The 143,475-nt window shown below is 45.2% G+C and overlaps 6 protein-coding genes across 20 annotated transcripts in view; 1 reads left to right on the forward strand and 5 right to left on the reverse strand.

Annotated features, from left to right (window-relative positions):
- Nucleotides 1-8,885: 8,885 nt before the first annotated feature.
- nfyc (nuclear transcription factor Y, gamma) lies at nucleotides 8,886-36,450 on the reverse strand. Of its 11 annotated transcripts, XM_056298132.1 has the most exons (12): nucleotides 31,893-32,551; nucleotides 28,219-28,391; nucleotides 23,587-23,693; nucleotides 23,269-23,340; nucleotides 21,644-21,757; nucleotides 19,189-19,284; nucleotides 17,932-18,105; nucleotides 12,724-12,792; nucleotides 11,916-12,071; nucleotides 11,592-11,696; nucleotides 11,278-11,337; nucleotides 8,886-10,931 (listed from the first exon to the last, which is right to left on the reverse strand). In XM_056298132.1, exons 3-12 carry the CDS (start codon nucleotides 23,683-23,685, stop codon nucleotides 10,812-10,814), a joined length of 1,065 nt encoding a protein of 354 aa, XP_056154107.1. In that variant the 5' UTR covers nucleotides 23,686-23,693; nucleotides 28,219-28,391; nucleotides 31,893-32,551; the 3' UTR covers nucleotides 8,886-10,811. The 11 variants fall into 11 exon arrangements, with proteins under 11 accessions (XP_056154107.1, XP_056154105.1, XP_056154106.1 ...); XM_056298130.1 differs by lacking the exons at nucleotides 28,219-28,391; nucleotides 31,893-32,551 and adding an exon at nucleotides 36,419-36,450 and having other exon boundaries at nucleotides 23,587-23,696; XM_056298131.1 differs by lacking the exons at nucleotides 28,219-28,391; nucleotides 31,893-32,551 and adding an exon at nucleotides 36,419-36,440.
- Nucleotides 36,451-37,039: 589 nt separating this feature from the next.
- si:ch211-13c6.2 (uncharacterized protein LOC100000125 homolog) lies at nucleotides 37,040-61,976 on the reverse strand. 3 transcript variants are annotated; one of them, XM_056298394.1, is made up of 13 exons: nucleotides 61,662-61,976; nucleotides 61,435-61,503; nucleotides 50,124-50,148; nucleotides 44,671-44,757; nucleotides 44,435-44,583; nucleotides 44,186-44,305; nucleotides 44,003-44,048; nucleotides 42,760-43,606; nucleotides 42,490-42,610; nucleotides 42,238-42,324; nucleotides 42,003-42,104; nucleotides 40,209-40,473; nucleotides 37,040-37,486 (listed from the first exon to the last, which is right to left on the reverse strand). In XM_056298394.1, exons 1-13 carry the CDS (start codon nucleotides 61,719-61,721, stop codon nucleotides 37,236-37,238), a joined length of 2,229 nt encoding a protein of 742 aa, XP_056154369.1. In that variant the 5' UTR covers nucleotides 61,722-61,976; the 3' UTR covers nucleotides 37,040-37,235. The 3 variants fall into 3 exon arrangements, with proteins under 3 accessions (XP_056154369.1, XP_056154368.1, XP_056154370.1); XM_056298393.1 differs by having other exon boundaries at nucleotides 42,760-43,768; XM_056298395.1 differs by lacking the exon at nucleotides 50,124-50,148 and having other exon boundaries at nucleotides 42,760-43,768; nucleotides 61,662-61,729.
- A 403-nt stretch (nucleotides 61,977-62,379) lies between these two features.
- LOC130128584 (regulation of nuclear pre-mRNA domain-containing protein 1A-like) lies at nucleotides 62,380-82,181 on the reverse strand. Of its 2 annotated transcripts, none has more exons than XM_056298224.1 (7): nucleotides 81,846-82,181; nucleotides 74,724-74,853; nucleotides 73,939-74,045; nucleotides 69,915-70,009; nucleotides 69,474-69,600; nucleotides 66,035-66,210; nucleotides 62,380-63,547 (listed from the first exon to the last, which is right to left on the reverse strand). In XM_056298224.1, exons 1-7 carry the CDS (start codon nucleotides 81,994-81,996, stop codon nucleotides 63,449-63,451), a joined length of 885 nt encoding a protein of 294 aa, XP_056154199.1. In that variant the 5' UTR covers nucleotides 81,997-82,181; the 3' UTR covers nucleotides 62,380-63,448. The 2 variants fall into 2 exon arrangements, with proteins under 2 accessions (XP_056154199.1, XP_056154200.1); XM_056298225.1 differs by lacking the exon at nucleotides 62,380-63,547 and adding an exon at nucleotides 65,420-65,491.
- A 1,861-nt stretch (nucleotides 82,182-84,042) lies between these two features.
- Nucleotides 84,043-111,565, reverse strand: si:ch211-199g17.2 (uncharacterized). 2 transcript variants are annotated; one of them, XM_056298222.1, is made up of 13 exons: nucleotides 111,462-111,565; nucleotides 98,305-98,468; nucleotides 97,905-97,958; nucleotides 95,490-95,567; nucleotides 95,220-95,362; nucleotides 95,013-95,135; nucleotides 93,551-93,608; nucleotides 92,703-93,017; nucleotides 92,011-92,150; nucleotides 91,780-91,896; nucleotides 90,606-90,663; nucleotides 88,598-88,669; nucleotides 84,043-88,437 (listed from the first exon to the last, which is right to left on the reverse strand). In XM_056298222.1, exons 3-13 carry the CDS (start codon nucleotides 97,927-97,929, stop codon nucleotides 87,002-87,004), a joined length of 2,565 nt encoding a protein of 854 aa, XP_056154197.1. In that variant the 5' UTR covers nucleotides 97,930-97,958; nucleotides 98,305-98,468; nucleotides 111,462-111,565; the 3' UTR covers nucleotides 84,043-87,001. The 2 variants fall into 2 exon arrangements, with proteins under 2 accessions (XP_056154197.1, XP_056154198.1); XM_056298223.1 differs by lacking the exon at nucleotides 111,462-111,565 and adding an exon at nucleotides 110,903-111,215.
- A 10,053-nt stretch (nucleotides 111,566-121,618) lies between these two features.
- fkbp9 (FKBP prolyl isomerase 9) lies at nucleotides 121,619-139,712 on the reverse strand. The gene is made up of 10 exons (XM_056298241.1): nucleotides 139,304-139,712; nucleotides 138,368-138,513; nucleotides 136,361-136,550; nucleotides 136,000-136,145; nucleotides 135,328-135,517; nucleotides 133,544-133,689; nucleotides 132,752-132,941; nucleotides 130,840-130,985; nucleotides 123,721-123,884; nucleotides 121,619-123,537 (listed from the first exon to the last, which is right to left on the reverse strand). The coding sequence occupies exons 1-10, from the start codon at nucleotides 139,504-139,506 to the stop codon at nucleotides 123,358-123,360; spliced, it is 1,701 nt and encodes a 566-aa protein (XP_056154216.1). The 5' UTR covers nucleotides 139,507-139,712; the 3' UTR covers nucleotides 121,619-123,357.
- Nucleotides 139,713-140,803: 1,091 nt separating this feature from the next.
- The window catches only part of crtap (cartilage associated protein), a 14,341-nt gene continuing 11,669 nt past the window's right edge, over nucleotides 140,804-143,475 (forward strand). Inside the window, exon 1 of the mRNA XM_056298462.1 lies at nucleotides 140,804-141,393. Coding sequence (XP_056154437.1) covers nucleotides 140,932-141,393 — 462 coding nt within the window. The 5' untranslated portion in view covers nucleotides 140,804-140,931. The remainder of the gene's footprint in view (nucleotides 141,394-143,475) is intronic.

Below are 143,475 nucleotides of genomic sequence, written 5' to 3' on the forward strand. Positions count from 1 at the left end.
TTCGGATAATGGATGGATGGATAGTGTCCTAACTTCAGTTAAAATTCGTTCAATACATCGGTTGAGGGACTTAAAGAAAACAGTGGAGGCTGCCTGGGGCCCCTCTCACCCCTCTCCGAGGCCCCCCTCACCCCTTACAAAAGGTGCAAAATGGCCCCTCACGAGCATCCCTCAATGCAAACGATTGGACTTTAAAGATCTAATAATCGATGACTCTGCAAACAGGAAGTCCCGTCAGTGGGCATTTACTGTGGAATGAACATCACGGGTGTCAGCGTCAGTACCCCAAGATGCACCAAAGTTTGAAGTGATACTGTACATTTGTTCAGTCACTGCAAGGTAGTTAAGTTAGGTTAAGTTAATTTACTGTGATTGTAAATAATATACAGGATGCTAGAACTAAAAAAAAAAGGTTTGCGCGAGAGACAAAAGAGGAAAGGGGCCCACAGAGACCGCTTACGTACAGGGCCCAGAATTTTGTGCTACGCCCCTGTTTATAAGTACAGCGGTGGACCCGTGGAGCAGGCAGCCAAGGCAGGACAGATACCGTCCAGGACTATCATAACACCGCGGTATCGTTTCCTGACTTGCCTGGGCATTAGCAAGGGCAGAGAGATAAGCAAAGCGTCGCCTGCCGTGCGTTGCAGCGCAAAGGCCCCTGGGAAAAGCCTGCAGAGCGTATCTGTTTCACGTTCCTGAACACCGCCCGGGTCTCCGCCCGCAACTGGAAACGTGGAGAGACCGGCCGGACGATAAATCCTCACACCTTCAGCGGCCGAGACGCATGGGCGGTCCAGGACCGACGCGGCGCTGGGGGGGGGGGGGGGTTGGTTGCTCGTGCCAGCAGACTGGGTCCTCCGTGCGCGGCGGGCGTGTACAGAAGATGGCGGGCTGCGGAATGAGCGGAGGGAATGCGGGGTCTGTCACGAGTCACAAATCTCCACATTATTCCCAGGACCTGCTCCTCTTACGTAACGCAACACCACGCATCCTCGCGCCACCGCTGCCGGGAGAGAGTGCCCCGGACGCACAAGCGGAAGAGGAATGGGCTCGAACGCTCCGTAGCGCACCCTGCCTGTTGTGAAACTCAAACCCATGCGCAAATGCTGGGTAACACCCCCCCCCCCCGCCTCATTTAATAGACCTCAGCATCCGTGCTGGTCACTCGCTCTCATTTCCTGTGATGTAGTTTTGTTTTGTTTTTGTGCACCAGTTTAAGACATAATCACCCCCAGGGCAATACTCATGACCCCGGGGGTGATTATTTATCATTTGTTTCAATGTATTTGATTATTTTTCAATGTATCAAACACAGAACACACGTAAATGGGCTGCGTTTATATAGCGCTTTTTTGGGGGGGGGGGGGGATTTTTCCCCACTTTTCTCCCCAAATGTACCTGGCCAATTACCCCACTCTTCCGCGCCGTCCCGGTCGCTGCTCCACCCCCTCTGCCGATCCGGGGAGGGCTGCAGACTACCACATGTCTCCTCCCATACATGTGGAGTCACCAGCCGCTTCTTTTCACATGACAGTGAGGAGTTTCGCCAGCGGGACGTAGCACGTGGGAGGATCACGCTATTCTTCCCAGTTCCGCGTCGTCGTCGTCGCCCCCCCCCCCCGAACAGGCGCCTTGACCGACCAGAGGAGGCGCTAGTGCAGCGACCAGGACACATGCCCACATCCGGCTTCCCACCCGCAGGCACGGCCAATTGTGTCTGTAGGGATACTCCACCAAGCACTAGCAATCGCTGCACTAGCGCCTCCTCTGGTCGGTCGGGGCGCCTGTTCGGGGGGGGAGGAGGAACAGGGGGGAATAGCGTGATCCTCCCAGGCGTTACGTCCCCCTGGCGAAACTCCTCACTGTCAGGTGAAAAGAAGCCGCTGGCGACTCTACATGTATCGGAGGAGGCATGTGGTAGTTCTGCAGCCCAGATAGCAAAATTGCTGTGGCCCGGACCAGTCCCACACCAACACTTTCATCCGGCCCACATACCACGTGGAATGATGGCACTTGGGCGGTCCGCCCCTGTTTGCCAGATCTGGGCCAGAACCAAGCCATAGCAATGCTGCACATGCCACATATTTGCTGAAGGTGGTCCATATTTGTTTTGTGATATTTGGGCCATATTCACCATTTACCACATGGGCTACTTCAGGGTCACATCCCGATCACATGTTGAACCAAGCCATAGCAATGCCGCATGTGCCACATCTTTGCCAAAAAAGGCCCACATTTGATTTGGCATATTGGGCCCATATTTGCTATTATACATGTGAGCCACTTCAGGCTCACATCAATTTTGTCAGGGCCAGAAGAAGGCCATCAGTGCCGTATAATTGCCTGAAGTGGCCCACATCTGGATGCTATCTGGGAGTCCTCTCCGGATTGGCAGAGGGGGTGGAGCAGTGACAGGGATGGGTTGGAAAATAAGGTAAATGGCGAGGTACAATTTGGAGAAAAAGGGGGTAAAATTCCATCCTGTTTGACTGCACCCACCCTCTTCCTCAGGCGTGTCAGCCCCTACCCTCGGGCACCCACTTCAGTCTTTATATACAGTGCATCCGGAAAGTATTCACACCCCTTCACTTTCCCCACATTTTATGTTACAGCCTTATTCCAAAATGGATAAAATTCCTTTTTTCTCTCATCAATCTACACACAATACCCCATAATGACAAAGCGAAAAAGGTTTTGTAGAATTTTTTGCAAATTTATTAAAAATAAAAAACCGAAATATTGCATGTACATAAGTATTCACACCCTTTACTCAGTACTTGGTTGAGGCACCCTTGGCAGCGATTACAGCCTCAAGTCTTCTTGGGTATGAAGCTACAAGCTTGGCACACCTATATTTGGGGTATTTCTCCCATTCTACTCTGCAGATCCTCTCGAGCTCTGTAAGGTTAGATGGGGAGCGTCGCTGCACAGCTATTTTCAGGTCTTTCCAGAGATGTTCAATGGGGTTCAAGTCTGGGCTCTGGCTGGGCCACTCAAGGACATTCACAGACTTGTTCCGAAGCCACTCCTTCGTTGTCTTGGCTGTGTGCTTAGGGTCGTTGTTGTGTTGAAAGGTAAACCTTTGCCCCAGTCTGAGGTCCTGAGCGCTCTGGAGCAGGTTTTCATCAAGGATCTCTCTGTACTTTGCTCCATTCATCTTTCCCTCGATCCTGACTAGTCTCCCAGTTCCTGCCGCTGAAAAACATCCCCACAGCATGATGCTGCCACCACCATGCTTCACTGTAGGGATGGTATTAGCAAGGTGATGAGAGGTGCCTGGTTTCCTCCAGACGGGACGTTTGGCATTAAGGCCAAAGAGTTCAATCTTGGTTTCATCAGACCAGAGAATCTTGTTTCTGATGGTCTGAGAGTCCTTTAGGTGCTTTCTGGCAAACTCCAAGCGGGCTGTCATGTGCCTTTTACTGAGCAGAGGCTTCCGTCTGGCCACTCTACCGTAAAGGCCTGATTGGTAGAGTGTTGCAGAGATGGTTGTCCTTCTGGAAGGTTCTCCCATTTCCACAGAGGAACGCTGGAGCTCTGTCAGAGTGACCATCGGGTTCTTGGTCACCTCCCTGACCAAGGCCCTTTCCCCCCAATTGCTCAGTTTGGCTGGGCGGCCAGCTCTAGGAAGAGTCCTGGTGGATCCAGACTTCTTCCATTTACGAATGATGGAGACCACTGTGCGCTTCGGGACCTTCAAAGCTGTAGAAATTTTTTGTACCCTTCCCCAGATCTGTGCCTCGATACAATCCTGTCTTGGAGGTCCACAGACAATTCCTTTGACTTCATGGCTTGGTTTCTGCTCTGACATGCACTGTCAACAGTGGGACCTTATATAGACAGGCGTGTGCCTTTCCAAATCATGTCCAATCAATTGAATTTACTACAGGTGGACTCCAATCAAGATGTAGAAACATCTCAAGGATGATCAGTGGAAACAGGATGGACCTGAGCTCAATTTTGAGTGTCATAGCAAAGGGTGTGAATACTTATGTACATGCAATATTTCAGTTTTTTATTTTTAATAAATGTGCGAACATTTCTACAAAACAATTTTCACTTTGTCATTATGGGGTATTGTGTGTAGATTGATGAGAAAAAAAGGAATTTAATCCATTTTGGAATAAGGCTGTAACATAACAAAATGTGGGGAAAGTGAAGGGGTGTGAATACTTATCGGATGCACTCTATATGGGGGTGACAGCAGAGTCATCACTGCATCGCTCTTATCGCTGGTACGATGATCATGCTGGTTCATTGATGCAGTGCTGCAGATCTTACTAATGGGATCTCATGTTTGTTTTTTATGTTGCAATGCTGCATCTTATGTGGTAATGCTATTTGCACTTTGGGGACAAATAAAGTTGTAGTTATAACTTTGTTAAAAGAAACACTCAATGGTAGGGAAAGTGCTCAACAAATAAGGAGCAAAATAATCCAGTGAGTCAAGTAAATTCTTTATGAGACAGTACAAGCCTGTTTCATGCCATAAGCAATCATCAGCTGTCAGTAAAGCTGCTCGTGAAAGAACCTGCCTCGTCATGCACGTCACGTGCACAACGTCCATTGGGGAAGGGAGAGATGCGACATTCAAAAATTCACAGCGACCGATGACGTGTTTTTCAATTTTTGAACGTCGCATCTCTCCCTTCCCCAATGGACGTTGTGCACGTGACGTGCATGACGAAGCAGGTTCTTTCACGAGCAGCTTTACTGACAACTGATGGCAGTGGTGCCCAACCCTGCTCCTGGAGAGCTACCCTCCTGCCGGTTTTCACTCCAACCCTGATTTAACACGTCTGGTCTCAATCAAGGTCTTGGTCAGTAGATAATTAGTAGAATCAGGTGTGTTAGATTAGGGTTGGAGTGAAAAACGGCGGGACGGTAGCTCTCCTGGAGCAGGGTTGGGCCCCACTGGCTTGTGGCATTAAGTTTTATATATATATATTTATTAACTTTTATATTACATCTAAGGCTATGAGCTGATTTGACCATAGTTATTTAGAGTGAGGGGAAACGTGAAAGAGGCTTCCAGCGCCAGACAGCCAAGATTACAAGCAACAAGTTAAGAGTGTAAAGGCCAAAGTCACCCTGGGATCACCACGTGCTGTAAACAGGGTATGAATGAGAACAGAGGAAGGTGAGAGAAAAGGGTGGCGCATTTTAGGGGGGAGGAGGAGGAGGAAGGTAGGGGAGAATCCAAGGTGTCCTCCGTCAAAACATTGTCTCCCAAGTGCCACCGACGGGTATCTCCTACAAGAATCGTTTCACGGGTGCTGCCCTTGTCTTTCGACCCCCTCCTCTGTTTGTCATTGCCCCCCCCCCCACTCCACATCATGTTCCCAGTGGTGCCGTTCCGCATCTCCGCGGCCAGCTGAGTGAGAAAAGGGAGAAGGTGTTTATGGACGGGCCTGCTCGGCGGCTAAACTCGGGGATTAAGATCAAAGTTTAAATGGGAACAACCGTGTAACTCCCCCCCCCCGCCCCCTGCACAACTCCTCCCCACTCCCCCGCCTCCTACGGTCCAGTACCAGCCCCAGCCCCAGCCCGGCACCATCTCCACCCAGTGACCGACAGTGGGAACTGGGCAATGAATCCTTAATGTTGCTCCCCGGTGCTGAGGGGGTTGGGGGGGGGGGACCCCTGACAACACACAACAGCTGAGCAGTGTCGCACTCTTCAAATGTGGACCGGACGGACGCTCAACACAGATTTGCAAAAGGCACAAATGATGAAAGTAATAGCTCGCCTACACCACAAACACACACACACACACACACACACACACACACACACACACACACACACACACACACACAGTCATTAGCATCTGATGTGTGGGGGTGGAATAACTGATGGGGGTGACCCAGATCGGACCGCGGGGGTCAAACATTTGGAGGCAGTTGCTGCCACTTTCCCCTCTTGTCCCCTTCAGTCCCCTCTGTTGATTTTCCGCTGCTCTCTCCCTCTCTCCCTCTCCCTCTCTCCCTCTCCCTCTCCCTCTCTCCGCTCCTCTCTTGCTACCATTCACTCACGCCCCAGAGAGCCCGCCGAGTCGACAGCCACTCAAGGGATCTATGGGAACTTAAAAATACCCACACTGAGCGCTTGTGCTGTGCGCTGCACATAGCACAGTGCTAACACCGCTCCGGCCCACCCCCGCACGACTTTTCACTCATGCCACTTAAAGGCTTTCCCACACCGCAGGCCTGTTTGCCTTTATTTAATCTTTTTTTCGTCATTCCTTTTCCTAATCTGTGTTTCCGCCTCTTTAAACCAGATTTCTTGTTTTTTTGTTTGTTTTTTGTTTTTTTTTGGTGGTGGTGGTGGTGGGGGGGGGAGTCAATGGAAAACATCACAGGGAGGAGGAGGGGAGCCACAGATGAATTTGTTGACACAGTGTTTGTTGTGTTGGGTTAATGTTGTTGTGATAGGCCTGGTAAAGAGTCTTTGGAGAGACGAGGTGAACATCGTGTCAACCGCTATCAAACGCCTCCGGGTTTGGAGCGAGGAACCCCGCGGCGCAACGCACTCCGACCATCACGTAGACACTGTGGGTCTCTCGGCTAGCATCAAGAAGTCTCCTCCTGGTTTTTATCAAATTACAGTCTGCTGCTCTACATATAAATATCCAGGAGTCTGGCCTCAAAACCCAGAGCCTGAATGGTCCGGCTCTGTGAACCAGGAAATTACATTAGTTTGGGTGGAGACCTCACCCAACGGTCTATTCATGGTCAAGTCAAAAGATCCTTTGTACCCTGCTTACCCCCCTTAGAGTCATTCCTCCACAGTGTTGACTCATGGACATGCATCTTTTTACAGGAAAAAACAGCGGGGGAAGCAGAGAGCAGGGTGGTTTCATGAAGACACACGCTTCCGATGCCCAAAAACAGGCCCTCGGTCCAGACCGCTCGCACCATAAAACAGGTTGGCTGAATAAACACACAAGCGTAACGAGGCTTGAAGGGTTGTACGGCATGGCCGACTGACAGCGAGACGTAAAAAGTCCCGTTTATAGGTCAGAGGTCATATCGGCAGAAGTCCGAGCCTCTTATGTCACTCTCGTCAGATGTTACGGGCCAAAGATAACTCAATGATCATCTCAATAACCCAAGATCAGTGAGCTCAACCAGCGGAGAAAACTCTGTTAGCAGTGCGTTTACGAGCTTGTTCATGTGTTCTTCTTGTCTTTAACTCAGTGATTTGTGTAATCTAATGGAGGCAGAGGAGGTCTCGAAGGAGAAAGCTGCAGGGTACTACTTGAGATAAATATTAATATTATAAGTGTGTGGCTGAGGAGGGAATAGCCAGTAGTTCTTGTCCACGGTTCCTAAAATGAGCACAATTTATTCTCAGAGTGTTTGAATATAACCTTGGCTCCTCTGGGTTGAGATGGTGTTGCAGCGAGTGGAAAGTCCTCCGTTTGACCTTAGTACATGGCTGCACGGCCCCGTGTCAGCAAGCACCGGCCCTTTATCGGTGTCTTTAAAAAGCAAGATGCCGAATCCCTACTCGCGATATTTGTTTTGGAAGCGGAGGAGCAAAAGGAGAACTTTCCAAGGGCCTGCATAATGGTCCGGGGCTGGTTTACAGACAGCCCCCCCAGCACCTGAAGAGAGAGAATGAAACGGCAGAAGATCAAACCCCATCCAAGCAAATGTCCACCCCCATCAGGGTCTAAATCATTAATGTGGTGAAACCAACTGGTGTTGTGGCCGCATCACAAGGTCCAGAGCGGGACTGGAGGGACTGGGGGAGGTGAGGGTGGGGGTGTTCAGACCCAATTCATCTGGCCAATGTTCCCTTGATCCAACCAGATGAGCCAGCCAAGAAAAATACCACTGAACAATCCTTTTCATGCTTGGCTTAAGCTCAAACATTCTCGCAATCCTCGTTGCCCTATTAGACAGAGGCGAGCATGAGTCTGCACTTATTAATGCAGTTATTGTTCCGCGATTAAGTCGGGTAAGAAAGGGCACGGGTTGGGGTAATGTTTACCTGTGGCCCTGGCCCCCGTGAAGCCATCAGAGGATCATTAGAAATCACATCAATCGAACAACACGGAGCGCCGTCGTTGCCGCACAACTCCTTTACTTTGTCAGGACCACTGGAAAAGGAAACGACTGCTGACAGATAACGTGAAGACATCATAGGCTACGTTAAAGACAACAACACGAACATCTGCGAGACCAGTTCCTCGAAGCAAAGCGGGACGTTATGACTCCTCGTTTAGTGCCATCTCACTCGCTCTGCCTCGTTTTCTGACCCAGCATAATTACTTCTCTTCCTTTTAAGATTTAGGTCGGATAAGGAATGCTGGCTGATCTCGCAGGATCTCAGCCGTCTCCAGCCAACTACCTCGTGACTCTGTTGTTAACCGCTTGCCCCCTTCGAGTGCAAGGACCCATTCCAGTACCGGCCCCGAGAGAAGGAACAGAAATAACCTCAGCATTGTTCATGTGTTGTGTGACTCAAGTGGACCTGAAGAGGTAGATACTGAGGACGCTTTTTACGCCGAAAACTGTCTTGCTTTGCACTTTGAAAATGTCTATGCTGCTGAAAAAAAGAGCTACTCGTACAAAATGATATCTAAACTTCAGCTGTGCAATAAATCAGGTGTCCTAATTCATCTGTAGGGCCTCAGCAGCTTTGTTAGATCAGTGTTGTCCCCTTGTGGTTATTTACAGAAATAACAACAGCTTGGACATGGCAGTCTTGTCTGTCTGTGCTCGCGCAGTCTTTTTCCTGCAACCGTCCACTGCCTGGTGAACTGACCTGTACAACTGAGAAGCTGAACTGACCAAGAAAGAGAAAACAATCATACCCGAGAATACCTACAGACAAAAGCCTGTAACCTCCAAATACAACAGACACACTTTTTCCATGTTACATTTTTTATTTGATTTTTTTTCTCACAAACAAAGTTTGCTTACAAAAAGAAACGTCAAAAATAAAATTTGTACCTATCAATTGCATATCATGCTGGCGGTTTTAACTACATGCAAAAATTACACAACAATAAGAACACTGATAATGACCATTACTGTACAAAATAAAGAAAGTGGGGAGGGAGCCAATATGGGGGGGGGGGCTTGTACTGGAAAAGAAGAATCTTATAAAACGGGTGTTTTTGCTCTTGACAGAGTCTATGACTCTAAACCAGGCCACAAGACTCCGAAGCCACGCTGATAGTGTAGTGAGGTGAGAGGCTGCATACAGGCAGGGAACAGCTTTGGCAAGTCCCTGCTCTAAAGGTGAAGAAGGGATGAATAAAAAGAGGAGAGGGGATGAAAAAAAAAAAAGCCCGGAAAAATTGAACGCTAGTGTAGTTTCTTGTCGGGGGAGTGGGGACTAGCACTCACACACACACAGACACGTTTTCCTCCCCACGCACATATACAAAACTCACCTGTACAGTTTTGAAGCCCTTACAAAAAAAAAACATGTCATGCCCCATCATCAACGTGAAAACACACAACATGAAAATTACATCACAACATCATGACGTTTGTTGGCGATGATCCTAATAGAATGACACTTGTTGAAATGAATGCAGGTTATATGGCTTTTTGTCGCATCACACAATTAATTGCTGAACATCTGAGTTAGCATGATTCCTACTCCTGCGTCGCAGCAGACAGGAAAGGGCTGCAGGAACTCTGTAAGTATCCTGCGTCACGTACGGATATTGAACACAAACACCAGAACTGTCTGACATTGGAAGAGCATGGGTGGGAGGGAGAACGGACAGTTGGGCTGAATTTTGAGTCTTTTTTTTGTTTTAATTCCTAGAGCCCTGCGGCTTCTCTGGTCCAAGACACGCTCAGCTGGAGTGGGCAGTCTGCTAAGGGAGTGAGGGAGAGACACACTGCTTTGATGCATTTCCAAAGGGAGCATCAAGCAAAAGGTGCCAGGGTGAAGCAATTACTTTTCTTTTTCGATTTTTTAAAAACACAAACTGAGGGGGGCGCCCTGGTGACTCACCCGGTAGAGCGCGTACTGCATAAGGCTGAGTCTTTATCGCAGTGGCCTGGGTTCGAATCAGGCCCCTTTGCTGCATGTCATCCCCTCTCTCTCCCCCTGCTTTTCCGGTCTCTCTCTCTCTATTATCTCTATCCAGTAAAGGCAGAAAATGCTGAGTCTTTATCGCAGTGGCCTGGGTTCGAATCAGGCCCCTTTGCTGCATGTCATCCCCTCTCTCTCCCCCTGCTTTTCCGGTCTCTCTCTCTCTATTATCTCTATCCAATAAAGGCAGAAAATGCCAAAAAAAAAAAAAGAAAAAAAAATTCTTATAAAAAAAACCAAAAACATCACAAACTGAGAACAAATGCGTAGGCATGGGCTGAGGGGAAAAAAAGCCCCAAGAAGTTGTTCACCGATTTGGCTCTGGAGGGATTGCTGTCAGGGTCTGTGGCAGTCGGCGCATACATGTCTGCACAGATGTGGCGTGAGAATGGAGACTCCACAGGGATAAGTGACATTGAAAACTGGATGTCTAAGCACAGACGCAGCTTGAAGAAATGAGATTCGGCGAGAGTAGTCAAGTGTCCCTTTGACTTTTGACCCAGAGTACTTAATTATCTTGTTTGTTTTTTTTAAAAAAAAAATTTCTTTTCTTTTTACTTTTTTCTTTTTTTACAAAAGTGAATATTATGAAATCCCAGTCCCTTTTATCAACTGATTCCAGTGCTTTCAATCAAGGTTCTGTTAAGTGTCCTTTGGGTAAGTTAGTGGCTGGGTGGTCTGTCAGCGTTGGGGCTGGTGTGTGTGTGTGGGTGTGGGGGGGGTGCGCGAAAGGTTCCAGGGAAGGCTCAGTCGGTGCTGACCTGCGTGACCTGTCCGTCAGCCGTCTGATTGGTGGACTGGATAAACATGGGCTGGGTCAGCTCCTGTCCTGCCGGCATGGTAACCTGCTGAATCTGGTATAACTGCTGTGGAATACAGAGACAAGCACAAGACATGAGTGAGTGAGTGTGTTCTGTAAGTGTATATATGTGCTTGTGTGCATTTTTAAATCTTTCTTAGTTTAGTCTGGATCATCTGGTGGGCAGCTATGCATTTCCATTCCTTAAACGTTAAATACTAATTTCTCTTAGAAATTAGAGAATAAACACCAAAAATGTTTAAAGAATGAACTAAGTCATAATATGAATAACTTATATTTTCCCTTTTTTCCCCTCATGGTGAGGTGCTTTGTCAGCTGAAGATGAATAACTGAACCTCTGCATGTCTCTCAACACTTTCAAAGGTATCGCTATGAGGCATTCTGCCTGTTACCTGTCCGTCGGTGAACTGGTTGAACTGCTGCTGGCCTTGCTGCACCTCAGTTTGTGTAATCTGAAATGAAAGTCACACATTCAGTCACACATCCTTCCCTGACCCGTCATCCCAAAACCGTGTGTCTAATCTCTACCACTCTTACACCGTAACATTATCGAGGCGTATGCCAGCAAACGGTCACACTTGTGATAGGTTTGTACAGATACAGAGTTGACAAATTTAAATGTGCTTTGCATGTAAGGATTGCGATACATACAGAATAACCATCATCATTATTATCAACTGTAATAATAAATCATTGTCGTTATTACCGGCTGGGTGTTAGCAAGCGTCTGGATCTGTCCCTGCACCACCTGTGTTCCTGAGACAGGCTGGGCCAAACGGATATACTGCAGCTGGCCTGTATTTAGCTGCACCTACACACAGTCGCCACATGAGGGAGAAAAAGTACGGTTTAGATCAAAGGTCATTTAGAGATCACAGAAGTCACAGCCATTTTCACTGCTCCGGGCAACATATCTGGAGCAAATTGTTGTTAGCTTTCTAAAACTGTGTTTGATGATTACCGTCCTCTCTCTCTTTCTCTCTCTCTCTCACACACAAACACACACACACACACTTCCTCTTTTTCTTACAGGAATTTGCTGGATCTCTCCAGTGTTGGTGATGATCTGCTGCATAACCTGCATGGTCTGGCCCTGGGCCTGGGCTGTCTGAGCTTGACCCTGACCTGCAGCCTGGACGATCTGGACTTGCTGACCCTCACCCACCTGCATGGCCACCGGAGCACTCTGGTGGAGTTGGAACAGGGAGGAATTGAGAAAGCGCAAGAGGGGGATGAGGAATTGTAGAGAGAGATGGAGAGAAAGAATAAGAGAAGAGAGAGAGAGTATAATTGGTTAAAAAACAATGGGGAGAAAGTGCAACCTTTAGCTTATAATTGACTCCAGGTTAAGAAAGTGATCAGTAACTTTACTGGCATCAGACTCAAGCTTAATATGAAACCCATTTACACTTAAAAATTGGAAGCTTGATAAAAAGAGACATGAGCCGTAGAAAATTAAAGACACTGGGTCAGAGGATGACACTGCAAGTTTCACTGCAGCACTCTCTCTCTCTCTCTCTGCTTTATGTATGTCAGACAATCTGTCCAGGAAACGCCACCTGATCTCAGGCTGTGTTTATCCCCGAGCAGCCACAGCGTCACCTGATCAGGGCAGAACAGGGATGGTTGTCAGTTAAGAGGCTGTAAACTTGAGGGGCCGTGGCAGCAAGCTGAGAACTGATCAGCTGTGTGGACACAAAAGGACCCAAGTGACTCCTTATCAAACGCTCACTTAACCACTTAGTGTGGGGTAAGGGTGCAGACAGCGGCTCTCTGTATGTGTGTGTGTGACGTGTGCACGTGAATGTACGAGTGTGCATGTGTATGTGTGTGTTTACCGTGATAGGTGTGCCCTGTGACTGCACCTGCACTTGCTGTAACTGCTGCATAGTGGCACCTTGCAGCACCTGGGGGGCCAAGAGAATAAACGACCAGGAGAGGGAGAGGCAGGAGAGGCGATTACGAGAGAGTCAGTGAGAGAGAAAAGGCAGAATGAAATAACTTAACACATGAACGCAAGCCAAGGTGGCGTGTAGGTCTGCAAAGCATAAATGTTACAGCAAATACCGACACAATGGCATTCAGGCGAGTGTGTGCAAGATACACAATGAAAACAGAAGGCATGTGACTGTAAAGCGGTGGCTATAAGGGCGAAGTGACAAGAAAGAACCAAACGGTAATTATGAAAGAAGATCGCTAATATACGTGCATTTTAAAAATGCATGTATTTTACGATGTTCAGGTGGAGCTAAATCTACTGAACTGCTGTTTCATAACCACCTATCATTAGGGAGTATGTGACCTGAGAAGGAGATGACAGAACTGGTTCAACAGTGACGACTAGCGACACTGAAAGCGCTGCGCAGCACACTCGCATGTGTAGGCATGCATGAAAAAAAAAAAAAAAAAAGCTCTCCGCTCCTCATCATCGCTCATTTTCCGCTCTTCCCCTAGTCTATCTGGCAGCACTTAGCCCTCTTACATTTCCTCACTGTCCACTTTATCCTAAATCTTACAACATTTATCTCTTACAGCCAATATGCAAGTGCCTGAATGAAAGTGAGCTAAAACTGCTAGTTTTTTACCCTACTGGGGTACACATGAGAAAAATGGATTAGGCTACACTAGACCGTCCATCCATCCATCATCCAAACCGCTTATCCTGCTCAGGGTCGCGGAATGCTGGAGCCTGTCCCAGCAGTCACTGGGCGGCAGGTGGGGAGACACCCTGGACAGGCCGCCAGACCATCACAGACCACTACACCAGACCAGCAGTTCAAAAATGGTCTGACTGTAGCCACTGCGAGGCATTCCTATATTGGTGGACGTTTCCGCCCTCAGAGTACAGGGACATCCACCAATGTTATTGGCTCCTATGTCAAGAAAGACCAGACTGCAGCCTCACCAGGGCATTCCCATCCTGCCACCAAACAATGAGCACTGCCATGGGGTTCCCATCATGGGTGCACAGGAACATAAGTGGTAACACATTTTTTTTAACCCTGATCACATTCAATGTGGATGATCACACTTAACAACTGGCCTACCAAATCGCTACCCTGATCTTAACTACGTCAAAACCACACCTAAGCTTAAGGGAAAGTTCACCAATTTACAACCTCACAACTGTCCATCTGCAACGGGGATAGCACATGAAAAAGACCTGCAGTTGCTCCCAATCTTTTCTGCATCTCTGGGGCGGCAGGGGAACGGAGTGTCTTTCCGTATCGTGACGTCAGTTGGTGGCCGGAAAAACGAAACACAGCCTAGCAGGGTTTCTAATACACTGACCTGCCCTAAAGATGCTGTTAAAAAAACAAAACCAAAACACATCCTTGTTCACTTGACTGAAATACATTTCTGTTGGTGTAACTCGTGCAGAGGATCTTATGGAAGACGATACAGAAGCTAGCGTGCAGCAATGCATTCTGGTACCTGTAGGCACTGTGGGAAGGACTGTGAGCAGGAGAACACCGATTTCTCCAAAAATACAGTACAAAGTGAGGACTTCATTGTTTCAATCCACCACATTACTCATCAGTACTGACTGCACATACATAAAACCACCTGTGAAATTTCCCTTTAAGCATCTCTTATCTAAAACACAAAACCATTTCTAACCTTACACCTACACTTAAGCATCTCTAATCTAATACCTCACATATCCATTTCTAGCCTTTATCATCATCCAAACCGCTTACCTTGCTCAGGGTCGCGGGGATGCTGGAGTCTATCCCAGCAGTCACTGGGTGGCAGGCGGGGAGACACCCTGGACAGGCCACCAGGCCATCACAGGGCCCGCCCACACACACACACACACACACACACACACACACACACACACACACACACACACACACACACACACACACCTAGGGACAATTTAGAACGGCCGAGTCACCTGACCTACATGTCTTTGGACTGTAGGAGGAAACCGGAGCACCCGCAGGAAACCCACGTAGACATGGGGAGAACATGCAAACTCCACACAGAGGACGACCCGGGACGACCCCGGGACTCGAACCCAGGGGCTTCTTGCTGTGAGGCGACTGCGCTAACCACTGTGCCATCGTGCCACCCATTTCCAACCTAATACCCAAAATTAACCATATATACTATTACAGATTAATATACTAGACATTTTTTTTTTACAAAAGCAGATGATCTGAGTCCATTTCCTCGACAATGTCGTCATTCATTGCTATTTTACTCACAGAGCATGATCAGTGACAAAGACAAATATAACAGGACAAACTGGAATGCAAAGGCATTAAAATATGTACTTAATTAGATTTTTACATTCAGCTCAGGAGATGCGAACTTAAGTAAACATGTGAGACTCCTAAAAAGACTCTAAGGAGGCATTAACACAACAGCCCCGGGTGCTGTTACTACTCGGGTTGGTAGCGAATTGTCATTCCTAAAAAGAAGTAGGCAAAAGCGATGGAGTGGATGTTTTTGTCCTCCAAGGACAGAAATGCCCCATCAAGACAGAAACACCACGCTGCAGCTGCCGTCAGACCATACTGACTAGTTCTTCAACTGGCCTTTGGGAACCACCAGTGCCGCTGGTTTTCTATGCTGCCAGGTAGTTCATTACATACACCTGTTGTTTCAGGTCTAAACACTACAGCACTGTCTGAATTGTAAGTACATTCTACATAATTAAATATAGTATAACTATAGTACTGCAGGAGTGGCACGGTGGCGCAGCGGTTAGCGCGGCTGCCTCACAGCAAGAAGGTCTTGGGTTTGAGCCCCGGGGTAGTCCAACCTTGGGGGTCGTCCCGGGTCATCCTCTGTGTAGAGTTTGCATGTTGTCCCCGTGTCTGCGTGGGTTTCCTGCAGGTGCTCCAGACATGCAGGTCAGGTGAATCAGCCGTACTAAATTGTCCTTAGGTGTGAATGTGTCAGCCCTGTGATGGACCGGTGGCCTGTCCAGGGTGTCTCCCCGCCAGCCAGCCAATGACTGCTGGGATAGGCTCCAGCATCCTGTGACCTTTAGCAGGATAAGCGGCTTGGATAATGGATGGATGGGTATATACTGCATACTATTCAGTACATAGTTGAAGTATGCGCCGTGTACGACGTACATATATTACAACTGGTGGACTCATATCCAAGCGCAAATGACCCACTGCAACACCAGCAGAAAAGTTTGTCACTTTCCAGTTGGAAGAACTTTGCCCCTTTCTCGTTCACCATTTTGATTTTGCCTTTATTGACTCTTTATGGACACAAAGGGAGTTATAACGCCAAGCCAAAAACATTTATCATGAAATTGTCTAAAGCGATGTTTGAAATTGTCGATATTGGCTGCCACTGCTCCCACTCGTTGTTTGCCACACCGCTTTGGAAAATGATCCGCTGGCCGGTCATTTCTATGGAAACTACACAGGCACAAATTATGGGATGGTTATGATTGTTTGATGGCCATAAGCTCCATACTACATTTTTTTCATCGATCTAGTATGCATACACCTACCTTTCACTTAATGAATTTGCATACTCACATTGTGCATACTACACTGAGTACACTATTGTTTGTAGTATGAAGATTTGGACAAAAATTATGATTATGTAGCTGGAATCTCTGATACAACAGGTGAATAATGAATACCTGGCAGAACAGAAAACCAGCAGTACTGGCGGTTCCTAAGGACCCGATTGAAACCGCTACAGTAGAATAGTGAGATGGGGGACATTGGACATTTAAAGTTGAGATTTAAAGTCACATTAACGGAACCGATGGAAAGCTTTATGTCCCTCATTTTAAAAGAGACATCGACGGAGCGCAAATCTGACAACGCCCAGGGTAACTGCAGTGACTGCAGAGCTGTGGTAAAACTTCATATCTTAATTTCTCCCCAAATTACCAAAGCAGATGTTTAAGCCTGTCATTATTCAGCTGTTATTTCACTGTAGCACAACTAGACAGCCTTATAACGTGCAGCTGAAAAAAAGCATTTTGGATTCGCAGGACGTCTTGAAACTTTGAGGAATCTCCCCGATACATTTTACAAGAGCAAATGGTGCACTTGTGGAAATCATGTTAATCTGTTAACTTGCTGGTTAGAACTAGGTTTTAACTAGCGGAGTTTACATTTCTGGCGTCTGTGAACGTCAAAGTGTGTCATGCCCTGCCTTCAGGGCACTTTCTGCAGCGGCAGCAGCAGTGTTAGTGAACCACGCTAGCTTTTGAATGAGTATGATAGCTCAGCTCAAGTCATCCTGCTGAGCCAGCATGGAGGACCGCTACAGCTCAGCAGCACTACTGGCTAAATGACATGCAGCGAGAAGGGAAGGCAGAGATTAAGCTTGAGCAACAAGGGCAAAAGAGAAACAGCTCAAGGCTAAAAGCAGCTGGAATTAGAGAGAATTAGAAAAAGAGTCGAAAAGTGGCCCTCGAAACTATGGGAGTGTTTGTGTGATACTGTACTGTAAGTATAGGTTAAGTAATTTTTTTTCTTACAAACTGCGAGGCTCGGGAGGAATCAACATTCTGCTCTACAGCGACAGACTTATCCAATAGGGTATGTGTGTGTCTGTGTTGTATGTACATGTTTGAGACCAAGGCGACGAACAATAAAGGATAGCTTTGGGTAACACTGTGTGCAGATCAAGTGTTCTCTCAGCAGGGCTTCCCAAGGACGTGCGTGTGTGTGTGTGTGTGTGTGTGTGTGTGTGTGTGTGTGTGCGTGCGTGCGTGCGTGCGCGTGTGAAGCCGGTAATGTGTGTTGGTTGTGCTGCAAGTATCAGTCATTCCTGCTGTGAGAATGTGTTTGGCTGTCTTATGTCTGCATATCATATAGTATTATATAACATACCCTAGTAACAAGCTTTTTGATGTAGTAGAGCACACCCAAACACCCGCGTCCCCCCCCCCCCACACGGGTCCTGTTTGCTTAAGTCTGCATTTCACTTGTTGGATGCCTTGCAGTCATCTGTGTGTCCCTTTGTGAAGCACTGTGATACAAACCTTTTTTTTTTTTTTTTATAATCACTGTACTAATAAACTGCACCTGACTTGTGAGGATTGTTAGTACCTGTTGCTGAGGCTGTGTGATGATAATCTGTCCTGGCTGGATGGTGGTGGCTGTCTGCGTGTTGGCCTGCTGCCCCTGCTGCTGGCCTTGTACCTGCACTGCCCCAGGCTGTGGAGCGAGGGTGAAGTAGTACTGCACAGGCTCTGCTGGGGCTACTGACTGACGCACCTCCTCCTGAGAAACGGACACACACACACACACACACACACACACACACACACACACACACACACACACACACACACACACACACACACACACACACACACAGCGAGAGAAGCCATCAGCCCATTACATCTCCATGAATTATAGTTGCGGGTGTAACCAAAGAAGAGTGCAGGTCTGATAAATAACTGATGGGCTACGGCCAGGGAGGAGTAATGTAATCTGGACCCAAGAACCATTAACACTGGTTCAAAGCATCACACCGGTCAATAACACAGACTGCAGCCCAGATGACATGCTACACTGAGCTTGGTGGAATTTTTCTTTTATCAGCTAAAACACGTAGGAATAATAAACAGTGTGCCTGTTGTGAGAGGAGGATCTCAAGGTAACAGTAAACATGTTGTCACTCATCTTAGCAGCATTTACCCTGCTAGACTCTGACTCGTTGTCATTCTAGGGAGTAGCACGTGGTCTCATTGTAGTTTCTCCAACACCAGAAGCGTAAACACCCCTCTCCCAGCTCCATGATGACACAGCTGAGAGTGTAGGATGTTTACACTCCTGGAGACGGTATCTGTGAAGACGTCTTCAGTCTGGAGCATCTTTTCTGTCAATTATTTTCTGGTTGAGCAAAATGTTAATGACTTTTTTTTCTGAACGATGAAAGGTGAATAATGTCTATCTCTTATTGGAAACTGTTGCTGTTTAAGGACATGGTTCTGCACTCAAGAGATGCAAATCTGTGTGAGGATGTGGCTTTGTGTTGCTAATGGCACGACTGGTGTCATCACGGCAGATTTGTCAGTTGTCAGAGGCAACAGGACGCTGCAAACATCCGACTGAAAGCCCTCGCTGCCCAAACTTCAGCTTCCAGTCAAGGATGTTTACAGCACCTCCGTGCTGCCAGCCATAGAAGTGCAGTGGAGATGAAGCTATGAATGATCAGTGCACTGGGTTGTCCACAATATGTTTGATGTGGAATGCAATATATATTAGTTCCAGACAACACTGGACATCTTTTAAGATAAGCAAGGCTATTTTGCTCCCACAACACTAGAGCTGAAACCACCCTGTAGTGTATTGCCCCACCTGTCGTTTGGGGGGCTTTAGTTCATCCCGGGGCACAATGTCGATCAAGAAGTCAAACTGGTCAAACTTTGTTATTGCCATGGCGATGTCATTCCTCTGTAAACACAGGAGACAGTAGTGCAGGGTTAGGTGATGAGCCCAGAGTTCATATAAGCTGCTAATTCAACATGAGCAGCTACCTAAATATAAAACGTTTGGTACTCTTGCTCTCAATGCAGCTCTGTTCTTTCCAGAAATAGCCACGAGAGGCTATTGAGGAATGAAAATACAGTTCCCTGTAAAACTGGAACAGGCAACTGCTTTGATAACTGAGCTGGAGGGAGGCAAAGATATGTCACGTAAAAGAAATTCTTTCTTCTCTCTCCTGCAAAAAAAAAAAAAATCAAAAAAAGGATAAACCAATGGAAACCAAACATATAAAAGCAACAGGACCCTGGTGTGAGCTAGAAGATAGTAAACAGAGATGTTCTCCTGCCATCAAGACTCCGCTGATCCACCCAACCCCACCCCCACCCCAGTGGAATTTTCCACAGGATATTGGCAGTCAAGACCCCCCATCGTGGCCCTCCCTACATTAGAGGCTATTTATAGTAGTTTGATTATTATCTGGTAACACCGGGTTACATCTACACACATTCTATTGATGAGTGTTGCTATGGTGACCCTGATTAGCGTGCCCTTGACACAATAGGGCCCATGCTCAGCGTTTGTGTGCGTAAATGGAAGGGGGATGCTTGCCTGCATTAATACACATGCCAAAAAAAAAAATCATGCGTGCACGAGAGGCACGCGTCACACACGACCCTAAAACACCATCTGTGGTGTCAAGTCTATTTAACATATGCAAAACAGCACATATTCGGATTCTAATTTAAGTATTTGGGGAAGATTTCTAACACAGTGACAGACGCACTCTAAAATGTAGGACTTGGGGACATTTCTAAAGACTTGTACACAATTTCAAAGTAAGTTTTCAAGTTAAAAGTCAAGAAGAATCCTTTTATAAGCTAAAACAGATTTCTCTAAAAATGTTTTTTTCAAGTTTCCCTTTCTTTCTCTGTTGGTACATGTTCACAAACACATGCAGGCAGGCAGGCAGGCAGGCAGAAACAGCCAGCGGACCACTAATCTCTCAGAGGTATGTGAATGGATAAAGCAGACTTTAGAGCTTTCAAGTCCTGCTGCACAGCTCTCCCCTCTTGACACCCAGGTGTGACGAGCTACCATCTCCTTAACCTTCCTAACAACTCCAGTCAGCGCTCTCCTTTCTGATGGCGCCTTTCCCTTTTTTTCTAGGATCATTCCAGGATCCACGTGGGACTGTGGGACGAGAGAGCAGGCAAAATGGCACTGGGTGGGAAAGTGGGTCACCAGCACTTTGCTCAACTTCGCTTTCAGAGTTGCAGGGAAAAACAAAGAAATGAAGGATAGAGTCCTCGAGGGGCAACTAGTGTCCTGTGATATACCCTCCTACTGACAGACTAACACACACACTCTGCCTGTGTGTGTTTTTGTGTGTGTGTACTTGCCTGATATCAGACAGATTTGTTAAGTGGTTACACTCCATTTCCATCTTCAGTCTGAGACTGCCTCTACTCTAACTGATTACTATGGGGGTGGGGGGGTGGTTCGATTTCCCCTAACCAATCATCACTAGAGACCGACGTATCTGCCTTAATTTTAAGTTGACAATGATGCGTAGCCATGCCAACGTACTGGTTTTGCCGGGGTTTTAAGAGTGGAGCGAAGTAAAAACAAACCAAGATGTCGGGTGATATTGAGAAGACATGCCGTCGAACGTGTGAAAACAGCTTGACAACGGCATTAGTCCCGCCCGTGCGCTGATTGGCTATTCATTAGTCCCCTCGCAGCGCTCATTGGATGATCACTTTTTCAACCAAGACACTGCTGTTTCATGCCACAATGCCAGACCAAAAGAATCAGTCAACTCGGTGGAGCGGACGGATTCAAAGGTCTGGACCCGGGCAACGTGCATACATAAAGAAAAAAACTAAAAAGACCACCCAAAGGAAACGAGAGTGCAGGAGAGACTCTGGCCAGTTCAAAAGAATAAGGATACAGAAAAGAAAAGAGAAAGCAGGGAGATGGAGAAAACATGGTAGAATGATTAATTAGAATCTAATCATTCTACCTTATTTACCATATCAGGATGTATCTCTGATAATTATCAGAGGTACACTCTGATAACCCCTATATGGGGGCACAGGGAGACATCAAAAGAACAGTAGGATGAATGAAGTGAAGTAGGTTTATGTCAGATATCCCTTTCACACTGGCCAAAAAAAACACGCTAACATCCGCCTTTTTACATTGACCAAAGGTAGACATTAGCGGGGTTTTTTGGCAAGTGTGAAAGGGGTAAGAGAAACAGAAAATGAAATCACAAACCAGGGAAGAGCGAGAGAAAGAGAGAGACAGACAGAAAGCTAGAGACCTGTAGTGTGCGTCTCTTGTTGTCCTCAGTGTGGATCCAGGCTCTGAGGGTTAACTCGGTGATGAAGATCTGAGCCGCCTTGGCAAAGAGGACCGGAGCTTCTGCACTGATCATCTGCACAGAGGAGGTGGCGATAGACATGGGATACACAACAGCCACACACACACACACAAAGATGCTGTATGAAGCAGATCATTTGTAAGTTCTTGGTTCTGACGGACTCATGTTTGTGTACACTGTGAGCTACCCTCTACGGCACACACACAACAGTGATCAGACAGTTTATGGTAAACCACAAACAGCTGTAACTGTTACTGTACTGCTTACATTTAATGACTGGAATGTTTGATTTATTCAGTTATTGGTTTGAAATTATCATTGTTGACTAATAATAAAAATACTTCTGACTTGATTTTTCACACAGTGGTATGTCACCACTTTGTGTCAAGCAAAGTAAAACCTCCTCGACGGTCATCTTGCATTTGTTCTCTTGGACAGTGATTTTTTTTGTAGTTTCATATATGTGCTCTTGTAATTTTTGGGTGTGTGTTTTGGTCTTTGTGTTGCACTGCTGTGGGCTGGGGGAAACGATATTTCGTGACAAATAAAGTGTTCCTGATTCCTTGTTTTCTTATCTCAAGAACAGTCTTTTGTGGCTTTTCACATAACTTTAAACTCCAACTTTTTCTGCAGAATGACGGTGTGTTGTCACCTCTAGCAGAAAAAGAAATGGATAAGTACAAGTCACAGCCAACCTAAACATGTGAGATGAGTTCCATGAAATGGAAACTGAACTACTATTATCTCAATTTTTTCCCCCTACACAGCACAAACATGTGTGCGCGCACACGCACACACAAACAGACAAAAACATCAAACACCAAAACAACAAGACCAATTGACACATGCTCATTTGCAAGATAGGCTACTGTGTCAGGGCTGACAGAAGGGTCCTGTCTTCAGATATGTCAGTGATCTCCTGATCTCTTTATCACTTTAAGCTGCCTGCTTAACTGAGGACAGCTCTCTTGCACGGCATATTCTGGCCACACACATGCACATGTTCCCAGGGCTTCTCTTTATAGACCAGGAGTAGTCTTGGCTGATAATCTGCTCTAATGGAGGAACCACCGTGCTCTGTGTCCCTTGACTGTCAACTGGAATGCAAGAGACTACATTGCTTTTTGTTCTGAGGGCTGAGTTAGGGGCACAAGCCAGAATGAGGAACATAAGCCGTCAGGCTTTGAGGCATTATTAGCAAGGGAGTCAAGATACTCCCTTGGTTGAGCACAAAGCTTGTTTTGTTTTGCCTTCTTAAACTTAACCTGACTCTAACTAATTTGTCATTTTAAATTAGCTACAAAGCTAACAAGGCTAAGTAGCCAATGTTTGCACTGCTGACAACAACATGGCATTCCATGATCCTGGAAATAGATTGAGAGAGAGGACATCCGAGGTTCTAGTCCGTTTGTATGGTGGGTATCATATACCAGCTTTTAAAATGGGCCTTATATTCATTGGAGCAGTACAGTTGCTACGAGGACGCTGAGAGCAATACAGCTCTTGTGATATAGACTCTGATATAATATGTTCTGCTACTGCTTAATGATGTTGGCTAATATTACCTTGACATCCTCATCCAGCTTCATGATTTTCTTGATTCGAGCCAAAGGCAACTCCTGCACCCGAAAGTCCTTCTGGAAAACAACCACGGTGGGTTAGGTGGTAATGCACGCACACACCCACACCCACACCCACCCACACACACACACAGAACAGTATTACAACGTATGAGCGGTTTTGGCTTTCTATTGAAATGTATGTGAACTCAGTCTTCCATGACCATGTAACAAATCCAAATCATACTTACCTGTTCATAGAGAGAGGGAACGAGAGAGAGAGAGAGTGTATGTGTGTGAGTGTGAATAAGTCAATGGACATACCATGGTGAGGTTCCTGATGTCCTCCATGACGCGGGGCCAGAAAGACTGCAAGGTCTGCTGGGCATCGCTGCCTCCTGCTCCAAAAGCATCTGCAGACATTCTCTACTCTGCTGCAGGTCACAGGGAATGAGTCAAAGGGGGGGGGGGGGGTAAGAACAGAGAGGACAGAGAGGACAGAGGGGAGGGGAGGGATTTGGACAAAAGCCATTTATTGTTATTTTGCCTTAACATCAAGTCATAAAATGTGAGGATTTACAAATAAGCAAGAACAAATTATTCTCTAAGCACCAGAGCACAGGACACCATGTGTCAATGACAGTTCAGGCTAGGCCAGGAACCTTGCCGTCCAGATTTGTCACTATGTCAGTGTTGATAGCACCTAATTCCACCTTACTTTTATTTTCATTTTATGTATATTCTATTTATTATTCTTTTTAACTTTTATCTTTACTATTTACTAATAATTTTCCCTCTTGCACCAACATACCAAGACAAATTCGTTATATGTTCTTGTATTTGGCAAAAAATATAATTCTGATTCTGTCACAGAACCACACAGCCCGTCACATCCTATATTTAGAATACAGTGAAATTTAAAGCAGGGACTGGTCTCTGTTGCCATCCTTGTGGGGTGTTGACAAGCTCAACAACAAGGACCAGCTGACCAGTTGCACGCTGCCTGATAATGAATGGCTCAAACATCTTCAGCAGCTAGTTGCCGCTACTTTGCAAACACAAGGGCATTTGGGTAGTGTGGCGGTCTATTCCGTTGCCTACCAACACGGGGACAGCAGTTCGAATCCCTGTGTTACCTCCAGTTTGGTTGGGCGTCCCTACAGACACAATTGGCTGTGTCTGTGGGTGGGAAGCCGGATGTGGGTGTGTGTCCTGGTTGCTGCACTAGTGCCTCCTCGGATCGGTCGGGGCGCCTGTTCGGAGGGGAGGGGGGAACTGGGGGGAATAGCGTGATCCTCCCATGCGCTACGTCCCCCTGGCGAAACTCCTCACTGTCAGGTGAAAAGAAGCGGCTGGCGACTCCACATGTATCAGAGGAGGCATGTAGTAGTCTGCAACCCTCCCCGGATCGACAGAGGGGGTGGAGTAGCGACCGGGACCCGAACAGGGTAATTGGCCTAGTACAATGGGGGGGGGGGGGGATACTTTGCAAACAAGCTCGTCATGTTAAATTATCTCCAGTGGTAGGTGCTGCCAGTGACCCCCCCAGACTGAGAACAATGCTATAGCCAGAGCACAAGGAGCAGCAAGGGTAAGTTTGGTTGTCAGACAGAAAGAGAAAAACTTTTGAAAACTTTCCTGGAAACAACCGTATTCCAAGTAATGTTACACTTTACACAAACAAGCCTACAAAAACCAAACTAAATCAGAAAAATCTGCTTTCACGGAAACAGGTGCACAGGCTTACATTACAAACACGGTCGCACATAGACATAAAAGCCAGCGCTTCTTCAGGAGGCCTGACGATTTGAAAGAGGATCCAGTAGGTTACTATGGCATGCCAGGAATCTGCTGGAGGAATATCAGCCTGCCTGCCTGAGCTTGCAGTACTTGGTGCATCTAGAGAGCACTCTTTCTCTTGGGCCCCTTCCTCCACACACATGCGCGTGTGCACACGCATACACACAAACTTCAACCTCTGTAAAAAGCATAGGCGAGGGACGAGGTGAAAACATGGGGAGGAAAGAGCCAAGCGTGCAGAGCTACTGGAGAAAGATGTGCGGTGCATGTGTGTGCGTGCTTTTGATGGTAGTTTGGGGGTGGTGCCGTGTCCAGTTCAGCATAAATCCAGCACTAAGACAAACTGCCAAAGGGTTTAACGAGGGGGGGGGGGTAAGACAGAACCGTAGCCAGACTGCTGTGCGAACCAGCTATGTGGGTCAAACAAGACAGAGAGAGCGAAAGACAAGAGAGACATGACAGCCAAGAGAAAGGTAGTGTTGGGGGGGGGGGGTCCTTTTAATCTCACTTATATGCCAACAAGCATAAACACTCTCAACTCAGGTCCGGATGACAGACCCAGCCAGAACCAAAGGCAGTCTTTCAAATACTACAGCCTGTACTGTATTGCTCCATGTCTGCTCTTGTTTTAATAGAGCTTGTTTTGGACTCGATGCAGATTTAGACTCTAAAACCACTCTTATCTAAATATTTCATCGTAATCAAATCTGTATGTCTGTGTTTTGGAAAAACATTAGGCTACATCTTTGATTCGGACTGTTATCTTGCTACAGGGACCCACTGCTACTACACAAACATAGGGTGATCACTACGAGCCAGGCTGTCATTCTGTGTCCAACTGAAAGTAGCCTCAGTCGATTAGACAAAAAGGCAGAGAGGGGATGGTTTGATATAAATCAATCAGGCCGCTTAAAGCCGTGGCACGTTGGGCTAGTGACTGACCTTGACAATGTCTCCCCCTCCTCTGTCTGATGCTCCAGTGTCCATTTGCATTTCAAGGTTGATTGCGATCCTGCAGTCACTAGAACAATCCCAGCATTCTGCATGGCAGAAATTACTGATGGAATATGTAGTTTTTTTCGCCCCTTTCACCCCAAGGGGCCATCTGACCTCTACCTGGTCTTTCATGCTCTCTCGGTTATTTTTCATGAGGCTGAGAGACACCATGCCCATGCAAATATGGTGAATCAAGGAAAAAGAACACATACAACTGTAACAATGGCTGCAAGATGAGTCATTTTTTTGTCTAGCTGGACAGCATTTTACAACCTCCACCAATATCGGATCTTGTGATACATCTGAACAGGACATCCACGTCTATGTTTATGATCCATTTGCCTGTGTGGCTATCTCCAGCTAGGAACCTGATAAGCAGCAATAATTGGCCAATTCACTTAACACCATAACAGACAACTAAGAGGCTAATTACCATGGCAACAGTGCCATGGCCCAGAAAAGGCACCGAGGATGGAGGAATTAAAACAACAAATGCCTCAATTAATTAAACAAAGATAAGCAATTGAAACAAGTGGCCTCTTTGAGACACTCTCTCAGCTGCACACCTGAAACTCATCCTTTGTCACCCACATACAAGATGCTCTTTCATTCTCTCTTCAAGTGCCAGAGATAGATAGAGATAGATAGAGATAGATAGAGAGAGAGAGAGAGAGAGAGAGAGAGAGAGAGAGAGAGAGAGAGAGAGAGAGAGAGAGAGAGAGAGAGAGAGCCTCTTATTAAATCCCACAAGCCCATCACTCTCAGTGACATTATGACCTTCAATCTAAATACATGGCCATGGACTGCTAACCATGCCAGCGGGAGAAGAGTTTAAATGACTGAGGCGAAGTGAAGGGGTAGAGGGATGTCAAATGTGAAGGTATGCTGAAGAGATGAGAAAGCGAGTGTGAGGAGGGGTAGGGTAGCATGCGAGAGAGCAAGAGAAAGTGTGTAAAAGAGAGAGCGGAGCGGCTTCGTATCAACATGCCCTAGAGCTTGGCTCCTCCAGTTAGCCAGCCAGCGTCTTCTGTCTATGTTGATTTTGCCTAGTTTCTCAGACCTTTGTCTCAACAGAGCCTGTGGGCTCTGGACACACCAGTGAGAACAGAATGTCTTCTCCTAGCTCTGTGCAAAACCTTCTATAGGCTGGGCCTTGTACTAGGCAAACAAACACTGTCAGCAAGGCTAGCTTTTCCACAAGGACAATATACTTCGACTTTCGTGAAAGCAAGAAATGTAAATGTTATAAGCTGGTTTGCTGTGCTGGCATGGGTCTTCTATAGAAAAAAAAATGTTATAAATTAGTTATCTGTACATAAATTTTTGTACAATTCCAGACGTGGTGTCCACTTTGCTTTTTGGCATTGTACTAAGCTGCTGTGCTATATTAAGGTATATTGTGTTGTAGTGCAATATGTATCTCTTCTCTTCTTCCCTGCAGTTCTGTTGTCCTTCATCGGGTCATTGAGACAGAGAGATGGCGGTGTTGGGTTTCCTGCGAACTATGCTTTCTCTCCGTGTGTGTGTGTGTGTGTGTGTGTGTGTGTGTGTGTGTGTGTTGTCTATGCTTTGTCTGCACTGTCTAACAAAACATCGTCCTTCTTCCCCCTTCGGTGCCGACCTCTCTCTTCCTGTCTCTCCTGCAGTCTCAAGCCTATCTGTCACCTGTGGGTGAGTGTTTCTCTTCTCTTTCGTCTCATCCCCCCCCCCCCCCCCACCAAGAAAGTCAATGCTACTCTGCTTGCACAGGCTGAATCAGCACTAATGTTGTTCAGCTAGGCCCAGTCCTGCATCTCTCTCTCTCTCTCTGGCAGTTAACATCAAGCAGCCACACACAGCAGCAGCATCACTCTCGTTCTTTTATCAACATCATCACACCACATTCCCTCAGCCCTCCCTTTTTCTTCCACCAGACCTGATGGCAACCTGGAAACGCTAGACAGGGGAGAAGGGGTCACGAAGACCAGTGAGCTACAGTCACTACAGCCTGGCCTATCCATTGTTTCTGAACATTGCTAACAGAGTGTGGAACAGGATGAGGAACGCTTGACTATTCAGGTGGAAACTGCAAATATAAAAAGGAGTAGTTAACTGAACGAAGGGCATAAGCCTTTCGGTAAATAAGTGAATTGCTTCATAGTTAATGGCTTCCTTAATGACCTGGTGGTTGGCGTGAATGGAGCTCACGGTTTCAGAGAGTGTAGTTGACGGGTGAAGAGGCAAGGCAGTTTGGAGTCGATCAGAGGGCAGTGGAGTGCGCTTTTCCCTCAGGTGTCAATGGATCAGTATCACATTGTTTCTGTGGCGAGGGAAAAGTCATCACAGGCTCGCCTCTGAAACAGGGAGCACACTTTAGGTTAAACCAGGTGTACTAAGAGAGAGTCTGAGCACTCCGACAAACAGATTTGAGGAACAAGTCCTGATAAAAGAGGAACTTCACTCATGACTTGTTGAAATTGGTAACTTCTGATTTGGTCCAATTATCAATCCTAGGGTGTCAAACTCCTACCGCTGTCTGTGCACAGACGACAGATATAAAACTGAAATGTTAGCCGTTAACTAGAAATATTCACTTTATAAGAGTTGCCGTTTTTGAACCTGTCCTGTAAGTTTGCAAAAGTAAAACACGCTGACTTAGCTGACATCACTGTGAAGTTATTATCCTATCTATTACAGCTAAGTTAATCCATTTCCGATTGCTGCCAGATGTTAAAACCTCGCTCAAATGCACATTTTGCTGTCAGTCCTTTTAGACTCCCTCCCTCATCCAGTGTGATCGGTGTCATAACAGCACACAGATGAGGTCAAAGTGAAGACAGAGGACTGTAAAATCCAACACCTGATGAGAGGAGGGGGAGGGATGAACAAGCTGGTGGGGGGAGAGAGATAAAATTGAACTTTTTGTGCCCTCTCATGACCTAAACGTGACCTTGCAAGCGTGGATGCTCTGTCAGCTACAAAACTGCCGAGGTGACCTCCGATATGCGACATGAAAGGACTGACAGCCTGCAGAGAGCAAATATCTGCCCACGCACACTGGTCACATTCTTCTTTCATAATGGAGGATGTAGACATTTCTGGGGTATTGTTTGGATGATGCAATATCCCCAGTAGGGTGGGGAAGTCTTACACTGCACAAGCTTGTCCTTACAAGATGTAATTTTTCCACAACTGTGGTGGAAAATGGTCATGGTGTAGAGCAATTCATGACAACGAAGGTTACTAAAGGTCGAGGGCCACTTGGACTTTGTCTAGCATTCTAAGCAGAAAAATAAATACCCAACAGGTCATTGTTTACACATTTTTTATAGCTAGAAGGTAGAATAAAAGTTTCTACCAGCGGAGAGCTGTTCTGCCATTTGTCATGAACATTCTGTCACTGCGTAGGCTTGAGGTTTCGGTTCATGACTTTAAGAAGAACTGGGTTTCAGTTTGACTGCTTAGAAAGGTGAAAACACCGTCTTTGATTTATATCAACTGAAAACGAGAGCTCAGTAGGTTGAATATAACACACACTTCGTAAAGAAATACAACCAAGCAAGTCAAATTGTGGGAACTTTTCAAGTAACGGCCCTAAAATACGAGAATACATCTACAAACCCATAACTACTAGAGCATTCAACTCAATGAAGACATCAATCATGAAAAGACTCCAGAGGGAGGGGGAAAAAAACATTGGCATAGCTGCATTGTGCAGGGTAAATGATTTACTCATACAAAATAAAAAAACAAGAAGTTCTCAGCCAGAAATTACAGATTAACCACCTGGCCCTAAACGAGCATGACATTTTCTCAGACGTTGGAGTGAGCTTTCTGCTTGAAAAGCCCCAATACACTCATGGTGATGGACACACTAGTTGCCACCTGCATCAAAACCACCCCCGTCTTGACTGTGCTGAATCGGTTGACCCAACAGCCCAGCAAACTTTGCCCTTGGTGCTGTTTCGAGCCAACTCCAGGAAGTGCTAGTCACTGATCTCCCAAGGTCATTCAATCAGTGAGGGAGGAGGGAATGAGAGCGAGCGAACAAGCGAGAGAGGGAGGAAGTGGGGGGGAGGGAGGGGGGTGCCAGGTTTTCCAACTTTCACTGCAGCGTCTGAGTGACCCTAGCGGTTTTACCTGTGCACTTTCTAGGAGGCTTTGGTAATAAATAGTGCACCTCTTTAACAATGTTGTTTTCATCCCGTTGAGTTTCTTTCCATTTCCTCTCCTTTCTCCCTGAATGTCTCCCTCTCACTGCTGACAGAGAGACTGCAGGAGCCGCTCTCACATTCCTGTGACCTTCATCCAGAGCTAGGCCCAGTCTCTAGCGTCAAAGTAGGCAGGGCTAAAGCTACCTGCATATCACACACTAGAGTACGGCTAACTCCCCCTGGCTGCTCATGGTGTCTTAGTGACACCATGCACAGGCAAAAACACAGCGGCAGCAAGGGCAAAAGAGTGCGCATGACGCAGTTGTGGTCACCTTAGCTACAGGCTAAAAGCCTTAGTTATGTGAATGTGTGTTTGTGTGTGTTCTTTGACTTTTTTCTCCTCTGGTGTGCCCGTGGTGCAGTGTTGGGCACAAATGATATTCAAATCTCATGCAGACAGCAGCCAACCCCGAGATTTGGCAGTAAGGACTTCAACTTAAGAGTTATTTTTAGTCTCTCTCTCTCTCTCCCATTTTGACAGAGGCACCAATGGAAACTTTCAATTAGGGAGTGGGAGGGTGGGTGAGGGGGTCAGAGGCAAGTGAAAGAAGAGGCGCCTTCATATGATTCCATCAGAAGATATCAAATCAAGCCAGTGGCCTCCTCTGTGCTCCAAGCTGACAGGCTGACAATCTGTCCCATCTGGGTGTCTGACAACACGACAGCAAGGGGGGGGGGTTGGTGGTGGTTCCTGGAGGTCCTGAGGTCATTACAACCAGCTGCACCTCAACCCCTGCAGACCCCGTACAACAATGACAGCAAAAACAGATAGAAAGTCTCTCAGAGGCTACCACCTCCAACCGACCAGCTGCTTTCAGCACCGACGCCATTTTGGCTTTTTTTTTTTTTGGTCTGTGTCGCTTCCTGATGCCAGTGTAAACTAGCATGTCAGGAAGAGGGAGCCGGATTTGGACCAGCAACCAAAAGTGCTCTGGTCTCAAGCCACCAGGACCTCAATGCTAACATCCAGAGATAAACTTGAATTGTGTATATGCAAGAATACAGACAGTTTTACCAAAAGTCGATACGAAACAGACTGCAAGAGTGAGTGTGCCGTCCTCACCGAGTCCAAAGTCAAAACACTGAGTGACGCGCAGACAAGGCCACAAACAAACACTGCTACGCCATTCTCTGCCGACCAAAGATTAAACACACATATCCAGCCTCAATAAGTGTGCTTCCTTTAATGATGCAAAAATACTACAAAGATAAAATAATGGAACCACTGCCCCTGGCCCAATACTGCTTTGAACCATGGTGGGTTCTTTAAAGCATCATCTGTAAATGCCAACACCAACACTGCTGCACTTAAGTGACAATGGAAGGACATGGGTCAGAACACTGACTGCTGCTGTTGCCCAGTGCAGAAATACACACAACAAACAACACACACTCACACATACTCAAACTCAGATCTCGCAAGCAGTCATATATAGACAAAAAGATGAGGCAGAACATGGGAAAGGGTTATAAATAGCGTACGATGGAGAAACAACAGACAGAAATCAAAGAGATAAACCTTAACCTGCTCTGTGGTTACAGTTCTCCCTGTATAAATGTGTGTGTGTGTGTGTGTGTGTGTGTGTGTGTGTGTGTGTGTGTGTGTGTGTGTGTGTGTGTGTTTGAATCGGTAAGACTTACCCCATGCCCTTCATGGTAAACTGTCCGCTGTGTTGAAGCGGGACAGGGCAGAACAGAGAGAAACAGACAGTCCTGTACAAGTCTCCTTGAGAGCAGGAGGGGGGGAGGAAAAGTGGGAGGAACGGAGTCTGTCAGAGAAAGTCTCTCCAGCCCCTTCAACTTCCTCTAGCCCCCGGTCCTAGCGACCAGACAAAAGGCACTCTGGCAACGCTGGCCTCTTAAAAAAAAAAAAAGAAAAAAGAAAAAGAAGCAAAGCTCTCAGCCGGTACACACGGAGAAGAGCGAGCTCCCCCTCTTCTTCCCCTCCCCCTCGCTTTCTCTCTCTCTCAATCTCCCTTTACACATAGCTCCGTCTCCTTCGCTACCCTGCTCCTCCTCCTGCCAAAACACACACCCCTTACTCTCCTGCTACTCTTTTGACCAAGTCCCCTCAAACTAGACCCATAGTTGAACCACTCTTTCTCTCTGCCCTCAGTGTCTCCAGTGACCCGAGGGCTTTGTCTTTCAGCTGACCCCTGCGCCGGCACAGAGGACAGGGTGAGAGGGAAGACGGAGAGACCGGAAAGTCAGCGCCGCCGCCGCAGTCGCAGCAGTGGCGGCACAACGGCACTCCCGAGTCACGGATAAAAGTCTCCTCCAGCCTCTTTCCCCTTTAACGTTCAAGCGTAATCAATCTAGCCTGCTACGTGATACTCAAACCCCGCCCCACGCTCAACTCCCGCCCCACTCTCAACGCGCTCGACCAATTATTAGGCAGAGTCCTCCCTTTCTATTGGCTGCCTCGCCTACCCGTCAGCACGGACACAGTCCCCTGCTCCGCCCCTTTCCCCCCACCCAACCCCCTTTCACCGACAGCCAACTTCCTGTTCTAAGTTACCTTGAGCTGCAGGATAGGGGTCAGGGAAAAAGAAGAAGGAAGAGCGAGAAGAAAGAGTAAAAGACGCACAAAAAAAAAAGAGCACGTAAAGTTGTTAAAAGCGCGCCGGGGTGTGCGCGATGGGTAGCAACGATAGCTTGCCTCAGCATGGTGTGTCCTCCGGCCGCTCTCACTTCTGTCGAGGGTCGGATGGAGAAGAAAGGAACCACGGGCTGCTCTCTGACAACTGCTCTCTGCTTATTTACAATGTCAAACTAAATGTCTCCCTCAGCCCCGCCTCCCCTCTGCTGCGAGAGGCCGAAAGCCCCGTGATGCAGGCAGCCACGCTTGCCCTCACTGGCTGACGGAGGTGTCAGAATGGATGCTGCATGTTGCGGCCACATGATTTAAAGTGGAAAGGCACACTGGGCAGACTACGCTGTCTCATATAAGCCCACAAGCATGCGTGCACATCAACACACACACGCGTTTTGTCCTTGCTCTCTCATTTATCCTTGCTCGGTCCCAGGTAAGCGCCGCAAACAACCAGCCTAGTCTAACCAGGCTGCTTGCAGTACTGTTTATATTATGCTAACAGAGACGAAAATGTCTCCATGCACGGTCACTCATTATTCCAGAAGAATCTTAATTAGCTTGCTGCATCCACTGCACTATTCCCATGACTACAATTTGTTGTACAACTGATTAGAATCATTAGATTAATCCAAGTAAAACTCTGAGCACTGTGTCAATTAAATTCAACAAATTTAACAAAGCAGCGCAAAAATAGGTCATCACAAAACCCCTTATACAAAAATCATGGTGATCAGCTGACCATATAAAGCAGTCGAGGAATAGGAAAAAAGTGAATTCAATTCCGTTCTTGTTTGTGGGTAAACAAGATTAAAAAGATATGGGCCAGAGCCAGAAAACGAAGACATTATTGTCTTGACCCCAAAAACTATGCTCACAGCAACTTCCACAATTAAACTGTCCTCATAAACCAACGTCAGCAATGTCCCACAATGCCCTTCTTGTTAGCTTGCTACTGGTTAAATGTGCACACGCGCTCTCCACACACAAAACCTTCACATTGGAACACAAAGAAAGGATGCTGCTACTCATGTGGGCAACATGATGGTGTTTTAAAGTACAACTGACTATATCAAGACATCACAACCTGGTGTGAAAACACAAAATGGAAAAGTAAAACTGTTACAGTCATGTGTGATGAGATGACAAAAGTGCCTGGGGGGGGCAAATAAATATACTCAAAGTAGCTTTTAGCTAGCAGCCTGTGTAGAGGATGGTGGAGTGACCTGCAGCTTATCCTGCATATTACAGCAAATCCCCACTGTACTGAGGAACAGAAAGAGGTAGATAGAGAGAGCAAAACGCTTCCATCAATGAACAAACTAGAGGGGGAGGGGAACCGGAAGGATGGAGAAGGACAGAGAGGAGAGCTGCTACAGGATGGGAGGGGTAGAACAAGTGAAGAGAGGGCAAGTGAGCGAGAGATAGACTCAAGAGAAACAAAGCCAAATGTTCCCTTTTCTATTTTCGTGCAGAGCAGGGGGACGAGAGCAGGTACTGTAGCTGTGGCTTGTTAATGATTACAGAGCAGCGCTGCACAAAGACTAATCTTCCCTGCATAGCCGCCATGTCAGAGCTACTCTCTCTGAGCACAGTCAGGCTACCCAAAATGCCTCTGTGACAAAACCAGGCAAGGTCACAGTGCAAAAGACACCTTCTCATGACTTGTGCAGCCCGTAGCAGGGACATGTTTACTCTAACTGATACTGTTTTGAGATAAACATGCACCAAGCGGGCTACTGGTTTCACAAACACGCAGCAAAAGATCTCCCTAAGGACAGTAAGGCCAGGCCATGCATTCATGCATAGAAACATGCAAAAAATGTGTATACATTAATACTTACAAACATCACTGAGGTACACAAATCCAAATAATGTTACCAGCCCGTTTCAGAGTTTAACTTAAATAGAGATCAATCCAACTGATAATCGCTGCACTTAGAAACAAAACTACTCATGACATAAAATAAAAGCATACATTATTTTCCATGAGGGAAAGGGAAGTACAGTATAGCACAACAGCTAGATGAGCGAGTCTGGGAGGGCTTTAAGCAACACAGGGGCCGCAGGGGTGAATGAACTGGATGAACTGGGAAATTACACACACACACACAGACCCAACCAAGAAACAGCATGTGATGTGGGCTAACAATAATACTCCTTGACCGCTACCATTACCTCACAAACAGTGAAAGCCTATGAAACAATTTTTACAGGATGTCTAAGAAAGGTTTCTATCTAATTTTATGTATTTCAGATTCCACTGATTTCAAATAAAAAAAAAAAGCATATTCCTGACGGACAAAACAGTTATTTCTAAAATAAAAAACGAACCCAAATGCTGAAATATTTCACCTTCGTTGTGAATGTGGAAATCTCATTAGACATTGTATTGTTTCCTCTTTTCTTTTTTTTTACATTCCGCATCTAAGATATTCATTATTCAGTCCTTCATTTCTGTGGGGTCATCTCAATCTGGTCAAGGACAGTGGGTGCAATCGCCAGTAAACTGTGCAAAAGGGGCAGTCTTGAGAATCACTTTGACTCATTTAGAAGCAGCCAAGAAAATAACAGTACAAAATGACTGGTGCTGTGTGCAGTAACCATTTGAATTACCCATCACCATGGGGATCACAAGAGCAATACGTATGCAGATGCGCTCTTTGGAATCTAAATCTATCTTGAATGACTGACAGCTCTCTTCTGAGCCGATAAGTCATCTACCTACCTACTGCAAACTTAGCTTTGAAAGACCACTAACTCATTACTGACGATAGTGCTAGTTGGTATCAGCATGGAAGACAAGGTGGAAATTGTGATCAAAAGAAGGCTAGAAGTCACCAATGCCCATAAACGAATAGAAGTTGCCTGATAATATATTTGGTGAAGACATTCGGTGTTGGCGCCGGGCCAACTACCGAAAATGTAGACGAGCAGTTCATTTTTGTCGGGGAGGATACGCTAACGTTAGCGAGCTGTTCATTGTTGTCGCTGATTTTCAAGCTAGCGCTCATGGAAGTTATTGTGAGCTCGTCGGCGATAGACAGCAGGCTGAGGTACATCATAAGAGGACCCCTCCGCAGCACACGCAGCTTAAGGTGATTTCAGCACCGGACAATGAGAAATGTCATCAAATGAAAGTTTGCAAAGCTTAACAAAGCTGGGAAGAAGCAGTCTAACCAATAAAGTCAACGTTTGGATCTGTCCTTCAGACCAATCAAACCTCGGACTAGATTCCACCAATCAAGGTTTCTAGGGCTACGTTCGTTCTGCGACTGGAGCCATTCGGGATCCACCAAGCACAGTCGGCTCGTTTGACATTAGTGTAAACAAGAGCCAACATGGCGGAATCAACACGGCAGTGACTAGAACGCCTCTGATCCCTTGAGCGGGCCACCAATAAGCGCCTCAGAGAGCGGGGAGGGAAATGGCGCCTATGGTCGTCTTCCAAAACAATCGTCTATTGGTCAAAATGAGCAAATGAAAAGCAGCGAAGTAATTGTCCTTTCTTCCACCTAACAACATGCACCTCACCGTAAATATGTAAGATAGATATGTATTTTAATTTCTTACTCACTTTGTTTTCCAGGTTCGAAGAGAAGTCCGTCTCAGCCTATTATTTATTTTATTTAGCTAGCAATGGGAAACAAGATGGCTTCTACTCGAACCGGAAAGAGTTTGACGTGCGTACGCGCTGACGCAATCATGTACGTATACTAAGCAAGGACACCCATCTTCTACGTGTTCTCCTTCAAAATGTATTAGTTCACAGATAACTCAGGGATGCTGTTCTACCTGGAGTTTTTCCCAAATAAACTACTTTTAAAAGGTAAACGGATCTACAAAAAAAAAACAACTTTCATGTGCATGTATGCCTAAAAGGGATCTTCAGCATCTGATATATTCTTTGTGCCATTGCACTTTATCAGGTCAATTTTTATTTGAATACCACAAATTACAAATTTGCTTCAGGGGGGGCGTTACAGCAACACAATATCCTGAAGATTGTTGTGCTGTAGTGTTATTCTATGTTAAGTACACCGAGAGTCACGAAACCCGAGCAAAGTTCCATGCATGTGCATACACATCTACATGGCCAATAAACATAATTCTGATTCTGAAAACCATAAATACAATATGCTTAAAATATCACCATACAAACTACCTAGAGATAATAAAAAAATAATTTGATATGATGAATGAACAAAATGTGTTTAATGAATCAAACACAACACTTTCTGATTCAATGGGGGGGGGGGTGTTCCAAAATGTCCACCATTTACTGCCTAAAAATAACAAGTTGGAAAAAAACAATCAGCATCAAACTATATATTACATTACATATAAGAACAAATTTTGGAAAACACAAAAATTATAGGTCTTGACAAGAAACTTTATTTCCGAGCCACAAGTTCCAGGAGGGTGGAGGTGATTTTGTCCAGGCTGCTGGAGTGTTGTGGTGCCCGGTACATTCTGTGTCCTTGCTCCCTGTAGAGGGGAGGGGAAAAGTGGGTATCAAGGGGTCCCTTAGCAGGTGTGTAGTCACGATGGGGTATGGGCTCCTGGAACCTTTCTGGGTACATATCTGAATCTTCTGGGTTAGGAGCATGTGGCAGCTGGTACATTTCCTCTGACCCAAAGACCTCTGAAAGAGAGGATATATGTTATATCTGGCCATAGAACACCCAGCAATGACAAATTCTTTACTATGACGTGAAAAAGGACATACACTTGAAGAGTGTGAGAGGAAATGTGTAGTTAATTGCAAATCACTCAACTCAACTGTAGAATCTTAAACTTATTACCTTTCCAGAAATATCAAAGAAAGTTGAATCAGTTCATCTGGACAAAACCCAAAGTAGTCCATATGAAATTACAAAATGACCCCACCCTTAGCAATAGGACTACCCTTAACACTGACCAAGTGTGTCTGCTCCTGACGCTATGTCTTCAGTCCATGTACTTTACATACAGGGGGCAGTAATATAGGTAGATGCATGGGTGTGCTATGGGTTCCCCAGTCTCACCTGTAGTGGCCAAATTGTATATGGAGGAGGTGGAAAAGAGGGCTCTGGTGTCCTATTCAGAGACACCACCTAGCCATTGGTTCAGATTTGTGGATCACACCTGGGTTGAAATTAAATCTCAGGATGTACCACATTTCACCAACCACATTAACTCTGTGGACAACCACATCAAGTTCACCAGGGAGGATGTGAAAAATGACAGGTTAGCCTTCTCAGACTGTGAAATTGCAATTGTTGATGGGGACATTTGATTGTTGTTTACCGTCAACCAACACATACTGATGAGTACTTAAGGTTTGACTCTCATCAGCCACTGGAGCACAAACTAGGAGTCATCAGGACGCTGTACCACCGAGCTGACAATGTCCCCACCGACACAGAGGGCGAGGAAGGGGCGAAATCCCACATTAAACAGGCCCTGTGGGTCCACGGTGGTGTAGTGGTCTAAGCGTCGGCTTTGTGTCGATGCAGTTGCCCACTGGGGACCGGGGTCCACGCCACGGTCTCGTCAGATCTGACTATGGACGGACTCGATGAAGCAGCAATAATTGGCAGCGCTGTCTTCGGGAGGGGGGCGGAGTCGGCTTGTGTTCGTCACATGAATGTGTCTGTCGGAAAAAGCAGTGGTTCGGCCTGGATTCGCCTTGTCAGGAAAGTGGCGAGGCGTCTCCTTTGAGACTGCCGGCCGGAGAGATGCAGTTGGCGAACGCATGCAGTACGAGGGTGGGTGTTTGAACTAAAATAGGGATCAATTGGCCGCTAAAATTGGGAGAAAATCAGAAATAAATTTAGAAAAAAAACAAAAAAAGGGCTTGGTTAAGTGTGGTTATCCTAACTGGGTGTTTGTCGAAGCCAGGAAGATGCCCAAACAGTGCACCAGCCGATTGAAGAGAGAACAACAGCTGCGTAAGCGTAAACCAGTAGTGATTCCGTATGTGGCGGAAGTGTCGGAAAAGTTGAGATGCGTTTTTTTCCAAATACCCTGTCTCAGTTGCTTTCAAACCCCAAAACATGCTGCGCAAGAAGTTGCTCCACCCCGAGGATCGGGTCCCCCAGCACAAACAGAGCAATATAGCGTACACTGTTAAGTGCCAGGACGATCGCCATGACTTGCACACATTGGGGAAACTAAACAGATGCTGGCCAAGAGGATGGTACAACATGGGAGAACTACCACGTCAGGCCAGGACTCGGCAGTCTACACCCATCTACAGGCCAGTGGCCAATCTTCCAAGGATGAGGATGTGCACATCCTTGATAGGAAGGAACACTGGTTTGAACAGGGAGTCAAAGAGGCCATTTATGTGAAGAGGGAACGACCATCCTTGAACTGAGGGGGGGGGGGGGGGGGGGGCAAGGGTACATCTGTAACAATCTTACAATGCTGTGATTACAAACGTTCCCAAATCCTCTGTGAATAGTACAAATGGCCATTGAAACTCGAGTTAATGGTCATGCCCATATTTGAATATGAAACAGGTCGTTGGTTTCGGTCATTATGCATCTGTACTGTTTATAAGGATGGGGATGCCTGCAGTCAGTTTAGACTGAAGAGGTCACTTAGATGAGAGATGAGATGTATCGGCAATAAATGTATCCAGATGAACTGATTCAACCTTCCTTGAGCTGGACATAACGTTTATATTGAGAGAAACGTGTCTGAACACCCAGCTGAGACTGAAAAGGACACCTATATGAGTGATGAAACATTTCTCTCAGTCCAGATGAACTGATTCAACTTTCTTTGATTATCCTACCTGGATTATTGAGCATGCATAAAGACACTTTCCAGAAATAATATGAACACCGAACTTAACGAAATCACTTTATGCAAAGGCTTCAAATAGCTGTGGCAACAATTTTTTTTTCATAAATTATACATTATAATGTACAGTATTTTCTAGTCTCTTAAAATGAAACATTTCTCAGTTTACTAACCCAAGAAAATTACTTATATTTTAAATTCATAAGAAGTGCAAGTATTTCCAGAAAACTGATTGACTAGCGTTGTTTAACCATTGCCTCCAAAGTAATTGACCTGAAGTGCAAATTAGCTTTGGTGAACACTGGCACGTTGACATTGATAAGCATTTTGTAATGACAATATTGATTAATGTTCATTGTCCCTGTCAAATAAACGAAACAAAAATAAAGTGCAGCTAACATGGGGCTATATTTTAACAATGAATTCAAGAGTGTGGGGTAAGAATAGGTTGACAAGGGGTTTGTTAAGAACAGATACAAGGTTAGTGGCTGTTTGCATACTGTATGCAGTATGTCAGTTGTGTTTGGGGTGGAGTTATAAATTGTGATTGGGATCTTTTTCATCTGATGGATTACCTTTATAAGAGCTTCTGCCTGAAATGTTGTGTTCAGGATGGCCATATTCCTGAAATCTTTCTCCTGATATTTGCTCTTTCTCCTCCCAGTCTCTCCCTCTGTGAGCATCTTGGGAATAGCCCTCCTGTGGTATCCTGGGTTTGTTCTCAAATGTTGTGCTCTCTGGACCTTTTCTGAAGGTTCTCTCATACTGGTCTCGCAAGGACACAGATTGGCTGACATGGTTGTAATCTTTTGAAATGACTCCTGGGCCCTGGCTATAGTGCTAGAAACATAGAGAATAGACAGGTTTACTTAATTCAAATGTACTCACTGAAAGGGTCATAATTTAATCCTTGGTTTTAAACTGGTTGTGTAAGTGGCACGCCAGCTACCTAAACCATCTGAACATGATACCTACGTTTGAGCATGAAAGGCCTATTTTTAGTGACACATTCAAAAGCATAAAAAAGAGTAATAAATGAGGAGAATTAATACTTGTCTTGTGAACTACAAGAAACGGTATTGGCAGCTCGGGGCCGACCATGTAGGTCTATAGAATTTTGTTTGCAATTTGAAACAAACTTTCATGAAACAAGCACATAGATTTAAAAGGATAACTATTTTGTTTAATCCATCGGTTTTGTGTAACCGTTGGAACAACACTTGTTTTTCTTCTTCTCCAATGTAATCTTTTTGCAATAATTTTAAATAAAAAAAACTGCTGTTATAGCAATTGCTTGAAAGCCTATATATTGAGAATAAGCCCTGCATTTTATGTACTAAAAACATGACTATTTTAAACCAGTAAGATCTGCAGCCCATACACACATAGGTGAATAAAGAATCCAAATCAAAAGGCATCTTGGTAGCGTAGAGGTCTATTCCGTTGCCTACCAACATGGGGATCACCAGTTCGAATCCCTGTGTTACCTCCGGCTTGGTCGGGCGTCCCTACAGACACAATTGGCCATGTCTGCGGGTGGGGAGCCAGATGTGGGTATGTGCCATGGTTGCTGCACTAGCGCCTCCTCTGGTCGGTCGGTCGGGGCGCCTGTTTGGGAGGGGGGGGGACTGGGGGAATAGTTTGATCCTCCCACGCGCTACGTCCCCCTGGCGAAACTTCTCACTGTCAGGTGAAAAGAAGCGGTTGGCGACTCCACATGCATCAGAGGCATGTGGTAGTCTGCAGCCCTCCCCGGCTCAGCAGATGGGGTGGAGCAGCGACTGGGACGGCTCCGAAGAGTTGGGTAATTAGCCGGGTACAACATGTTTTTCAACAAAATATTAAGTTACCAATAAGAAGGGCTGATTGGATATGGTAAATTTAGATAGAAAATCTCAAGTATTGCTACGTGTTTACACTCACTTGACGTGGAAAAGTAGGGAATTTTCAAAAAATAATGACGTGGGGTAAGAAGCGAATAGCCATTGCTTCAACCATAATAATACTGGCCATTACATTTCCTCATCTTTGTCTTTGGACAAAGGGGGGGTAATATGTCCAGGTACTGCTGACATAAATTCACAGCCATATCTCCTCCAACAGCAAGCGTCTCCCCGGAAGCTAGCGCTTTTTAGCTCTTATGCTAGCTGTTTTTGCTGAGCAACCACTATCAGTGTAGTCCTGAGCACAGGGATTTTTTTTTTTTTTTACTCACACACTACCAGTTGATGGAAACACCGATTTGCACTTCCTGTTGTCAACTTCTCAAACATTTCCTTACAATTTGCACAACATTCAGGCTGAAAGCTAGCTAACAATATTCACTGGGTAACAACACAGTAGCATGTGCCATCTTGGTTGAAACGTACCATAGTTTTCTTTGATTTTTTGTCATTGAATTCTTTCAGGAGGTTGCATAGTTTGCTCTTGAGAAACTCAGCCTCTTCCATATCATCAATGTCAACATTTTTCTAGTTGAAAACATGGAAGAAAAACAGTGATACAAAAAGAGGAAGTTGTTTTTTTTTTCTTATTTTATATGAATATTGATTTACTGTATGGCTTTATAATGCATGCAGTGCAGAGATTCAGTCTTGAGCTTACCAATAAATCAAAGACAGCGCCAGTATCGTTAGTTTTCTCTTTCGGGTTTGAGTGTCCTCTTGGGTTGCTTTCAGTTTGGTATATGCTCTTAACAAGAATAAGTTTGATATCATCACAACAGGGTTTTTATGCCCCCTCCCCCCACAATAATTAGCACTTGATTTGTAGCATTTTAAAATGTTATTACCAAAACACCAGCCAGTTACTAGTTCTCAAAACTGATATCATGGTTTTCTTCTTAGTGCAATCTACCTGTGATTTGGTGTAGGGGTCAGGTTTCTGCAGTTGATAGACTCCTGGTCTTGGGGGTGCATGAACTGGTCCACGAGGACCACGAACCTCTGGATTTGGCGTTTTATAATCATCTATTAACCTTGAGTTAGAAATAAAGAAAATTCACAACAATAGTATAAAAAGAGGGCCTACGCAATAAGATATAAAAGTAAAATTCCCCATTTCTGAAATGTTAATCAGCCAGCTCAATGTGTTGGAAACACATTCATTCATCATTTCTTAACTTACATTGCCTTTGCCCTTCTGACTTCCTCATCCGTGGCATCGGAGAAGCGGCTCTTTCTTTTTCTTTTAATGTTGTCCTGGTCATTTGGAGTCCCTTCCAGGAAGCGTCGAAAAGGCTCTGGGATGTCAGACATCACTCTGGCCCCTCCTGGTGGTTTTTGAGAGATAACAGGCCCTAGTCCTCTATCCCTTAGGCTGCCCATGACCTCCTGTTGATCACTTTTTTCCTTACGCAGGGCTTTGATCATTTCAAACAAATTATCTTTGTCATATGGCTGTTGACTCTTCGCTGGCTCAATAAAACTCTTCCTCGTGTCAGAGTAATGAGGGTAATCCTGGCTGGGTTCTTCTGGACAATACATTTGATCACCGGGACCTTCGTCTGGATAGTATTGCTCAACTTGTTCTGACTGGTCAGGATATCTGTGGGAGTCATCCTGTGGGTAGGCTTTACCATGAGGGTCTCGCGAACAATAGGCACTCCTGAGAGGCTCTGCAGCCACGGCAGAACGAGTACGCCCACGCCTAACTTCCTCAGAGTAGAACTGTTTGAGCGGATCGCTCTCTGGATTGGATCTCCTATAAGGTGGGGCCTCCCTAGGGAAACTATCTTCAGGGTAAGTCTCACGCCAAGGGAAATTAACAGTGTGGGTGTCGTCTTCTCTATAACTATCGTCCCTGTAGTCCTCTTGATATCCCCTATGACAGTCATCTTCAGTAAACTCTGGTTTGAAAGAATCACGTTCCATGTAATCTTTTCTCCACAGCTCCTTTCCCATGCGACCTCGCTGGACAGTATCCTCCCTCAGGTAGGGCCCGCTCTCTGGTTCCGCAACCATGTAAGTATCATCTGAATGGTAGGGGGGTGCATTTTGGTTATCTGAGGGATAACCACCCGAGTGAGAATACTCAACCTGATAATCCGTCAATTCTGATTGATGTGGTGGCACACCAAAATGGGCAACATTCCTAGGATCATTTTGGCCTGGTTTTGGTTTTTGCTTTGAAAGAACTTGAGAGGAAAAGTAAACACATAATGTTGGTCAGAAAAGGCTGAGGATGCAATCCTTTACATACCCTCTAACAATTTTACACTTGCATTGGCCATTGCCATCCAGTCAACTTCATTCTTTATTTAAATTGTACACCCCCCAAGAAAATGTTACTAGAGAAGGAAAAGGAAGGAAACTGTGACAGTCCTAATAGTGTTTTGTTTATATATGGAGTCCATGGTAAAAGAATGTACCTCTTGAAATGTTTAATTTGCCCACAATTCTGTTTTTCCTCATTGGCTGAAACACAAATAGTCAACATTAAGCAACTGTCAATACCACACACAAATTCCATTTTGGTTTAACTTCTTTTGACCATTTACCAAGTATTAATAGCTGATGTATCAGAGGAGGTACAATGTGTGTCTAAGACCAACCTTTGGAGTTCCTCGTCCATCTTGTCTCTCAACCATCTCTGCTTTGGCCCGTATAATCTTTCCTGACTGGTTTGTCATGTTTTTTTTGTCCCAGGTCACCAAGTCGGGCCTTTTCGTTTGCTATTGTAAGAGTGAAGTAAGGAATAATTTTTTTCCTTCTCCTTTCTGTAGTCATGAGTACAGTGGTATTTCAAAAGTTTCCACAAGCAAATATCAGTATTTTCTAACAATAAACACAAGGTAACTTACCAAATACTTCTGTCGATGTTTGCGCCCAATGACGTGAGTGGCCATATTGGGTAGGTTTGCATCCGTATTACACATTTTACATAAATATCTTGGCCCTGGCTGAGAATCAGAGGGATCAGTATGAGGCACCTCTTCCAAATAGTCCATACCTAAGAAATAAAAAAGTTAACACTGTGAAATAGATATAAAAAGCATGGGAAATAAAATCAACCCAAGTTTATCATTAATTTGTTCACCAATGATGGGCTCATCAAGATCTAGGTATTGTAGGTATTGCAGGAAGTCCTCAAAATCTGGTACAGGGTTATCCCTGATGGCTTGGCCTAACAGACCCAGAAAGTAGCAGTTAGAAGAAAGGTAAACAGCACATCAGTGACAAATTCTCACATCATAAAAAATTATACTTAGTGGAGAAAATATAAGCATGGCATGATTAACATAGAGTGGAAAATCCATTTTATGTGCAGTGCTTATATTATTCTATATAATTTCCAAAGTATGATTCATTTGCTATTAGAAAGCAAAGCCATGGGAGTGCCTCCGTAGCCAAATGGTTACAGCGCATACCACATGACCACACGGTCGCAACTGTCGCCAGTTCAATTCCAGCGGGCGACCTTTGTTGCATGTTATACCCCTCTCTCTCCCACATTTCCTGTCTGCCTCTTTACGATGGCTATCAAATAAGGTAAAAAATTCCCCCCAAAAATAACCTGGACCAAAAAAAAAGGAAAAAAAAAAAGGCAAAGGTAGACCATTTATAGAGCAATATAAAATATACAGATATTTCATTAACTTTTTGTTTTGGTGTTTTTTTTTTCTTACTCATTGCACCTAAACGTATTCTCAGATACCTGCAGCTGACCCCAACACTAACTATACCTCGGTCTATAGTCACACTGGCATTCAAGCTACATGTGTTCACTTAGACTTAGAGGTATGCGCTTAATAAATCATTGAACATAAGAAATATCATTACAGATTCTGAATATATTGATCTGAGTTTGTTTTTTTTACTTGTAATGCACTCAGTATGCATGTTAACACAAAATGGAAATATTCTACTCAAGCAAAATGTTGCTTCAGCAAATGTCATTTCCAAAACATGACATTAGTGTTAACATTATTTACACCCTATATTACTGAAGGATTTCAGTAAGTGTTTTTTTTCCTTCTAAATTTAATGCCAGATAAAACCCAAAAGGTTTAAGCCTCATTTCAGCAATGGAAATTGCATAGAGGCTTCATTGTCTACATCATTTACACTATATGACAACACTGATGGATTGAACATATTATAACTGGCTCTTCTCTCTCACTCTTCTTTCAAGCTTGATCCCTGTTTCTCAAGGGTCGCCATAGCGGATTTTATTATTTTCCATCGGTATCCTGTGAGTGCACAGCACTGATGGCGGTTGTTGTTAACCCGGGCCTCGACTGATCCGGTACGGTCTTGTCAATCTGCAGACTGATTTGGCCAAATTTTACGTCGGATGCCCTTCCTGGCACAACCACTAACTCTATGGATAGGTGCACAGGTAAAGCACTGGATGCCATCCCAGTATTCACGGACTTGCCCCCATGCCTGTCGCCATTCTCTCTCACTCTTCTAGTAGCTGTAAATTGTTGTGACTTTTCAGTCATCTGTCTTCCTGTATTGCCTTTACTTTGGCTGAAGTGTAGACCATCTCCAAATATTCATGAACTCTTCTGTTGTTTCACAAGGTGCCGTCATTCCATACATTACACTCCTTACACATATGTATCACAAAGAATACTCCGTTCTTTGCATACACTAAGAAGAAAACGTGCAAGTGTCTTCTGGTCCAACGGTGTAAACAAATTAGAGTCCCAAACTGCTGCTAAGTAACAACATCCTACAGCCTGTCTTTGCAGGACAGTTAAAGGTTCAGTTGAGAAGGAAGGGTACTGAACAAGTGACTCAAAAGGTAAGCATACTGGTTGAAAATCCAAAGCTGAGCCCAAACAAGCGTAACTTTATCAGCCTCCGATGAGCTTGTTCATTTTAGGTCCTCAAACCTGTCCTTCCATGAGAGGTAAATGAAACCTCTGCACTCTCAAATAAAATGAGGAAGTTCTTGAAACCCAAGTCTTGTCCTCCTCCTTAGAACACCGGGACTTCCAGTACATCTCAGTTCCAGAATAAACACCGAGTACATACTTGATGACCGCAGCCTCACTCCACCTTGGTTGACCGGAGAGCCAAGGCACAATGTAGTGTGTGAAATGTAAGAAGAAGTACAAGCATTTTATGTCTCAAGTCTATAAAGGGAAGGTGGACCTTAAAAACTCATTTAATTTAGAGAGGGTGGTAGGGGTAACTTTGCATACGCAGTGACTATCGCACTGCACTTGTGGTGAAAAGTACTGAATCATTGTGTTCATATACCGACAGACATTTGAGGATTTCAAACCACATCACCATAGTGCCTTTTATGCATGCTCAATAATCCAGGTAAGAAAATCACAGAAAGTTTTATCAGCCCACCTAGACACATGTATTGAGAGAAACGTTTCATCACTCATCTAAGTGATCTCTTCAGTCTTAACTGACTGCAAGTATCCAAACCCTTATAAACAATACCGTGACATAATGACTGAAAACAACTATCAGTTTCATATGCACTACACTGCAATAATCCAGTCTGTCCTATGCACATCCACCACTGTCTGGTTTGATTCGGCCACCAAACAGGACAGGGACAGACTACAATGGACAGTTAGGTCTGCACAGAAAATCATCGGTGCCAACCTGCCCTCCATTCAGGACTTGGTGACAACCTGTTCCAACTCCTCCCCTATGGCAGGCGCTACTGAGCACTGTACCCCAAAACAACCAGTTATAAAAAATGTCTTTCCATGGGCTGTCATTCAAATTAATGCTTAACACTGTGAATAAATCCAACCTTTTTTAATATACTGTACTGTACATTGTACGTATACTGGTAGACGTCATAAACCCTCTACCTCAGGCATGTACGTAAGTAACTTGCTAACATCTATTTCAGCATCTCTGATACATTCTCTGCACCACTGCACCTTATCCACTGAATGGTGGGACAAGCCGCAAATTGCTGGCATCAAACCGCTCTGGAGAATCACCAGAAAATACATCAAAGGCCATAATTGAATCACTGGTTATTCTGCCTATTCTGCCTTCTAATCAAATCCAGCTTAGCGTATTGTAGCTCCAACCTTGCTTGCTCCAATTTCAACTCTGCTTCAAGTTTTTTATCATCATACTCTAGCTGCAACAAGAGCAACTCTTTCTGCTGTTCAAATGTGAGATTACTACCTACGGGTGGCTGGAGAAGGCCACTTCTCTGCCTTACTTAACAAGACCGTCCAACCCAACTGGGACTTCATTGCAGCCTTAACAGCGTCTCTACTTTGCCTTCTATCATCAACATCCAACAAATAATAATCTGCTATTTTAAGCAATTGGTGTCCTCATTAATGCACTGCTCTGTTCACTCCACTGAGGGATTACGGACAAACTCATCAATATCTGCATGCTGGACAAAACTATGTAAATTTACACAACGAAAAAACAGGGAAAACGTGCACAAAACAAATTCCAGAACTCCCCCTCTAACTGCCTAACCATGAAGCTGTCCAACTCTCCCCTAGTCTTCAGGTGCTTCTGTGTCTGGGCTCTTTAAACACTAAGCCCATAGCCCATGAAGGCAACCAGTATCTGGCGACCCCACCAGCAGCTACGGAGTGTCCCGGAGACAACTGCTACAAACCGCATCCACACCACACTACTGATTATATATATACCGACGTGCCCCAAAGGAGACACGCCATATACCGACCAGGTGAGAGATCCGACATTTAATTGCGCACAGGCGGTACCCCTTATCTACCTTGATCAAATTTGCATAGCACACAATATACCTACGAGCAACAAGCTCCACTCACAACACACACCCAAATAGCGCCCAAACAAATAATCCAACTCAGGACCTACAGATTCTAACAAAAATCAGTGTCCCCCCAAAATAGTGCAATTGACCAAAATGACTATACAGTCAAACCAAAGAAATTACCCATTCACTTACCAGCCCCTGCTTCCAAACAAGCTCAGGAGGGTGAAAGTGACCAAACAGCACTATCAAATAACCAACAAATTACCAAAATACAACATATGCTTGCCGGAATTCAACTCCAGTTAATTGTCACGGCAGTTTGCATATGAAACCGATCGTTATTTTTGGTTGTTATGCCACTGTATTGTTTATAAGGGTGGGGATACCTGCAGTCAGTTGAGACTGAAGAGGTTACTTAGATGAGTGATGAAACGCTTCTCTCAAACGTGTCCAGATGAGCTAATTCAACTTTCTGTGAATAATAATAATAGGTTTATTGTTGAATGCCACAGCCTTCAAATTCTGTTCCTGTAAATGACCCCTTACAGAGGAAGGGTGGTTAACTCCTTTGGAATAGATATGGTGTGTTTGTATACCACTTTTATGATTCTTTGATGCTGTAGAGAAAATGTCCTCTTTTAGAGACACCATTCGTGGGTGACTGTGTGCTATATATATATATGTTATGTGATCCACAGAACACACAAAAATGTCATGGAATCATCAAGTCCATCACGGCTTTAGTCCCTTTCAAAAACAGAAGAGTTGAGATGTCCAGGTAGCGTTGTGGTCTATTCCGTTGCCTACCAACACTGGGATCGCCGGTTCGATTCCCCGTGTTACCTCTGGCTTGGTCGGGCATCCCCGACAGACACAATTGGCCGTGTCTGCAGGTGGGAAGCCGGATGTGGGTATGTATCCTGGTGTCGCTGCACTAGCACCTCCTCTGGTCGGTCAGGGAACCTGTTCGGGGGGGGGGGGACTGGGGAGAATAGCGTGATCCTCCCACGCACTACGTCTGGCGAAACTCCTCACTGTCAGGTGAAAAGAAGCGGCTGGCAACTCCATATGTATTGGAGGAAGCATGTGGTAGTCTGCGGCCCTCCCCGGATCAGCAGAGTGGGTGGAGCAGAGATCGGAATGGCTCGGAAGAGTGGGGTAATTGGCTGGACACAATGGGAGAGAAAAAAAGGGGGGGGGAAATCCCCCCCCAAAAAAAACAATAACAGAAGAATGACATTTTGGCGAAGTCGATCACTGGTTAAGTTGCAGCTCTACACTTCTTTCTGGGAAATGGCAATATCATTTGCATTTCCCAAGAGGAGAGGCGGCAAAAGATTTTGGAAGTTTGTTTCCATTACTGTTAGAAGAGCAAGCCGTGACTTATTCCTTGATAGGGAAACAAATGGAAATCTCTCCCTTATTAGTGCAAACACTTGCACCAATCTTCTTTCAGTTAAACAAATTATGTTGAATTGTCAAGCCCAGATCCAGAATAGAATTTTCAAACACTAAACCGGTGTTTCGAAAACATATGTTTCTCCACCACCATGTCCAAAATACAGATCAAACTGGTCTTTGTCCTTGATGTTTAGACTTAATGAATCTATCCGGACTGATAGAAAACCACCTTCATGTCAGCGATGCGCCAACCAAAACAACACTGTCAATCAGAAAACAGATTGCAGTAAAGTTCATGTGTAGACTTACGGTATTAAGCTGTCAGTAAAGACAGAAAACTTACTCAAGGCCAGGATGGAACCATGTTGACCAAATTGAAGATGAGAAATACTTACCCTGAACAACCAAGGCATCCTCTTTCTGCCAGGAACAAAAGAAGAGCAATAAAAGTCAATCAGTGCTGGATAAACTGGCCACTGGTTAGAGGCTAAGTTCACCACTGCTACAAATAGAAAAGAGGTTAAATCAATGTAAGCACACAATCCATTTATACATAATATTTGAGTTTGGTCTGCTGCGTCCTGTGGGCCCAAGGACCACGGCCCTGACCGGAGCTGCGCACGAAGAGGAAACACCGAGTGCGGTCTGACAGGAGCAGAAGCGGGGCAGGCTAAGCTAACTGCTAGCCCATGTAGACCGGCAGTTCCAACAGTCATCCTGGCTGGCGTTCGTTCTCCTGAACAGTAAATTCTTTTTTTGTTGTTGTTGTTTAGTTTAGATATATGTGTTAGTTTGGATATATGTGTTCTTGTAGTTCATGTAGTTTTTGGATATGTGTTTTTGTCTTTGTGTTGCACTGCTGTGGGCTGGGGGAAACAATGCGTCGTTTCAATTCATGTGCGCAAGTGCATGAAATGAAACAACAAAGTGTTTCTGATTTCTGATTCTGATATTTAACCCTAACTACAGCTCATTTGAGGTGTAGTAGAGGCCAAGGGAGTGTTAACCCATCCTTAGATATAACAGCATTTCTAAGTTGATTAAAGCAATTTTGTTGAATGACAAGGTAATTTTAACTTTTTTTGCATATGGAGGGTTTAAGAATGAGTATTAGCGGTAAGTCCTTCTTTAATACGGTTTTGCAAATTTACTTTAATACTACATTATGAACTGCAATCTATCATATGCGGTCACTATGCTGGAGATTAATTTTGTGAGCAAATTGAGAAAAACTTGTATTAAATGCTAATGACCAAATTCAAACTGCAGTGAAAATTTAATATCTGCACATAACTGAGTTTTAAGCAACTGTCTTTCAGATGACTTAAGTGGTCAAATGGTTGAGCGTCCAATGATGTGAATAGAGAAACTTTTCAATCAAGATCAGGTTTTCAATCTTCAAATGAAAACAATGACTGTGGTGAGAAACTAAAAAGTCCGAAGGTATCTCAAGAAAAGAAAAATCCAAAGTTATTGACAAAGTGACTTTGAAATTGCCTTGGTTGATCGCTGCGACCAAGATCGCTTGGTCAAGACAACTGGCTCCATTAGTGTTATCTACTGTCATTTCTCTGTGACAGTTATTCTCCAAACATTGGTAAAAATACCCAAGATTTCTGATCATCCATGTATAAAACCATAACCAACAATTCCAAGGGTTTAGTTAAGGGAACAATACATTCCTATAAACAGAACAACTTGCCACTTTGTGGTAAGTAAGTCACTGAACAATGAGGAGAATGAAAATAACCAACACAAAGAAAAGAAACACTTCATGCTGCTGTGTCTTGGTGATGAACTGAAGTGGACCAACAGACAAGCAAGTTCAGCTGTGAGGTGATGATCTCAAGGAGAAATTGTTGTAATATACTCATACTTCTTGAAAGAGCAGCCAGTTAATAAAAAGTTGTTCTCTAGACATTAGTTTTTACATCAGTTTATCAAAGAGAACATGTAAGCCTACTTCTGCAAAAGTTCAATATTAAAGTTGGGAAAGGCTTTATACAATGTCAAATGCATTTAAGCAAGTCAAAAAACCCTAACTGTCATGGATTACTAACAAAGATATGAATCACAGTCAGTCATTTCCAAACTCATGGCTATGAACATAAGATCACCTATAGTCCCATACTGTGTCCAGATCTCATGTTGCATCTCATTTCAAAGCCATTTCAGAATAGATGGCAAAAAGGCAGCAAAGGACAACAAACTGACACAAGAAAACAAACCCATCAGTATGTTCTACTGTCCTGTGTTGAGGAAACCACCAAGCTCAGAGATTCTGTCCAAGCCAGAGGGTTAAGTTTCCTACCCCTTTCACACATTAGGGATGACCTGGGGAAAAAGCCAACTTTGCTGCTGGTGTGAATGGGTCCACAACAGTCAAAACTGGTCATTTGACCTAAGTCCACAACCTAGTTTTTACATGGGTCCAATACTGTTCAGAGGCAAACATACAAATGGTGTCTTTATGCATGTTCAATAATCCAGATAAGAAAATCACAGAAAATTTAATCAATTAATCTGGACGTAACGTTTATTGAGAGAAACGTTTCATCACTCATGTAAGTGACCTCTTCAGTCTCAACTAACTGCAGGTCTCCCCACCCTTATAAACAAGACAGTGGTATAATGACCGAAAACAACAACTGGTTTCATATGCAAATTGCTGTGACCATTAACTAGAGTGACAATGGCAATGTGTGCTATTCACAGAGGATTTGGGAATAGTTGCAATCTTAGCGTTGTAAAATGGCGACAGATGTACTCGGTGGGTGCTAGACTCAGTCACTGGGCTCTTGGAACAAGGTAGAAAGAGCCCTTCGGAAGCTGCACCCACAACTGAGCAGCCCTCTCTAGGATCCACTCAGCTCACCTTACCTGGGGAAGGGGCTAGCAAAGGTGCCCTAAAAATAGCCTGCATCAAAACTCTTGACTGGATTACTGTGTCCAGAGGGATCACCACATGCAGTCAGAAACATAGAAATATGAACTTTGGAGCCTGGAATGTGTACACACTGATGGATCGTGCAACCAGTGACAGACCAGAGAGGAGAAAATGCGGTCATCGCTAGAGAACTGAAGAGATGTCGCACTGACATAGTTGCCCTTCCTGAAACCCGATGGGCAGACAAAGGACAACTGAAGGAAAAGGGTGACTAAACTTTCTTTTGGAAAGGAAAAGCTGCTGATGAGCCCAGGATCCATGGTGTTGGATTTGTCATCAGGATCCAGATCATCAGCCACCTGTCTGAACTTGGTGTGGGAATCAGTGAGCGTCTCATGACCATCTGTCTGGTGCTTGCCAAAAACCCGATGGCAACAGTTCTGAGTGCCTATGCCCCTACTTTAGACTCTGAACAGGAAGTAAGGGAGACCTTCTACGCCTGCTTAGATGAGACACTGTCAAGAATCCCCAAGGAGGATAAGATTATTCTCCTAGGAGACTTCAACGCCAGGGTCAGCCGGCATCAACACCTCTTGAAGGGCACTATAGGACAGGAAGGTATCGGGACCATCAAATCAAACTGAGTTCTGCTTCTTAGCAAATGTGCTCAGTACAACCTCACCATCACTAACACTGTTTTGCCAGAAACAACAAATTTAAGGGCGTCTGGGTAGCATCGCAGTCTATTCCGTTGCCTAACAACGTGGGGATCTCTGGTTCGAATACCCGTGTTACCGCCGGCTTGATCGGGTGTCTCTACAGACACAATTGGCCGTGTCTGCGGGAGGGAAACCAGATGTGGGTATGTGTCCTGGTCGCTGCACTAGCACCTCCTCTGGTCGGTCGGGGCGCCTGTTCAAGGGGGGAGGGGAACTGGGGGGAATAGCGTGATCCTCCCACATGCTATGTCCCCCTGGCGAAACTCCTCACTGTCAGGTGAAAAGAAGCGGCTGGCGACGCCACATGTATCGGAGGAGGCATGAGGTAGTCTGCAGCCCTCCCCAGATTGGCAGAGGGGGTGCAGCAGCGACCGGGACAGCTTGGAAAATAGGGTAATTGGCCGGATACAATTGGGGAGGGGAAAAAAAGGAAAATAAATCCAAAAAAATAGAAAAACAAATTTAAGGCATCTTGCGAGACACCTCTGCGACAAACAGTGGCATTTCCTTGATTATGTCATTGTACAAACCAGGGACCGCCATGACCTGAACATCATGAGGGCCAGATGACGGCTGGACAGATTGTCATCTCATCTGCTCCACGATGTCCATCAAACTCAAGAAGGAGAGGAGGGTTCAAAAGAAGCAGATCCGGCCAAGACTGAACCTTGAAAGCCTGAATGAAACTGCCACCCAGCAGCGACTTCAGGCCTCTCTTGGGGAAACCCTCCCACAGGATTTTCTTGATGACACTGAGAAGCACTGGAGCCTGCTTAAATCCACCATCCTCAACACCTGCAAAACCACCCTTGGGTACAAGTCCACAAAATACCAGGACTGGTTTGATGAGAATGGCAGAGATAGAACAGCTCATCTCCAAGAAAAAGAAAGCCTTTCGTGCCTGGCAAAATAATGTAACCTGCAAGGTTAAAAGAATGGCTCACTCCAGAGCCAAGGCGGATGTCCAAAGATGGGTGAGGGAGCTTGAAGACTCTTGGTGGACAGAGAAGGCTCTGGAAATCCAGCGATTGGCAGACTCGGGTGACACCAGAGGCTTTTTCAGCACTACTACGGCCGTCTATGGTCCAAGCAACCGCGGCTTAAACCCCCTGCGCTCAAAGGATAGGCAGGAGCTGCTGAAGGACAATGAGTCCATTTACACCCAATGGGAGGAGCACGTCCAGGAACTCCTCAACGGCAACAGCACAGCTGAACCAGACATTGCCAGTTACATTCCCCAGAGTCCCATCGGAGAAGACACTGAGGAACCTCCGAGCATGACAGAGGTTCAAGATGCCATCAGGAGCCTTAAGAACAACAAGGCCACCAGTCCAGATGAGATCCCAGCTGAGATCTTAAAGGAAGTTGGACCAGAGCTCCTGTACCACATCCACACCCTTCTCCCCAAGGTCTGGAAAAAAGAATAACTTCCCTCAGAGCTCAGGGAAGCTTTAATAGTGGCCATATTCAAGAAAGGAGACAAGGCAGAATGTGGAAAATACAGGGCATCTCACTCCTGTCAACAACAGGCAAAGTCTTCATTCGCATCCTTGAATACCGACTGCTACCACTGGCTGAGGAAGTATTCCCAGAATCTCAGTGTGGCTTCCGCCCATCCAGAGGTCAAGGCAAGTCAATTTTATTTGTATAGCCCAATGTCACAAATTACAAATTTGACTCCGTGGGCTTTACAGCAACACAACATCCAACAACAAGAGGTACAGCAGACATGATATTTAAAGCACGCCAACTCCAGGAAAAATGCCGTGAACAACGGCAGCTTTTGTACATGGCTTTCATAGACCTGACAAAGGCCTCTGACTCCATAGACCGCCAAGCTCTGTGGAGCATACTATCAAGATATGGCTGCCCTGACAAATACATCAGAATATTGAGGCTTCTACATGGCAGCATGTCAGTCACATTGCTCAACAAGAGGAGCTCTGAGTCAGAGCCCTTCACTGTGGAAACAGGTCAAACAGGGATGCATCATCGCACCCACCTTGTTTGCCATTTGTATTGCTGCCATACTCCACCTCATTGGCGAAGAGCTGCCACGGGGGATCCCAATCCTATACAGAACTGACAGCAGGCTCTTCAACCTTTTTTTGGACTATTTTATTTTTCATTTTCAAACCCATTTTAACAACCATAGAACACAAAACACACACACACACACACACACACACACACACACACACACACACACACACAAAACCCCCAATTCCCTGTGTGTTATCTTTTGTGTTGCACTGCTGTGGGCTGGGTGAAACGAAATTTTGTTTCTTTTGTGTACGCAAGTACATGAAAGAAATGACAATAAATTGTTCCTGATTCCTATATGTGGACATTTCAGCTGAGGGTCAGAAGGCAAAAGCCAGGCTGGTCATAGCTAAGAGCAGTGGGTCCAGTCTTTTGGGCCGCGACTGGCTTCACAAAATCCGACTCAGCTGGCATGAAATCAAGTATGCACACATGATAGAGGACATTCCGCAGTGGTACAGTGACGTTTTCAGGGACGAGCTGGGCACGCTGAAGGGCATAACAGTGAAACTCAATGTTGACCCTAAGGCCACACCACAGTTTTTCCAAGCCCAGGTTGGTGCCCTACGGCACGAAAGGCAAAGTCAACGAGGAGTTGGAACGTTTACAGAGGCAGGTCATCTTTGAGCCCATCCAGTTTTCAAGGTGGGGGACTCCCGCTGTTTCATTTTTGAAGGAAGACAAAACGGAAAGGATGTGGGGACTACAAGCTTACGGGGAATAAGGTCTCTAAGCTTGAGGAGTACCCATTGCCACAGATGGATGACCTGTTTGCGACCCTGTCAGGGGGTAATCTATTCACAAAGCTGGACATGAGCCATGCTTACCAACAGCTGCTGCTTGATGAGGATTCAAAAGAGTATGTCACAATCAACACTCACAAGGGACTATTCAAATACAATCACCTGGTGTTTGGGGTGGTGTCCAGTCCCGCCATTTCCAAAGGACAATGGACACTTTGTTGTAGGGAAGTTTGCATGTAGCAGTGTATCTTGATGATATTTTGATCACAGGGGCCATGGAGGAGGAGCATCTGACAAACAAAACAGGTGCTGAAGAGGCTCTCAGATGCAGGGCTGCGATTTAAACGCGAAAGGTGTGTGTTCCTGGCACTGGGTGTGACCTACCTGGGACACAAAATCACAGCTGAGGGGCTCTGCCAAGTGGAAGACAAAGTGAGAGCTATCAAGGAGGCCCCGGGCCCCAAGAGCGTCCATGAACACAGATCATTTTGCGCCTAGAGCATTACTACGGCAAGTTCTTTCCTGACCTCTCAAAGGTTTTGGCCCCACTGTACAAGGTGCTTCACAATGACACTAAGTGGCAGTGGGGTGAAGAGCAGGACGAAACTTTCAAGGACGTGAAAGACCTCCTCCACTCAGCGAAGCTGCTTGTTCACTATGACTCAGACATTTACCCGAGATTTACCCTTTCATGCGACGCCTCACCCTATGAAGTCAGGGCAGTTCTCTCACATGTAATGGAGGACCGTTCAGAGAAGCCTATCAGTTTTGCTTCATGTATCCTGATGGCAGCTGAGAAGGGATATTCACATTTAGACAAAAAAAGTCTGGCTATTATTTTTGCTGTCCAACGCTTTCATCAGTACCTCTGTGGATGTGCATTCACAATTTATATGGACCATAAACCCCCGATGAGCCTGCTCAATGAGACCAGATGTATCCCACCGCTAGCCTCAGCCATGATACAGCGTTGGGCTCTCACACTGTCAGCCTACCAATACACTATAGTGTACAGAGCAGGTAAGGATAATGCAAACACCGATGCGTTGAGTCAACTTCCTTTACCTGAGCACCTGCTACTACATACAGTGCATCCGGAAAGTATTCACACCCCTTCACTTTCCCCACATTTTGTTGTTACAGCCTTATTCCAAAATGGATTAAATTCCTTTTTTTCTCATCAATCTACATACAATACCCCATAATGAGAAAGTGAAAAAGGTTTTGTAGAAATTTTTGCAAATTTATTAAAAATAAAAAACTGAAATATTGCACGTACATAAGTATTCACACCCTTTACTCAGTACTTGGTTGAGGCACCCTTGGCAGCGATTACAGCCTCAAGTCTTCTTGGGTATGAAGCTACAAGCTTGACACACCTATATTTGGGGTATTTCTCCCATTCTTCTCTGCAGATCCTCTCGAGCTCTGTAAGGTTAGATGGGGAGCGTCGCTCCACAGCTATTTTCAGGTCTTTCCAGAGATGTTCAATGGGATTCAAGTCTGGGTTCTGGCTGGGCCACTCAAGGACATTCACAGACTTGTCCCGAAGCCACTCCTTCGTTGTCTCGGCTGTGTGCTTAGGGTCGTTGTCGTGTTGAAAGGTACACCTTCGCCCCAGTCTGAGGTCCTGAGCGCTCTGGAGCAGGTTTTCATCAAGGATCTCTCTGTACTTTTCTCCATTCATCTTTCCCTCGATCCTGACTAGTCTCCCAGTTCCTGCCGCTGAAAAACATCCCCACGGCATGATGCTGCCACCACCGTGCTTCACTGTAGGGACGGTATTAGCAAGGTGACGAGAGGTGCCTGGTTTCCTCCAGACGTGACGTTTGGCATTCAGGCCAAAGAGTTCAATCTTGGTTTCATCAGACCACAGAATCATGTTTCTCATGGTCTAAGAGTCCTTTAGGTGCTTTCTGGCAAACTCCAAGCGGGCTGTCATGTGCCTTTTACTGAGCAGAGGCTTCCATCTGGCCACTCTACCATAAAGGCCTGATTGGTGGAGTGCTGCAGAAATGGTTGTCCTTCTGGAAGGTTTTCCCATCTCCACAGAGGAACGCTGGAGCTCTGTCAAGAGTGACCATCGAGTTCTTGGTCACCTCCCTGACCAAGGCCCTTCTCCCCCGATTGCTCAGTTTGGCTGGGCGGCCAGCTCTAGGAAGAGTCCTGGTGGATCCAAACTTCTTCCGTTTACTAATGATGGAGACCACTGTGCTCTTCGGGACCTTCAAAGCTGTAGAAATGTTTTTGTACCCTTCCCCAGATCTGTGCCTCAATACAATCCTGTCTCGGAGGTCCACAGACAATTCCTTTGACTTCATGGCTTGGTTTCTGCTCTGACATGCACTGTCAACAGTGGGACCTTATATAGACAGGTGTGTGCCTTTCCAAATCATGTCCGATCAATTGAATTTACTACAAGTGGACTCCAATCAAGATGTAAACATCTCAAGGATGATCAGTGGAAACAGGATAAACCTGAGCTCAATTTTGAGTGTCATAGCAAAGGGTGTGAATACTTATGTACCTGCAATATTTCAGTTTTTTATTTTTAATAAATTTGCTAAAATTTCTACAAAACCTTTTTCACTTTGTCATTATGGGGTATTGTGTGTAGATTGATGAGAAAAAAAGGAATTTAATCCATTTTGGAATAAGGCTGTCACATAACAAAATGTGGAGAAAGTGAAGGGGTGTGAATACTTTACGAATGCACTGTATGTGCGGCCAGAGACTGTTTTCACTGAAGAGGCTTTCAGAGACACCTGCAAAGGCAACCCCGATCAAGCAGTGGATAGAGAGGGACCCAGTTCTGTCCCAAGTCAAGACTTCCCTTTTAAAAGGTTGGCTCAGTGTTGTGAAAGGAGAGGAACTGAGGCCTTATGCTAAATGCAAGACAGAACTGAGTCTGCAGGACGGCTGCATCTTTTGGGGTTCGAGGGTAATCTTACCCCCCTGGTCATTCACAGATTGTGGAGGAAGTACATGAGACTCATCCAGGTGTCTCGGGTGAAAAGCCTTGCAAGATCCTACGTCTGGTGGCCAAGAATGGATCATAATCTGGAGAACGAGGTAAAATCATGCACGCTGTGTCAGACCAATCAAAACATGGCACCACCAGCTCCTTTACACCCATGGGAGTGGCCAGACTGCCCCTTGTCTAGGCTACATTTGGACTTTGCTGGCCCCTTTATGGGGCAGATGTTTCTTGTTATGGTGGATGCGCACTCCAAATGGATAGAAGCCCACATAATAAGCAACATCACACCCCACACGTCCATGGGTTGCCTGGCACTCTGGTGACTGAAAATGGCCCAACGTTCAACAGTGAGCTTGTTCAGTGAGTTCATGCAACAGATCAGCATTCATCACATTCAGATGGCTCCTTGCCACCCAGTCTCAAACGGTTTGGCTGAACAGGCTGTTCAGACAGTGAAGGAAGGCCTGAAGCGTATGACAGGGGACTCTCTTAGCACACAGCTTTCATGTTTCTTGTTTAAATACCACCTCATGCCACAGACTACAACTGCATGTGCTCCGGCAGAGATGCTAATGGGACGTAGGCGATTGGACCTGCTGCACTTGGAAATGAAGGGAAAAGTGGAAAGCAGGACGGACATGATCACCATGCACGTGAGAGACGGTTGAAACTGGATGACAAGGTCTATGTGAGAAACTTCAGCAGTAACAACAACCAGCAATGGCTACCTGGGGTTATTCTTAGGCAGAGTGGTCCAGTCTCCTATGTTGTTAAGCTGACTGATAGACGTATTTTCCGCAGACATCAGGACCACGTATGTTTGCATGATACAGGCTCAGAGCCAGTTTCCACAGAGTTGCCAATAGTGAGACAGACTACTGTGGGAGCAGGTCCGCCAGTGACTATACCAGAGAGAGACACAGGCGGAGGTGTCTGTGCCCCCTGATGAGGGTGGACAGGCTCACACTGACACACAGACCCCTCTCATGCCCCCAACACCAGATCCACCAAAAACACCCTTACCAGTGGTGCCTGCCTGGGTCAACTGGGGGTATTGCGTAGATCACAGCACACTTGCAAACCTCCAGACAGACTTTAAAGTGTGACTAAACAGTTTTTTGTTAACCTGAATGTTGAATTTGTCATGCTTTGCAGGTGCTTGTATTGTTAAACTGTTGCGGAGACAAGAGTATAGGTTTTAGGTGTACGCGGGCTGAAAAGACACCAGTAATTATTTTCCTAGTTCATTTATATTTGGGGAATGTGGGAATTTAAAGGGGGAGGAGTGTTGTAATGTGTGCATTATAAAATAAGTTGATACTAATTAGTATAATGGTAATATAGCCATACTCCTGCTAGGGGTGGCTGTTTGTTAGGAGATGCTGTTTTCAGGAGTTTCCAGGTTGTGGCGTTCATCGTTTTGTCTCCGTGTGTGTGTGCGTTTGTGTGGTAAGCTCCTTCAACCCTACAAGATAGTCGGCGTAAGTCTCTGTGTAAAAGTATTGTTTTGCCTGGCTTACATAAAGTTGATCTTGGAGCATGAAGTTGTCGAGTGGTCCTTTTTAGAAGTAGAAGTTACCACATGCACGGTGTTATATTTATTTCTGTTGGAGACCAATGATGGTCTCAGCAGTACAAAACACCAATGTCCAGCAAAATACATTAGTTTAGCGCAGAGTGAGATGTATTAAGATATATTATATTATAAATATTATATTATATTAAATTAATAATATAATATATTAATTAATAATAATATAATATGTAATACTGATATTAATATTATAATACAATATAAATATATGATAATATCCTGTGATGGACTGGCGGCCTGCCCAGGGTGTCTCCCCGCCTGCCGCCCAATGACTGCTGGGATAGACTCCTGCATCCCAAGACCCGAGCTCGGATAAGCGGCTTGGATAATGGATTGAAGGATGGATGGAGAGCAAGAGATTTTAAACATGTTGAAACTGCGAAGAATGGCAGCAGTCAGATTCGATAAAGTTGCACGCAAAAGTTGCAAGACGTCAAAGTGTGGAAGCCCATACAAAAGATCATTGGACATGAGGATCATTCAGAGTAAAGTGGTTAAACATGAACTGGTAAGGTCTGACGTTTGTGCACTTCCTGGGTCTTGGCGAGGTTTTGCCTCGGAACTACTGACAGGAGCCTCTCGACTGAACGTAAAAAAACTTTTGTATATCAGTTTCAAAGTTGTCCAACGTTTGCAGAAAACCCCATGTATCTATCTTAATCAAGAGTTCCTCTGTCCAATATTCAAACCAAAAGAAGGGATTAGCAAGTGGCATCGGGTGCCTCTGATGCCTTGTGTACCTTCAGATGGCCCGCTGTGGTCAGGTGTATCTTGAACAAGGTATTGCCACTTATGGATTTATTGCAGATCTGGAGGAAAAGATATCAACATATCAATTCGCGTCAGTTGCCTTCAAAGAAACGATGCGTCTAAAGAGTATTTAGCGTTGCAGGTGTGAGTCCACATTGTGCTTGGTCTTCAAGGGTGTAATATCCATGTCTTCAAATATTGCTGCGTTCATTCTTACCGTACAATCAATGAAGTCGATGCCACCATCAACGTCGTACGGAGTCTCCAGACCGTCCATTGTTCGTGTTAGCAGAGGCGACCGCACTCCAAAATAGCCAGGACAGTTGCTTAGCCTGAGAGCGCTGTATCGAAAAGACTACGTTAACGTCTGCTAGGCTAAGAAAAGCGACCTGGTAGTTTAATAACTGAAGCGATACTCGTGCAGACCAGGCGATTTTTGTGTGCGTTACGCGAAACCTTTGAAATTCCTACGTTAGAAATCTCTTTAAATGTCGTCGGTTAGCACAGACTTCATTAGCTTCGTCTATTTCCTGTGAGGCCCGGATGAGTGGAAGTCAGTTCTCGTTACTGCTTACCCTAGATTTGCGAAACTCTCGCGGGATTTTTAATCTAACTGTGTAACGTAACGGTCGTGAAGCGCTACGTTGCTGAACCAAGGGCGCATGTGCGAGAGTTTCGCAACGAGCCTCGGTACCAAGCGTTACTACTATGCCCACACGGTGCGTGGTGGGACACAAAACGAGGCAATGGTTTGTACTGACCTGTCTTGATGCATGCTCAGTGATCCAGGTAAGGAAATCCCAGAAAGTTGAATCAGTTCATCTTGCACACACCGTGTGGGAGGCACTTTTCCATCACCTAAGTGACTTCCGTCTAAGTTTGTACGGACCATTCCGCCCCCTGCTGGGAAACCAACAAGACAAGTAGGATGGGGTTTGTATTTTTTATTGGCTCTACGAATTTGCTTTGTTATGTACAAAAACACACAGGTGTAATGAAGCCTGGTTTTGGTAACAGCGGGGCACTTGTCTAGCAGTGTGAGACGACTGAGCGACATTCAGTAGACCAGAGGTAAAAACTACGAAGCAATAATGTTGCAGTAAACGAGACCACAACAAGGCTCTTCACTCAGTGTAGTACGAGACATCTCGGCGACAGCAGCGATATCACCTATCTTGAGGGATGTCTCAGGTATTTTGTCTGAATGGCCAGTTCACAACCCATGATGGCATGGGCATAAATCATAAAGACAAACAGGTAAAACAACTTTTTTTTAGTATTTACATGCAACTCTGCATAATATATACAATGAGCAATGTTACACCCCCCCCTCCAGAGGATTTAAGTAAAACAGTCAAATGTGTTGGTTTGCTTTCATTTCTAACTACTGAAGTTAGGCAAGTAAACCTAGGCTTGAGATTCTTTTTAAAATCCTTCAACATATTGTATAATACCAAACTCAAAAACCCCAGCTGTAAGTAGAACACCCAGCGTCATGAGCTACAGCCAAGTGTAAGACAGACACATTTACAGTGCTTACTAGAGAAAAACAGGGGTTGTCAGCAACCCATATAACTGTAATGGATTATTAAATATCACATAAGGGTGGGGGGGGGGTATAGTCACTGGGCGTACAGTTGTACAGCCTCTGGTGTGTTATCTTAGGTCACTATAAATACAAAAATAACATCACACCATCATCATCCGTACCACGTTAAGGGCATAAAAGGTAGGTGGGCATCGGCCAAAGCACAAGAGGCCTTTGATGAGGGGAAAATGCAATTTACAATGTATGGGTTGGTTTACTATTTAACTGGGTGAGTCAGCAGGGGGAGTGTGTCTTATATATCATGTATAGAGAAGCCACTTCTCCAATTTAATGACATACAGAAAGTAATCTCCCAAAGATCCTGAAATCATGAATGGCCGTCAGTGTAAAATGTCAGAATAACTGACAAGCTGAGAGAAGTGTCAACTGCCGGAGGGGATAACAGAGGTGATCCTTCAGTTTGAAGGGTTGTAGAGGCCTGCTGGCAGATTGTTCAGACGAGATCGCAACTCCTTCCGGACCTGGGTCACTCTCGCCAGTTTGCGTTTGTATTCCTGCAAGAGTAGCAACAGAAAAGATCCGTCAACTATTTGAAAACATTGCATGTCATGAGATGTGCTGGTCTTTGCCATGTCGAAGTCCCAAATGCAACCGAATCGGGATAACAGCTGAAATTGTAAAGAAAGTAAAATGTGTTCTCAATGGTAATTTCATTAGCCACATTACAAAAACAGTTGACATCAAAACCGCCTGTGTTGTCCAGCTCACATAATGTGGTGCAACTTAAAAGATCTGACTGAGGTTTGATTATATTAAGGGTTCAGAAGTTCTTTTGAGACGAGTCCTGTGTGTATTGTCCCTTATGTACCTTTTGTCTATAATCAGAAAAAAAAAAAGAGAAACCACTCAAACTACCTAAAGGTTTAGTTGTTATGTTGCACGCAATGATCAGGCATTGCAAGACAATGTGTCGACGTTAACTTATTTTCATATTCTTCCGATGGCATCAAATACTTGTGCTTCCCGCTCCATACGCCTCCACAATATACCTCCTTTAACACAAGATATGAATCATTCTTGAGCACTACATTTTATTGCTTCATTTATTGGCATATTTTGATGGCTACTCTCAACATGGTTGCTTCTTACTGCGATCTCAACTTAAGTTCCTCAAAGGAGCAATTGAAAGAGATTTTTTTCAAGGAAGCAATTTCAAGCTATTAAGAAACATGGAGTGAAGCCAATGAGAAGGTCTTATCTAACGGGCCTCAGTCTATCAACTGGCAGATTTAATTTACTCAAGGACCCTGGCACAAGGCCCAAGGTCAGTCACTAAAAGATTAAAGCTGATATTAATGCCCACACAAGTGTTTTCATCTATCTGTGGAATTTCCATCTCTGATCGCTTCAAAACACATCTCCTCCTCTGCCGGGCAGTTATATTTGTCTTTTCCTCTCTCCTTGTGTTGCTTTTCAGATTATGGCGGTCATGTACAACCACCAGATAACATTCATGTGAGTAATGCAGTACAAGCAGAATAAAAAAACTTCCGTACAGGTCTGCTAGCTCAATGTGAAACACCGTTTGATACTTGAGAAGACGGCACATTTATTCTCAGACATGGTATTGAATAGTGTGACCACACACCGACAAGCTGTTAAGACGGTGAAGGTTGTAGGTATGTTGACAGTGAAGGTTAACATAGAAGCAGGTCATTTCCACAGTTTTTAGATGGCTGAAACTTGGTTGCACTTTTCCCTAGGATGCTCATTTTTCCTGTTTTCGGGTAAATTTCTACCAGTCACTAACAGCTTTATGTAAGACTAATGAGTGTGGCTGCTACTTTTGTCCCCCCCCCCTTTTCTCTCCCCAATTGTACTTGGCCTGTTTTCCGAGCCGTCCTAGTCGCTGCTCCACCCCCTCTGCCGATCCAGGGAGGACTGCAGACTACCACATGCATCCTCCGATACATGTGGAGTCGCCAGCCGCTTCTTTTCACCTGACAGTGAGGAGTTTCGCCAGGGGGACATAGCACATGGGAGGATCACGCTATTCCCCCCAGTCCCCCCCCCCCCGAACAGGTGCCCGACCGACCAGAGGAGGCGCTAGTGCAGCGACCGGGACACATAACCAAATCCGGCTTCCCACCCGCAGACACGGCCAATTGTGTCTGTAGGGACGCCCGATCAAGCTGGAGGTAACATGGGGATTCGAACCTGGCGATCCTCATGTTGTTAGACAATGGAATAGACTGCTACGCTACCCGGACGCCCTGTGGCTGATACTTCTGGCTAGATCAGAGGAAAAGTTGAGAGTATACACAATCTATGAAAGGAAAATTTTGATCATACAATGTAAGCGCCATCAGCGGTGGCAGGTGTCAAAGCAAAATAACAGCACTCACACAACTTGTTTTATTCTTTATTTCCTGTTTACTTTATTACAAGAAGCTTCGTCAGGAGAAGATACAAAGATAAGATGACTTAATCCTCTTTTCCTGTGGATAAATGGTGGACAGTTAGAGACACAACACAAATCTCATTTTGTCTATGAAAAAATAAATTGTGTGATAGTTTTTAAAGACAAGGGAAAATTTTTTTTTTTGCATATTTGATCCGTACTTACCGTGTGGGGTGAACTACTTTCTAACAAATACACAGGATAAAATACAATGCTTAAAACAGAGCTGATCTACTGGTGGTCGGTCACCTTCTAATGGTATGACAACGCCTTGTTTGATCATTCACCTGTGCATCAAATCTTAATTCTTGAGCCTGTCAGTTGTCTTTTTCCTAATAGATCTACAGCCTGATTCGGGAATAAACAACCTAGAATTCATAAAATGAATTTCATTCCAAAAAGGTGGCCAAACGGTCGGTGTGAGTAAGAGGCTAAACAAACCGATTAAACAACAAGAGTGAATGTCGGTAGAAAGGTGGACCACACAGACATTGCTAGAAAGAGACAGACAAACCATTAATAAGTTAACGTTTGAAAATGGACAAAAAAATAAAAAATAAAAACATGACGGTTTACGCACTTCTAGTTTCTGCTCGTTCTGGGCCAGGCCATCCTTCTGGCTGTGCAGGAAGACCGTCAGTGTGCGTGTTAGCTGCCGCCTGTCATCGATCTCCGCCGCCAAGCGGCCGCTGTAGTCTGCCAGTAGCATACAGGCCTCCTCCACCAGCCTGGAGAGCCGTTCTCCCGACTCCTTATCTTCAACACATAACAGAAAGAAAGGACAGGCTCATTACATTTATAGTACGGGTTGAAAGGGTTTACACGGAGGACACTTGGTGTGATATCAGTACTTACGCATGGCCCACCTTAATGCAAATAACACATACCAGAAGCAAACCATCAACACTGCCTGTCACCTATTCTATTCCTGATGCTGGATGATGTCATATTCACCCTTTATTGTGTCACTGATGGCAAGATTTGAAAGAGTTTTTTGTGATACTTGATTGATACCAAAGTAGCAAAAAAAAAAAAAAAAAAAACCTTTCCCTTTTCTGTGCCCTCATAAAGGGAAGTCGAAGTGCAGGGTCAGCTAACAGCAGCAGCTAACTACAGAGCTGTAAGACACCGGGTGCGAGGCCCACCACCATCACAACCCACGTTAGGTGGGTTGATTCCCACCGAAAAAGAACCGGGTTCAAGTCGCAAAGGTAGCAGAATGATTAACCTCAAATAAGCGAGACATCTACCGATTGAAAACATCTGCTTGACCAGATGTTTTCATTTTGTCTTGCATACTACTACACCTTTCAGCCTAAAATCTTTTGTGCAGTTATGACTGTGTGATGAAGAACCTCTCATGGTTGCAGTGAATCAAAACCTTAAAAAAAAAAAGTTTGTTCTCGCTATCGCTGCTCTTATCGCTGATCGATTCAAGTCAACTGTGCGCACGCATGCGTCACATCTACGGCTGACGCGGACCTGGGAGAGAGGCCCTTGCTGGGCCTCCATCCCAGTATGCCTTGCGGTCCGAAGATAACTGAGGGCATAGCACCAAAGCAACAGGCCAACAACGGTATTACAATTTTCATATGCCATTTCATCATTCAATTCACTTTTGAGAATGTTCAAGGCGATAAATCAACTACGTAGATTTCGAATATTGGCAGTTTTACGAAAATTGATAGTGAATATAATATTTTGCCCGACGTTTTCTGAGTTGTAAAGCTCCACAAACTGGTGACCAGCCAGCCGACCATTCACGCCAACAGACCCTGCTGTGAGCTAGCTGGAGCTCTCTCAAGAGACCAGTCTCGCAGACAAGAGGCTTTCATTTCCCTGTTGATGGATGGTTTGTTTAAACATTGTAACACAAACGCCCATTGCAAGATTGATGGAACTGAGTTTTAAGGCAAATTACTGTTTAAAAACAACAATCTTTGTCAGGTTCAGCAATGATGATAAATGATCTGAAGTTCTGAACGTTTAGTCATTGTTTTATTATACTCAGTAGTAATAGCATTTTCTTGATGCATTTGGTCTGAAATTCACACTGATTAATCTCGATATTTCTCAGGGGGAACTCTTCGGTGTTCTTTGTCGGTTTGTTTTTAAGCATAGGATTTTAGATATTTATACTACAATGAGGTTTTTTTTAAATGCGGAAAAATTAATGTGGTGTTTGAAAGTCACTCTCTCAAAGTCGATCAAGTAAAGTATGTGCTGATAAAACCATTTGATTCCAATCAACTTTGATTTGAAGTGTAATTAATGAGTGTTAAGGGGTACATGCAGTATTTAGGAGAACGGATGGTTGTTGCCGAGTAATGCATCCTGTTATATCATCTTAGGTCATTATTAAATTCACACTGATGGGCCAAAACAGCCCAAAATATCTGCTGGTAAAATCATTTGATTCGGGGGATCTGGGTAGCGTAGCGGTCTATTCCGTTGCCTACCGACACGGGGCTCACCAGTTCGAATCCCCGTCTTACCTCCGGCTTGGTTGGGCATCCCTACAGACACAATTGGCCGTGTCTGCGGGTGGGAAGCCAGATGTGAGCATGTGTCCTGGTTGCTGCACTAGCGCCTCCTCTGGTCGGTCGGGGCACCTGTTCAGGGGGGAGTGGGAATGGGGGGGAATAGCGTGATCCTCCCACGCGTTGCATCCCCCTGGTGAAACTCCTCACTGTCAGGTGAAAAGAAGCGGCTGGCGACGCCACATGTATCGGAGGAGGCATGTGGTAGTCTGCAGCCCTCCTCGGATCAGCAGAGGGGGTGGAGCAGCGACCGGGACAGCTCGGAAGAGTGGGGTGATTGGCCAGATACAACTGGGTAGAAAAAGGGGGAAACTTTTCACAAAAAAAATAAAATAAAATTAATAATAATTTGATTCACAAATCTCCAGAAATAAAGTTACAGAGTGGATGCATTATTCGGCAGAGGTGTATTTTATTACCTGCCGATAACGGAGAATCAGCCGCTAAATATTATTTACGTTTCCCTTAACTTTCCCCTCAAACTAACTTCAGTGTTATTCCCGCCATTAACTTAGAGAAATCATAGAAATTACGTCACGTCATGTTCGGCATCGGGGGTGCTCGTCTTCTTTGGACTGCAAGGCATACTGGGTATGAAGGCCCAGCAAGGGCATTTAGTCTCCCTCGTCTCAGATCGGGCAGCGACATGATCAAAAGATACTGAAAGAATTCTGACAGTCCAAAAAACACACAAGTTATAAAGGAACAACTTCCTCTAGGGTTGCAGTCAAAGCAGGAAGCGCAGCATATTCTTGCCCCTGCCTGATCCGAGTCAACCGCAGATGTGAGTCACGCATGTGCGAGCGTAAACAGTTTACCCTGCTTTATTATATTATGACAATAAAGAATGTGTTAGGGTTAGACCAAAATGGTCACATAGCAAACCTTTTCTTTTTGGAAAGTACACGTTCATATTGGTCCTATTTGTGCAAGGGTCCTGCCTTGGAGGCTGCGCTCCACAAACTGCCAGGCAAAACATTTTTATTAAGTAGATTTTTTTTTAGCTTGAGCTAAGCATATTAACAACCTTTTTTTCATATTTCCCATTCAATCAACTGTGGTGCGATGCAAAAGTCTTATAATGGCAGGAAAAATGTTGGTTTTTCTGTCCGTGTGTGTGTGTGTGTATCTGTCTGCTGCTAATCTTGCATACTACTAGGACCGTCAGCCTACATTTTTGAGCAAGGACCTCTCATGGTTGCAGTGATTCAAAACCTTTGAAAACCCAGTTTTATACTGCAGCTGAGTGCCAGCTCCTCAGCTGGTTTGTCACCAAGTCTGAGCACCGGAGAAGAGGCGAAGTGTCTGGCGAGGATCTGCACTCTGAGTGCACTGTTCTATCGATCCATCCATTAGTCAAACCGCTTATCCTGCTCTCAGGGTCGAGGGGATGCGGGAGCCTATCCCAGCAGGCGGGGAGACACCCTGGAAAGGCCTCCAGTTTTTTTGTTTACATGCATTTGTGTGTGTAGCTCCTACCTGTGATCCTGTGGAGCAGTGACACGTCCTGCACCTCAGCCGGCAGGGAGGAGATGCGCTGATGCAGCGCTGAGTCGCTTGAGGCTGCATTCTCCAGTTCCTGCAGGGCTCGGATTAACTCTGCAGTCTGAAGGAAGATGGGGGGGGGGGGGGGGAGATGGTGAGGTCGCAAAGCAGGATCCAAGTAAGGAAATTAAACAAGTTAGCAGCGCGATAAAAAAAACCTTTGTTTGTGTGTAAGGAGGTCAAAAAAGTAAGCAAGGTGGAAGAAAGAAAGGAAACTTAAATGCTGAGTATATAGAGTAAGACAGAAAAACAAATTATGTCTCTAGAAGCACTCATGGCACCTTTATCAAATATTGCAAAACAACCTCTGTGTGGTTGAATGTACAGTTTTCTAACACTCTGTATTCATGGGTGTTGAGTGAAGTAGGCCAGCACCTGTGGGGGCTCTGCTGGGGAGCTCTGGGAGGCAAAGTCCTCGTCATCCAATTGGATCTCCTCATATGACCTCTTCTTGGCCTTCTTCTCTCCATCTAGAATAGAAAGGGGGGGGGGGGAGTTCACATCCGGTGAAACTGTACCTGCTTGAGATAACAGAAAAGTGGTCTTGAAAAGGTACGGTGAAAACTGATACTCAAAATTTGACCCTGCGTTAGGATTTTGCTGCAAGAGGACACGTGTGTAGAGCACAAGAGGATCAGAGTTTACTTTGGCCAACAATTGCTAAGTTTGGGATGGTAGAAACATAGTCAAAAAACTAGCCAAAAAAAAACAAAAACCTTTCATTCTTACTTACAATAATACTAATTCAAAAAAAAACAACTCACGAGTACCAAAACTGAGAGATAAATAACATTTTATTTGCGAAGGAATTTCTTGTGGCCAGGAAGCAGGATTTTCAAATGATAGTCTGGGCTGGAATAGATTGTTACTGTCAATAACTTTCAGAAATTTCACTCCGATATTATCTTCTGAGAGAGAGAGAGAGAGAGAGCGAGAGACAGACAGACAGAATATAAACCACTGATGTCTTGATGCATGCTCAATACTCCAGGTAAGAAAACTAAAGAAGGTTGAATCAGTTCACCTGGATACAAGGTTTGTTGAGAGATCGGTTTCATCATTCATCTAAAGTGACCTCTTCAGTCGTCAGTCAGACTGAAGAGGTCACTTACGTGAGTGATGAAATGTATCCGTCAACAAACGTTGTATCCAGATGAACTGATTCGACCTTCTCTGATAAACCACTGATGCTTGAGAAGTAAGGTGGGACTGATGACTTGAAATGTGAAAATAACCCATTCACATAAATCTAAGTACCAATGTTTAACTTAGATGGGAGCTGATGCCACATTTTCACTGCAAACACACCGAACGACACCATTTTTGACAGATGAAAGCAACAGCTTTCTCATTTCATTTTTCCAAAATTAGCTGAAAAGAAAGATTTTACATTGGACACCACAGGCTGAAAATATCACGACAACATGATGCTCTGTTTGAAACTAAATGTAAAATATATTGGAGAAAGGTGCGAATGTTTACTTTGTACAGTGTTTTATGAAAGTGATATTGTCCCTCCTCATCTTTCCACATTTGTCATAACACATGCACGGTATAAGATGCAGCTTTTCGTGACGCCAGCCTCTTCTCTGTACAAGATGTCCTGGAACTTATCAAATGATCATTAAATCTGTCAGCTGTCAGATGGAGGCCAAGCTCATGCCTCATTAACAGTTTTGGCGTAAGCTCACAGCCTGGGATCGCTCGTCTTTCCTTGAGCTGTGAAATTACACGATACCGCAGATAGATATGCTCATTGCAGCTCTCGGTTAAATTACGGTGAGACAAAAAGGTCAGGAATTCAGAAATCAAACTGATCGGGCTTTTTAGTAACTCAAGTGTCTTTTCACTTTTCAAACTGCAGAGTCATAAGCAGTCCAAGGACTATGTGAACTTGTGATTCAAATCAATCGTTGGAAGAGTCATTGAAGTTGACAATTATCAATTTGGGCCCACTGGCTGAAAAATGAAATGAAATGAAAGGAAAGCCACTTTATTCGACATTGTATTCTTACAACAAATTGTATTTTTACAAATTAATTTGTTCTCTGCATGCTATTGTATAGAAGCAGTGGGCAGCTGCAGCACCCAGGGACCAACTCCAGTTCTTCTTTCCATTGCCTTAATCAGGGGCACAGGCAGGAGTATTAACCCTAACATGCATGTCTTTTTGATAGTGGGAGGAAACCGGAGCACCCTGCGGATACCCATGCAGACACAGAGGAGAACATGCAAACTCCACACAGAAAGGACCTGGGACGGCCTGGTTGTTGCTGTGAGGCAACAGTGCCTCACAGCACTGTGTGTTATATCCATGTCTTTCTGCATTAATTACATTCCTATAAACCTATAAAATTCAAGTGAAAAACAATTCGATACATTTTAGGGGAAAAAATAAACAGATTAAACTGGGTGTGCACTAAACTAATACTTTGTTGAAGCACCTTTTGATTTTATTACAGCACTCAGTCATTTTGGGTAAGAGTCTATCAGCTTGGCACATCTTGACTTAGGTATATTTTCCCTCTCTTCCTTGCAAAAATGTCCCAGATCAGTCAAATTGGGAGGGCATCTCCTGTACAGACCTCTTCAGGTCACCCCAGATATTTCAACTGGATGAAGGTCTGGGCCCTGGCTGGGCCATTCCAAAACGTTGATCTTTTTTGGTGAAGTCATTCCTTTGTTGATTTGGATGTATGCTTTGGGTCATTGTCATGCTGAAAGGTGAAATTCCTCTTCAGCTTTCTAAGCAGATGCTTGAAGGTTTTATGCCAAATCGACTGGTATTTAGAGCTATTCATGATTCCCTCCACCTTGACTTAAGTCCCAGTTCCGGCTGAAGAAAAGCAGCTCCAAAGCATGATGCTGCCACCACCATGCCTCACCTTGAGTATGCTGTTCTTTTGGTGATGTGATGTTTTTGTGCCAAACATACCTTTTAGAATTATGCTCAAGAAGTTCAACCTTGGTCTCATCACACTACAACACATTTTTCCACATGGTTTTGGGAGACTGGATGTATTTTTGCAAAATTTAGCTGGGCTTTGATGTTTGTTTGTTTTTTCATGTGAAAAGGCTTCCATTCTTCCACCCTACCCCATTGCCCAGACATGAAGAATATGGGAGATTGTTGCCACTGGGAGCAACCAGTACTTGTCAGAAATTTCTGCACCTCCTTTAATGTTGTAGCAGACCTCTTGGCAGAACTCCCTGGCCAGTTTTCTCCTTGTTCTCTCCTTTGGCAACGCTTTACATTAAGTGCATGTAATAAGTAATAGTTAATAGGTAATAAGGACCTCATAAGTCCTTATAAAACGCTTATTAACATAACTATGGACTTAACAATAGTGTCAAATGTTTTCAGCCACTAGGTGGCACTTGCAAAATATGCAAAACCTACTTTTTCCACATTTGTCTTGGGTTTTAAATCCAATCTGCATAACACTGCACATAGCATCTAAGGAACCTCATGATTAAAAGTTATTAATATAATTTTGAAAGTCCACAAAATGCAAAAGTTATGACTTAAGGGCCTCATTACCTATCAACTCACACTTATTACATGCACTTAATATAAAGCGTCATCGAAAAAATTGAAAAAGTTCTGCCAGGATTTATCTTGGTTTCATTTTAACAGGGGTGTTTAGACTTTCTATATCCACTGTGTGTGTGTGTGTGTGTGTGTGTGTGTGTGTGTGTTTATATAGTGGGGGGGGGGGTTCTGGAAACCATCAATGGTGTAGATGAAACATACTCAACAAATTAGGAGTGGAATATTAAGATAGGATTAAGCATATTAAAATAAGATTAAAGACAGGATTAAGAATATTAAGATTAACTATCTATCTCTCGCTCTGTGTGTGTGTATATATATATATATATATATATATATATATATACACACACACACACACACATATATACTGTGATGGACAGGCGGCCTGTCCAGGGTGTCTCCCCGCCTGCCACCCAATGACTGCTGGGATAGGCTCCAGCACCCCACTACCCTGAGAGCAGGATAAGCGGTTTGAATAATGTATATATATATATCTCCTGTGCACGGGTGATTGCCTGATGACCTCGTCAGTCAAACCGTGTAGCAATTAAACTTCTTGGCAGCTTAAACTTCAGTATGCAAATATTAATCTATTTAGTGTGAATTTTTATTTGGATTCAGATGCTCAAACTTCTACTTATTTTCTTAACAGAGTGGCTTTGAGTGGCTGTTGCAGCTAGAAAAGCACTATATAAAATGCAACTTGATTGAACGAACACTGGGAGGCTAAACTGTATGGCTAAAGAACCACCAATTTCTCAAGCTAAGTTAATTTTCAATACAAACCTTTTCTGAGACCATTCTACAGACAACATTAAGATCCAAATGTGTGGGTGAACTTACGTAGAACTTGTGAGAGCTGGTCCAGCAGGTTGTTCTCATACACGGCTCTTTCCTGCCAGATGGACAAAACCCGGCCCAACTGTTTCTTACAGCCTTCCTCCCCCTCCCTGCATAGAACAGTCAGGACAGACCAGGTAAATATATGCCAAAGGCAGCAAGCTTGATATAGTCCAGTCAAAAAGTGAGATAAAAAGCTCTTCAGCTGCTTTGTGCAATTTAAAGCGCACCTAAACACCAGACCATTTCAATGAGTTTGCTGACATCTACAGGTTAAAAATAATATTGGGGTTGAAAACATGACAGGCTGGTTTTGGTACTCTGTGATGTTGGCATAGCAGGATAAACACAGATGCAGATAACATCAATAATGGATCTGTTGGAAGTAGGTGTGCCAGCTCATCTATCAGCATTGACAAACAGATATAGACATCACCATGTCAATAGTACTGTCAATGCCTGTTTTTATCACATCTATATCCAACAGAACCATTATTAATGTTATTAACTGCAGCTGTGTTTATCCTGCTATACTAACCTCACAAAGTACCAAGTCCAGTCTGTCATCTTTTAACCTTTACATGGTTTTTAACCTGCAGATGTCAGCTAACTCACTAAAATGGTCTAGGGTTTAGTTTCTCTTTAACTGACAGAAACTACGAAAACAGTCCTGCACCATTTTCATACATTTCAATTTATTGGGTTGTTTTTTTTTGTGAGTGAACAGTTAATCACAAATACCTAGACTTGAAACAATGTCATGATGTTCCTGGAATGGTGAGTCTGACCTGGACACGTGTTTAAAAGCATCAATAATGACTGGTGCAAAGTCCTGGGTGAACTCAGGTCCTTTCCTCTTGCTGTTCTGGATGACATCATTTGCCAAGTAGAGGAAGGTCAGCTTTCTTGATACCTGAGCTATATTCACACACGAGCATTCACATGTGTACACAAGCATCCACACGCACACAAATCCACAAAGATAACACGGATACGTTTAACATTTGAAGTATAGGTTTAATGTTTTGGGCCCAAAACTCATCAAATCCTTGTTGGGCATCATTTAGATTTTTACAGAATTCTAAATGAAGTGAGCAGACAAAAACTTGACTGACTTCAGTATTTACAAATTTTTCAAATCTTCTAAATGGGCTTCAACACAGTCTAATAGGGCAATCTTCTAAACCTTCAAAAATCATGTTATTTCTCCTTTTTAAAACAAGAAGCACACAGCACAGTCTGACACGTCTTGATATGTTCCATTGAGTAAATAGTAGTTGTAAATGATGCCCTCTCTCTAGTTATAATGAAATTATTTTGCACTTCAGTTAATACAGTTTCCCTGCAACATCAACACCGTTAGTTGTCATACCACAGGTATGTTTACTCTCAAAAGTACACCACAGGACTTCCTGTTCTCACAAGTCAGGTTGGGTACTAAAACGCAGTACCACCTTGGCATCAGTTCCCATACAGCCAATACCTACCAGACCGCAATGCAACACAGATTTGGGCACCTCATTACGGTGCCAAGATAAAATGCCTGAGATGCAGATTGAAATAGCCACTCACCGTTGTCCACCGCCCCCTGGTGGTCGGAAATGGACGTTATACGCAACAGAAGCATCACTCACCCATGACCCTGTCGTAGGGCTTGGCGATAGGGACAAAATCAAATATCACGACATTTTTCACCGACTACCGTGATAGATATTTTGACGATACTGTAGAGATGACTATTGGTGCTCTCACAAAATATTTACACAGAAAGATCATCCAATCGGTCAAAACGCCCTGAGCAAAATGGCCTAACTTGTTGCTTATTTTATCCAAAAAGATAACAATGGGACACGGAACAAATTACTTAAATTCAAGTGTTTTATATTTATTTCTTAAAAGGTATAGTTTAAATAGTTTATAGTTATATTTGTTTGCTTTTGCAATTAAAAAAAGGTTTTATGTCATCATTTGCTCTTATTTTAAAGAAATCATCTGTTTGGGCACCAGTACTTGTCACAATTATTACATATCATTTTGCATAATCGTTAGAATCGTTTCCGTTCATCTGTATAAAAACAGCTGGCTGAAACTAACAGAAATGTCAAATTTCCAACACAACTTCCATGCCGTTTTCCTCCGTTTGTGGTTTGACTGGCGTTCTTTTAATGACGTCATCTCATTGCGCCCCCTTCTTCTGCTATGGTGTAATGGCACAAACGTGGAGAACTAGCGCCACCAACTGTTTATCTCAAATCACAAAGTGGAATCAGTCCATCTACATACAACGTTTATTAAGAGAAACGTTTCATCACTCATCTAAGTGACCTCTTCAATCTCAACTGACTTATTGTTTATAAGGGTGGGGATAATCAAGGTATCCCCACCCTTATAAACAATAAGTCATTGTAAGATGGTGACAGATGTACTCTTAGGGTGGGGATACTCAAAGTATCCCCACCCTAAGAGTTTCTTTTTAAATCCTTTTTTTATTTTATAATTTTATAAATCCCACATGTTTATCTCAAGGCGGATAATTTCTAATATTCGATGGCTGCATTTGATGAATATATTGACATTAAGACCATGGATTTAGTTGATGGGCCAAACGCCACAGCACCGCTGTTGGGCACATTTTTGTTTTAAGCCAAATGAAAAAGAGGAGCCCAATAACTTGGAGGAGGCGATTTGTCGGATTTGCATCAAAAAGTTGGCTGTCAAAGGCGCTAATACCACAAATTAAAAAAAATTATGAATATAAATAAACCTAAATTCATATGTTCCAGTGTTCGATGCTAATGGCTCTTCATAAGGTGTATGTGTATTATTAAACTATAATTACGCTAATACTATAATAGTGGCATAAAATGATCAGAAAAAGACATTAATCGCAATTATTTGTTTTACTATTAATCGTAAACTAAAATGTCATAATCTGGACAGCCCTACCAGTACCGTTTTAAAAGTATTGTTTTTGCACCAGTATCAGAAGAGACATAAAAAGTACCCATCCCTATTCACTAGTGCAGAAGTTTATTGATGGCTGGGATGTAGTACTTCAAGAGCAAAATCATTTACAAATTTTAGTGTATAACACATGGCTGTAACTGTTGTCAGTTTGATTCCAGCCGGCAACCTTTGTTGCATGTCATACCCCTCCCTCTCTCCCACATTTCCTGTCTGCCTCTCTAGTTGCTATCTAATAAAAATGCCCCCCCCCCCCCCAAAAAAAATCTTTAAAAAAATTCCATAATCAAACTACCTTTTGCTCCTACTGAAAAATTCCGAATGAATTCAATGATAAATGCAGTGCTTGAGATGATGCTAAGCTTGACGTTTCCAAAAAGGAGCTATGTCAATGTTTTAGAAGGCTTAAAAACAATTGTTCATATAGACTGTGCTGAAATCCTGTGAGAAGATCTAAATAAGCTATAGGTTTCTCAATACTAAAGCCATCAGTTAAATTTCTGTCTGTAATGACTCATGAAGATGACAGACAACAATTTTAAGGGTTCTGGTTTCAAAAACGGTGAACCTTTCCTTTTGTGTCTTGAAGCATAATTAGGATTAGTAAATACTATCAGCAGAGGCTGTTGAGCGGTAGTGATGGAAATAAAATAAACAAATCCTCCCCTCAACTCTTCAGATTTCTACACTTGCAAACATGAAAGCAATGTAATAGTCTTTGTAGCTTTACTGTTGTTTGAAGCCCTGTGATGCCCAATCCACTATAGACCGGAACTGCACTCACAGTCCTCAGTGAAATATGCAGTGATCTGAGCAAAATGGTATCTACTGAAAATGTCTTGATGCATGCTCAATAATCCAGGTGTAGAAATCCCAGAAAGTTGAATCAGTTCATCTGTACAGTGTCTACTGAAGGTGTTTGAAAATGGCAATTAGATATCCAAAAGCATGCTGTCAATTGTGCTACCTTTCTATTTGAATGTCTATATGCATGCTCAATAATGCCAATAGATGCTGGCTAAGAGGATGGCACAACACAGGAGAGCTAATGCATTAGGCCAGGACTTCGCAGTCTACACCCATCTACAGGCCAGTGGTCCCTCTTTCAAGGATGAGGACATCCTTGATAGGGAGGAATGCTGGTTTGAACTGGAAGTCAAAAAGGCCATCTATCTGAAGAGGGCACAACCATCCCTGAACCGAGGAGGGGGGAGGGGCGTACCTAAGAGTATATCTGTTGCCATCTTACAGTGCTGTGATTGCAACTATTACCCAATCCGGTTTCAATTCCCCAATCCGGTGATGCCGGTTCTGGTATGGGAAGATGGTGGCACAAATTCACGTTTGCAGCAGCCTCACCCAATACCAGTTTGGGTGCGAATTCACGTTTGCGGCAGCCTCACCCAGTACTGTCCATGCAGTCTTTGTCCACGTCTGCATCTAAGTTTGTCTTCGTTTGATGGCAGGGAGAGCTTGGTCTGCTGCGTCCTGTGGGCCCAGGGACCACGGCCCTGATCGGCGCTGCGCCCAAAGAGGAAACACCAAGGGCGGTCTGACAGGATGCGGAAGCGGGGCAGGCTAAACTAACTGCTAGCCCATGCAGACCGGCAGTTCCAATAACACTGAATGCGGTCGGTGGTGGCCTACCGTAGCCTTGACTGTGTTTTTAGTGTTGTCGTGTAGAGTGAGGAGAGGTGTGTTGAAGGTGTCTGGCTGGGACAGCTAGCATTGGATCGGCTGGGGGAGCCTGGTCTGCTGCGTCCTGTGGGCCCCAAGAACATGGCCCTGACCGGAGCTGCGCCCGAACGATCTGACAGGGTGCAGAAGCGGGGCAGGCTAAGCTAACTGCTAGCCCATGCAGACTGGCAGTTCCGGTTGTTTAGTTTAGATATATGTATTAGTTTGGATATGTGTTCTTGCACTTTTTGGATATGTGGTTTTGTCTTTGTGTTGCACTGCTGTGGGCTGGGGGAAACAATGTTTCGTTTCATTTCATGCACTTGCGCACATGAAATGAAACGACAAAGTGTTTCTGATTCTTATCCTCAGTGAATAGCACACATGGCCATTGAAACTCTAATTAATGCCTATTTTCATATGAAACTGATCGTTGATTTCGGTCGTTATGCAACTATATTGTTAATAAGGGTGGGGATGCCTGCAGTCAGTTTAGACTGAAGAAGTCACTTAGATGAGTGATGAAACGTTTCTCTCAATAAACGCTGTGTCAACTTTCTTTGACTTTCTATGTGAATTTGCTTGCCTTGTCTATCTTGATTTGTAGCTATAATTTACATCAATGAACAAATCAGTTCAGCACTCAAGAAAAAAATTACAAGAAAAGTGAGACATTACCATTGTTCCAGTTCAAGTAGGGTAAGATAGGATGGACTCTTTTTACCAACAGTGTAAAAACAGTTATAGATCATTGGTTTTAACTGAAAGATACCTCTTTACCCCAAATTACAGGCTAATTAATTATGTCCCTTCAATGAATGTTTTAAAATTATCAATTTTATTCATAATCAAGTATTATGCATCCAGAACCACTAAATTGTTAAGTTTATCTGCCATTTTTATTATATTCAGAGAGGACAAACAAGGTATTAGCACTATAAATTACCTTGCCCACCCTTTTCAGTGCACATCACCACAGAGCAACCAGCCACTACTAAGAACAAATCTCCCCTGCCACAACATTTGTAAAAAAAAAACTTTTTTTTTTTACTACTCTATTAATTCCCGTCGGAAATTCTTTCTCTGCATTTAGCTGTGGGCAGCCGCCGTGCAGCACCCGGGGACCAACTCCAGTTCGTCTTACCATGCCTTGGTCAGGGGCGCAGACAGGAGGTATTAACCCTAACATGCATGTCTTTTAGATGATGGGGGAAACCGGAGCACCTGGAGAAAACCCACCACAGACACGGGAAGAACATACAAACTCCACACAGAGGACGACCTGGGATGACCTCCTAGGTTGGACAACCCCTGGGTTCGAACCCAAGACCTTCTTGCCGTGAGGCAACAGTGCTAACCACTGGGCCACCGTGCCACCCAAATTTTTGAGAATGGCATACTTTTCTCCATGGTTGCATATAAACCCTGATGACAAGGACATATTGAAAATTTGATCCCACTCCTTCATCCCAAGTAACTGCAGTTATTATTTTGTACAATTCTTTCCATTGAGCCTAATCCACCAGCAATTAATTCTTCTAATCCACCAGCAATTAATTCTTCACTACATCCCATAAGGAACTCTGACAATAAGTTTAGATTTGCCTGCCATTTCACAGCAGAGACACAAGTATAAAAGTCCATTGGAGAGAGAATTCTGTTGGTGCTGCAAGCACCACGCACTCCCTTTGGATTACAGAAAATCTCCTTGAATACAACCACCATCTGAGCCATCAAGGGGCAACTGACTCACACCCTGAGGAAAACTCCCAACATTTGGCAGATTCCTATTACACAATACCCAACATTTAAGCACTCAAGTATGCATAGGTTGCATACATTTTGTTTACATTAAATGACTGAATCCAGCTTCATACAGCAGGCTGTTTTAGCATGTTTACCAATTGACCCTAAAACTCATCCTGTTGCCAAACCAATGAACAGTATTACATTGTTAGACCACCAACTGGCCCAACTGATCTGTAATGATGCAGCTTTAAGATCCTCATCCTTGTTTCCAATCAAGGTTATATGCCAAAACAGAAATGACCAATATACTTAAGATATTTACATTACAACACAAATTATAATACATACATCCCCTGCTTTGGGGTGATGATGAAATTATACCCTTCAGCCAGTGTGTCTGATTTCATAGAGTTGAGCTAAAGACTGATACAGTACTACCCTACCCTAAAAAAATATATATATTTATAAATACAGAAATCGGATATTTTGACGGGTCTATCAAAAAATTCTACACAAAATACTGTACATATTGACAGATTCAAATATCTGCACAATATGATTGCATGCAATAGGCATGCATTTTCGTTATCTAATTAACATAAATATACCTATTATATACACACACACACACACACACAGATAATTGTTACAACTGTTAACCTTGAGTGCGACGTCTGGTTTCCAGCTGCTCTATTGGTGAAGTCTATGCAGTTGGCTCATAATTTTCTTTTTAGTTTGCGTTCTTTATTTGCTTCTGCAGCCCCTTGTTAGGTTTGACTATTACTTCCGGTCTGTAAACAAACGCGTTTGTAACTTTAGTAGCCTTCATGATTGCCTGAGGGAAAGGGAGCCGGGGGAAGGAAGAGTGGGACGTCTAATTCGAAATTGTTCATTGTTAAAAAGCAATGCTAACTACATTAAGCTTACAGAAATGGTTGACAAGGACAAGAATAAAACCATCTTAATCCCCCCCCCCCAACTCCACAAATACATAAACATCCTAGGCCTATCCCAGCCGGCTAACCAACATTAGCTTACGTTTGCCAGCACGTTTAAAGCATTTAACACTAATTGTGATGTCTTTGTGCATGCTCAACAATCCAGGGAAGGAAATGACAGAAAGTTGAAACAGTTCATGTGGACACAACGTTTAAAATAAAATGCTGCGCCAGACCTTCATTTCACATCTGTATTAGCTAGAACTTGGCCGGTACAAGACCACACTAGACTCCCTCAGACATTTGAGACGGTCCATGTTTGTTTCATTCATTCTAAAGTTACCGTCGGCTTGTCCGTCCCTCTTAGCAGACTAACGGCTTCTAGCTTGCCGCCTCGCTAGCTTAGCCAAGTGTTACAAAAACGCTGGCTAACGGTTAGCTGGCAAAGTTTGGAGTTGCCGTTAGCGTCGAGGGTACATGCTAGCTAGCCCCTCCAGCCAACGTTAGCAAGCACGCTTTGGTTGTGACGGACAAACGCGTGTCGTCGTTAACTTCGTTCGCCCGAAAACGCAGCGATATTACCTTTTCTAAGTTCGTTGAACCAAACGTTGACAATGGTCTTCGAGTGTTTTCTGTGATGGATGAGCCACAGGGACAGCGTTTGAACACTTTGCTGGGAGTTGCTGAGCTCGGATAGTTTCTTCTCTAAGGCAGCCTCGGAGAAAGCGGACATTTCGACGGGATTTGCAGACTGCTCGGCGGGGTGGGGAGAGGAGGCTCGGACGTTTCTCCCTAAACTGTTTCGCTAAGACGAGCTAGCAAGGGACAGTTTGGGAACGCTTTTAACTGATGTATGCTCAGCCCCCCTTGTCTGTTGCTAGCTAGCCGTTTGTGTCAGCCATTTATTAGCTAGGCCAGTGTCAGCTAACTGCCTCGGTTTTCGCCAACGGCAACCTGCGAGAGGCGGTCCCACGTTTGTTTACAATTCAGTGATTGGTTGGAAGACGCGCGCGCGCACACGCACACACACGCGCTTCGTCACCGATCTCTGACGTTATGGCCCCCCATAATAATAATAATAATAATAATAATAATAATAATAATAATAATACATTTTATTTGAGGGCGCCTTTCAGAGCACTCAAGTACATGTTAGAGAACAATTTAAGGGAAAATATATATATATATATATAAATGCAAAATTATTGAGATATTTTAATTCTGCACAAAAAAATGTACTCTTCGACTGTTCATGTTCGCATAGGTCAAATAGACGAGCGCTTAGCGGCGCCCTTATATAAGTAAGATTGCGTTTGATCTGCCACTGACGTTATCTGTGGTTTAGGAGTTGTGGGCAGGCGCATCACTGTTTGGCGGCCCCCCATTCTCCCTTTCTCGACTTTCTAGCAACTGCGTGATGCAACTAGTCACAACTCATACACGTATTTGATATTGTTCTTCAGGGTCCAGGAAAACTGTAATGTCTTATAAAGGTATGGCTAACATTCACAACTGATACTTAATATTTCTTTGAAAAAAATCACGTGGGCCCCTCTCTCGGATCCTGCAACCCCTCCCTCCGGTGTAAACATATGTACACCGGTTGCTTCTTTTCTGAAAACATCAGCATGATTCATAGAGTATTTTAATGGGAATTAGGGCAGATGTGGACGTGACCTACCATCAACATTCTTGACAAGTTGCATTTGGAGTTGTATCAGTTTTTCGTGCAAAATATCTGAGATGCGGGGGGGTGGGGGGGGGGTCCGGGTAGCGTAGCTGTCTATTCCGTTGCCTGCCAACACGGGGATCGCCGGTTCGAAAGTGACTTGTAACACATGTGGTTTACTGGTTTAGTTTGTGTCTATCATTATAGTTACCATGACTACTTTTATATCGTCAAGCGCATTCTTCTTCTTTTCTTTTTTGCAAGCGAATCGACGTCATTTTATCATGCAAAAATTTTACTTTATGGCTTTTTTTTTTACACAAAACGAGCTCATGTAAAATACATCTTGCAAAATTAGATCTGGTAGACTTGGTCATAATGGTTAATCAGCTTTATGACTGGGTATTTATATTTTAAATACAAAAACTCATCCAAGACCTCCTCCTGCAGTGCTATGGGGTTGGCCAGACACGTCATAAAGACCTGTTTAGTTTGTGTTGCAGCTCGCGGCGGTGAAGGGGAGGCCAAACCTTCTGATGAACAACGGTTTCTAATACACTTAGCACAAAAAGTAAGGAAATTCGTGTTTGGCAGATTATTTCTTTGTTGTAGCAATGCTTCTTGGCGATAAATCTTATACTGTTGGAAAGCCTGTTTAGTTCCCTTCTCAGTGATGCCACATATGTCAGGGACATGCATTGGTGGGATGAGCAGCAGAGCTGAGTATGTGGGTTTGAGCTTCTGGCGCCCCAGATGCTGACCATCAGCTGCCTGATATAAGATTTATTGCCAAGAAGCATTGTTACAACAAAGAAATAATCTACTAAACACAAATTTCCTTACTTTTGGTGCTAAGTTCATTTATACGTGCCCAGAAGTTCAATGCAAAACAACAACATTACTGGGTATTTGTAGTGACTACAACACACCACCAAGGGAAACAATTTACACAAATCAAACCATGACTCTATCTCTTCTCTCTCTCCCTCTCTTCAGGCGCCTTCATTATCACGTGATCACACACCAGCTTGTGTGACCTGTTCAGCAGTGCAAAAAGATGCAGTGGTGATGATCTGAACTGCTCAATAGAAATGACACGCACACTTGCAAAGACCAACATTTATTTTGTAGCCAAGGCTTTCTTTAGACATTCAAATACAGCAGTTGAACAGTCTGCTATTGGTGTGAAAACTTTAAATTAGGAATCAAATGCTGGATTATAACGGTAACTGTAATAGGTAATCAAGACACCATTGGATTCTGGAAACCCAAAACAATGTCTTAATAAGAAAATGTGAAGCGCTTTCAGTGTCTAGAAAAGCGCTATATAAATGCAATGATTGTTATTATTATTATTAACATCCATTGGCCCACACAGCATTGCACAATAACATGGCTGATTCTTTTCAACACTTCTCTATTAAACTGCAGAATGAGCCATGTGTAGATAACACGTCTAAAACCTGGTTTGTGGCGACGTTGGTATATTCAGGTTTTATTCCACGCAAGTCTAATTGGCTTTGTAAGAAATGTGAATTGTTTCTAATGCACACTGAGGACAGTGGAAGCCAGAGGGCAGACTCAGACCGACCCCTGGTGTCAAGCAGTGAAAATCTTCAAATGTAGCCTCTCCACTGCCACTAACTTTAGTGGCAGGTCAAAATCAAATGGTGGATTTGAAGTTATACCAAGGTACCTATGGAGGACCAAGTCTGGAAACTGCGGGGCAAATGAATAACAAGTGAACCGTGCCGTCGGGCTCAGGAAGCCAAGACAAGCAGACCCAACTCTTGTGCTTTTACTGTATTTAAGTCAACTTGAATTAAAGCAAACTAACCATTTCACCGGCCCAATGTACATATAGGGAACTGTTCAAATAGTGCAGTAAAGAATGTCATTGGCTGTGACCCCCCCCTCCCTTTTTCTCCCAAATTGTACTTGGTTAATTACCCCACTCTTCTGCGCCGTCCCGGTTGCTGCTCCACCGCTTCTGCTGACTCGGGGAGGGCTGCAGACTACCAAATGCCTCCTCCGATACATGTGGAGTCGCCAGCCGCTTTTCACTTGACAGTGAGGAGTTTCACCAGGGGGATGTAGCACGTGGGAGGATCACGCTATTCCCCCCAGCCCCGCCGAACAGGCGCCTCGACCAACCAGAGGAGGCGCTAGTGCAGCGACCAGGACACATACCTACATCTGGCTTCCCACCCGTAGACACGGCCAACTGTGTCTGTAGGGACGCCCCACCAAGCCGGTGATAACACGGGGATTCAATCCGGGGATTCGATCCAGTGATCCCCGTGTTGGTAGGCAACGGAATAGACCGCCACGCTACCCGGACGTCCTCAGACTTTATTTTAACACAGACATTGCCATGGGCTTCCTGAAAATAGACAAATGCTTTTCAACATACAAACCAATTACTAGTTACTAGAAACCAGTTACTAGAGAGCACAAGATTGTCCAAATCCATTAGTTTACAAACTGACAAAGAAATCAATATTATATAAATTTCAGATTGGATGTTTACACACCTATAAACAATAGTGATATTAAAAAAAAGCCAACTAACCTATGGTACACATTGAATGAATTCGAAGAAAATGTTCACAGTATGAAATTCAGAAACGTTACAATACTAAAATGGTCCAAGAGGAATAGAAAACTGCGTCAACTGTGCAACACAAAACACAGCATCTGGACAATTTGGAACTGAAAATCACATAATATTTGACATAATCCAATTTCTCTGTTGGTCTTGCATAGTACAGCTGCAAAGCATTCCACACCACAGGTCAGTAGAGAAACACGACAGACCAAACACTTGACGTCTTCAGGACAGACGAGCATCGTGTAACTGAAGCGTTTCTCCGCCAAGTGACACTGACCATGTTTCTGACCTCGACGGCAGTGCTTTGGGACACGTCTAATCCGAGCTGAGATTAGGTGTCTGGCAGATTTACTCAATATTCTGTCCATCTTTCAGACTAAACAGCATTACCCAAAAGCATACGTTCTTCAGGTAAGGCATCCAATAATACACGGGAACGCTTATTCATATTTTGATTTGGGCAAAAAAAGGCTCTTAACTGAGCTTGAGGCAATAAAATAAAAATACCAATGGGTAAAACTATCAATCAAGCAAGAAATCTGGTGGGTTCAGACCAATTGCAATAGCCCCAAATATACAATGAGAATACTTCATCATCAACAATTGTTGTATCAGAGTTAAATCAGAGTTGAGAGCCTGTGTTAAGCAAACTTGCTTATCCACCGACTGAACAGGTTTCATTTTTAACTGCTGAAGGCCGGTCTTCCATTTATGTAACTATACTTTCTCTGAGGAGATACAATTAGTCTTTTTTCATTATAATAATAATAATATTACATTTTATATCACACAGCATAAAATCAAAACAAAGCAGGGTAGAAAGTACAGTAGGGTATTTATAACTACAAGTACAAGTTTGCTCATCTTTTCAACTGAATTTAATGCTTTTTATTTTCAAGCCAAATGAGGAAAACATATTACAACTGAGCCTGATAAATTACAACTGAGTTTTTGATAAATGATGTGGGCTGTCAGTCTTCTTGGCTTGGTTATTTCATGTAGAAAATTAAAGACTGACAAGTTAACCTGGTTGATAGAGGAAAAAATAAGGCCTTATCCTAATGTCCACGCCATCAGTGAGAAACATTGCCTAATCAGAAATAATCAATGTGGAAAGGAGGCGGCGATGATGTGTTGGATGATATCAAAAAGGGAAACATCGGGCATCTGGGTGGCATGGCAGTCTATTCCGTTGCCTATCAACACGGGGATTGCCGGTTCGAATCCCCATGTTACCTCCGGCTTGGTCAGGTGTCCCTGCAGACACAATTGGCCGTGTCTGCGGGTGGGATGCCGGATGCGGGTATGTGTCCTGGTCGCTGCACTAGCGCCTCCTCTGGTTGGTCTGGGCACCTGTTCAGGGGGGAGGGGAAACTGGGGGGTGCAGGGGTAGGTGTGGGGAAAGGTGCAGTTTGTGGACACTGGTTGTGGGTACTAACCACGTATGGAGACGGTGCCCTAACAGTCATCCCTGGCATTCATCTGAACTAACAAACTGCTGTCAATCCCCCTGGAATAATGATCAGGAAGAGCTTCAAAAGCCTGAGCTTGTCCCAATGAGACAAAGACTCGGGACTGCCGCTCAAGCCAACCGGCGTTGTCAGTTGACTGAGGATGCAGGTCGAGGTTCACTGTGGAGTAAGGGTCAGAGTTCATCCCATGGCCTAGGGGGAGGATCTGATAGCCTGTAGTCATGGTAATGTAACTGGGTGGCGCAATCATGGTCGTGGGTGGAGCAGTTTGGTTGTAACTGGCGTATAGTTGCACCCCATCAGAACTCTGAAGTCCTTGTCTCACCTCAAACAGCTGCATTCTGGGCTCTGCAACGTCTCTCCCCTGAATAACTGAGTCTCCGTGGAGATCCATGTTGCACCTGTGAACATCTAAATAAGGAACCATGTTACTTGCAGGACTGTGATACCAGGTACCGTCAGAGGGAGGGCATGTGTACTCTTGTTCTTGGTATGGTTGCTGGGGCTGGTGTTGGTGGTACTGTTGATAGGCAGAGTTAGAGCTCATTTCTCCCTGTCTGCCGGGTCTTGGCATGTTGTCCCTTATGCCAACCTGACTCTGATAATCAGAAATATACTGATGCTTTCCCTCAGGGAAACCCTCCTCTCCTCTCTGGCAGGAACTGTAAGATGGCAAATTCTGCATGTGGCACATTTGAGCCCTTAATCCTTCATCATCTCTGTATGAGCCTTCCTCATGCCCATCCTGACTACCAACTAGTCCTCCTTCAGCATAACGCATACCATAGTCATTGCTCTCCACATAGGTATTGTTGATTCCAGAAACAACGTTGTCGGACACCCCGACGTCCTGACTGTCAAGCTGTAACAAGGCAGCGTTTGATTTCTTTTTTGCTTTAAATGCTGGCTGCCAGTTATGGGCACTTCTCTGCAGACACTTTCTTGTTCCAGCTGTGTTTTCCATCTTGCCAGAGCATTGGCTGTCTGCAAAGGGTTCGTCCGCATTTTGGTATCGAGTATCGTTGAGCTCCCTCTCCCATACCGCGTACTGGTCTTGTCTTGAGAAACTGCGCTCGGATTGTGAGGTTATGCGTACCCGGATGTTGTGTTCATCCAGGTCGACTGTCAGTGGGCTAGTGTTAAACACAGAGCCGTCTGTCTGGAGCTCTGGCGAGAAAGGGTTCGACATGGCAGTGGCGGCGGGCGAGGGCTCAGGTGACACAGGGAGGCTGTCCGGGCTGAACGATATCCTCTTCAACAGCATCGAACCACCAGACAGCGGCAGGCTTACCTTGAACACCGGCTTGGTGACGTTTCCATCTGTCCTCTTTCTCCCTGCTCTTTTCGCCCTTTTGAAGAGCACTGTCGTCTGCCTGTGTTTTGTATTTTCCTCTGAGGCTTTTACGGCACCGACATCTGGCCCTTAAGGAATAAGTACACAAATTAGGCCCAGCGAGTTTGAGGGAGGGAAAAGGCAATTAAGAAAACAAAAAAAAGAAAAGAAAGACAACATGCTTGAATGAAAGAACACAATTGTGTCAGCAGTTTATATTGATTAAGCTGTTATCCAATAGTTACACACCTTTGGCAGCCATTTTTCTTTTCATGATATTGATACTTGTCCTGTTACGATGACCAGACAACATCATTGCACCTGATTAAATAGAGATGGAAGAAACAGAGAGGAAAAGAATACAAAGTATTCTAGCTTGGTCTAGTCAGAAAGGCATGAACTGAGGAAGCCTCTTGGATGAGAGGCGAAACGTCTTCACGGATATATACCAAGTCCAGCTGCACTTGATTCAACTCCTTTGGACAAAGTACACACACAAAAAAATTACATCAAGATAAAGTTAGTGTTTGGGCTCCACAAGATGTGAGGGTGGTAACAATAAGCCCGGTTAAGAAAGCAGTTCAAAATTGTGGTATTAAAAGAAATAGGTATGGTGATAAAAAGCAGGCAGGGCAGAAGCAGAAAAAAAAAAAAACAATCCTCAAACCCTCATACATGAAGTGTGAGCAAGCTGGATGGAGTGGGGGAAAAAAGCTGTGTTTAAAAAGAGAAACGTTATTTAATTCATCTAGAGTCAAATATAGTCTCTATTCAGTGAGAACGTGCTCCTGACTAAACAGCACACATCAGTAACTGACACATCCCAGAAAGCAGAAGACGACGAGGAAAACAGAAAAGCCCAGAGGAGCTGATTCCCCTTTCTGTGTCTCGATGCGTGCTCAATAATCCAGGTAAGAAAATCAAAGAAAGTTGAATCAGTTCATCTGGACACAACGTTTATTGAGAGAAATGTTTCATCACTCATCTAAGTGACTGCTTCAGTCTCAACTGACTGCAGGTAGACAGTGGCATAACGACCGAAACCAACGATCGGTTTCATATGGGTGTGACCATTAATTAGAGTTTCAATGGCGATGTGTACTATTCAGAGGGTTTGGGAATGTTTGCAACCACAGCATTGTAAGATGGTGACAGATCTACTCTTAGCCCCCCCCCAGTTCAGGGATGGTTGTTCCCTAGTTCAAACCAGAGGTTCCTCCCTGTCAAGGATGTGCACATCCTCATCCTTGAAAGAGTGGTCACTGGCCTGGAGATGGTGTAGACTGCGGAGTCCTGGCCTGACGTGTTAGCTCTTCTGTGTTGTGCCATCCTCTTGGCCAGCGTCTGTTTAGTTTCCCTGATGTACAAGTCACAGCAATCCTCCCGGCACTACTCCCATATGTGGCAGGAATGTTGGACAAGTGGAGACGCATATTTTCCAAACCCTGCGTCTCAGTTGCTTGCAAACCACAAAGGACGCTGCGCCAGAAATTGGTCCATCCCAAGGATCAGGTCCCCTGGCACAAACAGAGCAATATAGTGTACGCTATTAAGTGCCAGGAGGATTACCATGACTTGTACACTGGGGAAACTAAACAGACGCTGGTCAAGAGGATGACACAACACAGGAGAGCTAACACGTCAGGCCAGGATTCCAGAGTCTACACCCATCTACAGGCCAATGGCCACTCTTTCAAGGATGAGGATGTGCACATCCTTGACAGGGAGGAACGCTGGTTTGAACAGGGAGTCAAAGAGGTCACCTATGTGAAGAGGGACTGACCATCCCTGAACCGAGGGGGGGGTGTACCTAAGAGTATATCTGTCGCCATCTTACAATGCTGTGATTGCAAACATTCCCAAATCCTCTGTGAACAGTACACATGGCCATTGAAACTCTAGTTAATGGTCACACCCATATTGGCATATGAAACTGGTCATTGGTTTCGGTCATTATGCAGCGGCATTGTTTATAAGGGTGGGGGTTCCTGCAGTCAGTTTAGACTGAAGAGGTCACTTAGATGAGTGATGAAACGTTTCTCTCAATAAACGTTGCGTCCAGATGAACTGATCCAACTTTCTTTCTGTGATTTCCTTACATGCATGCATTAAAAAAAATTAAAAAAAAAAAAAACAGAAAAGGTTTCATACTTACCTCACCAGTCACTTGAGAGCAAGGGGCTAGAAATGAAAGTCATTACCACAAGAAAAACAACAAAACAGACAGACAGCAGATGGGGGTACATTTTGTACTTACACCAATGATAACTGTTGCTTCTCAGCTGATTACAGAGGGAGGCTGGTAGCCCCATGACCTGGGGAACATGAGAGGGCCTCAATGTGAGATGGAGGGATGGATGAAAAGGAATGAAAAAGGGAGGAGACTGGATGGAAAAGGAGAAAGGAAGACTGGAGAGATTCAAGCACATCGCTGTATCGGGACGTAACATCTACACAGACATGGTGAGCTACACTGGCACGGTTTAGACATCAGCAAGCAAGATGTCGATCAACAAAACGTATGGTGATTTCCACAAGTGTGCAAGTTTGCACTATTCAAAGGATATTCACATCACTGTCCAAACCTTCTGTAGCCTCCCTGCTCTTCTGGCACTACAAAGTCATGATAAGAACCAAAAGTCAGGGGCATCCGGATAGCATAGCAGTCTATTCCGTTGCCTACCAACACGGGGATCACCTGTTCAAATCCCCATGCTACCTCTGGCTTGGTTGTATCTGGTTACCCCACTCTTCCAAGCCGTCCCGGTCGCTGTTCCACCCCCTCTGCTGATCCGGGGAGGGCTGCAGACTACCACATGCCTCCTCCAATACATGTGGAATCACCAGCTGCTTCTTTTCACCTGACAGTGAGGAGTTTTGCCAGGGGGACATAGCGTGTGGGAGGATCATGCTATTCCCCCCAGTTCCCCCTCCCCCTGAACAGGCGCCCCGGCCGACCAGAGGTGACGCTAATGCAATGACCAGCACACATACCCACACCCAGCTTCCCACCTGCAGACACGGCCAATTGTGTCGGTAGGGACGCCCAACCAAAGCGGAGTTAACACAAGGATTCAAACCGGCAATCCCTATGTTGGTAGGCAATGGAATAGACCGCTACGCTACCCAGACGCCCCTGAGTAAGAGTTTTTAACTGAATCGAAGAAGTGTGAGCAGTCAGGGGCCACACACATAAGCCATTGATTTACTATCGTCTGTATAAGGAAAAACATCTGTAACCGTGTCCGAATAAGCAGATTTCGAGGACATGTATTTCACTTTTTGCTTAGTTTGCCCTTTGCCTCAAAGTACTGAATTCTCTTAATGAGGGAAGAGAAAGTGGTTGCAGACCACCGCTGAAACCCCCCCCCCCCATTTTGTTTTAGATGCAGTATTATCAAAGGTGGTGAGTGGATGTATGGCTGTGATACCTTTATTTTTCCTCTTCCCTCCTCTTGCTCTACTCTCTTGGCGACTGACTGAAGAAATTGATTGTCGCCACTTTCCTCCCCCCTCATTACATCCACTTCCCCGGGATGGATCTCCACCTACAACGCCAACACAAATTTCCAAACAATCAATGAAAATATGATGCGTACCGCTGGGAACAAATAAAAACGACGTTTTGGATGATTTTAACTATCGATGGGGAACACACAAACCATGTAGTTGGAATAATGGGAGGAGCTGGTCAGGTGATCTATGATGTCATCTTTGATGGACTTAATCCGGCAGCAGTGACATAAAAAACAGTATAAGTGGTCGTCCTCCTCACCCCAACACGCAACAACAAGGGAGAGACCTGGCAAAGACACACACATTTATGAACACAAACACATTTAATCTCAGTTTTATGGCCATAATTTACAGCAATTTTCTCAATACATACAAAATCATTTTGAAAATCAAAATGTTTTCCTTTATGATATTTTGAGGAATCCAACTTACGAAATGAAAGCCAATTTATTTTGTCATTGTAAGCTACAATGAAATTTGTTTTCTGCATATAACTCATCCTATTGTATAGGAGCAGTGGGCAGCTGCGGCGCCCAGGGAGCACCTCCAGTTCTTCTTTCCATTGCCTTGCTCAGGGGCACAGGCAGGATTATCAACCCTAACATATATGTCCTTTTTGATGGTGGGAGGAAACCGGAGCACCCAGAGGAAACCCACGCAGACACGGGGAGAACATGCAAACTCCACACAGAGAGGACCTGGGACAGCCTGTGAGGCAACAGTGCTAACCACTGGGCCACCGTGCCACCATAAGTCAAGCATTTCCCAAAAGGTATTTGAAATAGTTTTTTTTTTTATCTTAACTGTAACAAAGTACAGCTACTTCAACCTTACTCACCAATGAGAGGTTTGGCCCCTTCGTAGCCATCGAGGAGTTTGTTCATGTTGGATCCAGTTGACTGGAGAGCACTTGGCCAGACAGAGAGACACGCGGTTGATTCCATCAATGGCGGATGCTCGCTCATTTGAACTGAGACTTTTTGTTCTTGCACGATGGCCCTCCGGGGTTGGACGTTGGGTTTCTTCGACCGGACCGGGTGCATCTTTGGCGACAACACAATTCTATGGGACTGGGTGGTGCAAAGATCCTCCGATATGCCCTGGCTCTCTCTCTGCTCCCATCTGAGTTTGATGGTATTCAACAGACTGATGGCTGTGGTATGAGAGAATGGGTGAGGCTCAGAGGGAGAAGAGAAAGTCACAGAAAGTTGAATCAGTTCATCTGTACACAACATTTATTAGTCTGTCTCAACTGACTGCAGGCATCCCCACCCTTATCAACAATACAGTATCATAACGACCGAAACCAACAACCAGTTTCATATGCAAATTACCGTGACCATTAGCTAGAGTTTTAACGGCCATGTGTACTATTCACACAGGATTGGGGAATGGTTGCAATCGCAGCATTGTAAAATGGTGGCAGATGTACTCTTAGCCCCCCCCCCCCCGGTTCAGGGATGGTCATTCCCTCTTCACTTAAGTGGAATCCTCACCTGGATTATTAAGCAAGCATAAAGATGAGAGAAAGTAAGGGAAATTTGGAGGAAGAAAAAAGGGGGAAAAAAGGGAAAACGGTAAGCAGGGAAAGACCAAAGAAAGTGGGATATGGAGGATGGGTGTACAATTTACAGAGCAGGACAGACGCATCCTCAACAAACACACAGTCGAGGGATGAATACTAACCTTTAGTCTCGCTGTATGTTTCCATCTTCTTGTATAACTCTGCTTTCACCTTCAGCACCTGAAATAAGAATAAATAAAGGCCAAGCAAGACAAAAAGAAATGAGCATTTGAACAATATCTTCAGAAAAACACAGATGGTTTTTTTTAACCTTCATTTAACCAAGAGAGTCGCACTGAGATTAAGAAACCCTTTTTCAAGAGAGGCCTGGCCAAAACAGGCATCAGCATAAATAACAAACACAAAATTAAAACTCACATTTCAAAAGGGAACTTTCTAGGAGTCAGTTGCGTAACCAGCTAAATTAAAAACATTGATATCCAAAGGAATATACCTCCAGTTCTTTCACTTTGGATTTAAAAGCATTGAACGAGATTGAGTCGTTGAGTTTTAAGTCATTCTGCAATGTATTCCAAGCCGAGGGTGCAGAATACACGGGCATTTGGGACATGTCAGCTCTACCTTACAGTTGACAGCTTCAATATACTTTATTCCTACTCCCATCCATCCATCCATTATCCAAACCGCTTATCCTGCTCTCAGGGTCGCAGGGAACTGGAGCCAATCCCAGCAGTCACTGGGTGGCAAGCAGGGAGACGCCCTGGACAGGCCGCCTGGCCATCACGGGGCCCACACACACACACACACACACACACACACACACACACACACACACATACACACACATACACACACATTCACACCTAGGGACAATTTAGTACGTCCAATTCACCTGACCTACATGTCTTTGGACTGTGGGAGGAAACCGGAGCACCCGGAGGAAACCCACACAGACACGAGGAGAACATGCAAACTCCACACAGAGGATGACCCATGATGACCCCCAAGGTTGGATTACCCCGAGGCTCGAACCGAGGATCTTCTTGCTGTGAGGTGAGTGAGGTGCTGTGAGTACTCATACTCCCATTTGTGAAATTAATTAATCCTAGGTATTCGCCTTTACAGACCGTGGTATTTCCTATTTCAAGTGAGCAACACGCCGAGACATGTCTCTTTTATCAAACTGTTCAAACTTGACGTGAACGCAGATCATCCAAAATCACTCTCCACCTTCTTTTCACATTCTTGTTCTTAACCAGCAAATTTATGCTTTTGTAGATACAGATTATTGGCGCCATCTGCTGTTATAAACTTTAACGATGTTTAAATGAATGCATAATCAATTCAAATCAAATCAATTTTATTTGTATAGCCCAATATCAGAAATTACAAATTTGCCTCAGTGGGCTTAGCAGCAACACAACATCCTGTCCTTAGACCCTCTCATCGGATAAGGAACAACTCCCTTAAAAATAAAAAAGAGAAAAAAAAGCCATTTAAAAATCTACTTCTCAAATCCAAGACACCTTTCAGATGTAATTTACAGGAAAAAAAACAAAAAAAAAACAACACCATCTTATATTCGAGCCAATACATTGCTCTCACATCTGCCATGGCTCATACCTGCACATCCCCAGGTCCCTCTCGCTTTTCCAGTATCCTGGCCATCTCCAACAGCGGCCAGGCGAGCTTGGACAAGTTGGCGTTGTTGTTCCAATCTGTCACAAACCGCGGGTGCCGGGCTTTCTGTCAGGCCAAACATCATTAAGATAGATCCGGTCAGACTGTCACATAAAGCCGCTGATCATCACCCAGCCTCAGGCTACTTACAATGTAGTTGTATCTGTGGAGACTTCCCATGATGTGGTTCCGTATGTCAGTGATGCCGAGGCGACAAATGCACACCTCGCACAGGTACAACGCCTCTGTGCCCGCTGTGTCCACATTCACACATTCTGTGATGCTCCTCAGGCCTGAAATACACGCACGCACACACAGGGCGGGGGAAAAAAAAACCATGCCAAAACCTCTCTTAAAACACACAAATACAAAGCACACCCAGGATAATCCCATTTCCGTGAGACGAATGTGTCTACAGACCAATGATGGGTTGCAGTCTGTTCTTGTTGTTCAAATACACCTTCAGAGAATTGAAGAGCAGGCTGCTGTCTTCCACTTCTGCAAGTACAGAGCAACCAGGTTACACACTTCAGACAAACAAAATGAGATTCGAACAGGACTCCGGAGTGAAACCGTTTAGTCCCATCTTACGAATGAAATCAAACTTTACAATTTCCTTTGACAAAATATAGAGTATTGAAGCAGCGTTTCTGCATTTTCTACAGATAGGTTTATTAATAGCTATTGATAAGGGCAAATACATTTCAAAAAGCGTGAACTTCTGTCAGTCTGCCCAAACCAAAACACTAATCAACACCTCTTTACAAGTAATCAAGTTCTTAGTAACCCCAAATTTAACAAATACTACATACAGCCCAGTACTTTCTGACTTCAACATGTCACCAGTATACTAGCCTGTGCAAACAAAGCAGAAAGACTCTGGATTAAATGCTGTTCACTAGTGGAGGAAAACTCAAGTCTTCAGTCATGTTCAGCCTGGGTTAAAGGATGATTTTTTATTCATTCAAAAGAAGAAGAAGAGATCGGCCTTTTCAAAAGACAAATGAGGCAATTTTATGTCTTAAAAACAGAAAAACTGAGGCCAACTGGTCCTGTTCTCAGTTAGCCAGCTGGAACTGGTTCTGAATGTGTATGAGTAGGGATGCTGCCAACAAGTCACTGAGACTGCCGCTACATGTCATATGTAGTAGTCCTGTGCTCCTCTGAATGCGTTCCCCCTGCTCTTTCCTTTTTGCAGGTTCTACATATAAAACATGGAGGGACATCCAACTTCAGGGTTTGTTTTTTTTGGCCCTCCCCTCCCTTTTTCTCCCCAACTGTATCCGGCCAATAACCCTAACTCTTTCGAGCCATCCTGGTTGCTGCTCCACCCCCTCTGCCGATCCGGGGAGGGCTACAGACTAGCACATGCTTCCTCCGATACATATGGAGTCGCCAGCTGCTTCTTTTCACCTGACAGTGAGGAGTTTCTCCAGGGGGACGTAGCGTGTGGGAGGATCAGCTATTCCCCCCAAGTCCCCCCCCCCCGAAAAGGCGCCCCGACCGACCAGAGAGTGCAGCGACCAGGACACATACCCACATCCGGCTCCCCCCCCCCCCCCCGCAGACACGGACAATTATGTCTGTACAGAGGCCCAACCAAGCCGGAGGTAACACGGGGATTTGAACAGGCAATCCCCGTGTTGATAGGCAATGGAATAGACCGCCACGCTACCCAGACACCCTGGGAGGCTTTTTTTTTTCCTTTTGCTTTTTTGCTGGCCAGTTACAGTAGCCATTGTTCTTTTGTTTTTTTTACATCCATCCATCCATTATCCAAGCCCCTTATGTTAATTGGGGTCGCAGGATGCTGGAGCCGATCCCAGCAGTCCTTGGGCGGCAGGTGGGGAGACACCCTGGACAGGCCTCCAATCCATCACAGGGCCAATACATTCACACCTAGAGACAATTTTAGTATGGCTGATCCACCTGACCTATATGTCTTTGGACTGTGGGAGGAAACCGGAGCACCTGGAGGAAACCCACGCGGACATGCAAACTCCACACAGAGGACGACCCGGGACGACTCCCAAGGTTGGACAACCCCAGGGTTCAAATCCAGGACCTTCTTGCTGTGAGGCGACCGTGCTAACCACTGCGCCACCATGCCGCCCAAATGCAGTTCATTTACCATTATTTATTTCTCCATGTTTGCGACTGGTCTTTTTTTTTTTTTACAATGATTTTCCCTTTAACTTCTGATTCAGTGAAAGCAGATACACCTGTTGTGTCATAAATCACGCAGTAACACACTATAATGGACCCTGTTTCAGACACCAAAGCTTTCATATGGGAATAATAGACACTTAAAAGTTAGCAGATTATCTCCCTTGTTTCTCTGTTAACTATACAACTTCAGACGCAGAAGGGGGGCAGGCTAAGCTAACCGCTAACCCATGCAGACCGGTAGTTCCGACAGTCATCCTGGCTGGCGTTGGTTCCCTTGGACAGTGATTTTTTTGGTTAGTTTGGACATATGTGTTAGTTTGAATGTGTGTGTTCTTGTAGTTTTTGGGTGTTTTTGTGCTGTGCTGCTGTGGGGTGGAGGAAACGGCATTTCGTTTCATTTCATGTACACTAGTGCATGAAGTGAAACGACAAATAAAGTGTTGCTGATTCCCGAAATACTGATGCGTCAGCCTGTCTGATGGTGTGTCTGCAGCCCTACACACGGCGTCATGTGAATGCATTCCAACCAAAACAACACACCAGCCAACTTCAGCGATAAGAACAACCTTCACCAAAGAGTGGGGATGGACTATTGGAATTGGCTTATAAAATATTTGGCTGGAATGCCCCCCTCAAACACAGGTAGAACAAGAGCAAAAGGCTTACCGTTCGGTGGCCCACCTCCCTGCATGCTGCATCTATACAATCCCCACCTGTACGCTGTTGGAAGAGGAGAGATGGAGCAAAAGAATAAGCAATTCAAAGCAAAAGTAGAAGAAAAGTTACCCCTAATCAAGGGAACTGTAAAATGAATACAGTAACTTTAACCCCACACAAAATATAAAAACCAGCCCCACCAAGCTACGAGGCTGAAGTACAATGTCAACACAATGAAATAAACCAGCACGGAGGCCAAAATCTAGTGGTGCACATTAATTAATTTAATTCAAACAAGACAATTCTGTGATCTCAATAACAAAATGGTACATAGCAAATTATAGTTAGGGAATGAGAAGTCTCCCGTGTTTTAATAAAGATAACTGGAAGAACTGACAGGTTAGATTACCTGGTTGACAGTCATATAGATAGCCTTATTACAGAGCGGTGGCTACACGGCCCGGTTCTTTCACCCTGCTGAAGAATTTCTGAAGACTTCTCAAGAGGCAGAAACTCTGGAGTTGAAGTGGTTTATTCGGTAAGTGACAGCAGGCAGTCACCGTCTCGAGACAACTGCACAAATAAGTGGAGAAAAAGAGAAGCGTTTACAGACAAAATTACCATATTTCCCGGACAAGTTGCTTCGGTGTATAAATTGCATTTGGTGGTCCAGTATTTTCAGTTGGAGTCACAAGATTAAAGAGTGCCATCTAGTTGAAATACAGTGTATTCAATCCAACAAAATTACAGTGTCTAAATCGCTTTGGAATATAAATCACAGCACCAGCCAGACGAGTATAAAGACAGTGGTTTAAATATGGTAGATAACATATGCTAGATACGTTATAGCTAGAGCTGAACCTGCCGCTGATGTGTGAGGGAATGAGACTGGGTCGGCCTAAGAAGGATTTCTTACATGGTTCAGGTGTGATGAATTCATATTTATTACATGCACCATGAGAGAAACACACAAGAGCAAGTTGTCTCCTAAGTGTTTCTTCCCTTTATACACAGACTTCCCTAAGATGGGGGTGGGATTGGGTCCCACCTCAAACTGGACACGGGGGTTCTGATAACTGGTTCAAACTGGTTTACCAATACACGCACATTGAGACACCGTCAAGGCCATGGTTCTTATCAGTCATTTAGACGGTCATCCTGCTCCTAACAGTATCGTCCCAAGAGCTCAGCAGTTTCCCATCAACCATGCACGCCTCCCTTCGTAATTCAGGCACACATGGTTATAATATTCTGCACACAAATGATTAAAATATAAAAGCAGTTAGATTAATCACTCATATCTATATCCCCCCCTTTTGACACAACGTGCCAACTTAAACTAGGAAAATATGGGCAATGTGCATGTGTAAGAATCCCACGACATAAATTCCTATACTTAGGGTGATATATCATTATGTCAACATGAGCCATTCTGCCTTCTCATGTCACAGTGTAATCAACAGCAAACAAAGCAAGCGTGAACAGTTCAAGCATCACTTTCTTCATTGTCACTACATGGGGACCCAGGAAGCCCACTGGGGGTAAGACACAAATCAGAAAAAACAGGATCAGAGTTCCTGGTTATCTTGACAGTAAGCCGGACATATTGTTGGTGTACCCCCAATTACCCCACCAAACAACCTATACATCAGCCACTGCATACAGGTACAGAAACATGATACCAAACTGATATTATGGACAAAGAAAGGGACATTGGACAAGCACGGCTCCCTGAGGGCCAAAGTGATTGTGTGGCCATTTGTCAAAACTAAAACCGGCTGAATCTGAGGGGTGAAAAGCATCACAATGTTTTCCAATGTGGTGATGACACTGGTGACGTTGACAGAATTATCACCAGGGGGACGTAGCACATGGGAGGATTAAGCTATTCCCCCAAGCCCCCCCTTGAACAGGTGCCCCGACCGACCAGGAGGCGCTAGTGCTGCGAACAGGTCACATACCCACATCCAGCTTCCCACCCACAGACACGGCCAATTGTGTCTGTAGGGACGCCCGACCAAGCTGGAGGCAACACAAGGATTCGAACCGGAGATCCCCGTGTTGGTAGGCAACTAAATAGACCGCTATGCTACCTGGACCCCCCTCCAAAACACATGTTGACCTTTCATCTTGTCTTCACGTTTGTTCACCCGATTTAGAAGATCCTCTCCTCTCATGCTGGCTCCTGTCGTGGATTTTCCCTCTATCCTTTGACAGGTTCTTTCCTCAAACACCCTCTGGGAAGAGTAATCACCAGACAAATGTCCAGGCAAGCAGAGTTACTTTATTACATTTGCAAATGGAGAGACATACACCTACGCAGAGGGTTGTCTGTGAGAATATGCTCTGCCCCTGAGCTGGAGGCAGTGGTTTCTTATAGAACAGTCCGTCGCATCATACACTATGTTTCCTGCATTAACTAGGATGTAGTCTTACAAAGGAATGCAGGAAACATCTACGTTAGTCTCGTTCTGTGCCTCGTGAGTGTCTGTAGGTCCGTTGCACTTATCTTTGCTGTACCAGGCAGTTCCTCATTGGTATGTGGCAACGGGGAGGCAAGCATGATAACAGTTGGTATGTGTGTCTGCAGTGAGTGAGAAGTTTCATACACACAGAGAAGTGGAAAACTACAGAGTACATACGGAGTGCATATGGAGTACATTTTGTACTCCACACCCCTCATCCCTGAAATCGGGATTTACGGGCACAGATTCCCAGTCCAGATTCAACTTTCCTCCATCACTTGTTTCCTCTATGGCCTCTGGACCCGACGTCTCTCTTGAACAGGTGACATCCATCACTTCATGTGTTGTGACCAGTAAAACTGACTTGTTACAGAACCCCTGTTGGGAAAGCTGGCAGCTAAAATAAACCGCGGCCCCAGTGTCCTACTGTATTCTCCTACATCCCAGAAAAGTGTGTCCATACGCATCTTGTCACTCATTGAGAAAACCCCACATGGAGTGTGGAGGTAAGAGCAAAGCCTTTTAAATTGAAAACTGTCATAGAAATCCCTTTTTAATCTAGTCTAAGGGTTTGCTATATGCAAAGGAATAACTACTCACTTCAGGGTTGAGTAGACATGATGATTACTGGACAGGGCCGGTTCTGCGGGGATAGCAACGGGAGCAACCGCACCGGGCCCAGGTCTGGAGGGGGGCCCAGAAAAAAAAAAAAAACCTTTCTGCGCTGATTCTGCTGTAAGTGCAGTGATTGTTAATTGTGTGTCCCAGCAGTGCAAAGAGGCCCTGTATGTTGCTCCTCCTGGCAGTTTCTCTATTGGCTGATAACGATTTATTTTAAAAAATGTATCAAAAGTTGTGTCATCATCCCCCTCCCCCATGAGTTAGTATAGCCTATGGTGAAGATGTGAAATTCGGTTCTACTAACCAAAAAAATGTCTGGAAACAAATCTGGTTGTAAGAAAAGAAAATTACAGAAACATAAGGTAGAAAATACAAAAAAAGAGGCAGAAAACGCAAAGAAGGTATACGGCGCTCGGCTTAACGTTCAGGCAGCAGAACACTTGGAGGATACTGTGCATAGCAATGAAGCTAGCACATCCACCACATGTGCTAACTCAGCAGCAGAGGATACCGGAGCGGACATCAACCGTGGCGCTTGTGCTAGCACCTCCACCGCTATCGAGAATGCAAACGACCACTGAGAATCTGTCGAGGAAGACGTTAGTCACGAAAGTGATGGGGAGCGTGAGTCTGACTTATTTGATCCTGCACAGTGGCCAGACAGAATGCATGATGATGACATCAGAACAGACATAGTCAGAAATAAACCACTGCAGGTGACCGATTCTGATTTCCCTAAAACAGATGGCCGTCGTTTCACACCAGCTAATTACACCAGGACAGTCGGTGCCCTAAAAGTACCTCGGCCATGGTTAGTCTACTCAAAGTCTGCCAATGCCGTCTTCTGTTTCTGTTGTAAGTTGTTTGGAACTGACAAAGGGATCTTCACTACTGGTTTTTCAAACTGGGTCAAGTTATCAACGAGACTGACTAAACACGAGAATTGTCATTCTCATCTTGAGAATTTTTCAAAGTGGAAAACTCTGGAATTCGCTTTGGCTACTGGTACAACGATTGACAGCCACCAGCAGTGAGAGACAATTGCAACATTTGCAGCGGTCAAGACACGACGCGTAAAGTTTTAAGGTAACATAATGAGGACTTTACAATAGCCCGCTGTGGCATGGTTGCTTGTAATTGTGTCCTGTGGTTGATATTATTTTGAATTGGTTGTTTCTTCTGGTAGCCTGTGCTCACCCCCACACACAGCTGTGTTGTGTATGTGTGCATGCGTAGGCCTAGGCTTTATGGGTGTTGGTGGTTGTCACGGTCGTGCATGTCTGTAGTTTTTTTTTTTGGGAGGGGGGGCGCGGTGAGCGATGGTTGCTCCCCGGCCCAGAATAGCATAGGACCGGCCCTGTTACTGGAAGTCTGTGTTGGGTTTTTATACTCTTCATGAGACCATCTGGCGCAGTCTCTACAAGTTAGCAAATAAATTTTGGTACAACAAACAGGGCAGCTCAGGGTGGCTCGATGCCATATCTGATCTGATCCAAGTTCCCCTGTGTCTCAAAGAGAAGTTCAGAGCTTATCCTCCCTTCTTGCTGTCGTGCAAACACCCAATATTCATGAAATAACACAAAACACTGACAGGTTGAGGATTACAATATATTCTATCAAAACTGATTGGAGAGAATGTCTTGATGTAGAAGTCAAAGGAAATGGTCTCAAAAGACAGAAGAGCTCAGTGTCCACAGTTTTCAGCAAAACGAAGAAATCTTACATGATTAGCCCCTTGGCGTTTACAGAATCAACCTACAGAAAAACTCCCGCGTGGTCCGCGGTGGTGTAGCGGTCTAGGCATCGGCTTTGTGTCGATGCAGTTGCTCACTGGGGACTGGGGTTCGTGCCCCGGTCTCGTCAGAGACTGGCCGGACTCGATGAAGCAGCGATCATTGGCAACGCTGTCTTAGGGAGGGGGGCGGCGTCGGCTTGTGTTCGTCACGTGAATGCGTCTCTGTGTGTGTCGGGAAAAGCAGGGGTTCGGCCTGAATTCGCCTTGTCACGAAAGTGGGGAGGCGTCTCCTTCGAGACTGCCGGCCGGAGAGATGCAGTTGGAGAACGCATGCATTACGAGGGTGGGTGTTTGAATTAAAATAGGGATCGATTGGCCACTAAATTGGGAGAAATCAGAAATAAATTTATTTAAAAAAAAAGAAAAACTCCCGCGTAAAGTAAGGAAAACTAATTCTACCAAGAGTCAAGAGTTCAACACAAGTATTACTTTCTATAGAGAGACAGGCAAACAGAAACACGAGACAAAGATTTCCCCTTGTGTTGTATCTCATAACAGCACGTCTCTCCTCTGACACCACACAACACAACTTCCGTTAAGTGACACTTGGCCAACATAGCAACACGGGCATAAAGAAACAAATCTACAGGTGCGTCTCCTCCCGGTTGGTCCTCCTGGACCAGTCTGCGATGCCACAAGTCGGCACGCCCTGGTCCCCATCTTTGCCTGCCTACATTGCACCCTACCCCAATGCTCATCCCTGCAGGTGGTGGGTGGGTCCACAGGGTGGAGTCTCATATCATGATAGATATTACATCGACATCGCCCAGCTCTAACCTCACTATGAATTCAATCTGTTCTGTTCAATCTGTTCTATTCTCTCCATTTTGTCATCCCATAGCGTTCTCAACCTCGCGTCTCCTCTGTCTTCTCTGAATCTGATCCCCATCGTTGGGACATTATGGTAAACTGCAGACTCACACAGATTTGACAGACGCTTCTCTTCCGAAACCTGATCTCCTTTTCGTTGATGGCAGTTCCCCCTGTTCTCTAGATCCTTCCTTAGACTCAGCCTGTGCCCTCTGACCCTCTCATGAAACCCTGGGGTCTGCCAAATCCCCTCACTACAGTGTGTATTCCCGCTGCCACTACACCTACTGTGGAAGACTTTCACTTCAATATGCATCACATGTACTCACAGCTGACTTTATTTAATTTTCTTTTATCAACTGTCACATGCACGTCTGAATGTGTCCGGTCTGGCGTTGTTCCGACGCGCGTTTCATATCTCGCAAATGAAACTTTCCACTTCTGGATAACCATAAGCAATAATGAAACCCTAGGCTTTCTGTTGACCTCCCTTTTTACTGCCGTGGGTGCATAATAAAAACTGCACCAGTGTTGTTTCCTCTTCGGCAAACCTCTCGGCTTGTGCCATGTGTAATTTCTCTCGACAGGCGACATGTATTTAAAAGATCAACACGTAAGGCTGGTGGCCGTTTCGCTGTTAATGAGCGTTAGTTTTCAGAATTAAACACTGAGCGCAAGAACTGCTACCAACAGCGACGCTGACTCACTGATGCAAAGCACTTCAGTGCAACGTAGAAAAACTGTGGTTCTCACTTCCTCCGATAAAATGTCATGCTTTGGGGCTCGTCAGCCACTGAAGGTCTATATATCGAACTTGTGGGTGAAGCGGCCCACCAAAAACCCCCACAATTTTTTTCCCTTTAAGAATGATTCGCCGCCGAGGAAGCGTCAGGTGGCGAGGCGGGGGGGGGGGGGGGGGGGCATTTCTTTGCTGATAAAGCCAAGGCCTTTCTCATGTGAGAGGCTACAGCCGTGCGCCCACAAACATGCGGTATCTCATCTGGGTCAGATAGTGTTAAGGCAGTCGTAAATCTGCAGCACGAAGGCCTTCCACCGAGCCTCGCTCCACAGAGACAGTCTAAAGTCCTGCACAGGCAAGCGGAGAAAATAGTTCCTATACCATTTACTTTGATAATACAAGACTGTATCTAACCCTAATCTACATAGTTCCTATACCATTTACTTTGATAATACAAGACTGTATCTAACCCTAATCTACATAGTTCCTATACCATTTACTTTGATAATGTATCTAACCCTAATCTACATAGTTCCTATACTATTTACTTTGATAATACAAGACTGTATCCAACCCTAATCTACATAGTTAAATGCTTGAAACGAGCGCCAAGCAAGCTGCAAAAGTCGGCCACTGTTTGCACAAACACAAAAGTACGCATTTCCTTAGAGCCAATAAAGAAGGATCACATCTCTGATTAGTGCAATTTAACTTTTACTATCGACTATTCTTCCTTAATGACTTAATACCAGACCTGATACCAGATGAATTAATATGGTTTTGCACCTCATATACTGATATGAAGTGTGCACATATTAAACACAACCACATGCCTGAGAGACAGCCAACTGGGTTGTTCCTAATTAGTAACATAAAAAAACTCAATACTCCGCTCTGTGTGCATTATTTAACACTACATGATGGAAGAATTACCACACAAAGTGCCATGGAACATAATTTTCAAAAAGTCCCACGTTCAAATCTGCCTGTGTCCTCATCAGAAATACCTCTATTGCTATGTGCATTACATGGCATTGTTGGTGTAATTAAGAATACTAGAAAATTAGTCCTGAATAAAAGATAATAAATTGTCACACAAATGCACACACACAAAACAGATCTAAAAAAAATATAAACAGTGAAAAGTGAAGTGAAAGTACAACGAACCCTGTCAAAGGTGATGTCAGAAACAACAAAATCATATCAAAAACAACCAAGGCTGGGCGTCTGGGTAGCGCAGCGGTCTATTCCTTTGCCTACCAACATTGGGGATCGCCGGTTTGATCCCCGTGTTACCTCCGGCTTGGTCGAGTGTCTCTACAGACAAAATTGGCCATGTCTGTGGGTGGGAAGCCGGATGTAGGTATGTGTCCTGGTCACTGCACTAGCGCCTCCTCTGGTCAGGAGGCGCTAGTGCAGGAGGGGGAACTGGGGGGAATAGCGTGATCCTCCCACGCGCTATGTCCCCGTCGCGAAACTCCTCACTGTCAGGTGAAAAGAAGTGGCTGGCGACCCCACATGTATCAGAGGAGGCATGTGGTAGTCTGCAGCCCTCCCCGGACTGGCAGAGGGGGTGGAGCAACGATTGGGACAGCTCAGAAGAGTGGGGCAATTGCCCAAGTACAATTGGGGAGAAAGGGGGGGGGCAAAAAATAGAAAAAAAACCCCAAAACAACCAAGTCAAATTCCAGTATAATGATTATCAGGTAAGACAACATGTTGGCCAACGTCCTCAGCAGAGGACGGTTCTTATCGTAGTTTGCTGAGGAATGTAAGTGTGAAGTCGACGGGTGTCAAACAACAGAAACATCTCAGCGGGCCCAGCTCCTGTGTTTCCCAATGACGAAAATCTATGGTGTGATGAGGGCCGTGAGTCGTGTACTTCGTTTTCGTCAGAATCCTTCAACGACCCTTGTATTGCTATTTACCGATCACATCGTGCTAGTGGACACAGCACTTGACCTTAAAAGTTACACATTCTAGATGCCCCGAGTTGTGCAACGCTATCCTTTTCTGTGGGAGGCTTGAGTTGTCCAGAGGAGTATCTGGTACGCTATCTCAGAATCGTAAATTGTGAAGGAGCATCTGGTTTAGTGGCCCCCTGTAATAAAGGGGGGGGGCTGCTAAAAGAAACAACCCTTGCAAGGTTGTCTTCCATTTGTTACAGGTCACGCATTCTTTGACTTAGGACTGTGGGTCCAGCCATGTGCGACCCTTGGCGAGGAGGAGATTTAAGCAACCACCTCCTTCCCCCAGTATTAGATGGTCTGATGAAATATCCTAGAATACACCACTTCCCCAAACTCACCACCGCTGCAAAACAGCTGCTCGATGTAAGCCAAGACATCACACTTCCGAATTGCTGTGTCCTTCCTCTTTCCAAAACGCCCCATGTTTTCCAACCGTCTCCAACCTAGCTGTATTGGTGGCTTAATTAAACAGAACCATAAAATTAATATGTCGGCGTCTGGGTGGTGTGGCGGTCTATTCTGTTGCCTACCAACACAGGGATCGCCGGTTTGAATCCCCATGTTACCTCCGGCTAGGTCAAGTGTCTGTACAGACACAATTGGCCGTGTCTGTGGGTGGGAACCCGGACGTAGGAATGTGTCCTGGTCACTGTAATAGCGCCTCCTCTGGTCGGTCAGGGAACCTGTTCGGGGGGGAGGGGGAACTGGGGGGAATAGTGTGATCCTCCCACGTGCTACATCCCCCTGGCAAAACTCCTCGTTGTCAGGTGAAAAGAAGTGGCTGGCAACTCCACATGTATCGGAGGAGACATGTGGTAGTCTGTAGCCCTCCCCAGATCAACAAACGGGGTGGAGCAGCGACTGGGACGGCTCTGAAGAGTGGGGTAATTGACCGGATACAATTGGGGAGGAAAGGGGGGAGGGGGATATGGTGCTGTTAACTGTAAACTTAAGCTTAAATAAAAGCATATGTTTGTCTCTTCTGCCTGTTTCTTCACCCCTATTAGACCGTCCCCTCTTTTCGTGCTGGTTGCTTGGCCTTTCATGGGCACACACTCCTGGTCTAAGCTCATCTTTCTCCTTCTACGGCCTCTATCAACGTGGCATCTCTCTCGGACCGCCGACATCCATCAGTTCATGTGTCTTGACTGTGGACCTGACCTGTTACCTAGACTTGTTGGAACAGCTAGCAGAGAAAATAAGTTGGGGCACTGGTGTGATGACGATGAAGAAAGAAGAAGAAGATTGTGTTTTGAACACGTCTGACAAAAACCACTTAAACAGTCTCAAGTCATCATGCCTGTTCACACTCATGCAAAGTCTCATTCCCGCGATATCGAAACAGTATTAATGGCAAGTAGCCCAAGATGTGGAGGCGTCTGCCAGGCAGCGTAGATTATTTCTCCATAATCATGAATTTACCTCAAAGGTAAATACTACTGGCTAACTTGCCAAGCAGCTTGTCTTCCACTTTTCATCATGATTGATAAGGCTAGGATCAGATGCTCACCGATGGCCCGACCCGGTGTGTCAGGGCCCATAGGGAGGAACCAGTGGCGGCTGGTGCTAACAATGTTTTTTTTTTGGGGGGGGGGTGCAATCTACCTTGGCGCAGCACACCTGACAGCTGCTCTGATGTTGTGGATTTTTCCCTTATCAAGCAAAGAGTGAGACAAGTCTTAAAATCAACCTAAAACACAGTGGCTATTAAGTCAATTGACATTTATCCTGCAGAAGAGGAGAGCTGTTTCAAGTCATGCAGTCAAGTAGCAATGCCTTGCAACGCTCTCCGATCAGGATGAGAGAGGTGCATTTATACCAGTGAGAGAGAGAGAGTGTGTGTGTGTGTGTGTGTGTGTGTGTGTGTGTGTGTGTGTGTGTGTAAGATGGTTGTTAACGTATGACGGGTTTGTTTGATCACCCTCGACCTCATGACCTCAACTCGGTCATGAGGAAGTCCACCGGAAAACATGTTAACACAATGAAAACTTTCAGAGCTATTAACTAAAGAATGAATAACAATTTATACTGTGCTGGAGACATAGGCATGTTCACATAGAGAGTTTATACTGTGGTCAGTCGGTAAAGCCCCATGAATGAATAACATAGTAAAACATCCAGGGCTATAATATGTGAAGTGTTATACGAATGATATAAGAAACATGAAATGTATTTTTCCATTATAGTGGACATCAAAGCAGCTGTCAGGTATGCTGCGCCAAGGTAAATTGCGCCCTCCCAAAATTGTTAGCACCAGCTGCCACTGGGAGGAGCGCTGGTTTGAACGGGGAGTCAAAGAAGCCATCTATGTGAAGAGGGGACGACCATCCCTGAACCGGGGGGGGGGGGGCTAAGAGTATCTAAGAGTATTCTGTTCTGTTAAGGCCAGCCATCACAGACTGTTTGCCAACTATGTCTGCAAATGCAGCCCTGTTGAAAACCCCCTGAGGTTGCAGATTTTACAGGCGAGAACAGGGACTTGATTGGATTTGAGCCGATCGTCTCTTTTAGATAAACCCCTTTCCTTCTGTTCACTACAGAGACACCTGGAGTTAATTCATATAGCGGTCAAGGGAGGATTGCAGAGCACGGGTCTATTGACCTTACTTAGAAAATGTTACGTGTATTGCAAGAGGCGTTACGCTTTCCACATATCGTGACCACAACATCCCCTAGTAAACACAGCCCAGCAATGACAGGATACAGATTGCAGGAGGACGTTTCATGGCTGCTAATGAAGACATTTTGGCTCCCTCGAAATTCCTGCCCACGTTCAGACTTAACACGTCTACCGTCTAGTTTTGGACGTATTACAGTGGGAGGTACAGAGAAAGAAAAAACAAGTGCTTAGACACCACCTGCTCTTTTCATCGACCCTGACAGACAAGCACTGCAAGTGCTTGGTATATTTTTGTATGGTATCACAAAAATAAAAACCACACGCACATCCCTGTGCAATAGGAAACACCTTTGTGTGTCGTGCTAAAAGTAACAGAGAGTTCAAAATGACCCAAAGTACATTCCACGGGGGCATTAAAATGTCAAAACAACCATTAAAAATGTCAAACACCTGAGAATAGAACAAACATAGAAACAGAATACGAAAACATCCTGTAGCAGACGGGGGGGGGGGGGGCTCTCCCACCAATATATCCTGAGGGGAAAAAACAGGAAAACTGAGTAAAAGGCAAAAGGTGAGAACATAATATTAGCATAAACATAAGTGGGAGGAACTCAGTTGCATAAGAAAAGGGGTGTACATTACAACGGGTGTTTAAATTAAGGAAATCAGCCTCGGTCGGGCAGTTGACCTGCAGACCACCTCCGGCTTTGTTGTGTAAACAATCAAAGTCCCTAACCAGGAGCTCTTTTTGTCTCGACGACCACTTCGTTGTTTGTTACTCTGATCACAGGCCACCAATGTGTCTTAAACCCACCTCCTTCTTGGTGTTGGGGAAGCAAAGAAAACTCACTGTAAGCAATGGTGGTTTGAATACTGTAGAGCAAATTCACATTACTGCAATGTTCATGTGAGCTACCAGCAGACTGGTTAATGAAAAAGGGTGCATGTAATGGGAAAATATGGTTCAAACTGAGTTCAAAATACTTTCCAAGGTTTCACGGCTCTCTCTCTCTCTCGGAGGTTGCAGAATAAAGATAAGAGGTCATCAACCATGTGTGATTACAGCATGGCTGAGGGAGATATCACAACGTGGGTGCTGACCCATGTGTGATCACAGCAGTGTCAAGAAAAAGCTGAGTTGATTGACAGACGGTGAGAAGACAACCAGGACAGGGACACGAGGGAGTCGCTCTCAGCCTAAGACATGTACTGTCAAAGGTTGATAGCCCGCTTGCAAGTGTATCAATAAGACACTCTCACTGTTACAAGTCTTCTTTGCAGAAATTTCCACGACAGTTGTTCCAAAAAACAAAAAAAAAAGAAAAATTCCTCAAATTAGTCACATCCGCACGATTCACAGACCAAAGTGGAAAGGATGATGTCAAACTTTTTGTGACTGCTTCACAAGTAAAAAAAAAAACAGCTTTCTGAAATCCATTTGCAACTAGATTCAGACTATTACTGTGTGATTATTCATGAGAAAAAATAAATGAAACTTTGCTGCAAAATGCAGCGATATGAATCAATCAAGCAACGCCATCCTCCTCCTGCAAGTTGGGGAAAAAGGCACATTTATTGCTCAGACCTGACTTGTAACACATGAATCTAACAGATCAACGCTTTTCTAGCATAAATAAAAACTGGTGTCAGAAGATTGAAAAAAAAACAACAGCAATGGAGGTCTCAGCCCTTTGGTTTATTCTATAAATGCAGTTCACTGGGAGGAGGAAGGGTCCGTATTGAACACTGGCATAATAAATCTAGGCACGCGGCACATACTGTATATTGTACGCACACGTGCATATTGTTGCGAATTCGGGGGACAACGCAGCCACGGGAACTGCCGCGGCCGGGACGCGAACCCGTATCGCCCGCACCGCAAGGGACATCGCTAACCGCTAGACTAAAGGGACAGACCCGCGAGCCAGTGGCCAGCGTGTCTTCTTATCCATGCACGTTACAATACTCTGCCATGTCTACCTACCTCGTGTAGATAAGAGACCTGCCAACACGTTTATCCCAGCATCTCTGCCTCGGCATCCCTTGTGTATATTCCTGCAGATTGTTGCGCTGTTATTCTACGTGCGTGCGTTAAGAGCCACTAAACCGGAGTCGAACCCCCGTGTACGTGCCAACACACGTGGCCAGATAAAGACGACTCTGGTGACGTAACGCCTCGGGCCGGCATCGCTCCGCCGACTTTCTTGAAAAGAAAAAGCCGCGGCTGACACGTTACTCCCAACCACTCCCGAGTTATTCAGATCAACACAACACCGGAAATCCCCACCGAGTTCAGATTTCTCCGGTTCTACAACTAAACCCCCACGTTTCGTTAAGACGCGCGAAGGCCCGGCCGGCCAGGTGTGATCTGACGCTGACGCGGTTCGTCCGCACGTCCAACTTCCATCACAAAACTAGTTTCGGTTCCTAAGAAACGGCGAAGATGGGGCGCGCGTGTGTGTGTGTGTGGGGGGGGGGATTAACCGGGAGGATTAAGCGATCACAGGGAGGTAAATAAACACCAACCAAGTCTGACACTTTACCTCAGCGAACTCTTCAGGTTCGGCTGCGGTCCGAAAGAAATCCGAGACGTCTGGAGATGAAGCCGGAGGAGACGGGCAAGCGTGTAACGAAGACAGCGCGTATGGCTCAACAGCCGGAAGTGTGTAGCTCGCGTCACTGAGACGCGGGAGTCCGCCCCCGGCCCCAGGCTGCGATAACGAGCGCCGCGCGCCAAGCCGCGCGCCAAGCCGCCGCGCCAGTGTCTCAGCGAAAAGTGCGTCCGTTCAAAATTGGGCCGTCTTGAGCGCACAGAACCCAATACCGCTGCGACGGGACGGCGACCGGCCCCTGACCTTTAACCTCAGCTGAGCCCCCCCCTCCAATAGAAAATACCTTTATCAAACTGACAGCACAATGAAGCACTAATTAACTCACTCTGTATGAACTACATAAACTATAATGACCACAATTCCCTCAGAGCGGGTATATCGTTAAAGCATAATGGAGTAAAGTGAGTCACTAAAACAGCTAAAAGCAGATCATAGCCAAGTGGATGAGTCACCATTATGAATGGTATTTATTTCAAACATGTAAATAACATACAGATAATCCATTGCCAAGAATCTGAAGCGATCAACAAATTCACACATCAAACTCAGCGAACAAATCTCTGTATGCATCAGATTTGTTACATGCTCGAAAAGCAGTGGGAGGAAGTATGCACTCATTTTTTCCCCCTACCACTTCTCACCTACTCTTAGGTTAATTCAGCTACTATACATTTCAAACTCAATCCCCGCTGTGCTGTGCAGTTCAAAATCAATGCAATTTGTGCTGCACAATACAAACTCAACTACTGTGAACAATAAGAGAAAAAAAGAAAACATCAAAACACGAGAGAGAAAAAGAAAAAGAAAAAAAGCATCCTAATGTCATGTACTAAACAGATCATAATGCTACGTGTTGCGGCAAAAATACTTTGATAAAAATTGAGAACAACAAAAATGGTCTTTGTGGGTTTAGTTTGCAGTATTATAATTTTTTTTCAGCTGAAAAAGGACAGAGCTCATCACTTCCACACACACGGAGTATGCATGAGAGTAGCAAGAGTCCGACCCCGGACGGAGCCCTCATTACTCTTTTAACAGTGGTTCACCCCTCCCTTGGGCAAAAGAAATGATGAATTCATTTCTTATGAAACAGCTGTGAATCTTCTCGCACGCGCCCCTTATCCTGTAGATAAGACACAGAGCACCGTACCTGACCCCCACTGAAACACAGCATCAAGGCTGCACACTAATCCTTAGCCTAGGCTTCTAAAAAAGAGGAACGCAGCAGACGGGTTGCACATACAGAAAGGCACTGATTTACATAAGAAGAGAACATGAGCTACATTAAGAAGGGTAAATATTAAGAAAGCAGCAGATGAATGACCATACAGGGAGCCTCTAATTTACACAGGATACCTTAAGAGGACATGAGATACATATGAGGAGAGTAAATACTAAGAAATGGCTATAACAGTCCCCCCTTTGACCCTACTAGAGTCACTTCAGGTATTTACAAAACTCATACGGACATCAATATCATCAGCCTTTTCACAGTTTAAGATGACACACCACAAAGTACAAGTTAGAAAGCATTTGCTGTTTTTGTGAATGACAGTCATGTAGCAAGCTGGGGGATATAAACACTTTTACACTGTTACACGACGGCCTGGTGGCCTGTCCAGGGTGTCTCCCCGCCTGCCGCCCCATGACTGCTGGAATAGGCTCCAGCATCCCTGCGACCCTGAGAGCAGGATAAGCGGTTCCGATAATGGATGGATGGATGGATGGATGGATGGACACCAAGGTCAGACTTTTCATTTTCTGGCTCATTGTGATATAGTGGGATCCAGCTGGGCAAAGGAAGCAGGTCAGGATTACCTTCAGTCGAGACATGCATATATTGTCCAATTGTGTGCCCAATCCATTTAATTGTGAGTGCTTTCATGCAGGTGAGGAGGATCGTACAAAAACAGATGCTCATAGCTAAAACCATAAAAATAGGAACCAAAATCTGAATCAAAATTGCTCCCCATGGACCAAATCTCTCCGACAACCATTCCATTGCACTGGTACCAGTGGGTTCTGAGGGCCCAAAATGAGAGACTATGTTGGCCAATATGTCAATAAGTGCAGTGATGTTATCATGTGGATTAGGAGCTAGAACACGGCATGCACCAGCAGTAAGATTTAAAGCAGCACACATGCCCCCTTCAGCAGCAAAAATGAAGTCCAACACCATTTCATGTTTTATCAAAACTTCTCTATGGTTTTTCATTGCATTGTTCAACATAGGACTGGTTTCGGGGTTGGCCATCATGTAAGTCTGAAGCTCAGCAGTGATGTTGTCAATATGATCAGCAAGAAAGGTCACTCCATACCATGGTAACAATCCCAGGCCCCATTTCCCTAAGGTAATGCGATAATGGTAATAATCTCTGGATTGGAACTCAGCCATGTCTATTGTATGCCTGTGATAATCTCCTGGCGGGGATTTGGACTCAGTTAGGTTCTTAATTGGGATGTGTTGTGGATTTTCCTTATCCTTTTAATGGGCCCTTGCCCCAGCAACCTGGGAGGAATAATCATCGGACAAATATTGGAGCAAACAGAGAATCTTTAATGCATCTGCAGATGGAGAGACATACGAGACGTTAGTCTGTGAGGATATGCTCTAACTTGAGCTGGAGGTAGTGGTTAATCATGTCCTGTGTCTGATGTGTGTCTGTAGGTCCGTTACCCTTATCTTTGCTGTCCTAGGCCGGAGAGGCCCTCATGATTTAGTGGCCATGTGTGTCCGCAGTGTGTGGGAAGTTTCGTACACACAGAAAGGGGGAAAACTATAGAGTACATACGGAGTGCATATGGAATACAATTTGTACTCCACAGATGAGAGTGAGAGGTGTGGTCAATTTGGCCAGATAGCAACATCCTGCAGAGTTTCTAGGCAGAAAAGGATAGTATTGATCTCCACAAACCCAATAATGTCCCCGTATAGTGCCTAAAACCTGGTGTGGCTTGCGCTTGCACCACCTTTAGTCCCATCAATGTGGTTGATGGCATAGTGAGATTTACTGTCATGCATGTGGTCTGACCTTTCTGAACCCCTTCGCACGCCTCATTTTTTACACATCTACAATGTCCCAGAAATTGGCCCTTCACGTAAAATAGAAAGCAGGATTTTTTTTTTTGGTGTGTCGTTAAAACAAGTTTGGTTTACCCCGCTACATACGCCAAAGGGAGGTTTGGTAGTTACGCTTGTGATTGAGTCAGCCTTGCTCCTCAACCCTGAATCAGAGGAATTATCTGGGAATTGCCATTTGTGTGAGCACAGAGGTCTACAAACAGAATCATTATAATAATTCTTATCTGTGTCTCGATGCGCCTCTGCTGCTTGGAGACAGGTGGTCATGTTCCATTCCTTGTGTACCATTACGCACAGCATCAGAGGTTAAATACAACACACATCTAGTTTCGGCTGCAGATGAAGGTTTGGCATCATGTGGTATTACATCTTGTTGTGACAATGGGTGTGGAACACAGGTAGACAAGACACATTTGGGCTAAGTGACTGTGATGTTTGCAATATCCAATGATACCATTGGTGTTCCCACTCAGGATTCACATGCAAGACCTGTGGTTTGTACCACCAGTCAGGTTCTCTTTTATATCGTCCTTTGCTGATCGGTGTTGGGTCGATGACTCTAGGGCTCGAGGCAGCGCTCACCGGGGCTTTTGTGTCAGTTTGGTTATTTCTTACCAAACATGGTTCAAGCAGGAGGATGGGCATCACTATCGCGAGAGCAATCAGGAGGAGACAGCACCTGAATGGATGCCACGGGCGTGGCCTGTCGACTCGGGTCATCTCTGCTGGTCCTCCGAGGGCGACACAGAGATTCACTCTGCACGCCACTTAAAGAGCCCACCCGCTACTTGTCGGTGGGAGGCACCAGGTTGCTCTCTCCACTTGGTGGGAGTGTAACCTTCTTGCAGTGGCTGGCGTGTACCCAAGTTGCTCATCCCTCGACCTTCACCGCAGTCTCAGTGGTCAGTAGCACCTGATGTGGACCCGTGAACCTCAGCTGTTTCCGATGTTTCCGCCACAAATCCCTGATCACCACCCAGGCCCCTGGTTTCAGGTTGTGCAACACTGCCGTGGCTGGTTGTGGAAGCGTGCTCTTAACCTGCATGTGTAATTGTGAGAGTTTTGGACAGAGAGACACAATACCTCAACATTACATCATCACATTGAGCAGTGGTAGGCATGGGTCTGGGTGTGGGGCCCACACCAGCATTTGGTGGTCTGGCAAACAGGATTTCGTAAGGGCTTAGTCCATGTTTTTGTCTCACTCGGGTGCACATGTAAAATAACACCAAAGGAATTGCTTGCACCCAGTTTTACCCTGTTTCTCGCAGCATTTGGTTAGTTTGCGTTTTATGGTGCCATTCTCTCTCTGCTCCAGCACTTTGTGGGTGATATGCACAGTGATGTCTTATGCTAAAACCCAGATAAGAGGATGCAGCTTGTAGTGCATCGCTGATGAGGGCTGGTTCGTTGTCAGCACTTATTCCCAGGTGTCCAGGTATTCCCCATCATGGGACATTTCTGTTCGTGTGAGGTTATGTAACAGTGTCCTCTTGTGGCGAAATTCGCCATGCTTGATGGCTTTGAAAAATAAAAACCGAAAACGCCGAGCCTTGCTGATGGCACAAAATGGTGTCCAGCAGTGAAGAAACCAGTTTGTGATGAGCAATAGGTTTTCCTGAGGCTGTCAGATATAGTTTCTGTGTTTCCACAGGGGGCCAAAATCATGTACTATGCCAAATGCGTATCTGGAATCTGTGTAGCTATTAACAGATTGGTCTTTTGCCAGTTTGCAGGCTTCTGTAAGTGCAGTTAGTTCTGCTGCTTGGGCAGACAAGTGTGACGGCAATTTGCCACTACGGAGAATGTCATGAGGAGCGACTACAGCAAAACCTACTTGCCCTCTGCCGGTGTCTGCACATCTGGAGACCGAACCACCCACAAACATTTCGATGTCAGGGTTAAGTAGAGGAACATCTTTGAGGTCAGAGCGAGGAGTGCACACTTCAGCGAGTGTGGCTTCGCAGTCGTGATCATGTGGTTCACCACCACCTGCAACTGGGAGGAGAGAAGCAGGATTTAAGGTGTTGCAACGCTTCACTGTAATGTTTGGCATGTCCAGCAAAGTGGTATGATATCGTAACCACCGCTGGACAGAGAGATGAGATGTTTTCTGTGTATTAAGTATGTGAGCAACTGAATGAGGGGCCATAAGCTGGAAGTCCCCATAACCCACAAAGTCCCGTGATGCAACCACCGCTTTCTCAGCAGCAGCTATAGCTCTTAGACACACAGGAAGGCCTGCTGCCACAGCATCCAGCTTGGAAGAAAAATAGGCCACAGGTTTTAATTTATCACCATGTTTTTGAGTTAACACAGATGTCATGTAGGAACCCCTCTGATCTACAAACTGGACAAATAGTTTTTCTGGATTTGGTAATCCTAACGTTGGTGACTGCTGTAAGGCTGCTTTTAAATCATCAAACGCAGCTTCTGCTTCCTTTGTCCATGCTACCTTGTCATGTGCTGCTAGATTTTTCCCATGAATCACTGATGAGAGAGGAGACTCTCTTTCTGAGTAGCTAGGGATCCACTGCCTGCAGTATGATGTCATACCAAGAAAACTCATAGCCTGCTTCTTTGTGGTTGGCTTTGGGACAGTTTGAACAGCTGCTATGCACTTGGGTGAGAGGGATTTGCCTCAGCTGTGATTACATGACCCAGATAAGTTACTTGCTATTGAACCCACTGTAATTTTGACAGGCTCGCCTTATGACCATTATCAGCTAAATGTTGTAGAAGTGCAATCATGTCTGTTTTGCATGCTTCAGTGGACAGACTACATATCATAAGGTCGTCAACGTACTGCAGGAGAACGGATCCTGCAGGTAGAGTTAGGCTTTTGTCATGGCAATTATTTAATTCCACTCTGACATTAAATGAGGAACGAGACCAAAATCTTACAGTATGGCCACACAATTTTAATATATGTTCAATGAACAGATGCATTCAAACCCAGGTGCTTAAATGCGCACCCTGATCTCAGAGCCCACCCCCTTTATACCTTGCAGCACGAACAGCTGGGCCATGTTTATTGTAAACTGATCTGGTTGGGAGAAGTAACTCATCTCTATTGCTGGACTGTCATCCGAATGGGTAACAGGTGTTGCTCAGAGAGTTCATAGGTCAGGTCTCCCCTTGTCCAGCTCGCAATCCCCAGGACCGCTCCTTCAGACCTTGTGACCCTCGAGTAAGTTTCCCAGAGAGTCCTCCACCATCAACGAATACTCAGTCACATTTTCCTATTCATACAGGTGAAGATACTTTTATAGCACCACCTGTGTTACTTCATCTGTGTCCTGCTACACATGAGCCCCAGGCATCGATGCAATGTGAACATAATACAGCCGATACATGGTCAAAGATGAAAAGTTGAGCAAACATTCATATACGAATTGCCCTCACAGCTTTCCAGACTGTCACGCAGGGTGCTATTAAACACCCCTAGGGATTCCACGTATCCCTGTGGACAATGTGTCCACATGTAGCTCCGACAATGTGAACCGGTATTGACTACCAGGATGTACTGGTACAGAAGAGAATGCATTAGCTAGATCCACCACAGAAAAATGAGTTGTATTAGCTGGAACTAATGAGAGAACTGTGTGTGGATTCGGTACCTCTGGCGCGCGTGCGTGTATGGCAGCGTTAATGGCTTGTAGATCCTGGACAGAACGCCATTCGGTGGGCTGGCCTTTGTTATGGATCTTTTCTTACTGGGAATATAGGTGTTCTGACAGGAGAGGTTTCGCACGGTATTATCACTCCTGCCGCCAGGAGTGAATCAAACACTGGTTTGATTCATCACCGAGGCCTATATGGCATGCTGAAATAGCCGCCAGATAAACTTTAATGGTGGAATACGATTTTCCTCCGTCCAACAGGTCCTGTAGGAAACAGAGGACATCCCTCACCGAGCACTGAAAAGATACAATGCGCCTCTCCTCACGCCACTTCTCAAATACTAGCCATTTACCACTGTAAAGCGAGCGGGTGGAGGGAGCCCTCGCACACTGAATGGTGTCGGTCACACTGGAGGGCAGGCCTACTGCATCCAGATTTAGCCTGTCACGGGCCAGACCCAGAGCGCCGCCAGCTCCGGGTGGGGGTGGTAAATTTCTCCCCGCGCCTGAGACAGGGAGTCCCTGCGCAGCGGGAGCGGCCATAGGATAGGATAAGTGACAGGCCCTGTTCCCGCACTCTGGCGAGAGTGGGGGAGATCAGGCTGAGGGGAGGGAAAGCGTAAAGCAGAACATCTGGCCACGGGTGCGCTGACGCAGCCACACCCAGCGGTGCATCCGCGTCTGCCAAGGAGGAGAACAGAGGACGCTGTGCGTTTTCTCGCGATGCGGAGAGATCCACGGCAGCCGGGGCGTATCTCCGCCACACCTGCGCCACTACTCGGGGATGGAGTTTCCATTCCCCGAACAGCGGATTTCCTCTCGACAGAAGACCTGCGCCTCTGTTCGGTACTCCTGCTACGTAGCCGCGAGCTGCTCCACAGAATGGTTTTCCGAGCCAGCCTGTGCAGCTGTAGGGAGCGTGTGCCTCCCTGCCGGTTTATATACGCCACCACTGTGGAGCTGTCGGACTTCAGCAGGACCTTTTTGTCCCTGAGGAGAGGGGAGAAGTGTTCGAGTGCCAGAAACACTGCCATCAACTCCAAGGAGTTTACGTGAGCGCAGGATAACTCCACGGGCCAGACGCCGTTCACCGCTCCGCCCTGGAAGGTCGCTCCCCATCCTGCGAGGGACGCGTCCGTTGTCATGACAACCCTGCACGCCACGCTCCCCAAGCGCGCACCTCCTGAGAGAAGATCGCCGGGTCGCGCCACTGATGCAGAGCCTCCATGCCCGTTAACGAGACTGTTGCTAAACGGAGGAGGTGACGGCGGGGGCATAATTTCAGTGAGTCCACCCATCTCTGTACATCTCTCATCATTCTTATCACAGATATGACCGACGCCACCAAACCGCGGAGCCGCAGACAGACGTTGTGTCATTGGAGCTTCCGTATGGTCACGCGGAGAGCGTTTCCCATAGTGCAGGGTTTCTCAACCGGGGGTCCGCGGACCCCTAGTGGTCCGTGGTGTAATTGCAAGGGGTCCGTGAAAATAAAATATCTTTACAAAAAAGATCCTATGACATTTATAGAAATAGGATTATTTTACTCAAATGTGACCGAGACCTTTATCTACCTAAACTATAAAGGGTAACAGGACTTTTTTTCTCTAATTACATCTGTTTCACAAGTGTAATTTATTGTATTTTAATAAGAGATCTCGCTCCCGTTTGCATTGTTAAAAGTTACTGCATAAAAATTCTGTTGTTACATATATCTGAAAGTTACTGAATACATATTCTGTTTTGTTACATATATCTGAAAGTTACTGCATAAGAATTCTGTTTTGTTAACTATATCTAAGTTACAACTGAAAGCTCTTATTTTTGCCCCAAAGAGTGAATAAATGCTATAATGCAATTTAAAATGCAGTTTCTACTGTTTCTATCAAATTGCAACTCCCCTCCCCCAAGATCAGGTGGAGGGGTCCTCAGGGTAGATCAAAAATACGCAGGGGGTCCAGGACCCCAAAAAGGTTGAGAACCACTGCCATAGTGAAACACCGAACGAAGTTAGAAAAAGAACCATTTTCACTTTGTCATTATGGGGTATTGTGTGTAGATTGATGAGGGAAAAAAAAGGAATTTAATCCATTTTGGAACAAGGTTGTAACATAACAAAATGTGGGGAAAGTGAAGAGGTGTGAATAGTTTCCGGATGCACTGTAAGGCTACACAGAGGTTCGTCTGTGAGGATATGCTCTATCCTGAGCTGGAGGTAGTGGTTTTTTATAGAACAGTCCGTCGCGTCATACCCTATGTTTCCTGCATTAACTAAGGTGTAGTCTTACAAAGGAATGCAGGAAAACATCTACGTTAAACATATTCTGTGCCAAAGGAATGCATGTAAACATCTGCGTTAATCCTGTTCTGTGTCTGGTGAGTGTCTGTAGGTCCATTACTCTTATCTTTGCTGTCCCAGGCAGTGCCTGGGACACGGCAACGGGGAGGCCCTCATGATATAGTGGCCATGTATGGGTATGTGTGTCTGCAGTGAGTGAGAAGTTTCATACACACAGAGAAGTGGAAAACTACAGAGTACATACGGAGTGCATATGGAGTACATTTTGTACTCCACAGGTAACATCATCATCGGCGGTCACTCTAGGTCGAGTATGACCATCCTCCCTCTGCGTCCTCAGGTGGGCGTAGAGGTCGATCCTGGAGCCGCATAATGGGAGGACGCCTGTGCATGACAGCTTTTTACATGGAGTTGCTGATGCACCTGCAGCCACCACCTGGTCCTTGGCAGGGGGTGGCCAGAGTTCAATGTCATGGAGAACCAAGACAATTGGGGACCACCCTCTGTTGCAGCCTTCATCCAGCTTCGCTGCCATTGTGACCTGGAGACATCTTCCACCAGCTCCGCCGTTGAGGTCTTTGTTGGATCGCGCTTCGTCTGGGACCTCCCCCTTCACCTGTCTGCTTTAGGTGACCCTACCAGGAGCCAAGCTCCGGACGGCATAGCTCTTGGGATCATTGGTACACGCAAGTTTCTCCACATTTGACATTACTTTTTCACTCATCCAATGTCTGCATCTTAAACCGCGTACTGCTGAAAAGCAAATTTTGTCTATTTCTGAATTTAGAGACAAGACAAGACTGAGAAATCAAAAGCATTTATGGCACTCCACTGACATCAGATTTCAGGGCTCGGTTACCTATTGGGTGTTTAAAGTTGGTTTTCCTCTTTTATATTTGATACGATTTGAATCAAAAAGGTTGTTTCATTAATTTTTCAACACTCTGGTTCTCCACCGCCGAGCTCGACTTCTCGATCTGAGCTCATAACTTGCTGCAGGTTTCAATTCAAACTCATTTGTGGACCACAAGACAACAATGGCGTATTAGTTGCGTTCAAGAAAAACAGAGACAAAATCTTGGGTGTCTATGTGGGTCTGGACATTTAATGAAATTAAACATATGCAATGACATCATCACCATTGAGCTTCAGTATTCTTGTGCATGAAAAAAGTAAAAAAACAAACAACTTCTCTCTTATCGCGCTCTCTCACACACCACACATAAACATAAACGCACTCGAACATTAAAAAAAAATCCTAAATTGGGGTCACGGTCAAAAGGTGAAGAGACAAATGCATGAACTAGGAAAACCGAGAACATTTCAAAACCTGAGCGGATACGTCATTTAAGGATTTTATGGATTTCAGTGTCTGGTGTGCACCCTATGCAGCTGGCTGTGACAGCAGGAAACACAGAAAGCGTTGAAACCATGGAAGAGAAATTCATGAAAGCTTCAGCTGTGATTGGCCTGAACATCTTAACCCTAACTTGTGCACAAAATATGGAGTTTGCGCTCTGTGCCGTTTATTCCATTGCTGAAATAAACGGATATACTGATCATCTGTGATGTAGTGTTCGGAGAGGAACTGGAACCCGTGAAATGAAACTGGTCGTCCCACACCGGCTGAGAGCAATACTGAACTAGTCAGGCCACGGGAAGACGGGTGATATGAGACGCTTACTTTTTCTGATGGAGTGAAATGATTTTCACGATGAACAGCCCAACTGATATGTAAAATAACACGCATGTGACCATAATGAAACAGGTTTCATGTACCACTTGTACTACTTGAAATGGCTTTTCAAGACCATTTTCATGGTCATTGTAATCGTCCCCCCCCCCCATGTAATTGGCTCAATGGTTCCTCCCTCTCCCCCTCAAGCTGATGTGTGGTGAGCATTCTGGCGCAAAATAGCTGCCGTGCATCACCCAGGCGGTGCTACACATTGGTGGTGGTTGAAGTGAGATAACTGGGTGAAATGGGCCCATACGTCATACCCCTTGGCTTTTCTTCAGTAATAAATTCGGCTTAATTTGGTTTCACAACCACCACCACCACCACCAACCTTCTTATCGTCATCTTACAGATGAAATACGTTCCCACGGTTATGTCATCGCTTCCCAGGGAGAATGGGGGACACTTTCTGTTTTGGACATGATAAGATGAGGGAGTGTGACGTTTTAAAAACACATAAACGGTGAAAACGAAAGAAGTTAAAAGAGACAAATGACCCGCGGAGTGTAACAAGCACAGAGAGCATGGACTTAGTTTGGTCCTCTTAGATAGGAGTGCCTCAGAGAAGGTGCTTTGGCCCTCTCTGATATAAAAATGTCAGAAAACCCGAAACAAAACAAAGCGTTCTACGTGTGAGGAGGTAAACAGAAGTCAAATCAATCATACTTAGTATTGTCCTTGGATTGGGTGTTGTTTTTTCTTCTTCTTTCTAATGACCCCTTGGACTTCTGCACGTCGTCACCTTTCCACCCTTGATTCGTCTACGAGTCTTCCCTCTTCAGTTTCGTTTTTCTCCGACTTGCTCGACAATTTAGGATCAAGAAAACCCCTCAATGCTGCGACGGCCTGGGTTGTAACAACACTTGTCTAATCCTCTATCCTTGCACCTGTCTTTAATGCACGTTTCTTTTCTATAATTAGTCTTAACAATTTAACCCTGCGCCGTCTCCCTCTGCTATTCAACTCCCCATCCGCCAACCCTCCCACCCACATAACTTGTCCTCAAATTCTAGATTTGCCCCACTTTTTCACCCCTCAGCCGACCACCCTCAACACCCACCCAAGATTCACGCCCGCTTCCCCCGTCATAGTTCATCGTGGGCGGCGGCCTCATCCGCCTTAAGTTTGAACTCTGCCTCTGTGATCTTTCCATCTCCGTCCCGATCCTGATTGGAGAACATGTTTTCGATGATGCGGTAGGGGTCAAAGCCGGGGGCCAGGCGACCTTTCCCCTCATTCACCTGCCGCATGATGTAGTCGGTAAACTGTGGAAGCAGAGGATGGGAGAGGGGAAAGGAGTTGGGGGATGGAAAGAAAGGAAAGACAGACCAGTGAGGAGAAGTATTAAAAAGCGCAGTTGTTTAAATGCAAATGTTAAAATTTCGCAAAGGATGAGGGATGAAACCGCAGCGGCAAACAGGGAGGTGGGCGCTTACGACAGCACATACCTCAGAGGGCTCCACCAGTTGGTTTTTGTCCACGTCCATCTCGTTAAAGAGGTCAGGTGATACATCCTCATTCCAGATGAACATGTAGCCCTCAGGAAGTCCCTCCTCCATCTCCATCAGCTCAATGTCAAACACCAGCACTGCACTTCCTGGAACCTCGTCAGCTAGATATCGGCACACACACACAAACAAACAAACGCGCATAAACCACAACATTTTCAGTGTGAACAATGTTGAAAATGAAATATTATTCTAAGGTCATCATCAAATGATCTTGTTGTTGCAATTATGTAATGCCACTCAATAACTGAGGAACGATGCAAAACTCTTTTACGGTATTGTCACACTTTTAATTTTGTTCATGAACAGGCACACAAAGCATATATGCCATAGTGCATGCCCTCATCTCAGGGCGCACTCCCTTTATACCTTGCACCAAAACTCTTGAGAAATGCTTATTGTAAACGAGTCTCAGTTACGATCACAATGGTATGAATCCAGAATTTCTCCCTAATCCCTGTTAGAAGGAAGAGGCTTATCTTTATCTTTATCCAGCTACCCAAAAAGGCTGCGTAGCCAGATGCTAGGGGCCAACCTGCAGCATGCCATACAGTCCTCTCCACACGACTGACTGTTTACATCCCACGCTTCCCTCACAGAGCCTCCGCTTCCACCTGTGGTAGTGCCCCACAGTACTGTTCCACCCAATGGCTCCCTCCACTGGCCTCATCTGTCATTGATCCTCCCACCAGGAGTTTTCCCCATGCAGACTATTAATAGGCACCATGCCTCTCATCCACAGGACAAATCTAATAGTAGAAACAACAACAACCGACTATCTGGAGCAAATATCTGCAATTTGCCTCCTCTTTGCTGTACTCCCGTTGGCTTTACCTATGCTCTGACACCAGACAATTTTGGCCTCTTGAATGTGAGATCTCTTGGTAATAAGTCCTTTATAATTAATGATTTTATTGTTTCTAATAATCTGGACTTTATTATGATTACAGAGACATGGCTGTCCCTAGGGGGCACTGTTCCCCTGATTGAGGCTAGCCCCCCCTGATTTTGCATATTTTCATATTTCCCAGGCCCTCTGGAAGAGGGGGTGGCCTAGTTGTTGTTGTTGTTTTTTTTTAAGTTAGGTCTTAAGCGCAATCCTGTTACTTTCGGTAATTTTATCTCCTTTGAGGTTTTATAATTTTTAATCACTGCCCCTTTCCCCTTGACTCTGCATCTTAATTTATAGGCCCCCTAATTCAGTTAGTTTTACTTCTGAGTTTCTGACCTTCTATCTGTTGTCATGCTAAAATATGACAGGGTGCTTATTCTTGGTGATTTCAATATTCATTTGGGTTGTCCTTCCCATTCCCCGATGTCACATTTTTGGGATCTTATAGACTCTTTTAACCCCGTTCAATCTGTTAAAGGGGCCACACATTCCAAAGGTCACATTTTAGACCTTGTACTCTCATCTGGTTTCTCTCTCAAGTGTCTTTCTTAATCTGGTGGATATGCTTGTAACTGACCATAAAGCTGTCGTTTTCAAAGTTTCACTACAGCTATCTATTCCTAGTCACTATCCTAAAACACGCTCTCACATTCTCAACGCTGGCCCCGCAGTCAAATTCTGTGATGCTTTTAATTCATCATCCTTTAATCCTTCTATATCTCCCCTCAATCCAGATGCACTGTTAAATTCATTCAATGATCAGTGCCTATCCATCCTTGACCAAACTGCGCTGTTTAAAACTAGAAAACAAAAATCAAATAACCTCCCTTGGCTGAAAGATCACACCCGTGCCCTTAGAAGACTCTGTAGAAAATCACAACAGCAATGGAAGGTCAACAAGCCAGAATTAGCACAGAAAACCCTTGAAAACCAAATGTTAATTTAGCTGAAGGCAATTAAGGATACAAGATCAGCATACTTCTCTGAACTAATATCAAGAAATAACCACAAGCCTAACGTTCTCTTTAGGGTAATTGATTCTGTTATTAATGGTCCTTCCACTTCTTTTTTGAACCTGATGTTGAGTTGTCCGAAAAGTTTCTCACTCATTTTGTAAATAAGGTGGAGAATATCAGGTCCCAAATCCAGCCTGGCCCTTGAATTCTTCCATTCTCTGTGTTAATTCTGACTCTTTTACCCAGTTCCAACCTATTACAATTTTAGTGTTAGGGAGTACAGTCTCCAATATGAACTCCTCCTCCTGCATCTTAGACATTGTTCACACTAAGTTGCTCAAGGAGGTATTTTCAGCTGTTAGCCCCGTTATTCTGCAAATTCTTAATAACATTTCCACCCATTGCTGAAGAAACCTAATTTAGATTCCCTGTCCTTAAGTAACTACAGACCAATCTCCAAATTGTCTTTTTTTATCCAATGTTCTGAAAAGAGTAATTTCATCTCAATTGATTTCTTTTATAAACATTAATAGTATTTTTAACAGTTTCCAGTCTGGTTTTAGAGCACTTCATAGTACCGAGACAGCTCTAGTTAAGGTCAATAATGACCTACTGCAGGCAGAGGTGACTGCTCGTTTTTAGTTCTTTTAGATTTAAATACTGCCTTTGACACAGTCGATCACAGCATCCTCTTACATCTCTTAGAGACTTAGGTTGGCATCAAGGGCTCAGCTCTTAGCTTATTGCGCTCTTACCTCACCAACAGAACTTTTTCTATTGTTCTGGGTAACTCTACTTCCTCGATGGCATAGTTGAATTGTAGTGTCCCTCAAGGCTCACTTCTTGGCCCCCTTCTGTTTTCTATATACATGCTTCCCCTTGGCCAGGTCATTCAAAAATCACGATGTGTTTTACCATTTTTATGCTGACGACACTCAGTTATACATGCCACTAAAACACAGATCCTAGCGCCCTAGCAAATCTCAGAACTTGCCTCTCTCAAGTTAACCTTTATTAAAACAAGGCCACGCATCTGCCTGCCTCATTATTTTTCCCGTTTTCTCAGGTTGGTGATGTAGTACACAAAGCGAAACACAGATAACTTGAAGATGAATAATAACCAGAACACAACACCCCATTATAAGGAAACGTAAAGCCTGAGATTAGATCTGGAGGGGCATCTCTTCTAGACTGCTACAGACCTTCAATGTAATGTTTTGCACCTTGCGTTGTAGTTTAAGAGCAATATGTCGTAAAGCAAAGTAGCAGCGTGTGTCTCGTGACGACAACAGTCACTACTCAGTGTAGCGCATGAGAGAGAGAATCGCCTGCAGTTTCCAAAGAAGCTGTCATACTGTATCACCAAGTCATGCTGTTGGCCATGTATTTCTCTTTTAGTGGAGCACTGCATTTACAGTTGGAACATTATTGTGAAGGAAAAGCTTAATTGCTTCTATATGCGTGTTCTTCTTGCATGTATCTCAGTATGCACTGTAATGGAAAATTGTCAAATAACCATTGTTGTTGCCATATATGGGCATGCTTACTGTGTTCATCTCTTACCAATACATTGTAAGTACAAAGAATAGAGTGTGCATAGAACAAAGTACTCTCAGAGGAAAAACAATGAGACACACTACATGCTTGCATATCAACTCTACATGCAACACATGTGATGGCACTCTCACCGCCAAGCTGGTTAAAACCAGACAACAGGAAGTATCTGCACCCAACAGACGCTACAGACAGTAACCACTTCCAGGGCAGTTATGCAAGCATGTCTCAGCATTAACTATATAAGAAATGTGATACAGACACTCGGGGCTCACTCTTGCCACGGCGAGCTTGAATCCACTTGCAAGTGTTATTCTTACTAAGTTCTCTGCTCCAATAAAATTCTGACAAAGACAGCCTGACTGTTTAAGTCTTTATTCTACAGCGTGCTTACAGATTGCCACCACAGCACCCATCCTGCTGAAGACCTACTGAGCCGATTCCCAGCTTTAAATACACATCCCCGTGTTAATGCATGTGGAGAAGTCCCTTTCCCCTTCAACTGAATATTTTTTACAATTTCCCATGTGACTCGTTGCTCACTCCCTGACCTTTGTTGTTCCCAAAGTTATCTTGTTCTCTCCCTTTATAAGTAATCAACCATCCCTGCACCAGCCAGAGACAGCCTGACCTGCACACTCTCCTTCTGAACATGTGTTTTATGATACACGATACCTTGATGATGAACAGACCGGACCAGACCTCCTTATTTCCTTAAGATTGAACATTTTATTATTATTCAACAATGATGTTGTTGTTGTTTTTTTAGATGACTATCCTAAACAGAGTACATCCATAAAATGGTTTATTAACCACTTCATGGTTGTGTGAGGCAAAAGGAAAGAGTATTGGCTTGTGTGAGGAAAATGTGAATATATGTATCATCTTTTATTACGTTTAATGACGATAGTAGTCTTTCTAGTACTACGTACTAACATGAGAAGGAGTGGGTCCTGCACTCAGAGATAATGTACGGGAATAAACATGTGGTGGGCCTCAGCGAGGAGGGACGATAAGCTCTGCACGTCTGTTTGGGGTACGGGGGAACTTGGATAAGATCAGATATGGCATCCAGCCACCCTGTTTTCAGAATCAGAATCATGTTTATTGGCCATGTAGATTTGCACTACATGGAATTCGACTCGTTTTGTGGCTTTCTCAGTGTACTTAACATCACATAACAACACTACAGCACAACAATCTTCAGATATATACACAAGGATTGACTTGTATAGGCGAAATAAGAGGTAATAAAGTTCAATGGTGCAGAGAATATATCAAGGGACTTTTTTTTTTAATACCAAGATATGTTTGTTCTTCATGGACTCATGAGGAGAGTATAAAAATTCTACACATGTGTGTTTTCAGAACGTACTTGTTATTGTAACTTGTTGGTCTACTTCTCTGGAGCCTTCCAATAAACTATGTATCATCACATCTACTCAACCCTAAAATACGTAGTTATTCCTTTGGGCTCAGCAAAACCTTGGAATAGATTCAAAAGAAATTTCTATGACAGCTGGTACCGGGATTGGCAGATATATCTCACTGCCAGTACAGAGCCCCTCCAACAGCAAGCCCTATGTAGCGCCTCCTCATGGCGACACACGGTAACTGGGTACGCCTTGGACCCTGGCTGAACTACAAGGGACTCGGTGGAGGTCTGGCCCCTAGACGTGCGGTACGCAGGCCCACCGGTGTGTGGATATTCCCTGATGCCCGTGAACCACCCCCCAGCTATGGGTTAAATAGTGCCACTGCTTAGTGGATACCCCGGGGGAGGAATAGGCTACGGGAGTAAACACCTACAGAAAATCTACATCCACAGTGCTGTTTGTGTTTTGTTTTTCTTGCCCTTTTGTGTCTGTGTAAGTCTGGGAGTACTGCTGGTGTCGTGTGTGGCTGCTGCTTCTCCCTCTCGTAGCCCCTCTTCCCATCCACCCCTGTATGTTTGTATTATGTTTACCTGTTGTGTTGTTTCACCCCGTTTATTGTAAAGTGAGTGTTAGAAAAGCGCTACATAAGATTGATTTATTATTATTATTATATTCAAGATTGTGTTATCAGTATTGTAAATGTCAAAGTGGTGTCAAGCCATCCCTAAATCATACCAGTGCCTCTACAGACTCTTGATGTAGCGTCATCTCATAGGATGATAAATCTGATTCAAGGGTAGACAGGTCCTTCATTGACGAGAGGAAATGAAGCGATAGAGTTGAAATAGGGACTACATCACATGGCGTAAGGTGACGGTGTAAGTTGTGCGGCCCCATATGCACTTTTAGTCTTACAATGGTAATACCACAGAAATCACATCATCACCAGCACAGCTAACCGAGGGGTTAGAGGAACCACAGCTTTCAGTTCGCTGTCATGGGTTCCCTTTTGTCACCAAAGACATCAGAGATGTATTAACAGGCTATAGCTACGTGACGAGGATGATGAACGCAGGAGGGGAGCGGGCACTGGTTAGTGGTAGAGGCAGAGAGTATTTGGATTCAGTAGATTTAACATTGTTCTTTTATCTATCTATTTATTTATTTATCTATTTATTTATTTTTTACTGCGCTGTTCGTGGGTCAAAAGCAAAAACAAGATGGAATACCTATGCGTGAATGAGAGGGAGGAGAGTGGAATGGTGAGGATGCAAGGAGTAGAGGTGAAGAAGGCATATGAGTTTAAATACTTGGGGTCGACTGTCCAAAGTAACGGGGAGTGCAGAAGAGAGGTGACGAAGAGAATGCAGGCAGGGTGGAGTGGGTGGAGAAGAGTGTCAGGAGTGATTTGCGACAGAAGGGTACCAGCAAGAGTTAAAGGGAAGGTTTACAAGATGGTTGTGAGACCAGCTATGTTATATGGTTTGGAGACAGTGGCACTGACGAAAAGACAGGAGGCGGAGCTGGCAGAGTTGAAGATGCTAAGATTTTCATTGGGAGTGATGAAGGACAGGATTAGGAACGAGTACATTAGAGGGACCGCTCAGGTTGGACGGTTTGGAGATAAAACAAGCGAGATAAGATTGAGATGGTTTGGACATGTATGGAGGAGAGATGCTGGGTATATTAGGAGAAGGATGCTGAATATGGAGCTGCCAGGGAAGAAGAAAAGAGGAAGGCCAAAGAGGAGGTTTATGGATGTGGTGAGGGAGGACATGCAGGTGGCTGGTGTGACAGAGGAAGATGTAGAGGACAGGAAGAGATGGAAACGGATGATCTGCTGTGGCGACCCCTAACGGGAGCAGCAGAAAGTGGTAGTAGTAGTACTACTACTAGTAGTAGTAGTAGTAGTAGTAGTGTTCATGGGTCAAAAGGCCATCTGACCACTCTGGTGTCTAAAAGAGGAACTGCTAATTTCTCCAGGTTAGAGAGAATCTGCGGGTGACTGCCTCGCCGTTGCTGTGCTTTCTGCTCTGTAACAGCAGAATGGATGTAATGCCAGCTAACAGGCGTCTCTGGCAGTGGCCAGTGAGGCTAACTAGTAAGACACAGCAGGGATTGTCTTTTCAGGAATATCAACACTCCCACCGTGGTCAATCAGAGGAGAATAGCATCTTCAAACTATGTGTGTGTGTGTGTGTGTGTGTGTGTGTGTGTGTGTGTGTGTGTGTGTGAGAGTGAGAGAGAGAGAGAGAGAACAGCGGCAGAAAACGAGACTCACTAACTCCTCTTTCGCCGTAGCCCAGATGTGGAGGAATGATAAGGCGTCTCTTCTCGCCAATACACATGTCCTTCATGCCATCCTCCATACCCGGTACCACTTGGTTGGCTCCCAGGACTATGTTGTATGTCTTTCCATAGTTATACCTACGAGAGAGGGCGAGGGAAATAAAGAGAAGTCTTGTGTGATCACAGAGAGAATGCATTGAATCTTTTATGTTTATTTTGAAAGACTCCCTTGAGCAACTGAGCATTCTTCCCCCCCCCCCTTTTCCTCCCTAATTATACTTGGCCAACTACCCCACTCTCCCGAGCCCTTCCGGTCACTGCTCCATCCCCTCTGCCGACCCGGGGAGGGCAGGGGTGCAGAGGGTGCAATGCACACAGGTGCCGCATCAGTGGGGGTGGCAAAAGACCGTACGCAAAATAAATAAATAAATAAATAAATAAAAACAATTTTATATACACTACCGTTCAAAAGTTTTATCTTCTTGCTCAGTTTTGCAACGCGGCCTCCCACTTCTTTTTCTACTCTGGTTAGAGCCTGTTTGTGCTGTCCTCTGAAGGGAGTAGTACACACCGGTGTAGGAAATCTTCAATTTCTTAGCAATTTCTCGCATGGAATAGCCTTCATTTCTAAGAACAAGAATAGACTGTCGAGTTTCAGATGAAAGTTCTCTTTTTCTGGCCATTTTGAGCGTTTAATTGACCCCACAAATGTGATGCTCCTGAAACTCAATCTGCTCAAAGAAGTGCCCATCCAACCAATCCAACTTGTGGGAGCTGCTTCTGGAAGCGTGGGGTGCAATTTCTCCAGATTACCTCAACAAATTAACAGCTAGAATGCCAAAGGTCTGCAATGCTGTAATTGCTGCAAATGGAGGATTCTTTGACGAAAGCAAAGTTTGATGTAAAAAAAATCTTATTTCAAATACAAATCATTATTTCTAACCTTGTCAATGTCTTGACTCTATTTTCTATTCATTTCACAACATATGGTGGTGAATAAGTGTGACTTTTCATGGAAAACACGAAATTGTTTGGGTGATCCCAAACTTTTGAACGGTAGTGTATATATATATATATATATATACATATAATTTAAAAAAATACCACATGTAACTAAATATTCAAATCGAAAATTCTTATCCAAGTAATAATATTCATAAATATTAAACTTTTAAAAAACAAATAGGCCTATAACCAGAAATTGTTTACTGTACACTGTACTTTTGGCGCCCCCGCTGATGTGGCGCCTGTGTGTATTGCACCCTCTGCACCCCTTCCATCCCATTGCACCCTTGGGGGAGGGCTTCAGACCACCACATGCCCCCTCCAATACATGTGGAGTTGCCAGCCGCCTCTTTTCACCTGACAGGGAGAATGTAGCGTGTGAGAGGATCACGCTATTCCCCCCAGTCTCCCCCCCCGAACAGGCGCCTCAACCGACCAGAGGAGGCGCTAGTGCAGCAACCAGGACACATATCAACATCCAGCTTCCCACCTGCAGACACGGCCAATTGTGTCTTTAGAGACGCCCGACCAAGCTGGAGGTAACACGGCGACTCGAACTAGCGATCCCCGTGTTGGTAGGCAACGGAATAAACCGCTACGCCACCCACACGCCTCCGCAACTGAGCATTTTGGGAGTTTCAACCTCTGCTTCCTGTTTTCTAGTCTAATGAGGCTTTTCACAGGAGCAGAGTTTCGACTTACAGGTTCCCCTTTGAGGTGTTCCAGTCTGGGTGTTTTCCAAACCATACGAGAGAAGCCAAGTTTACAGACCATTTTCTTCTGCAAGTGCATGTCCATCAGAGGTTTCTGTCTGGTTGCTAATTACACACACACACACACACTCACACACACACACACACACACACACACACAACCACACACACACAGGTTTTACTCACGTGGAGTCGATGGGCGAGCCGTCCATCAGCGTCGCGTTGTAGTGGTATTTAACAAAGTCTCCCTTCTTGGTGACCTTGTTACAAACCTCCGGCTTATAGGTCACGGTGATTTCCGTGCCGTCCGACGGGTTGTGGAAGTCTATGATGTACACATCAAACACCAGCACAGCTGAACCTGGGATTTTGGTACCTGTGTTAAACACAGAAAAGACCTCGTTATTTAAGGGAGGAATGCAAAATTTGAACTGGAAATGTCTTTTTTTTGGGGGATACAACTGGATCTCCCCGGTTGTATCCCGCCAATTACCCCACTCTTCCGAGCTGTCCCGGTCGCTGCTCCACCCTCTCTGCCGATCCAGGGAGGGCTGCAGACTACCACATGCCTCCTCCGATACACGTGGAGTTGCCAGTCGCTTCTTTTCACCTGACAGTGAGGAGTTTCGCCAGGGGGGCGTAGTGCGTGGGAGGATCACGCTATTCCCCCCAGTTCCCCCTCCCCCCCAAACAGGAGCCTCAACCGACCAGAGGATGCGCTAGTGCAGCGACCAGGACACATACCCACATCCGGCTTCCCACCCGCAGACACGGCCAATTGTGTCTCTAAGGACGCCCGACCAAGCCGGAGGTAACACGGGGATTCGAACCAGCAATCCCCGTGTTGGTAGGCAACGGAATAGACCGCAACACCACCCAGATGCCATAAATGTCGTTTTGGGGAGAAATATCATAATGCAGACACACACAAAAGATATGTACACAGTTGGACAAACACACACACACACACACACTTACCTGTGCCCTCTTCTCCATAGCCAAGATGTGGGGGGATGGTGATTGTGCGTTTCTCTCCGATGCAGACCCCGATCAGCCCCTCATCCATGCCGGCGATCACATACCCCCGACCCACATATGTGTCATAGGTTCGGTTACGTGAGTAGCTGCAGAATGGACAGAAATTATTATCACAAACATCATCAAGAATAGAGCTCAGCGTCGTTTGGCCATTCTTATTTTGGATTCAGTAAGTAAAGACCCCCTCTTTCCCCCAGATATGAGCCACTGCATTTCAGATATATGTGGCTTGCGATATGATGACACCTTAATAATGTGCCGACTATGACGACAGGCGTTGATTGAAAGACACAGGTCATGTTACAGCCCAGAAATAAATGTTTGCACTGTGGGCTATTTCTGTTTGACTAGGCCCCCCCTTTCTCCCCAATCATACCTGGCCAATTACCTCACTCTTCCGAGCCATCCCGGTCGCTGCTCCACCCCCTCTGCTGATCCGGGAGGGCTGCAGACTACCACATGCTTCCTTCAATACATGTGGAGTTGCCAGCCACTTCTTTTCACCTGACAGTGAGGAGTTTCACCAGGGGGACATAGCATGTGGGAGGATCACGCTATTCCCCCCAGTCCCCCCCCCCGAACAGGCACCCTGACCGACCAGAGGAGGCGCTAGTGCAGCAACCAGGACACGTACCCACCCGCAGACACAGCCAATTGCATCTGTAGGGACGCCCGACCAAGCCGGAGGTAACACGGGGATTTGAACAGGCGATCCCCGTGTTGGTAGGCGACAGAATAGACTGCTACGCTACCCGGATGCGCTAACTAGGCTATTTTGAATGGATAAAGTTATCAAACTTTTTGTGATGATTGAAGGGAGCAGATTTGCCCCCTTTTTCACTCGAGGCGACAGCGGGACAGTATTTTATAGGGGAGCAGTGAAGGATGGACCTGTTACAGAACCAACACCAGAGCGAAGATGTTACGCCAAAATAAATGTCTTCTCCATTTGAGTTGAATTTATATGTGTGCTCATCTCCTTCAGTGAGTGCAGACATATGGAAGCAGTGTAGTGTTTAGTAATAAATCAGGACAGGCAGTGATAAAGCAGTGTTTTAGACGTCTCTGTCTTCACCGAGCATCACAGTTCTTGTATGATAACTGATAAACCTCACTGGTGCAAACTAACACACGCGGCGGTACTGAGGTGAAACCAAAAATACCAATCAAGGCTGACCATGGAAAGCATCGGTCATCAGATATCGGCAAAAATTTTCAATATCGTGCATCCTGCTCTTCATGAAGTCCTTTAAACATCTATAATGTGGAACGTGGAACTTAAAAGTTTGGAGTGGACGTTCTCTCTCCCCGTCTACTATACAGAGACTGTGTCCCTGGACTGAGATGCAGCTATATAAGAGCCTGTCTCCTGATGTAGTCAGTAGCAGGCTGAAATGGATGTTGTGAAACTATGACTGGTTCTTCTCATTTCCCAAACCACAGCTGGACGCCTAGCTATATTTGGTTTATGGAGATATGCTGCCACACTGAGGATACTTGAGGAATAACAGACAAAAGACAAGCAAGAGTCGTGAAGTGAACGGGAACCATCAGAGAATTTCCTTTCCAGTTTTTTTTTTCCATAGAAAGAGAAAAAGTAAGACCCAATGCATCTTCCTTCAGCCATCCTACACTATTTATACACTTAATGAGTATTAGAGAGCTGGGGACCGTGCACGCGCGCGCACGCGCGCGCACACACACACACACACACACACACACACCTGGAGTCGAAGAAGGTTCCATCGAGGAGAGAACCGTTATAATGGTAGCGCACAAAATCTCCGGCGATGGTCTTCCTGGTGCAGGACTCGGGCACCTGCTGGTTGGTGACCATGACGCTATCTTTGGGGTTGTGGAGGTCCAGCAGGACCACGTCAAACACCAGAGACGCCTGCCCCGGGATGTCGCTACCTGCACAGCGGAACATCAGAACAAGTAAAAGAAAGAAATGGGGGAGGAAAGAGGGAAAGAATGTAGAATGACAAGGGGACAGAGAGACAGAGGAAAAGAGAAGACAGAGGGGAAAAAAGAGGAGCACGTGTCAGGGGTCATATCTTTTTTTAAATAGGCACTATAAAGGGAAACAGTCAAAACCCATTGAGATGTTTCAGCATCATGTCTACGGGGTTACCTAAACACACCTCGGGTGCTATGTCGTGTTGAGGGTGTTTGAACATGTTGCTGCAGTTTTCCCCTGGCAAGCAGGCCAAACTGAACGCTTTTCTGTGAGTCATGCACTGCCCCCAAGTGTTCGGAGTGTGCAACTACAGCACTGTTGCTGAACAAGAGGCCAATCTTGGCCTTTGGTCGTGATTGTCTCTGTGGTTTGTGAATAAATGGAAGTATTTGCAGAGCCAAAGGTCCAGTTGTAAAGACTTGAATGTAGCACTTACCATCTCCATTCTCCCCGTATCCAAGTGATGGGGGCATAGTGATGATGCGTCTCTCCCCGACACACATTCCCAGCAGCCCCTGGTCCATGCCGGCAATCAGCCACCCAATGCCAATGTAGGTGTCGTATGTGCGGAGGCGGGTGTGGCTGTATGGTAGGACGGGGTCGGGCAGTTAGATCATAGATCAGTTTTCAATACATATCACATATCACACACAACACATATCACATGCAATGAACCTTGAATGTGTATGTGTGTGTGTCTGTGTGTGAGTGAGTGGCATCTGATTTTATTTGCATAAGTGTGTGTGTGTGTGTCTGTCAGTCTGCATGTGTCAAAATGTTTTCCACTCGTGCTGCACCTGGAATCAAAGAGAGTCCCGTCCAACAGGGTCCCATTGTAGTGGTAGCGCACGTAGTCGGACACCTCCACCTTTCTCGAGCAGGTCGGAGGCATGTGGTAGGTGTTGATCTGAACGCCGTCCTCCGGGTTCCACACATCCAATAGCAGAACATCAAAGTGAAGGATGGAGTCGGGGGGAATAATGTCACCTGACGGAGGAGATTAAAACATTTATTACGGTTTTCTATAGCCAGCAGCCATACTGGAACTACTTTTTGCTTCTTTCCCCCTTTTTCTCCCCAATTGTACCCATCCAATTACCCCACTCTTCCGAGCCGTCCCGGTCGCTGCTCCACCCCCTCTGCCAAGCCAGGGAGGGCTGCAGACTACCACATGCTTCCTTCGATACATGTGGAGTTGCCAGCCGCTTCTTTTCACCTGACAGAGAGGAGTTTGGCCTGGGGGATGTAGCGTGTGGGAGGATCCCACTATTCCCCCCAGTTCCCCCACCCCCCAGAACAGGCGCCCCGACCAACCAGAGGAGGCGCTAGTGCAGCGACCAGGACACACCCACATCCGGCTTCCCACCCGCAGGCACGGTCAATTGCATCTGTAGGGACGCCCGACCAAGCCGGAGGAACTGGTGATCCCCGTGTTGGTAGGCAACGGAATAGACCACTACGCCACCCGGACGGCCTCTATAACTACCTCTTAATACTTTTAATATGCAAAATTAGTCTTACCATCACACACACATATAACTCCCCATCCTCTGTCCCTTTTAACCTGTCAGTACGTGCTGTTTCTTAGTGCTCCCTCCACGGCTGGTCTCCTTTGTCCTCTTTGTTTACAAGCCGACCACAAGACAGCACCCACACTGCTGCTCTCCACACAGTCATGTTGTCACCATATTTCATTCAAAGTGGTTTGGAAAGCCCGTTGGCACATAGTTTTAAACAAAGCCTGCTTGCCACCAAAACAAGAACAACGACGTGACATCAGTGCACATTACACTGATTCATGAAGATGTAATAACGAATATGGTGCCCAGAAGATAAATACGCCTTCCTGGGTTACAAGGCCCTGGCGTGGGGAGATGAAGGCTGGGATTAAACTACTGGTGAGCTGCAGGTCTATTCTGGCCTCAATCCCCCCTCTTCACTTCTATCTTTTTTTTCCCCCTCTCTTCTCAGATGCCCCCTTCCCCCGTATAACCACGTAGTTGTTGACACACCCTCTACTTTTGCCTGTCCATACATGCCCTCCTCGCTAGGTGTGCAAGGAGGGCTACATTCACAGAACAGTTTCTACACACCAAACAGAAATCGGGCAATATTTCCTCCAGCCGTGCAAAACAGAAGCAGGCATCCTTGGGACACCTGTTCCCAAACAGACAAGTGGACAGACAAACTCTGGCACATGCAGCAGCCATGTTTTATTTCGGTTAAAAGGCCCGATCCCATTAAACCTTTGTGTCGCTGCCGCTGTGTGCACTGAAACCTGTTGCCTGCTACCGGTATCCACTATTTGTACTGGAGTTACAAACAGCTGAGGGTCTTGCTCCCTAGCATCATCACTGCCTTCGATTCTGCTTCCTGGTATGTGAATCATTTGGCACAGATCTTCGGGCACGACCCGCCCCCACTGTGGCTAGACTTACTTTGATACAACACAACCCCTCTGCTCCGACGGTGATCTTTTCCTCCCCTGTGCATCCACGTGACACACCAACTCCCCTCATTGTTACGCTAAGTTGAACCAGCTGCTGTGGTTATTGGCACTGTCATCTGTGTGTTTATGAGTGCTCACTGGCCAGCAGGATACACATCATCGGGGGTCACACGGACCTTAGACAACATCCATTATACCGCAAAGTCTTAAAGATTCAGGCCCTCTCATCCAATATTATTTCACCAGTGCAGCCAAGGCACTCCACCAGTCTCGCAGGAGACCAGACATGCGTCGATATAACAAAAAAAAAGAAAGAAAAAAGGTCAAAGTCAGACACAAAACTTTATGCACTTACCATAGCCCCGTTTTCCATAGGCAAGCTGTGGGGGGATCTTGACCAGCCTCCTTTCATTGACACACATTCCCACCAGGGCTTTGTCCATCCCTTCAATAAGCTGCTTCTTACCCACGTACACGTTATACGTGCTCCCACGGTCATAGCTGTAGTGCACACACACACACACACACACACACACACACACACACACACACGTCTTGAATTATTATATTGTAATTAGTCACATTTATTCACTCCATGTGCCACGGGGTGCCAACAGTAATCAGATTTACCTTACCTTGTTAGCATACCTTCAGCTAAAGAGGGTGGAATAATGTGTGAGATCCCCTGATTGGTGAGGAGGAAAAAGCTGCATACTCGTGGCACCTCATGGCACACGGTTGCCTATGTCTTGATTTACCCCCTCGCCCCTTAACACAGCAAAGCTAACCTCAAACCTAAAAAAAAGGAGCTATGCCTTCTGAGGTTTCGGCTACAAGGTCTGGCGGGACCACTGAAATCATGTACGTGTCATTCGCGATCCCTCCGGTCTATGGGGGTTGATAGCTTTCCATACGTGAGACCAATGTAAACTCTGGCCAGGGACCAGTTTTCCCAGCAGGCCCCGAGAACAAGTGAGTACGTGGAAATCACAGCAGACGCTTGGAGCGAGTATCGCGCTTTAACGCCACGGGTAAAGCCCTCCACCCTGACAGGATGACCCCCCCCCCCCCCCAGGACGTTAGAAAAGGGCAGACTTCAGATCTCTTCTTCTGAAAGGCTGTCTTCTCCCTATATAGCAGGAGTTGCAGCTCGGCTCCGGCTGCCTGCTTGCGTGGCTCACTCGCTGGGTCGACCCCTGAAACATGCCCTCGGCTCTTTACGCAGCGCGCACACGCGTTTAAACAAACCACGCACTAATAAGCCGTTTATGAAAGCCGACTGCGTACTCACCTAGAGTCGAATTTCTTCCCATCGGGGAACACGCCGTTGTAGTGGTACCTGACGTAGTCGCCCACTTTCACCGCCCGCCCGCATTGCTCCGGCACGAAAGTTTTCTCAATGATGATGTCGTCTAACGGTACCGGGGGCGCATTGCAAGAGGCGAACGCTACCAGAACCGCCAAATATAACATGCCACACACACAGCGAACCATCTTCACACACGACAACTGCCCGACGCTGGCGACGGACTCCGGCCTACGACAAAGATTCCGCACTCCCCGCCTCTTCCCGGTGCATCAGACTCCTCTGCCCCAACTTTCAGATCGTCCACCCTCTGATCCCGACCACCGATTTCAATGGGACAGCTCGGGCACCACGTATGGCACATGCGCAGTAGCGCGTGTGCGCTTTGTCAACGTGGTAACGCGGGCCCCGCCGTGCGACCAAGTTTGGCACCCCCAACAGAATATGTATCCCACAAATCGGGAGCGCGCATTCCTTCACTTAAAGTAAACCTTGATCATTTCATTTTCATTTCACGCAATGAAATAAAAGACAGCCATGTGCGGGTTTTTTTTTAAATAGTTGTTTTACTATTTTTAGATGATTAATGCAGCTATACAAAGTAGCCTACCAAAAGTGATCGTATTTCCATCTTCAGCGCTCATGCTTTCAGTGAACCACTTCATTTGTAAAACCGTGTTGATGCGCTAAAATTAATTAATAATGATAAAAAAGATGATCTGAAAATAGTAAAAGATGTTGCCAAGACATGGTAAACATATTCTTTTGGGGATACAAAAGTTGGCATAACACCAGTATACATCCGTCAATTCTTTGTCTAACCCCCCCCCCCCTCCCCAATAAAACAATATGCGCATATTTTACTGTGGCTCTGATTTTCAGTTAAACTTTGAAACAGTCCCACGGGGCATTAATTTGCATTTTGCAAAGTGATCTGGAAAGTTAATGGCATGAGGAGGTCCCGCTGTTATATTCTCACAGGAACTTTGAAGGAGGAGGGGGCGTTTTCGTTTTTCTTAATTTCCCAGGCAGGCAGGAATGTCTATCGACGTGGCAATGCTTTAGGGGGAGGGACACTTTTTTCTTTTTTTCTTTTTTTTTTTGCTTTTGCCGGGGGGTCTAATCGTCGACTATGGGAAAATAACTATTTCGAGAAACAGTTTTATAAAACGGGATCAGGTCTTGGCTGAGAATTGAAAAAGGAATCGATCGACAAATTGTGGCTGAAAATCCCCCCCAACACATTTGAACCCAGTTGAGACAAATCTGAGCGTGACCCACTTGCGCGCCTGTGTGATGGCGAGGGATTTCAGTAAGAATAGCAGCAGTGATTTAAACGGGAGGACCGGCCCCCAGCTACCCCCTCCCACCCCCACCCCGCCTGGCCGGACCCCTTGTGACCGCGGGTGTGTGTGTATATGTGTGTGTATATGTGTGTGTATATGTGCGTGCGCGTGTGCGTGTGCGTGGGGTGGGGGGGGGGGGTCGGGCACACTCCGTGTCCGGATAGCCTACGTGGTTGAGTTGAGGCGGTCCTAAACGACCCACGCACGAAGTACGACGCAGAGGAAGAAGAAGAAAACTTAAAGAAGAAGAAGAAGAAGAAGACGACGATGGCATCCATCGCCGTCTCTGCGCTCGTCTCCGTGGTGTTGTTCGCCGTTTGGTCCGGCGGAGTCCGCTGCCAGTACGAGAAATACAGTTTCAGGAGTTTCCCGCGACACGAGCTGATGCCCCTGGACTCGGCGTACAAGTACGCGTTGGACCAGTACACCGGCGAGAAGTGGAAGGAGACGGTGGAGTACCTGGAGGTGTCCCTGCGGCTCTACCGCTTGCTGCGGGACAGCGAGGCCTTCTGCAACCTCAACTGCAGCTCTCTGAGGCTGGACGACGAGGACAAGTTCGCCGAGTTCCCCGAGCTGAGGGCCTTCGGCAACGTCATGAAGAGGGCCCAGTGTCTGAAGCGCTGCAAGCAGGGGCTGCCGGCGTTCAGGCAGACCATGCCCAGCCGGGACACCGTGGAGGAGTTCGAGAGGAGAGAGCCCTACAGATACCTGCAGTACGCCTACTTCAAAGTGAGCCTCACACGCGATCAAGTGTCGTCTGTCATTCATGTCTCTCATAGATAGCGTAGGACATTTAACCCCTTTTTTTTCTTGGTCATGCTGCACCGTAAAAACCTGAGTGTTAATTGAGAGCGTGCAAGAGGATCCTTTTGGGTCCATTTTTACACTCTCGTAGTTAAATTAACACTCAGGAAGTTAAATTAACACTCAGGAATTTACCGTGTAGAGGGATTATTTTTACCCTAATGTGGTTGTGTGGTTACCGTCATGACGTGTGTGTGTGTGTTCTTCAGCTATATTTTTGAGGACCATTTTGAGTTTTAAGAATGGGGGCAGTTTTTGCAGTCGGGAGATTTTGGCCGGTCCTCACTTAAAAGGGTCTATTTTAGGGTTAGGACTTGGGTTTAGGGTTACGGTTAGAATTAGGATTGGGTTGAGGTTAAGCTTGTAGTTCTGATGGTTAAAACAGTGTGCATTTTAACTTCTGGAGTGATTCTGAATTGCTGGTTCGTCTAGAACAGAGTAAGTATCATCTTTCTTGCTTAACAAGTTGCTATTAGTCTTATTCCAGCTGCTTGAGTAGTAGTCCTTTTCTCTATATACATCTGCTGCTGGTTCCTAGTGGGAACTAGTGGGATCTTATTCTAGCTGTAGCTCTTTTTTTCACCTAGTGTGTCCTTAAATATTTCTTGTTGCCTAGCTGTTTTGACTTAGCTATCATTTTAGCTTATAAATATATTCCTTGGTAACTTGCTGTTTGCAGTTAATTGTATTGTGTGAGGTTTGATAGAATTTTACGAAAGTGACCAGTTTCTGGGCAATAGGCATATTTTCAGTGTACCTCTTTGGCCAATTGAGCGTTAAGTGGCCAGGGTGTGGCCTGCACTCCTGGCAGACAATTAGCAATCAGTGTTCTTTAAATCACTGCTGCTACTTGGCGTCAGGCAAACAAGCCGAGGGCAAACAGGTCTAGGTTGAACGAAGGGTAGAGTGAACAAAGGCAAGTGCGACTTTTTCAAGCCAAGACTTCGTCAAGCAAGGACTGCTCTTTTTAGATCCGGTCAGTCATCTGTATCTTGTGTACCTTGTATAGACTATGTGTTTCCTTCACATTCCTGTCCTTTCCCCTTCCCGGGGCTGGCATAGACGTTGGGTCACTCCTATGCGCTGTGACCCTACCAATCTCATCTATCCCACTCTCCACTTACGTTGAGCAAGTGGTGACGGGAGGGCTCTAGAATTGCCAGTCTGCGGTACCGAAAGCTGCGTTTATCTCAGGCTACGCGTCCTTGCTCTCCCTCAACTTTCTTGGGCTAACTGAGACCTGGATCATGCCAGAAAACACTACCACACCCGCCGCTCTGTCTGATGTGTACTCTTTTTCTCACACTCCCAGATCTGGGAAGCGGGGTGGTGGTACCAGCCTGCTAATCTCCCTGAAATGGAAATACTCTCTTGTTTCCATTCCAAAATTTTCTCCGCCCTCTTTTGAATTTCATGCTGTTACTGTCTCTTATCCAGTCAAATTCACCATTGTGGTTGTGTACCGTCCACCAGGCCCCAGGTGAGTTTCTGGAGGAGCTTGACACACTTGTCTCGCACTTCCCTGTTGATGACTCTGCACTTATCCTTCTCGGTGACTTCACCATCTACACTGACAAGCTAGATCTTCTTCTCGCTTCCCTCTCCTCCTTTGACCTTCACTTCTCACCCTCTTCTCCTACCCACAAGGCCGACAACCAGCTGGACCTTGTCTTTACTAGACACTGTCCTATTTCCAATCTCTCTGTTACTCCCCTCCAGCTCTCTGACTACTATTTCATGTCCTACTCTCTCTCCCTCTCTTAACCCCCCTACCCATATGGTTTCCACCCATAGACACCTCCGCTCTCTCTCTGCCACTGATCTTTCTTCCTCTATCCTCCCTACACCTGAATCTTTCTCTCTCCTACCCCCTGACACTGCTACTGATCTTCTTCTCTCTACCCTTTCCTCTTCTCTGGACAATCTCTGTCCCCTCACCTCCAGGCCTGCACGCCCAACTCCACCTGCCCCTTGGCTGTCCGACTCAGTATTGTACTGACAGACGGA

This window comes from Lampris incognitus, chromosome 18 (genome assembly GCF_029633865.1).
Source record: "Lampris incognitus isolate fLamInc1 chromosome 18, fLamInc1.hap2, whole genome shotgun sequence".
In the NCBI taxonomy this organism is placed as follows: domain Eukaryota; kingdom Metazoa; phylum Chordata; class Actinopteri; order Lampriformes; family Lampridae; genus Lampris; species Lampris incognitus.

Coding starts and splice junctions, on each gene's coding strand:
- LOC130128584 (XM_056298224.1), bottom strand. CDS start 81,996: ATGTCCGCTTTCTCCGAGGCTGCCTTAGAGAAGAAACTATCCGAGCTC. Junction 69,601..69,914: donor CCCCAGCAGAGCCCCCACAG/GTGCTGGCCTAC, acceptor ATCTTCCTTCAG/ACTGCAGAGTTAATCCGAGC. Junction 66,211..69,473: donor ACTGCTCCACAGGATCACAG/GTAGGAGCTACA, acceptor TATGTGTTGAAG/ATAAGGAGTCGGGAGAACGG.
- si:ch211-13c6.2 (XM_056298393.1), bottom strand. CDS start 61,721: ATGGACGGTCTGGAGACTCCGTACGACGTTGATGGTGGCATCGACTTC. Junction 44,758..50,123: donor GGATGCCTTGGTTGTTCAGG/GTAAGTATTTCT, acceptor TGGGTCTGTTAG/GCCAAGCCATCAGGGATAAC. Junction 44,306..44,434: donor AACATCGACAGAAGTATTTG/GTAAGTTACCTT, acceptor CTCTTACAATAG/CAAACGAAAAGGCCCGACTT.
- nfyc (XM_056298130.1), bottom strand. CDS start 23,685: ATGTCTGCAGATGCTTTTGGAGCAGGAGGCAGCGATGCCCAGCAGACC. Junction 21,758..23,268: donor AGCTGGATGAGGATGTCAAG/GTAATATTAGCC, acceptor TCCTCTGTGCAG/ATGATCAGTGCAGAAGCTCC. Junction 12,793..17,931: donor TCACACAGCCTCAGCAACAG/GTACTAACAATC, acceptor TTGGCCCCCCAG/GTGCTGCAAGGTGCCACTAT.
- si:ch211-199g17.2 (XM_056298222.1), bottom strand. CDS start 97,929: ATGCAGGGAGGTGGGCCACCGAACG. Junction 93,018..93,550: donor AACATACAGCGAGACTAAAG/GTTAGTATTCAT, acceptor CTCATACCACAG/CCATCAGTCTGTTGAATACC. Junction 92,151..92,702: donor AGGGGCCAAACCTCTCATTG/GTGAGTAAGGTT, acceptor TGTCTTTGCCAG/GTCTCTCCCTTGTTGTTGCG.
- fkbp9 (XM_056298241.1), bottom strand. CDS start 139,506: ATGGTTCGCTGTGTGTGTGGCATGTTATATTTGGCGGTTCTGGTAGCG. Junction 130,986..132,751: donor GGCTCGCCCATCGACTCCAC/GTGAGTAAAACC, acceptor CCTCTCTCGTAG/GTATAACTATGGAAAGACAT. Junction 123,885..130,839: donor CTACGGCGAAAGAGGAGTTA/GTGAGTCTCGTT, acceptor GCCGATATCTAG/CTGACGAGGTTCCAGGAAGT.